This window comes from Lactuca serriola, chromosome 3, assembly GCF_051521515.1.
Source record: "Lactuca serriola cultivar US96UC23 chromosome 3, Lser_US96UC23_V15, whole genome shotgun sequence".
Taxonomy (NCBI): Eukaryota; Viridiplantae; Streptophyta; class Magnoliopsida; order Asterales; family Asteraceae; genus Lactuca; species Lactuca serriola.
In genome coordinates this window covers 55,393,585-55,537,763 of record NC_136410.1, presented here as the reverse complement: position 1 = coordinate 55,537,763, position 144,179 = coordinate 55,393,585, and the positions used below count along the sequence as shown (strand labels likewise).

At 37.7% G+C, this 144,179-nt stretch overlaps 3 protein-coding genes, 2 long non-coding RNA genes, 9 other non-coding genes and 1 pseudogene across 15 annotated transcripts; 13 read left to right on the top strand and 2 right to left on the bottom strand.

The window, feature by feature from the left end:
- Positions 1 to 12,178: 12,178 nt before the first annotated feature.
- LOC145095275 (GDSL esterase/lipase At5g55050-like) lies at positions 12,179 to 14,111 on the bottom strand. Its single transcript, XM_079033186.1, has 5 exons — positions 13,865 to 14,111; positions 13,641 to 13,786; positions 13,240 to 13,473; positions 12,842 to 13,091; positions 12,179 to 12,693 (listed from the first exon to the last, which is right to left on the bottom strand). Exons 1-5 carry the CDS (start codon positions 14,109 to 14,111, stop codon positions 12,473 to 12,475), a joined length of 1,098 nt encoding a protein of 365 aa, XP_078889312.1. The 3' UTR covers positions 12,179 to 12,472.
- Positions 14,112 to 57,859: 43,748 nt separating this feature from the next.
- On the top strand, positions 57,860 to 60,273 carry LOC145092314 (ALG6, ALG8 glycosyltransferase family). Its single transcript, XM_079030238.1, has 3 exons — positions 57,860 to 58,094; positions 58,375 to 59,808; positions 59,875 to 60,273. Exons 2-3 carry the CDS (start codon positions 58,575 to 58,577, stop codon positions 60,201 to 60,203), a joined length of 1,563 nt encoding a protein of 520 aa, XP_078886364.1. The 5' UTR covers positions 57,860 to 58,094; positions 58,375 to 58,574; the 3' UTR covers positions 60,204 to 60,273.
- A 3,078-nt stretch (positions 60,274 to 63,351) lies between these two features.
- On the top strand, positions 63,352 to 64,891 carry EMB1923 (embryo defective 1923). Its single transcript, XM_079030237.1, has 2 exons — positions 63,352 to 63,829; positions 64,011 to 64,891. Exons 1-2 carry the CDS (start codon positions 63,481 to 63,483, stop codon positions 64,712 to 64,714), a joined length of 1,053 nt encoding a protein of 350 aa, XP_078886363.1. The 5' UTR covers positions 63,352 to 63,480; the 3' UTR covers positions 64,715 to 64,891.
- Positions 64,892 to 66,321: 1,430 nt separating this feature from the next.
- On the top strand, positions 66,322 to 69,339 carry LOC145092312 (G-type lectin S-receptor-like serine/threonine-protein kinase At2g19130 pseudogene; annotated as a pseudogene).
- A 2,035-nt stretch (positions 69,340 to 71,374) lies between these two features.
- LOC145092311 (uncharacterized) lies at positions 71,375 to 77,496 on the bottom strand. 2 transcript variants are annotated; one of them, XR_013702486.1, is made up of 6 exons: positions 76,731 to 77,496; positions 76,372 to 76,425; positions 76,214 to 76,297; positions 75,905 to 76,122; positions 71,803 to 71,880; positions 71,375 to 71,653 (listed from the first exon to the last, which is right to left on the bottom strand). It is a non-coding gene; the product is annotated as an uncharacterized LOC145092311 (long non-coding RNA). The 2 variants fall into 2 exon arrangements; XR_013702485.1 differs by lacking the exon at positions 76,372 to 76,425 and having other exon boundaries at positions 76,731 to 77,493.
- A 7,935-nt stretch (positions 77,497 to 85,431) lies between these two features.
- Positions 85,432 to 85,591, top strand: LOC145096524 (small nucleolar RNA snoR134). The gene has a single exon (XR_013703927.1). It is a non-coding gene; the product is annotated as a small nucleolar RNA snoR134 (small nucleolar RNA).
- Positions 85,592 to 85,813: 222 nt separating this feature from the next.
- On the top strand, positions 85,814 to 85,901 carry LOC145096517 (small nucleolar RNA U36a). Its single transcript, XR_013703921.1, has one exon. It is a non-coding gene; the product is annotated as a small nucleolar RNA U36a (small nucleolar RNA).
- A 74-nt stretch (positions 85,902 to 85,975) lies between these two features.
- Positions 85,976 to 86,066, top strand: LOC145096489 (small nucleolar RNA Z223). The gene has a single exon (XR_013703895.1). It is a non-coding gene; the product is annotated as a small nucleolar RNA Z223 (small nucleolar RNA).
- A 55-nt stretch (positions 86,067 to 86,121) lies between these two features.
- On the top strand, positions 86,122 to 86,237 carry LOC145096494 (small nucleolar RNA Z278). The gene has a single exon (XR_013703899.1). It is a non-coding gene; the product is annotated as a small nucleolar RNA Z278 (small nucleolar RNA).
- A 100-nt stretch (positions 86,238 to 86,337) lies between these two features.
- Positions 86,338 to 86,446, top strand: LOC145096512 (small nucleolar RNA snoR97). The gene has a single exon (XR_013703915.1). It is a non-coding gene; the product is annotated as a small nucleolar RNA snoR97 (small nucleolar RNA).
- A 28,167-nt stretch (positions 86,447 to 114,613) lies between these two features.
- On the top strand, positions 114,614 to 115,847 carry LOC145092310 (uncharacterized). Its single transcript, XR_013702484.1, has 2 exons — positions 114,614 to 114,921; positions 115,151 to 115,847. It is a non-coding gene; the product is annotated as an uncharacterized LOC145092310 (long non-coding RNA).
- Positions 114,750 to 114,909, top strand: LOC145096526 (small nucleolar RNA snoR134). Its single transcript, XR_013703929.1, has one exon. It is a non-coding gene; the product is annotated as a small nucleolar RNA snoR134 (small nucleolar RNA).
- LOC145096518 (small nucleolar RNA U36a) lies at positions 114,979 to 115,067 on the top strand. The gene has a single exon (XR_013703922.1). It is a non-coding gene; the product is annotated as a small nucleolar RNA U36a (small nucleolar RNA).
- LOC145096486 (small nucleolar RNA Z223) lies at positions 115,142 to 115,233 on the top strand. The gene has a single exon (XR_013703892.1). It is a non-coding gene; the product is annotated as a small nucleolar RNA Z223 (small nucleolar RNA).
- Positions 115,277 to 115,392, top strand: LOC145096495 (small nucleolar RNA Z278). The gene has a single exon (XR_013703900.1). It is a non-coding gene; the product is annotated as a small nucleolar RNA Z278 (small nucleolar RNA).
- Positions 115,848 to 144,179: the final 28,332 nt, after the last annotated feature.

Below are 144,179 nucleotides of genomic sequence, written 5' to 3'. Positions count from 1 at the left end.
AGTATTCTTCAATTATTTAGTTTTATAGAATACTTGTGTTATTAAGACATCTTATTCACACGCAATCGTGTGTTAAAATACTCGTAGGATACAATCACTTTCCCGTATTTTAATCCAAAGGTCACCGCTTTCGTCTCGATATCTAGTCAAAACCACACATAAGGTGAGTTCATACCCCCCATATTTTTCCAAGCTTTTTCAATGTTTTAGGGGGGGGGAATACAAGTAAAACACAAGAAATCTTGTGTTTAAACAATATAATTTACTTATTGTGTTTTCTTACCATTAATAGGAATTTATACATGAAAATTGTTAAAACGTGGAAATAAACTTATAAACTGTAATAGGTATAGTTTATGGAACAAAGGGATATTTTTACAAAAATACATGTTACTCACAAAAAGGTTTTTCACTTTATGTAAACTAGTTAATACAGGATTGTGAACCGCCTGATGTACCAAATATGGTACCCGTTAAAATCCTAATTATAACCAGAGTCTCCCGGAGGGAGAGCGTGAGTTTATGTATAGATCTATACGGGACTGACAATCCCGCGCCCTGACTATTAGCTACAGTTGGAACGAAAGTTCAGGGGTGACAAATGTCATTAACTTTACGACGCCTGAAGAATGTTGTGTAGACCATTAATCATATTAGTATGGTTATAATGAATATTCACAATAAGTATTAACTAATTATTTACGTTAAGATATAGTGTTACACAGTCTTAAGGGGAAATAACTCTGTAATTACTTAGCCCTTACATCAAGGTTATATAAAATTAATGTCCGATAGACAATGGACTATGTGATTTCTGCCTCATTTCCTGTTCCTTGTTTGGTTATGGTTTTAGGGCAGATTCACCCAATCGATTGTCTCTTCGATCTCGATTTTATATAACTCGTATGTACTAAGTAATTGTAGGAGGGTATTAACTTCATATCTAGTTTATAGTGCAAACACGTATTCAATTAGTTTTACTTATGATTAAAACTACATATCATTAAATTAAGTATGGCAATAATACTTGTACTTTTCGGTCTTGGAAGGTTTAAAACTACAATTCGATTTTATGGGAAATAATGGATTTTCCAGGATAAACATCATTAATTTACAAAAAATTCAACACTTATTTACAAACTAGTATAACACAAAGGACCTTTAATTGTTAATTCTATGATTTCTTTAGCTTATACATCAGGGCTATATAAAAATAACATCTGATAGGCAGTGGAATGTGTGACTTCCGCCTTACTTCCTGTTCCTTGTTTGGTTGTAGGTTTATGGCAGACTCATACATTCAACTGTCCGTTCGATATTAGATTATATATATAACTAGTATAAACTAAAGTGATCGTAGAAAGAACTATTGTGGTCACCATTTTACTAAGAAAAGATAGGATTTTGTGAAGGAAACACATTTATCATATCTAAAAGGATCATTATTGTTAATTATGTAATTTCTTGGCGAATACGTGTAACATCCCAAAATTTGCAATGAATTTAAATTTAAAAAAACATAAATCATCCATTTAATATATTTTATTCAAAACAAATGAAATACCAAACCCCAAGATCGATTATGTTTCCGAACATTATTAGTTATAATTCTAAAATTTATGAAAAGACAACAAATTCAATATTAATTCCAGAAACCCACCTCAAGCCAGTGTATACAATCATGCCCGACCATCCTGTGGACCTGAAATAGTAATTTTAAGGGACAAGGGGGTAAGCACAAAGTTTAGTGAATTCAACACATACAGTATCATATCATATAGTCCTTACCCCTATATACGGATACAAACGGTATCGAACACATAACCACGCATGCATGGCAAAGAACGAATCAGTAACAAACATACTCCTACTGGGACACACTGGCTAGGCCCTATCCCCCTTTCTCAATGCATCGAGTCCTTGGGACACATTGCCTAAGCCTTATCCACTGTACCCGAACCCGTTGGGACACATTGGCCATGTCCGATCCCCCTTGCTCAGTTCGTCGAGCCTTTGGGACACATTGGCTACGCCCGATCCCCACTTGGATGCGCCGAGTCCTACCATGCATAATCCATAATATGTGAGGCAAACAACTAGACTCTACCCCGCCTAGTAATACCCACATAAATAATACAATACATAACATACACGAGCTAATGTAAAGAAGATATAACACAACACGGTGTAGTGAGGAACTCACCTCCAAAAGAAAAGCAACCTCCAAAGCAAACCGAAACTCACTCACACATGCTTGCCCTTCACACTTCCTAATAATAATAAATTGAGATGGTTTTAGTTATTAAATTGCCTTAATTATGAATATAACTAATGGGTAAATTTTCCAGATTTCTACATAAAAATTAGGGTCTATTCAGGACCTATTTTGCCCACCTTAATCTCTGTGTTTTTCAAAAATGTATCAGTTGAAGATAGATCATGTCTTTAAATTTAAAAGTAGTACTTGCACACATTCATACGATTTTTCTACCATTTATGACAAAGTTTACAAAACTGCCTCACATAACAGATCATTCCGGACCAGTTTGGGTAAATAGTCGTTTTTACCCTAGCTACATGCATTTATGGATTTTGGTCAAAACAAATGAAATGTAGTACACTCCAAAATGAAACTTTGGGCACTGAGTTCGTCCAAAAATGATGTCTCTAGAATTAGTTATGATATTTACAAAAATGGTACAAAACAGTGGATTTTTCAGAAAGATAAAACTAGGGTTATGGTTCAATCCACTTATAGGTCCCAGATTCAATTAAAACCTTCCAAGTCTGTAACAAATCAGCCCTAGGTCCTAAAGTACTTTTCGAATCAGTGAGGAAGAAATCATACCTATGTTTTTGAGATTGAAAGCCCCATACAAGCCTTGCACCGAAAACGATTTTGACAACAACCCTAAAACTTCTTCCATGATCGGCGATCTGTAACTCGAGCTCCAGATATTGAAACCAAAATCCCAACGGTCAAAACTTTGATATATGTCTTGGGAGGGGGCACTCCGAATTTCACGATGATCCAATGGATAATTCTCCGGAGATCATCCAAACACTGCTGCAAGGTCTTCAAAAACGGGAATTCCGTAAATTCTTCAACTTGGAGCCGTTTCCTTTTGCATGATCGAACTAGTGAGTGGATACAGTTAAGTTTTATATTAGTTTATGTTCCTCATTGGCTTACTTTGATCCCCATGCTTCAAAAAATTTACACTTAGGTCCTCCTTTTTAACTCCTTAGCAAACTTACCATTTTTTATTAATGTTATATCTTTCTAACCCCTCATATATACCTTGTACAAACTAATATGAATCATTAAAATCATATTATTACTTTCAACCCGAAAATAATAACCCTTAACATTATAAATATATTTCTCCGATAATTAACGATTTTAAACTATAAAACAAAAAAAATGGGGCATTACAATACGTTAGGTTATATATAATTAAGATCCGATAGGCAGTGAAATGTGTGATTTCCGCCTTACTTCCTGTTTCTTGTTTGGTTGTGGGCTTAGGGCAGATTCATACGTTCAACTATTTATTCGATCTGGATTATATATAATTTGTATTCACTAAGTAATCGCAGAAGAAATGGGTAAGGTCATATTACTTATTAAGATAATATAGGGTTTTCTGGAGGAACAAGCGAACTTTTCCTAAGAATAAAATTATATACTTTTCTAACAAAAATACTTATGAACTCACCAACTTTATGTTGACACTTTTTCAAACCACTTGTATTCTCAGGAACGTTAGTACACAGGTACCCTCTTAGGTGTTGCGAAGACGGAGCTTTACGTCTTAACTTTTGATATAGTTATAATGTAAAACATGAAATGTTTTGAAAACAATGTAAACTTTATATTATTAATACGATGGTTGTTGTTGCTTTGATTACTATTTTACAATTGTCGTGATACTATACATGACGTCCTCCGCCCCCCAACGTTACCGTCGTTCCGATTTGGGGGTGTGACATCTGATTTATTGCTTTTGGAATGAAACAGTCTCTACACTGCTTTTTGATCTCGTGTAATCATATTCCGTCTGATGTTTCATCCATTGTAGTGGGGTCTGTGTGACAACCCGAAATTTCTGTTGTACGAACCGTTTAAAAATAAATCAATTCGGATTTATTTATGTTCACGTTAGTATTATTTTGGGTCTAATTAAATATGCTAAGCTCAGTGCAATCGAGGTTCGGGTCCTGGTGGAACGAGGTTTTCAAAGTCAAAGCATAGCATCCGGGCCAAACACCCCTTCGAGAGGAATGTACGGCCGCAAACTCGAGTTTACAGCCGTACACCCCCCACCCCACCCTTTGGCCGAAAACTCTACCTTATATATAGGGTATATGGCCTTCATTTGTCACTTTACACACTTCAAATGCTTTCTCTCTCTACCTTCATCGAGTTTCCTCCAAGATCTTCAAGTTGTAAGGGTTTTTCACCTCTAATTGTTGCTTCATTCCTCTATCTAGTGATAAAACCATGTTCCTACCTCATTAATCTCATCATTTGTCTAGATTTTCTCTCTCACCAAGAACACCAAGAGCACACACAAGTTCTTGGTGACTAAAACCTTATTCAAGCTTCCTAATAGTAAGTAACTACTCCATATGCTTGATATCTACTAGAAACCATTGATTTTCACCTAAAAATCGACCCAAAATCATGAACACAAAAGGGGTTTATGGTCGTAAACCATGTGTACGGCCGTACACCCTTCATTGGTCGAGAACTCCAGTTTTGGTCAATTATTGGTCTTAAACCCTTCCTTAAGCCATGCATGGGACTTAGAACACTTCCAAGAGGCTAGAAAGGACCTAGAAACGCCACGAATCACACTTTTCCTCTAGTGATTACGGCCGAAAACTCAAGGGCCGAAAACCCATGGGCCGTAAACCCATGGACCGAAAACCCTGTTGGGCCGCAAACCCCTAACCGTATACTCCTTTTAGGGTCGCAAACTCCCCATCTTCAATCACATGTGATACTAACCCTTAGTTTTAAGTGTTTCCTAGTCCCTAAGGTGGTTTCTTTCCATAACAAATAGTGTTATGCCCTAACATAATACATATATGTACTTCTACATGCTAAATAGGATCCGTTTGTGCCCGAGGCTTTACTTGACACTCAGCAATTCCTAGCAACTTACACTCGAATCGCACGTCAAACGATGAGTTCATACCCCTATGTTTTTCTGATTTTTTCATGTTTTTCAGGGGGAATACAATCAAAAGTACAAGGAAACTTGTGCTCAAATATATTATTTTGCTTAAGATAATTATATTTTCAGAATGCTTTTGACAGGGAAAACAATTTTACCAAACGATTAACAAATCAACTCGTAGAAACAGTTTCCAAAACTAGAGTAATGAACTTATGAGTCATGTAGTAAAAAGTATCTTTTTATAAAGGATTCATGTTAATCACAAAAGGGTTTTCTATGTTGTTACTTGTAAATTTGCAAGTCTAAGTTGGAGACACCTCCTTGGTAACATTCCCACCGAATTCGAGAGTGTCGTACTAGCTCTTGTAACCAGAATCTCTTGTAGGGAGAGTGTGATTGTTGTGCATAGATCTATACGGGACTGACTATCCTGCACCTTATTGTTAGCTACAGTCGGACCAACAGGTCTTTGGGTGACAAAAGTCATAAAAGATATTGGCCCCGTTACGTGCCATATCAAGTTATTGTATGGTTATAAAACTCACAACCTAGATAGCAAAGATTTACTTTTGTAATAATGAATCAAGTGAACTAACCTCAAAGTAATAACCGATTTTATTACTAGAGGGTATTAATAGTACCTTCAGGATTTAGTTCAATACATTTTCTTTTATCAGTTTTATCCATATAATAAGGCTAACTTACCTCATTGGGAGTAACCAAGGTTTTTAAAAGAAAACAACGTTTATCGATATAAGTATGGTAGATACTTGTACACCTCAATTCAAAACGGATATGATAACCAACCATCAACTTTTAGGGAAAATATAGGATTTTCCTGGGTTAACTCGGCTTTTGATAAACGGATTGTTTTTACATGTAACTAACGAACTTTCATTATTGATTTCCATGATTCCTTAGTTTATACATCTGAGTTATGTATGAAGAATACCTGATAGACTGTGGAATGTATGATTTCTGCCTCATTCCCTGTTCCTTGTTTGGTTGTGGGTTTAGGGCAGATCCACGCAGTTAACTGTCTATCCAACATTGGTTTATACATAACTAGTATAAACCAAGAAATCATGGAATGAATGGGTTTTTCAAACACACTTTTCAAAAGAAAATATAAGATTTTCTTGAGGAACACTCTTCAAAAGGATCAAAGAAACATTTCCCACCAAAACCAAATGCTTATGAACTCACCAGCTTTATGCTGATATTCTTTCAAAACTGCTTGTATTCTCAGGGAATTAGTAGACAGGTACTTCCAGGCCTTTTGGAGAAGTCGGCGCGTAGAGTCGCGTCTTTCTATTTTACTTTTTCTAAGAAACAAAAATTTGTACTAAGACAATGTAAATCTTATTCATATATGTATTCAATGTTCAGTTGTATTTAATATGCTTTTTATGACACAACTATTGTGATACTACGCATGGCGTCATCCGCCCCCGAACATTTCTGCCGTTTCGGTTTGGGGGTTTGACAGTCTACGTGTTATTGAGCTACATGGCTTATTTTGTGTTTGTAAAGTGTCAATTAGAATGTTGATTGGGTTCCTGCAGGTTGGTGGGATGTTGTCTATGTGCTTGTAGGCCCACTGAGGTGTGGTTTGTAGGTCTGCATGCCCATGGTAGGACGATGTCAAGGATGTTGTAGAACCGCATGTTTCTCTTTCCATGGTTGAATGGTGTTACAACATATCATGAACCATCATGGATTTGACTTAGGTGAGTTGGAATCAGCAGTTATGTAGTGGAGACCCATATGTTGATCCATTAGTCGTTTGGCATAGTTGGGTGTTTTAGCAGCATTGAATTCGTACTTATGTCACAGTTATTGGCAAGTTTGGGGCTACATTTGTAGGATTTGACTTGTTAGAAAAGTCATGATTGCTTATCGACAGTTCCTTGTTGATTTCCTTCTTAGTGTGTCCTTGCTCATTTTTGTGAGAATGGCTCGCACGAGTTAAGTTACCCGTGACGGAATTTGTTATAGGTCTCTTGGACGGTTTTTTAAACGGTTGTGCACCTGTGTTGGCGTGGGAGTGTGGATTCTACATGAAATTTTCTGTTGGATTGACCAATGTTACGCTCATGGGAGCAGTGGATCAATGATGACTTGTATGGAATTCAAGTGTCTATCTGACACCTTTTGGACATAGTTTCCAGATTTAGGATTGGTTGGAAGTCACGGTTGGGATGTTTTGAGTATTCATTCTGCATAGTTGGGTGGTAAACGTATTAAGGGATTAGGGGTTGGAACAATGAATGGATGATTATTACGCTTGGGTATTGTCTCTGGAGTTTAGACTAATGAGTTCTTGGTCTCATGAAGTGCAGTGATTGAGTTGGTATATTGTTGCAGTTACAAAAGTTTCCCAGTTTGAGTGGTTTTCATTATTAGTTGGGTCTTAAAAATTGGAAGAGTGAGGTAGTTGTTACAATGGTGTATTATTAAAGATGGTGTTTTGTTGGCAACAATAGAGTTTCGAGTGGGCTCTCAAACTTTCTTTGGATGCCTAGTTTTCTAAAGTAATTGGAGAGAGAGATCTTATGAATTTTTAGGTACTGAATTTAGAGACCCTAACCGAGGCGAATTTTGAGGAAAAAATCCGATTCAAGTGGGGGAGAGTTGTAACACCCGATTTCAAGTATGAATTGCACCTTTTAGTTTTTGAAATTTGTGATTGGCCATGACGTGGTGAAGTAATCACCAAGACGTGGCATTCCTGCATGAAACACATGGTTTATGTAGAACACCACAACGTGACATGATGCTTACCACAGCATGGTGGCGGCAGATATGCAAAACCCTAGTTTCTAGGCTTAAGGCCTTATTTAAAGGAAGTGATGGCTAGGGTTTCCTCGACCCTCAGCTTCCATCACCTACAAATGTGTTATTGAGCAAACCCTAGCCCCTTTACAAGCCTTGAGCTCATTTTGATTTTTTTGGTGCACTTTAAAGAAAAAAGAATAAGGCTTTGGTGCAAGGATCAAGCAACCAACTCCTAACCATTTTTGGAATCACTCTCTGGACCATTTGTAAGACTTCAAGCTTCCACCTTTTTGGTTCTCTCTTCATAGATCTAGGTTTTATAGCAATTTTGGCCCATATTTGAGAATGGATTGGTTAGATGAGATATAGTTTGCAACCTTATGGCTCACATTGGTCCCTTAGTCACTATATCTTTTGGATCTAGAAGATAAATGAGTTTTGAGAACCATGCATGAGTTTTAGGACATTTTCCTCGTCTTTTGACCTATTCGAGTGAAGGAAATGCATAGGTAATGCATGTCCATAAAGTTTTGATTTTTATAGACCATTAGGGTCTTAAGAAGCTTACTGGAAAGTAAGAACAAGGGACTTAACGGATTAAGGACTGATTCCATTAAGCTTTCCAAGTGTAGTAGCCACAACGTGGCGATGGAGGACTTCACAACTATTTTTCCTGGACGCTGCCATGACATGGTGGCATACCTGCCACAACGTGGTAGCGGTTTTTGATTGCGACTGAGTTGGATAGCCATGACGTGGCCATGGGTTGGCCATGATGCGGAGGTCAACTGGTGTTGACTTTAACTATTGACTTTTTGACTTGGCTAACTTCTGGTCAAATTGCTAGTTGTGGAATGTAGACTAAGGTTTGACCTTGGATATTTCGATAGGTGAATTGTAGCACCGGTCTCTCAAATTTTTGAGTTGTAGTTGTTTGACTGCATGTGTGAAGTGAGTCTTCTCATTGTCTTATGTATGATTCTTGTTGTCTTTATAATACTTGCATGGAAGACGAGGAGTCTTATTTCACATTATCTGTTTTATGATTTTACTTTGATGTTTGAGAATACTTTATACTCTGATTATCTTTTGGACAAATGAATAATGGTTTTAGTTGTTTGAGAAATGAAATTTTTACTTAATATTTTTAGGACGTTACAATATTAAGAATTATATTCTAGATTGAATGCTCATTTGTAGAGTAATGTATTTCTGAACATTTGAATCTTTTGGTTATATATATATATATATATATATATATATATATATATATATATATATATATATATATATATATATATATATATATATATATATATATATATTGGAAATTGTCAGAAAAGTCCCAATATTTTCAGGAAAGTTACATTTTAGTCCCAAGATTTTGTTTTTGAACATAAAAGTCCTGATTGTTTGTAAAAACACAATAATATGTCATTTCCTATTAAAAGAAAAAAGGACTTTTTTCTAAACTTGAGCCAAAATGAAATAATCGGGACTTGTATGTTCAAAAAAAAATCTTGGGACTAAAGTGTAACATTCCTGAAAATATTGGGATTTTTCTGACAATTTCCCTATATATATATATATATATATATATATATATATATATATATATATATATATATGTATGTATATGTATGTATGTATATATATATATATATATGTATATATATATATATATATATATATATATATATACACACACACAGTGGATCACGACGATATATGCTTCCAATTAATGTTCAAAAGCTTGTTAATATGTAAAATCTGAGTATATTTCTTAGATATGCATGTTATATGTTGTGTTTTTATCAACAAAATATAAAGAACTAGTTTTGAGTATATGCTTAATTTTTTGTTTTGTGGTGATACACAATGTTTCCTATTCACATCCGTTTGATGATTTGGGAAAAGGAAAATGGGAGAAATTTTGTTCACATGACGGTCCAAGTTAGTTCGTCTCCAACCTCGTGAGAATTAGTTGTGTTAGTTTAATATGCAGCTTTAACTAATAAGGGTAGTTTTGTCTTTTTCTGGCGGAATTGTATGTTGCTATAGATAAGAGTGAGTTCCTAATTTGGGAATAACTCTCACCACGATGAATAATATTTGGCATTCCATTCTTCCTATTTTCTTCTCATATTCTAAAATATTCATAACAAGTTGAAACAACTTAGACCCATTAATGAAATTTTGTCTAAAGTCTGACTGTTCTGGGCATTTTCATCTTGGCCTCATAAGAATCAGTTGAAATGACTTGGAGCCCTTGACGGGTATATATAAACCCTTTTTGTTCTATTAAAGGGTTTAATTAGTTTCCTTTTTCCTTATGTTAGATTCCAAGTGATATTAATTTTATGCTTTTTGGATCACTTTTCTATACATTGGTAAGTGTTTGTTAGTGCAATTTACAATATATTATCTCTCATTTTGTTGATTGTTAACTTATTGTTTGTTAGACATTGCTATCTTTGTATCTCCAAATCTTGTTTGTTCTGTTTGGTTGTTGGGTTAACCCTCCTTTTAGGGACCAAGGGTTTTAGGTATTACCGATTTCGAGTGATGACTTCTCATTAATCAAAATTGTTGGTAGTTTACTCTATCTTTTTTAATACATTTTCCCCAACATAATTTGTGTTGATTAATTGTTTTCTACTTGACCTTCTTGTTATAAAAACCAAAATCAGATATCAACTCTTTCATTAATATGTATATTAGCCTTGAGAAGATAAATCATTCATTCCCAAAATATCATGTAAGAGGTTGTTTGGTAGCATCTGGAAGATTCATATCTGAATGATATAGAAGTCTGGATAATGCAGAGGCTCTTTATGAACCTGTATCTTAACGATAAACTGATGTTTGGTTAGGCATCTGAACGGCTGCCTCTTAACAAGAAAAATGATCATTTTAACCCTATAAACTATTTTTTGCATACAAAATAAACTCCATACAGCATTCAAATTAGATATCATACAACATCCAAATATGTCATATATAGATCCTTAGATCATAGTATAATAGATTTTATAAAAATATCTTGGAATAAATCGGTTGAAACAAATTTGATTGTCGGGTTTCGATTGAAACAAGTTGATTGCAATTCTAAGATAACTCATCACGATCTTTGTTGCTATTGTTTACTTCCAGTGGCATAGCTCCCTACAAAAGTTGAGAATCAAAAGTAATAAAAAAAAGGTGTTGTTAGAAGAAAAGCGAACATATATTTTCAGATTGTGAACCAAACACAAGTAAGAAACCAAACCTAAAGATTACAAGTATACAAATCACATATGAATCCAGTTGATTCAACAAGTAAAAGACAATAAACTCATTAAATAGGAAATGGTTCACAATGTGATTATGGTAAAAGTCATCCGTAATTAACTTCAATAATCAAATCTTTAACATACATTTGACAATAAACTCTTAAATTTGAAGGAGAGATATGGATCCAAGCATCGATCCATGTATACCTATTAACTTATTCGATCAATTCATTGTTATTTGATGAACATCAAACCAATTTCATACAATATTGAGCAGCATAAAAAATGATTTCACAATAATGGATTTCACAAAAATTGATCAACTAAACACAAGAAAAATCGATTTCAAAAAATTGATCAGCCAAACACAAGAACAGGTTTTAGGGATTGAGAAAATCGATTTCACAAAAATGATCATCTAAACACAAGAACACTAGAAAAATCGACCAGAAGGATGCCTAAAAAACGACCATAACAAGACAGATTGGAAAACTTACCAACGAAGGGGGAGGCGGTGAAGGCGGAGGTGGGGCGGGGTTGCCGGAGGTCTGATGGCAAGGTGAGAATTGGCTGGAAAAAAGAGAGAATGTTGCACGATGGGAGAACAAGGGGAAGAAAAAAAAAGAGGCTGACGTTTTTTAGGGCTAAGGGTATTATTTGGAAATTTTTTCATCCACACTTCTCAACAACTCTGACCAATCAAGACCCATTTCTTTTATATCTGACCGATTAAGAGGTTAAAAAACTCCAACCAAACGCTCTGAATCTAAACGATTCAGGGCCAACCTCTTTATGGGATCATTAAGAGGCCAAACAAACAACCCCTAAATTGTTTCAACTTGTTATGAATATTTTAGAATATGAGAAGAGAATAGGAAGAATGGAATGCCAAATCTTATTCATCGTAGTGAGAGTTATTCCCAAATTAGGAAATCACTCTTATCTATAGCAACATACAATTCCACCAGAAAAAGACAAAACTACCCTTATTAGTAAAGCCACATATTAAACTAACACAACTAATTCTCATGAGGTTAGAGACGAACTAACTTGGACCGTCATGTGAACAAAACTTCTCCCATTTTCCTTTTCCCAAATCATCAAACGGATTTGAACAGGAAACATTGTGTATCACCACAAAACAACAAATTAAGCATATACTCAAAACTAGTTCTTTATATTTTGTTGACAAAAACACAACATATAACATGCATATCTAAGAAATATACTTAGATTTTACATATTAACAAGCATTTGAACATTAATTGGATGCATATATCGTCGTGATCCACTGTATAAAAGATCAACAAACATATGAGACACCATTTCTGTGGGATGGACAAGGTCCCAAAAAAGATGGTCGCTTCTGTTGGTGCAATAGGTAGAAACTGGGATGCAAGGGATGTTGGCTTTCAAGTTGCCAAGTCCACAACATGCTTCTTTTGTCTCCTTAATACCTACAATAAAGTCATAATCATTAATTACTGTGAGCTTCTTTAACATTTCATAAGATCCAATAATCCAAATGAAACTTTTGTACTCCTCTCGCAAGATAGTTATTGTTGGATTGTACTTGATTAAATATGGGTATCTGGTAGAAAGTACCGTAATTTTGAGGATCTTGGATGAGGTCACTCATGACACCGAATATGTCAAAGTACGAATAGTTGATATCCGATGATTCTAACTTCAACTCCTTTAGCATAATCTGTAGACCCTTGTTGTATTCCATCGACCAATTATTTGTTTTCTCCATGCATCCGTTGGTTGTGTTTTTCAACCTCTGAACCGGGCAACACCCAATCGCTCCAACTCCAGTTACCACAAATTTACGTGCTCCCAGCTCATACAGCCTCTGCAATAATATCAAACCAAATAATATATATACACACACATGATTCAAAAAGGCCAATCTTTTCTAAAAGATTCCTTTCTTTCATTGTATGTGAATTTTTTAATAATCAACTGTGGTTTTAGATAAATTACCCAAAGGGTTTAGTTACCTTCATAAGTTGTTTGAGGGTAGAGGTCATGAGATCGACATATTGTTGTGGTGTGTATTGGCTTGGGAGTTCGGAGTTTTTGTGATAATAGGCAAAGATATCATTGCTTCCAATCACAATTAAAAATAGACACTTGGCTAAGTGGGTCCGGGCACCATCTGGGCCCAGTAGTTGAACCAGTTGGTCATGAACTTCGGAGTAGTATCCTACTTGCTTTGCCAATGTAATTGATTGCTGCATACATTTATAGCTTAATAATTACTGGAATAAATGAGTAGGTAGTAGGTAGAAAAATGTTTTGTCTGTATCATTTATGCTATATATGTTTACTTTTTTCTTGAGAAATTTTTAAAAAGATTCTGGAACCCGCAATCAGTATTTCGAGATTTATATATTCTTACAAAAAAAAATTTGGTTCCATTCAGGATCCCGGCACCACCAGAAGCAAAACTAACTCCGGTAACAGTCACATTGGTGCTAGCCAACTTTTTCCCGTCCGTCGCCAATGATAGATACGGTGGCGCCGTTGGTAATCCCACCTTTTCAGCTGCCGAATCGCACAAAACGTATTAATTAAAAGTTATAATAATTAATCCGCTATTTCATTTATTCTTTTTGTTGTTACCCAGAAAGTCAGCTGCATTTTTTCCGTTACTGAAACGGCCGGTGGGTTTTCCAGTTGGAAAATCTAAGCCGTTGTGAGGAAAATTAGCTTTAAGAATGGAAAGAGGGAGGTGATTGTTGTTTCCGACGTCAACCAATGAGTCTCCTAGAATGTAAATCCCCGGAACTGAGTCACACCGGCCACCGGACCCGAAAAGTAAAGCACTGAAAAAGAAATATGTAATGCATTCATTAATCGGAGTAGCCATTGGTAGTGTGTGTCGGTGGATGATCTGGTTGGTGAGGGTTGAACATAGTTTAATATAATGGTATTAATTATACATGTTAACAGGGGAGGGGAAGAAGAAAACCAAAACAAGAGTGAAGGATGAAAAAATTCCAATTATTTACGGGTGATATAGTTGGATCCTAACTTATATAATCAACTATTATCCAATTTATATCTAAAGAAACTACAAAACCAATATCTATAAGATTGTATTCTATTAAAATATTAGGTACAAGACCTATATATTATATGGATTTATTTAAAAAAAAATAAATATGAAATTTTAATAATTTGAGAAGTTTAAATTTATAAGAAAAATGAGCAAAATTTAAAATTTTAAAATTAATATATTAAATATATCACATATTACATATATAATACCTTAAATATTAAATGTGGAAATTTAATTTACTAAAATTAAATTACAATAAAATAACAAGTAAAAATTACAAAATAATTAAAAATTTTAAAAATATCATATGTACAAATGAAGGATAAAAAGACATGTGACAAAAAATATTTTAATTTATAACATAATAATTAATTTGCATTAAAGAATGTCAGGTTACCATAACTCATATGTCGTACATATAAGTCAACCCCCATACTTGATATTAAATGAAATTATTGTTGTAATATTACGTCTCTCCTAGCTATATTAAAATTTGCTTTTTTTTTCATATGTCTCATTATGATTATTTTCATAGCATGTGGTTATTTTTAATTATTATTTCCTTTTTATTTGCATTTTACTTTTTTTTTATCGCATATATGTAATAGATGTCTTTCAATTTCAAAAATTTAGTAATTGACTCATTTCCTTTTAAATTTAGTATTTGATGTGTTTTCCTTATAAATTTAAAATTTTCAAAATTAAATTTATGATTCTGAACAATTCTTTTAAATATGTCAATAATTTGTTTATTTGTATAAATATAAATACCTGCTTATTCATCATTTTCATCATATTTATTTTAAATTTTCACTTTAAATATGATCTTTATTTATTATGATAAATTTAATATTTTACATATATAAGTATTTTTCATTCACTATCATATTTAATACTTTACACATAAAAGTATTAGTATTATATGACATTTAAATTCTAAAAATTATAAAAAACCACTAAATGGCATGTGGATTTAAATTTATTCAAAAAAAAACCATAAAATTACATGTAGCAAACTATTGAGAATTTGACAAGTAACATCAAATGATTTTTATTTATTAGGATAAGATTTAAGATTTATATATAAGTATTTTCCACTTATCATATATATAAATATTAGTATTATATGATATTTTAATTTATGTAAATTACAAAAAAAAAATAAAAAAAAATAATAAAAAAAAATAAAATTCACAAATTACATGTGACAAAATTAATGAGAATTTGATAAGTGTAAACAAATGATATTTATTTATTAAGATAACCAGTTTATAACTCATGTAGACCATGATTACAAAATTAATTAAACTTTCCTATTAAAAACGTAAAATAATTTAGTGGCTTAGTGGTTAACGAACATTTAAAAATAAATGCATCCGTGACGAATTAATTTTGATTTTTAAAAATGAAATCTATTAAACCATTTATCAACATTAAATTCTAAAGATAAAAAAAATAACTAAATAAATAAACACACGATTTGTTATTAAGTTAAAAAGGTTATACACCCTAAATTTTACAAGACTATTTGATTCCTTGTTAAGTTAAATCGATTTGCAATAACCATGCACCTTTTGAAGGTATCAAAGTGCCTCAGCTAGCATCTTTTGAAGGTATCAAAGTGCCAGGAATAGGAATAACCCTGCACCTCCACCGCCTCCACCACCTCCGGTCATCGATACTGCAGCCCTAAATGCTGCCGTAGCTGCAGTAGTGGCAACTGCCATGGCTCAGTATCACTCATTCGACGCCAGCAGAGGTGGAACCCCTGTTGAATCTATTCCGATCGAAATCCCTGTGCGCTCGAGAGAGTGCTCCTACAAGGATTTCACAAACTGCAAGCCGAAGCCTTTCTATGGCACCGGCGGAGTCATTGCCCTCTCGCAATGGTTCGAGAAGACTGAATCAGTCTTCGAAATCTGTTCATGCCCTGCTGCGTGCAAAGTTAAATATTCTGTATGCACCTTTGAGGGAAAAGCCCTAACGTGGTGGAACAGCCACGTTAAAGCCCTAACACTTGTCGTGGCTAACGACATGGGGCTGGAAAACGATGAAGGACCTCATGACTGAGGAATACTGCCCGAGGGGCGAAGTCCAGAAGTTGGAACAGGAACTCTGGAACCTGACCATGAAGGGCACCAATGTGATCGCTTACACTGCCCGATTTAGCGAACCGGTGGCCCTCTGCCCCAATATGGTTCCCACTGAGGGGAAAAAGATCGAACGGTACATATGGGGGCTAGTGCCTCCGTATCAGGGGAATGTCTTAGCATCAAACCCCGCTACCTTCGACAGTGCCAAGCGTTTGGCACAAAGACTCATTGACCATGGAGTCAAAACCCCTGCAACCACAACCACCCTAGCCATCCCAGAACCCTCCAAACCCGCTGACACTAAGCGGAAATTCTGGGGTGAAAAGAAGAAGCAACAGGCTGCCAAAAAGCAGCAAATTGTGGCAATGCATGCCGTAATAACCCCTGCTGCTGCTACTACTGCTCCAGTGAGTCGGTATGTTGGAAGTTTGCCCAAGTGCAACAAATGCAACTTCCACCACAATGGCGCCTGCCGTGAAATGCAGTGTTCTAACTGCAACAGAAAAGGACACACCGTCCATTTCTGTAAGTTCCCGGCACAACCGATCTCCCAAGTCCCTGGCTCTGGCGCGAGCCCAACTTGCTATGGATGTGGCGAAGCAGGCCACTATAAGAGGGACTGCCCCAAAGCAAAGAATGATGGTGGAGCAGGAAGGGTACTAGCTATAGGTCACGGGGAAGCAGTTGTTGACCCGACCATGGTGACTGGTACGTTCCTCCTTGATAACTCCTATGCATGCATTCTGTTCGATAGTGGAGCGGAGCGAAGCTTCGTAAACCACAAATTTGCTCGCATGCTTAAGCAACAACCACACGCACTTAATGAACAATTCACAGTAGAAATGGCCAATGGGAAAACTGAAAGTACAAATAGCATATACTTAGGTTGTACCCTAACTTTAGATAACCATTCATTCCCAATCGACCTTATGCCGGTGTCAATAAAAAGCTTCGACGTTATTATCGGCATGGATTGGTTAAGTCTTCATCGTGCCGACATCATGTGCTACGAGAAAGCAGTCCGACTAAACCTCCCGTCTAACGAAACTCTTATAGTCTACGGCGACAAACCAGGTGCGAGTCTTCGCATTATATCTAGTATTCAAGCACAGAAATACCTGCGCAAAGAATACCACGCATTCCTTGCTCACGTCGTCGACACGAACCTAGAAACGAAAGAACTAAAGAACATCTCAGTAGTGAGCGACTTCCCCGACATTTTCCCAGAAGAACTACCCGGGTTACCTCCGCAACGACAGGTCGAGTTCAGAATCGACTTAGTCCCAGGAGCTACCCTAGTAGCCAAGTCTCCCTACCGCTTAGCACCAGCTGAGATGCAGGAACTCTCTGGTCAACTTAACGAACTGCTCAGCAAGGGCTTTATAAGACCAAGTTTCTCACCTTGGGGAGCACCGGTCTTGTTCGTTAAGAAGAAAGACGGATCATTCCGTATGTGTATCGACTACAGAGAACTCAACAAACTGACGGTCAAGAATTGTTATCCTCTGCCACGCATAGATGATCTATTCGACCAACTGCAAGGGGCGAACTATTTTTCCAAGATTGATCTGAGATCCGGATATCACCAGTTACGAGTGCTAGAAGAGGATGTGCCGAAGACAGCCTTCCGAACTCGTTACGGACACTACGAGTTCGTGGTGATGCCATTCGGATTGACCAATGCGCCCGCAGTCTTCATGGATCTGATGAATAGAGTATGCCGACCTTACTTGGATCAGTTCGTCATCGTTTTCATTGACGACATCCTGATCTACTCCCGAAGTAAGAAAGAGCATGGCGATCATCTGCGGCAAGTTCTAGAGACCTTACAAAAGGAGAAACTTTATGCGAAATTCTCGAAATGTGAATTTTGGATCCGAAGAGTCGAATTCTTAGGACACGTGGTAAGCGAAGAGGGAATCCACGTGGACCCATCCAAAATTAAAGCCATTGAGAACTGGTCAGCACCCAAGACGCCTACTGAAATTCGTCAATTTCTAGGTCTCGCTGGCTACTACCGCAGGTTCATTCAGAACTTCTCTGAATAGCGAAACCTCTTACGACCCTGACCTAGAAAGGCGTGGCCTTTGACTGGGAAGAGAAACAAGAGAGAGCGTTCCAAACGCTCAAACGAGCCTTGTGCACCGCGCCAATACTATCCCTTCCCGAAGGGATAGAAGACTTCGTAGTCTATTGCGATACATCAAATCAAGGACTCGGATGTGTTCTGATGCGGCGAGGTAAGGTCATCGCCTACGCCTCGAGACAGTTGAAGACACACGCGGTTAACTACACGACCCACGATCTTGAACTAGGAGCAGTAGTGTTTGCTCTGAAGATCTGGAGACATTACTTGTATGGAACGAAGAGCACTATCTTTACCGACCACAAGAGTTTACAACATATTTTCGATCAAAAGGAGCTCAACATGAGACAACGACGGTGGGTCGAGCTACTCAGTGATTACGAATGCGATATTCGTTATCATCCGGGTAAAGCCAACGTGGTAGTAGACGCCCTAAGTCGGAAGGAATATTCTGGTCGCAAAGTCAAGTCATTATCAATAACCATCCATTCACACTTGTCTAAGCAAATTCAGGCGCCTCAACTTGAGGCCATGAAACCTGAAAATGTGACGAGTGAATCCCTTAGGGGAATGGACAAGAATTTAGAAGCCAAGGGTGACGGAGCTTTATATTTCATGAACCGGATCTGGACCCCGAAACACGGTGGTTTCCGAGACTTGGTCATGACCGAGGCGCACAACACTCGATATTCCGTCCACCCAGGTTCAGATAAGATGTATATGGATCTTAAAAAGCTATACTGGTGGCCTAATATGAAAGCAGAGATTGCTACCTTCGTAAGTAAATGCATTACTTGCGCAAAGGTTAAGGTCGAGTACCAGAAGCCCTCTGGTTTACTGCAACAACCAGAGATTCCAGAATGGAAGTGGGAGCGGATCACTATGGATTTCATAACCAAGTTGCCCAAGACAACGGGTGGACTTGACACCATATGGGTCATCGTTGACAGATTGACCAAGTCTGCACACTTCCTGCCTATCAAAGAAACCGACAAGATGGAGAAACTTACGAGAACATACATTAGGGAAATCGTACGACTACATGGTGTACCTATGTCCATTATCTCCGATAGAGATAGTAGGTTCACCTCAAGATTTTGGCAATCACTACAACATTCCCTAGGAACAAGGGTGGACATGAGCACAACCTACCATCCACAGACCGACGGACAGAGTGAGCGGACCATCCAAACACTGGAAGATATGTTGCGAGCCTGTGTGATTGATTTTGGGAAAGCATGGGATACTCATTTACCCCTTGTCGAATTTTCCTATAATAACAGTTATCACACGAGCATCAAGGCTGCTCTATTCGAAGCTCTCTACGGCCGAAAGTGCAGATCCTCTCTATGCTGGGCTGAGGTGGGTGATACCCAATTAGCCAGGGGGCAAGCTTCCGACAGTACTCTCACCGGTCCGGAAATCATTCGGGAAATGACAGAGAAAATCGTTCAGATCTGTGAACGATTGAAAGCCTCTAGAGACCGACAGAAGAGCTACGCTGATAAACGAAGAAAACCTTTGGAATTTCAGGTGGGAGACCGAGTCCTTCTCAAAGTCTCACCCTGGAAAGGCTTGATACGCTTCAGCAAGCATGGGAAGCTTAATCTGAGGTACATAGGGCCTTTCGAGATTCTTTCCAGAGTCGGCCCCGTAGCTTACAAACTCAACCTACCCGACACACTTCGTAACGTACATTCTACATTCCACGTATCTAACTTGAAAAAGTGTCTATCTGACGAGACTCTTGTAATTCCACTCGACGGGATCGAGATCAACGAGAGCCTCAACTTCGTGGAAGAACCTGTAGAGATCATGGACCGTGAGGTCAAGCAGACGAAACAAAGCCGTATCCCTATCGTGAAGGTTCGCTGGAACGCCAAGCGAGGACCGGAATTCACTTGGGAACGCGAGGATCAGATGAGGCTGAAATACCCTCATCTTTTCGCTTAATTGTTGTAACTTCATATTTGCTTAAATTCTAATTTCGGGACGAAATTCCTTTTAACGGGGGGATGATGTGACAACCCAAAATTTCCATTTGTACGAACATTATCTATTCAATAGAAGCTAGTCCAGTTTCAGTGATTTCATACTTTCCGAGCAAGTTTGTGTACATTAGGGTTTACGTTTAAGAAGATATCAGGAGAGTGGATGCTCCTGGTTTTGTGAAATTTGAGCATTCCAAGTTTCATAATGTTACAGTCCAATATCCAGAATAAAAATATTTTCTGCCAAAATATTTCAGGACTATAAATAGATTTCTGAATTAAATTAATTCATTATTCATAATTCCAAATAGAGAAAAGCCACTTTCTCTCTCACGGATCTTCGGGTTTTCATCCCAAATTGTGAGTCTGCTTTCCTAGATGTGTTTGATTACTTGTTTTATGCTTTATAACATAGATTACATGTCTAAAACACAAGATCCGGGAGTTTACCGCTGTAACGACCCAAAAATCACGACTAAAAATTTCTTTTAAAACATTACTAAAAAATGGATTTATAAACAACGTATCATAAGTCAAACATAACTTTTGAGTATTAAATTCAAAACATAATAGCATTATCAGAGTCAAACATTCCCAGGCCAACTGACTATGGTGTGTGCTCTGCAATCTTCCCGAGCTCCTCTTTTGAAAACCGAGTACCTGAAACCAAAACTGAAAACCGTAAGCACGAAGCTTAGTGAGCTCCCCCAATCTACCACATATTGCGCAAAAACATATAAAGCACATATTGGGCCTTGCCCACTGCATCGGACCGAAGTCCGGACTAACGGAGCCTTGCCCCCTACATCGAACCGAAGTCCGAAGCTGACATCGGACCGAAGTCCGAAGCTAACTGACTGGGGCCTTGCCCCCTCCATCGGACCGAAGTCCGAAGCTGACTATCTGGGACCTTGTCCCCTCCATCGGACCGAAGTCCGAAGCTGACATCGGACCAAGGTCCGAAGCTAACTGTCTGGGACCTTTTCCCCTCCATCGGACCGAAGTCCGAAGCTAACTGAACACAACATATCATAACATATCAACTGGCATAAACTCACATATACTGCATACTACATCGGGCCGTAGCCCGGAACACATAACACATAAATCCTGTTTGAGCCACGAAGGCATCAAACATACTAACTACTGTATCAGATCAACATCCGAAACTACTGCTAGCTAAACGGGCCGGCATTGTGGCCTTAGACCCATTCCTACTGGAAGGAAACTCACCTGAACTGCTGAGCCCTGCTGATAAACCTCTGGCTGCTACTCGACAATCCCCTGAACCGCTGCTCCTCTAGCTCTTCGAGCTATCAATATACATATAACACTTAGTCTGACAGTCAACTAAGTCAACTCTGGTCAAAGTCAACCTTCCAGGTCAACCCTACTCGCCGAGTCTTTCTAAAGACTCGCCGAGTTCATAAGCTCAGGGTCTTTCTTATTCACGACCCGACTCGCCGAGTCATTCCATGACTCGCCAAGTCCAACTAGTTCCAAGTCCTGTCTTGCCCAATTCGTTGAGTCACCACCCGACTCACTGATTCGAGTCTCAACTCAAAAGAGTTTAGGGTTTCGCGATCTGACTCGCCGAGTCCAAGAACAGACTCGCCGAGTCCGAGACAATCTTCAACCAACTCGCCGAGTTGCTCGCCCCACTCGCCGAGTCCATGCCTAACTTCAACCGACTCGACGAGCTGTTCATCCTACTCGTCGATTTCCTCCTCATCTTCAAGCTACTCGCCGAGTCTATCCAGTCTTCAATCCATGCAGTGGCTTTTCGAGCCAAACAGAACTTCCAACTCATAGATCCATACTTCTAGGGCCTATTCCCCACGTAAAGTGGCAAACTTTACGTGTAGATTGAGAGATCTATGCTCAAAACACACTAAACTAGGGTTTATGGCAAACATGCTTCTTCAACATACCAAGGGCTGATACTTTAGGGGATTCAAGACCAAAACCAACATGGATCTGAGGTAGCAACCTCATATCTGAACCTCCAACTCGAATTGGTTACAAATCATACCAATAATGACCAAAACTCACACATAAGAATAGATCTAGATGCAAAGGGAGTCCAAGCAACAGCTTATTACCTCCAATTGGTCTGAAATGACTCCACAATCCCAGATCTACAGTCCCTTCTTGCACCTCCAATGTCTTTCTTCCTCCTCCAAGCTTTAGTGCATTCTTCAAGGCAAGATCTAGCTCAAAAACGGATATGGCGGTTAGGGTTTGGTGTTCTGGGGTAGAGAGGCAGTAGAGGAACCCTAGGAAAGAGAATGAGACGCTTAAATAGTCTCCAAGTCCCAGATTTAGGGTTTTCCTCGATCAGACCCAACTCGTCGAGTCTCCTTGGCCGACTCGCCGAGTCGGTCGCTTCCACCACAACACGGATCCCGCTCGGACTCGCCGAGTCCCTCCATGGACTCGCCGAGTCTCCCCTAAACTTGAGGTTTTCTTTCTTTTCTTGGCTTTCCAAACTTTGGGGTGTTACAACTCTCCCCCACTTAAACTAAACTTCGTCCTCGAAGTTTGCTATGATCAACTGCCTGCGAACTGCCTCCAATTCTCTGTCTAGAAAATCTAACACCCTTTTGTCCGACACTCCAGCCACTCACCATGCCGATCATTACCGTTGGAACATACTGAATCCTTCTCTTTTCCATAATTTCCTCAACGTTACTTCCTCCGACTGAAAATCCTGTTGCCTCCCATTCGCCTACTGGATGCACTGAGACTACTCTGGTCTAACCAATCTCCCTATATCTGAGTTACCGGACTCCCACCGGTCACTACACTCCATTGCAAACTCCTAGTCTCTTCCAGCGACTCCTGAAGATAATTCGACTATCTATAACTGTTCTATCTATTTTGCCGCTCATACTGAAACGATGCTGCTGGAAACAGCTTGCTTATATCCCATCTGATTACTCAACTCCTACTAACTCGAGCCTTCCATCCTGAAAGAAAGGCTACCTGCCTAGCTATCCTTACATATCACTTACACTTGGCAGAAGGTTCAACTAATCCTGCTGAGAGAGACTTGTCATTTCCAAATCAACCAACTACACCGTCAGCACTTGCATTCCAACACAAAACTAATACTGACCCAAAACCCTGAAACCTTCCAAACACTGAACTGCCTGCAATAATGAACATGCCTGAAACACTAACTGCCTGAAACGCTGAATCGACTGAAACGCTGAACGGCCTGAAACACTGAACTGACTGAAACACTGAGCTGCCTGAAACACTGAACTGCCTGAAACACTGAACTGGCTGGAATACTGAGCTGCCTGAAACACTGACCTGGCTAAAACACTGAGCTGCCTGAAACACTGAACTCCAACCCAACTGTGGAGTCAAGGGACTCCTCACTTAGTCGCTTCCACGACTTCTGAACGAAATCTTCCTCTAGGACTAGTTTCCACTAGTTATCCTGTCACTGTGGCTCTAGCAACCTTCCGATCCAACCGATCGGGTTCATACGTCACATCCTGACATCGTCAATTCCACGACTAACAACATGATGGCTCCCAGACTGACGGTAGCCCACAACATACCCGAACCCCAACGGTCCACTGCGACTCTGATCTCATAACTGATGTGACGATCTATAGCCCAAATTGCTGACTTAGCCATAACTGATCCCTTTGGGAAATCCGAAAGCTAACCCGTGGATTCCCAAATCCTCACTGCTGCACCCGAACTGGTGGGTACAAATGCTTTCCCGCGTCTAACAAGCGCTCATGCTACCTACCAATCTGATAAAAGGCTGCGACTATGCTCGCGGACTTACAACTCTCTAATACTATCTGGCTGCTAGTGGATGCTACGGCTACCCCCGCAGACTTACAACACCACTACTACTATCTGACTGCTAGTGAATGCTACGGCTACCCCTGCAGACTTACAACACTACTACTGCTATCTGACTGCTAGTGAATGCTACGGCTACCCCCGCAGACTTACAACACTACACTATCTCGAGAACATCCTGACTATCCCTAGTCCCGCTAGTGATTCCTCATCCCGATTTCTAAAAAAAACAGTCCTTAGACTTTGAATTCTGCATCATCCTCGACATCTTATATCCTTGATATACTTAGCGCTTCGTCGAGGAATCCTTCGGCTTGGTTCCCAAACCAACCGTCTACTAATCCGGATACAAGAAGCTATTGTTGGGAAGTTTCCAACCTCCCAACTCCTGAATCTACGCAACCTGCATGCTGCCTCAGACACTGGCTACTAATACGAAAACATCTCTTGTTACCCGTTCTCAGGATCTTCATTCCGACTCTCATGCGTCCGACAGGTGGTCCTCCAATCTTGGATTCCCAACCAGCTTCTAACCATCTCGATTACATGAACTAACTGCTGGGAAAAGTTCTCGAACTCCTAATTCTGAACTTCTCAGTCCATCCATCACTGTGCTACTACCATTTCTTCTTAGAGGCCGCGCACTCATTCTGAGTCTACGAGACCCTTATCCATATATACCCGGAGGGTTCTCCCCCACTTCGATCCTGCTTACCCCTTGCTGCTTCACACTCAAAAGAGATCCCGATCTTTGCTTCCATTCCATAATCATTCTGCTAAGGAACCCAAGCCTGCCATAGCTAGGGATCTAACCAATCCATCCCAACACTAACCACTCTGAACTAGCGAAACGAACCAAATATCTCCCAACCATGCTACAGTTACTGCATCCTCCGAAACCTTCTTCATAAGAGCACATCCCCTAACTACCAACCAATCTTTCCGAGGTATGCAAATGGCATATAACATAATCACAAACAAGCCACACTAACACCACACATAAGCTTATTGACATCAATGCAGCAACATAGCAATAATGTTGTGAATAATAAAATAGAGGGAAAAGAATCATACCTGCAACCTGCTCTGAAGGATCCTCAAATCCATCTGATTTTCGAACTCTACTATGACAATGAGGCTGTCCCAACCGCTGAACGGGGCAGTTCACCCTAACATGGCCAGGCTAATGACAACGATGGCATAACTCTACTTCTACTGTGCATTCCTGACGTTTGTGACCCTTCCATCCGTATCTGCCGCACTTAGACTTGGTTCGCACGCCAGCTCGTGCTCCCTTCTCCCTCGTGCAACTATCTCGACCTTACGGGCCTCTGACACCCACTACGACAGTGTCCGACTGCCCATCTTGCCGAACTAGACCGGAAGACCGCTTCCTCTTCCTAAGCTGACTATCCGAGCCAATCTCCCGCTCATGGGTCATAGTGACCATTTCACCCATTGCCTGGACAGCTGAGGTCCGCCTTTCAATCCCGTCGACCACACTATCGGTGATACGCCCAATGGTGTTTGGTAACTCTTCCTGGAGAGCCCGCGAAACCTCTGCAGCAATCCAATCCTGCAGGGAACCCTCTTGGGGGTAAGGTGGACCACTCACTCCCGACCCCGGGTGACAAGTGCTAAAAATGGGACTCCCCTTCCTGATGGATCCCTGGGATCCATGAGAATCGGGCTCTAGATGAGCCCCAAACTGTCCTGAAACTGCCCCGGCCCCTAAGGCCTTAAGATGACTGTCCATGAGCTCCACAATGGCCTCTCTAACTGAACCGAAAATCACTGGAGTCTGATCAATGATGCTGCGCATAATCTCTGCGGAAATGAAATCCCTCATCTGATCATCAAGCTGCCCGGCTCCAAAACCCGAGCTAGATCCCTCCTCGACGCCTGAATTTCTAACTGGTAGCTCGCGCAATGTCACCATGCTGAAAATATAACAAAATCCTGATCAATTAACACACTATGGCTGAGGGATTTCTCACTCACTACACCATTCCTGGTTTCGTCTTGGCCCCTCTTGAATCGAGTACGGATCCTCTGCTTTCAGTAGTATGGGCCCCTACTACCTTCCACATCTATCCATACTTTCCTCAAGAGTTACCTCAACTCCACCCAGTCCCCTTTACTCTTCTACTGATCTCTGCTACTCTCATCCTAGGCTTGCCCTATGGAACCTCTGACTCTACCCACACAGTCCTCAGCTGCTGAAGGTCTCCTAGTAATGCCAATTAGTCACCACCTGAATACCATCACATGTGACGAGGCTCAGATAATCCTTCAAGTAAAAGACTCGTCCCTACAACGGTTGGACTCAAACGAGAGCTGCACAGTAGGGCCAAATCCAGCACTCTGAGATTATTCAACCCTGATCATATGTGATGAACCATATTCACCTAATGGCTAACTCTCATCACTCAGAGTCCCACGAAGCACAAAGCGAGCAGCATTCGGATAAGGGAAACATACTCAGGCAAAACAATTCTCATAACAAGAAACTGCACTAGCATATAATGCTAAGCTCATACTATCAGGCATAACCTACACAGGCTATCCTACTACTGTCTACTCATTACTAGCATGTAATTCTCATCAAGCTGGAACACATAAAGCAAGCACATAAGGCATCATCCTAGATCCTTAGTCCTATTCTAGCATGCTGTTCTACTGAAGCTGGAACTGAAACTGAACTGAAACAGATACTGAAACTGATATTGAAAATAATAACATAACTTGTATGGGTAAATTGGGAGTACTTACTTGAGCTCGGCTGATTGCATGCACCACACCCTTTTCTCTTTTCAAAACTGTTTTTACCTTTTTCTAAAACTCTTTTCTTTACACTTTTTCTAAAATCGTTTTCTTTTCTTAAAATTCTTTTGTGACTACGATTTTTCTTTTGAAAACTCTATACCACTTCCTTAGTTTGAGTTCAGACACACTCAGGAGTGCGCCCGAATCCCTCAAACCAAGGCTCTGATACCAACTTGTAACGACCCAAAAATCACGAATAAAAATTTCTTTTAAAACATTACTAAAAAATGGATTTATAAACAACGTATCATAAGTCAAACATAACTTTTGAGTATTAAATTCAAAACATAATAGCATTATCAGAGTCAAACATTCCTAGGCCAACTGACTATGGTGTGTGCTCTGCAATCTTCCCGAGCTCCTCTTTTGAAAACCGAGTACCTGAAACCAAAACTGAAAACCGTAAGCACAAAGCTTAGTGAGCTCCACTAATCTACCACATATCGCGCAAAAACATATAAAGCACATATTGGGCCTTGCCCACTGCATCGGACCGAAGTCCGGACTAACGGAGCCTTGTCCCCTACATCGAACCGAAGTCCGAAGCTGACATCGGACCGAAGTCCGAAGCTAACTGACTGGGGCCTTGCCCCCTCCATCGGACCGAAGTCCGAAGCTGACATCGGACCGAGGTCCGAAGCTAACTGTCTGGGACCTTTTCCCCTCCATCGGACTGAAGTCCGAAGCTAACTGAACACAGCATATCATAACATATCAACTGGCATAAACTCACATATACTGCATACTACATCGGGCCGTAGCCCGGAACACATAACACATAAATCCTGTTTGAGCCACGAAGGCATCAAACATACTAACTACTGTATCAGATCAACATTCGAAACTACTGCTAGCTAAACGGGCCGGCATTGTGGCCTTAGACCCATTCCTACTGGAAGGAAACTCACCTGAACTGCTGAGCCCTGCTGATAAACCTCTGGCTGCTACTCGACAATCCCCTTAACCGCTGCTCCTCTAGCTCTCCGAGCTATCAATATACATATAACACTTAGTCTGACAGTCAACTAAGTCAACTCTAGTCAAAGTCAACCTTCCAGGTCAACCCTACTCGCCGAGTCTTCCTAAAGACTCGCCGAGTTCATAAGCTCAGGGTCTTTCTTATTCGCGACCCGACTCGCCGAGTCAGTCCATGACTCGCCGAGTCCAACTAGTTCCAAGTCCTGTCCTGCCCAACTCGTTGAGTCACCACCCGACTCACTGATTCGAGTCTCAACTCAAAAGGGTTTAGGGTTTCGCGATCTGACTCGCCGAGTCCAAGAACAGACTCGCCGAGTCCAAGACAATCTTCAACCAACTCGCCGAGTTGCTCGCCCCACTCGCCGAGTCCATGCCTAACTTCAACCGACTCGACGAGCTGTTCATCCTACTCGTCGATTTCCTCCTCATCTTCAAGCTACTCGCCGAGTCCACTCGAAGGACTCGCCGAGTCTATCCAGTCTTCAATCCATGCAGTGGCTTTTCGAGCCAAACAAAACTTCCAACTCATAGATCCATACTTCTAGGGCCTATTCCCCACGTAAAGTGGCAAACTTTACGTGTAGATTGAGAGATCTATGCTCAAAACACACTAAACTAGGGTTTATGGCAAACATGCTTCTTCAACATACCAAGGGCTGATACTTTAGGGGATTCAAGACCAAAACCAACATGGATCTGAGGTAGCAACCTCATATCTGAACCTCCAACTCGAATTGGTTACAAATCATACCAATAATGACCAAAACTCACACATAAGAATAGATCTAGATGCAAAGGGAGTCCAAGCAACAACTTATTACCTCCAATTGGTCTGAAATGACTCCACAATCCCAGATCTATAGTCCCTTCTTGCACCTCCAATGTCTTTCTTCCTCCTCCAAGCTTTAGTGCATTCTTCAAGGCAAGATCTAGCTCAAAAACGGATATGGCGACTAGGGTTTGGTGTTCTGGGGTAGAGAGGCAGTAGAGGAACCCTAGGAAAGAGAATGAGACGCTTAAATAGTCTCCAAGTCCCAGATTTAGGGTTTTCCTCGATCAGACCCAACTCGTCGAGTCTCCTTGGCCGACTCGCCAAGTCGGTCGCTTCCACCACAACCCGGATCCCGCTCGGACTCGCCGAGTCCCTCCATGGACTCGCCGAGTCTCCCCTAAACTTGAGGTTTTCTTTCTTTTCTTGGCTTTCCAAACTTTGGGGTGTTACAACCGCCCAAGAACGTTTTTGGGGAGTAAACTCCAAAATGGAACTTTAAGGCTACCTAGTCCCATTTCCTTGATAGACAACTAGTTAGGGACTTAATGTATGATCATTAGAGGCTTGAAATCATTTAAGAACCACAAGTTATAGGAGTTTACGGCCAAGGATATTTCTTGGGCCGTAAACCCCTTTTTAAGGGCTATAAGTGCCCTAAACCACCCCTAAAGCTTAAGGACAATTACCCTCTAATGCTTGTAGCTAATTTGGACACCAAAACACTTCAATATCATTAAGTTTTAGGAGTTTACGGCCAAGATATGCTCTTGGGCCGTAAACCCCTTTTACAAAGGCTAAGTGTACCCTAAACACCCCTAAGGCCTTAAGACTATTACCCTTGAATACATAGGACTTGAATGGGGAGTAAAAGACATCAAAACCATCCCTTAAAGGGAGTTTACGGCCAAGGAACATCACTTGGGTCGTAAACTCCAAGTAAAGGCACAAATGTGTGCCTAATGTCCCCTTTAGCCTTAGATAAAAACATAGAAGCTATCCTACATGTGCAAGTGCCTCAAATGAATTAAAACCAACACCCCATAGGAGTTTACGGCCGTAAACTCTAGGGGATATGGTCATTAGGCCATAAACTCCTCTATGGAGCATTCTAGGGCCCTAAACTACTTCAAGGATTATTCCAACCAAGGCTAGGTTTATTCTAGGATCAAGATAGCACCTTAAAACACCCAAAACCACCAAGTGAGGAGTTCACGGCCATATACTCATGAGTTTACGGCCGTAAACTCCAAATGTGGGGTTTGTTGGGTGGTGAACTCTTATACAAGGTCATTTGGTGCTTCAAACCCTTTGCCTTGTCCCGTATCGACTTAGATGCAACCCTTAGGACCTATAACATTTATGCAAAGTGTTTTCATGTTCCTAAGTGTCCCAAATTATTTTATTAAGTTATTATTTGGCTAATTAGTTATATATATGCTTATTATATGATAACTAGGCTCGTGCGTGTAAACAAGTCTCCGTTTGCCACCTAGCACGGTATCCGACACTACAATTCAATCAGCTCACCTCAAGTGAGTTCATACCCCTTTAATCAACCTTTGAAATGATTTTAAATGTTTTAAATACTTTATGGGGGGGAATACAAGTCAAACACTTATAGTTATTGCTTCAATCACATGTGATTGCATTTAATCACATGTGATTAATAACTAGGAAACCAATGATTTTACCACTGTTCAAACTGTTTATCAAACTGCTTTACTTTGAAATGTTTTACAAACTCTTTTACTTTCCAAACTTATTTACAAACTATGATTCAACATATATTCCTTATACTTAAACTGTTTTATCAACTTATGCCTTCAAATTGTTTTATAGATTGACATCAAGTCGATCTTTTCTTGAAATAATATTTATGTTTCAAATGTCTTATGAAAACTTATTTATGCCTTTATATTATCAATTGCATGCCCATATATGTATAGATGTATAAATAATGTTTAAAGGGCTTAGGAAGGCCATCCGCCCTATTTCTTTTTTCTCGATTTGGATGTGGTCTGGTGGGATTTCGGGTGACCATCCGAAGGTCGTTTCAATATTAGTTATATATCATATATACATATATAGACATAAAAGTACTTCCATATTCATACTTATCAGTACATCAATAGTTAGTTACCATCGGGGTAACATAGGAACATATACAGCTATACTAGAAACATGAACATATACAGCTATACTAGAAACATGAACATATACAGCTATACTAGAAACATGTACATATACAGCTATGCTAGAAACAGGAACATATACAACTATACTAGAAACAGAACATATACAACTATACTAGAAGAACATATACAACTATACTAGAACGAGAAACATTACATATACATGAATACGTTAACAATTGTGATCCACTGTGTCGGAGCATGCCTTAAATGTCATGGCCCGAGTTGTAGCCAGAATTCTCTTGGAGGGAGAGCGTGAGTTTGCATATAGATCTATACTGGATTGACTATCCTACACCTTGCTGCTAGCTACAGCCGGACCTGCAGGTCTGCGGGTGCCAAACGTCATTCCGTTATTATGATCATTCATTATGTCGTTGTTACCAGTCGATAGCATGGTGCAATTTATCACATTTTACCTTAATATAAATCCGGTTTAAGGTAGTTAGTACAACAGTAGTTCTTATTATACAAAAATACAGTACTACAATGATTTACCCATTACATATTTTAGTGATAACCTCACTTAAGCATTAATGTACAAACTATATTTTATTAAATGATAGTTACACTTGGGGAATTACACACTTTTACAACAATAGAGTATACAAAACAGTTAAGCCTTGGTAGAAGGCTACTTTAATAGAAAATATAGGTTTTTCTGAGAGATTCAAACTTTTACAAACACTTTCAAACACTTACATACATTTTTACAAACTTATACATTGAGACAGGTTCAAACGTTTTTGACAACAAACATTGACACTAAAATACTTATGAACTCACCAGCTTAATGCTGATAAACTCTTTCAAAATAACTTGTATTCTCAGGTCATCAGTGGACAGGTACTGAGGCCAGCTTTTGAGAAGATGGAGCGTATTCAAGACTCATCTCATATTATTTTGTCTTACATTATTTTGGTGTCTATAACTGTACAGAACACACTTGTATTAAAATTACATATTTAATGCAATGGATGATGTTGTTTGCTTATTTACATTTACTGTGTTGTGATACTATACATGACGTCCTCCGCCCCAGAACGTTTCCGCCGTTCTTGGTTTTGGGGTACGACATAAAGTTCCGAAAATAATAATTAAAAAAAAAAGAATTTTTGGATTTTTTCCTTTTATTTTGCATTTTAAAATTATTTTTATATTTAGTCTCATGGTCTCACCAAATTAGCATGGTCTCAAATGAACCTGAACCTATATATATATATATATATATATATATATATATATATATATATATATATATATATATATATATATATATATATATATATATATATATATATATATATATAAGGGTGTTTTTGTCAAGTGTCATGAGATGGATAGGAATAGAGAAAGATGTGAGTGGAGGCAGGAGTAAGGGGGAAGGTAGGGTTATTTTCACCAAATAGGAAATGAGGAGATTATGCCCATTTGTAGTGTTTCTTAAAAAAATAAACATGCAAAATGGTGTTATATTTCTTCTTTGGATTTATGTTGGCTAGGAAAGATGACCAGAAAACTGATGATTGTTTGAAAAATATGAAAGTGAATATATATATATATATATATATATATATATATATATATATATATATATATATATATATATATAAGTAAGTTTGGTGGTAATTGTGTACAAAAATGTTGGTTCAATGGTGTTTCGTGATCAACAAATATGAGTTTAATGGTGTTTCTTGAGTATGTAAATCGACTATACGTGCAATAATAGTAGATTTGACAAACTTGTCATGTTATGTCGAAATACTAAACGGGTCGAGATAGAATTACCATGTTCCGACCCTTTTAATTATTGCATTGTTTCATATCAACCCATATATTTTGTGTTGAATTTTGGTTTATGGTTTAGACCCTTTAAATATGTTTTTTCATAATAAGTTGAAACATTTTACATGTTGAAAAAGAAGGAGTAAGGGATGTGAACTGTAACATCCCAATTTTCAAGGCCAAAAATTTCATTTTTAAGTACGTCATTATAAAACCAACAGTGTAATAAAGCATTTGTAATATCATGTCATGTCAAAACCAAAGTAAAAATAATCAAACATGTTATCAAAAAACAATATCATAGTGTAATCCCAAAGATCTCGTGTGTGGAAAACCATAGTGTGATGCGTTGCGATCAAGTCGGCTCCTTTCCTTTGAAAATGAAGTACCTGAAACCAAAACTGAAAACCGTAAACACGAAGCTTAGTGAGTTCCCCCATCATCCCACATACCATACGATCATATAACATACATATACTGTCAGGCATATCTGGGTGCCCGACCTACCCCTTCGGTCCTCTCGACCAGATACTACCTAGCATATCTGGGTGCTAGCCTCCCCTTCGGTCCTCTCGACCGGATACTGCCTAGCATACCTGGGTGCTGGCCTCCTCTTCGGTATCTTTCAACCGGTAACCGAGGACTATTTCACCCCCTAACAATACAACATAAAAGCATAACATAAACACATAAGTCATATACTGCCTAGCATATCTGGGTGTTGGCCTGCCCCTTCGGTCATGTCGACCGGTAAGTGGGGACTATTTCACCCCCTACTACTACCACATAATATCATATCACGTATATCATAATCTGTCTAGCATAGTTGGGTACTAATCTACCCATTCGGCCCTATCGACCGATAATCGGGGACTATTTCACCCCTACTACCACTATCACATAACATCATATAATGCTAGCACATAAACATAACAGGTAGTAGCAAACATAGACAATTATCACAAAGACAATCATCTAACAACAACTCCTATTGGTGGGCCAGCATTGTGGCCGTAGACCCCACCTCTACTGGAAGGTAACTCACTTCACACTGTTGAAGTCCCGTAGACACAATCCCACACTGTTGAAGTCCTGCAGACTCAACCCCAGTTGCTGGATGACAGCTTCTCGAACTGTCAATATCAAAACATCACCCAATTAATAATTGGGTTCTAATACATAACTAATAGTACATTCTTTGGATAATTACTACATTACCCCAAGCTTGGCTTATTCAAGCCCAAGGCCCAATCCATAGGCCCAAAGTCAATTAGGAATCAAAGCCCAACACATGGCTTAATTTTCCAATTTGGGCCTAGGCCTATACATGGTCTCATTCTAAGGCCCAACATCATATAATCATTAAGGCCCAACTATGGCCTAATTTTCCAAATTGGGCCCAATCCCCTTACATGGGCCTTACCCTAGGCCCATTAAATTATTCTAGTCTAATTGCTTGACTTTGGATGGACCATTAATAACCCGATCATCAAGGCCCAATAAAGAGGCCCAATAGTAAACCCAACTCAGATTAGGGTTTCACATAAAATGACAATTAGGGTTAGGTTTCCTACTTAACCCATTAAGGACTTAATCTTCTAAGGACTTAATCCATTAAGTCTAATATCGCTTAGATTAATCTTTGCCGGTGATTATTATTTAATACTCCAAGTTATTAATAAGTCCCGTGTGTCTCGATTAATTCCCCAAAATTAGGGTTTTGATGGCATTAGGGTTTTCCAATGGCCCACAAGTGGGTCTCAATAAGTCCAAGCCCATAAATCCAATATTAGGGTTTTCTAAACCATTAGAGTCCATTAAGCCCATTAAGCCTCATTGGGCCCATTAGGGTTTTAGTCCCGTTACCAAACATCCCCAAACTAACAATCCCAACACAACTAAGCACACCGCCACCCGACACAGCGGCCGGTGGCGGCAGCCACCACCCTAAGGTGGTGGTTTTCAATTTCCTTTCATTATTACATTTTGCAATACACTTTATAATGCTTAAAACTCAAATAAAAATGCACACACCTACTAAACACACACATCCACGGCGGTGCATGGTGGCAGCCACCACCTTGTGGTGGTGGTGGTGAGTTTTTCATAAATTCCCGATTACATAACACACACACCTAATTTCATGGTAACACGCACATACAGCCACCCGAGGTGGCCGGCGATGACAAATGTCAGCAGCAGAACGATTTCACGTCGGCAGCCACCCACACTCGCAACTTATTGCTCGAAAAACGATTCCAACACCCACCTGTGGTGGGTGACAACGGTGATAGAGAAATAGCCGACAACAGCGGTGCTTGGAACGGCGTCAACGGCGACAGGAGCGGAAACGACATCGTGAATGGCGACGACATCAGCGGCGGTCTTCGCATTTAGCAGCAGCTCTCCTCTGTGGCGAAACATGAACGTAGTTGGTGGCGGAGAGGAAATGATGACGACAACAGCAGCTAACCATGATGGTCAATGCACTGATTCGCTATCGCAGCTTCGGTGGTGCAAGGTCGCGACAGCCGGTGGCCAACGACCTAAACGGCGAGGTGGCAGCTTCGTCATCTACCCACGACCTCCCTATCGGACGCGACTCCCACACGAGACTCGCCGTCAGCTGAGGAATCCGGCAGTGGTAAAGGCGTCTTGGTTGCGATGTGGCAGATGGTGTTGAACTCGACTAAGCAGCGGCAACGGCGACAGACTAGAGAGACTGTGGTTGGCGGCTGGTGATTGAAGATGGAGAAGGTGGCGGCTATCATGGCTTTAGGGTTAAGGTTACGGGAGTGTTTTATACCCGGGTCCAACCAAACTCACATCCATAATGGCAACTATGGCCCCTCCTTCATGAATAATTTCGAAATAGCTCCCATAATTACCCATTACACCCCTGCTCCAATAATTCCTTTCATTATAAGTCCAGCGGATACCATCCAACCCCCCATTTACAAATTATTCTCAATTAAAGTCCATATATTACCCTTTTGACCCCGTCCTTCAACTCTCTTTACGAATTGAGTCCAAAATTTACCATTTAACCCTCTAAACTTTCAATTATTTATTCTAGGGTTACTATTCGTTCACAAATTTATTTATTTAACTAATAAATAAACGGGTGTTACAACTCTCCCCTACTTAAATTAGATTTCGTCCTCGAAATCATTCCTTATCCTTCCTTACACACCCAACCACTCTAGTATCATGGTCACCATTCTAGACACACCCTTGCCTTCCCAGGGTAGCCATGACCAATCCTCGTAAAGCCCTATAATTCACAGGCGTGCTAATTCCTCGCAACAAAATCACATCTACTCATCTGAATTCTGCTATCTCGAGATGGCCTGGATCCCTGACAGAGCACTCTTACTGAATCGTTATTGCTGAATCCAGTCCACTTGTCTCTTTGCTGCCTACTCATCTCCTGCTAACTCAGGGTCCCCACTAGAAAAATAGAATCACAGACCCACTTATCCCTGTAATTCACTTATACTTGGCTAAAACTCAGATAATCTCGTTGCAAGTGGCTTACCACTTCCCAATCAACCAGCTATTATGTCCGTATTTGCAACCTGAAATGAAAATACTAACACTGCCCAAAGGCTAAAACTGCCCGAACACTCAACTGCCAGAAGCAGTATGCGTTGTTACATAGCTGCTTACCAAAAGCTACCAAGACCTCCTGGGTCTCAACTTGTTTGCCAATCCTCTGAAATACTGGGTTCCCATCTGACTGCGGAGCCAAAGGACTCCCTACTTAGTCGCCTCACACGACTTCTGAACGAAATCCTTCTCTGGAACTAGTTGTCACTAGTTATCATACCATTGAGGCTCTAACAACCTTCTAGTCTAACCGATCGGGTCCATGCATCGAATCCTGTCATCATCACATCCAAGACTAAAAGTGATTGCTACCTAACCAAGGGTAGCCTTACATCACAAATGCCCTTATGCAGTCCATTACTTCCCTGGTATCATAACTGTAGTGGCGTTTCTATAGTCTTATCACCGGCTCAACCAGATCTAATCCATATGGGTAATACCGAAATCCAATACCTGGATTTCCATATCCTCACTGCTGCACCCGAACTGGTGGGTACTACCGTTCCTTCCGCGTTCTAACAATATGCTCATGCCATCTATCAACCTAGTGAATGCTAATGCTACACCTGCAGACTTATAACACTCTTACACTATCTGGCTGCCTGGTGAATGCTACGGCTACACCCACAGACTTACAACACCCCTCACATTATATGCTGCTAGTGAATGCTACGGCTACCCCCGTAGTCTTACAATACTTTCCATACTATTTGACCGCTAGTGAATGCTACAGCTACCCCCATAGTCTTACAACACTTTCCAAACTGGGTCGAACACGCACTCGACCTAACCCTCAACTGAACTCGAGTCCTAACCAGAACTCTAACCTAGTTCCCGAAACCTGCTATCACGTGACCCCATTGTATCAATACCGCACCCATGCCTGTGATCAAGCATCACAGTAAACCACGAAATCATCTACACCCTCTAGCATGGTGAGAATCGGTGCCTCGCACAACCGCTGTCTGAGAGCCTCGAAGGCTGCCTGCTGCTCGGCCCCCAACTAAAGGCCATCGACTTCTTGGACATTCGGGTCAAAGGAACCACAATCTCGAAGAAGTCCTGCATAAATCTTAGGAAATAACCCGCTATACCCAGGGAATTCCGAATCTCATATGGAGACCTCGGAATCTCCCACTGCATCACGACCTCTATCTTGGCCGAATCAACTAGAATACCCTTCTGGTTGACAAGGTGGCCAAGAGATTGCACCTTGCACAAACAGAACTCACAGTTGGAGAACTTTATAAAAAGTCTCTCCCCCACTTAGATTCGACTAAGTCTTCACATTACATAAGAATTGAAGGATTCCCATTCCTTCTCGCTTTCTGATATCCCACTGATGACAACATGTGCCTACCAATGCTAGCGCTTAATCGCCGATTAAACCTAGAGATCTCCCATCCTCGGGAATCTTGATGAGTGCTATTGAAATCTGATCCAGTCTGACACCTTAATCCATCTAACATGCTGTCAACTGAAGATCTCAATCTTCACTCTAGCTGACGAATCCTCGTTCTCGTTTCCAATCTTGAAGTACCACTGAACTCTAACCGAACACAACCCATGCGAAAACACAATTATCCTGAACATGCGATGACCAACCACTTATGCATCTAACGCCCGTGACTGACACTACCCTCTTCATGCTACCAGTCATGTCCTAGCAACGGTAGTGCCTTAAAATCCAAAGTTCATTCATAGACAATTACCGACCATACCTGAACAATGGTAGAATCCCTGAACGTTGACCTCACTAGAGAGCTATCACTCCAACCCTGATCGAGTATCCTCTAAATAATACTCTTGCATAGATCCCGACAAAGATCCGAAATGATAACGGTATACGCGGAACCACTCCGCAAGATGCGTCCCTCTTTGGGTTCATCAAGGACCTTTCGGCATGCAGGGCAGCATATATAATCCTTGGTAACCCAACACTAGCAGAAAAACCGACCCGAGGTCTGACTTATCCAAACCCACTCATAACTCCAGAGCGGTACATATTCCAAACATCCACCTAATATCATAGAAGATGACATACCTGCAACATCCGGAGGAATACTGACCCCCCCTTCTGCTGATATGACCAATCCTGCTACCCTGTGGCAACCTAAACCCTTGGAGTGACAAACTCCCTCGTGTACTTTCTCGTACGCGCTGCACTGACTCAGGCCATGCTGGCCTTTCACCCGATGATCAGAAGTCATGGGTCTCTTCTCGGGACCCTCTACTATATGCACCTGGCACGCACCTCTCTTTCCAGGGTGCCCCCAAATCGATCCCGCATCTGCAACTCTCGGAAATCATATCCTTCAGGGTCTGACTATAACACCGTAAATTTCAAAAAAAAAAATTGCATTTTATAAAAACATAATTCATTCATTACTCATAAAAACATCATTTTTTAAAACTCAATTCATAACATATATCAATCCCAAGATCTTATGACATAAAAATCCCGTGTGTGTACTGATCAGGCCGGCGCCTTCCCGCGATCCTCACTAGTACCTGAAACACATAACACATAACACTGTAAGCACGAAGCTTAGTGAGTTCCCTAAAATACCATATATAACACGTATTAGCCACTCGAGGCTATAACTCTGTGGGTCCGTGCACCCAAACTTTGTGAACCCTCAGGTTTTATCTCTGTGAACCTTCAGGTTCTAACTCTGTAAACATGCATAGCATAAATCACATAGAATAATGCAGTGCAACACATAACACATATATATAGCATACAAACATTGTATCACATAACTCTGATTACCTACTCAAGGTAAAGTATAGTGAGAAGACTCACCTCAGACTCTCGTAAATCCCTGACTCGGTAGAAGTATTGCCTAGCCTCCGCCTATTCACACAAAGTAAATATCCTCATAAATATAACACTCAAGGCTAGAATCGATCCTCTATTGTCACCCTCAGAAGGTGAAAAGACTATTTTACCCCCCCCCCCCCCTCTTGACTCAAGGACTCCATTGTTGACCAAACCCTAAAAGTCAACCAAAGTCAACAGTCAAACTTTGACCCAACTCGCCGAGTGCACTCCGGTGACTCGGCGAGTACACACATGACTCCTAACTCTTTGTCCGGCTTGGCACGTCGAGTCCCTCCCTAAACTCGACGAGTCACATCAGGCATAAATCGCGGGGCCACCCCGACTCAACTCGCCGAGTTTCAAGAACAACTCGGCGAGTACAGCCTTGAACTTCAGTCCTCTAATCCCTTCTGACTCACCGAGTCATCCCCCAACTCGGCAGTCCACTCACTGAATGATTAATGGGAAACCTTCATACTACTCGCCAAGTCTGTTCTTGGGACTCGGCGAGTTCATGCCATGCACACTCTCAAAACAACTTCTAAGGTCAGATCCGTCCCATACAATCATAGATCTGGCCTTCCCAAGCATGATAATCACGTAAAGTTTGGACCTTGACACACATATAACATAGAAATGGTCCAAAATGGTGATTTAGCCCCAAAAATGACATTCTAAGTTCATGACTTCCAAAATGGCTCATAAAGCTCCAAGGGTTAAGGTCTCTGGACCTCTTTGAGTCCAGATCCAAAGCACATACTCAAAAAAGGAGACTAAATACTCTACATACTCTTCTTCTAAAGGGTTAAAAACCCTAACTCTATGAATCAACACCCAATACTGGAGAAGGTCCGAAGGAATACCTTAATATGAAGCCTTTGATCTCTGAAGACACTAGATTTGCACTTCCTTCAGCCTTCTTTTGCCTTGGACACCTTCTCCTTCAAATTTCACCAACAATGATCAACAAAGGGGCTCTCTTCTCCTCACAAGCGATCTAGGACTCTCTCTGGGGTGTGGTAGCCGCAATGGACGGCCATAAGGGCCTTTAAATAGGTCCCAAGCCCTGGAAATTAGGGCTTCACAAAACAGCGTGGACTCGCCGAGTCCAGACATGAACTAGAATGAACATCCGCGTCCCTACTCGGCGAGTCTTTGCGCCAACTCGCCGAGTTCCTCCACAAACTCCAAAAATTAAATGAATAAATCATATACCTGGGACTCCGGATGTTACACTGACACCCTGTCACGCGCACTAGCTTGCTTGCCAGTGGCTAAGCTGCAACAACGGGAACATCCTTTGTCCCCAAACTGGGTCACAAACTCTTCCCTGAAGCTTCTTAGATTCTCCAAGACTCTCACTGTTTCGAGTATGGATCCTGTGTTTTCAGTAGTACGGGCCCAATACTACCTTCCACACCTATCCATACTTTCCTTAGCAATCCTCCCGGATCCTCCAAGTGACTTCCTCAACTGGTACACCCAAGTCTAACTGAGCCTCACTATTAACTCATTGAAACATATCCTAGGCTTTCCTAGGTTCCCGTACCGACCCAGTCCTCAGCTGCTGAAAGATTCCCGGTAATGTCAACTAGCTACCTCATGAATATAGCCACATACAACAGAGATCAGATAATCCTTCAAGTAGCAGACTCATCCCTATAACGGTTAGACTCAAATGAGAGCTGCGCAATAGGGTCAAATCTATCACTCTGAGATTATCCAGCCTGTGCCACATGTGACTTAGCATATTCACTTAATAGTTAACTCACATTACGAAGAGTCCCACAAAGCACAAAGCAAGCAATATTCAGACAATGGAAAATCTAACCATCATATTCCAATCAAATCATTATATCCTCTAATCAGGAATCTGTACATGCAATTTAAAGGCTCATACAATCAGGCATAACCTAAACAGGCTATTCTATTACTGACTGATTAGTACTAACATGCAAGTCTACAAGCACATACAATAGGCATATAAGGCATCCTCCTAGGTCCTTAGCCCTAATCTAGCATGCAATTCTCATAATCATATCATATCATACCATAACATAACATGTATGGGTATCTTGGGTGAGCTCGGCTGATTGCACGCATCACACACTTTGTTCTTCTCAAAGTACCTTTCTCTTTTCAGATTCTTTTCAAACTCCTTTTTATAAAATGGTTTTACTTTTGAAAATTTTCATACCAAGCCCTTAGTTTGAGTTCAGACACACCCGAGAGTATGTCTGAATCCCTCAAACCAAGGCTCTGATACCAACTTGTAACATCCCAATTTTCAAGGCCAAAAATTTCATTTTTAAATACGTAATTATAAAACCAACAGTGTAATAAAGCATTTGTAATATCATGTCATGTCAAAACCAAAGTAGAAATAATCAAACATGTTATCAAAAAACAGTATCAGAGTGTAATCCCAAAGATCTCGTGTGTGGAAAACCATAGTGTGATGCGTTGCGATCAAGCCGACTCCTTTCCTTTGAAAATGAAGTACCTGAAACCAAAACTGAAAACCATAAACACAAAGCTTAGTGAGTTCCTCCATCATACCACATACTATACGATCATATAACATACATATACTGTCAGGCATATATGGGTGCCCGACCTACCCCTTCGGTCCTCTCGACCGAATACTACCTAGCATATCTGGGTGCTAGCCTCCCCTTCAGTCCTCTCGACCGGATACTACCTAGCATACCTGGGTGCTGGCCTCCCCTACGGTATCTTTCAACCGGTAACCAAGGACTATTTCACTGTAACACCATAAATTACAAGATAATTTTTCACAATTTATAAAAACATTTCCCATTAACTTTTCATAAAATCATCAAGTTTAAATCCCAATTTACATTATACAAAATCCCAAGATCACAAGTATAACAAAATCCCATGCGTGTGTACGGATCAAGCCGGCGTCTTCCCACGGACATCGCTAGTACCTGAAACAACAACACTAACACTGTAAGCACAAAGCTTAGTGAGTTCCCCAAAATACCACACATAGAACACATATTAGCCACTCGAGGCTATAACTCTATGGGTCCGTGCACCCAAACTCCGTGAACCCTCAGGTTCTAACTCTAGGAACCTTCCGGTTCCAACTCTGTAAACATGCACAGCATAATCACATAGAAATAATGCAGTACAACATATAGCATACATAACATACAAATACTCTGTCACATAACTCTGGTTACCTACTCAAGGTAAAGTATAGTGAGAAGACTCACCTCGCGTATCTCGATGACTCACAAATCCTGAAATCCCTCGTGCCCGATCCTCCGAGCTATAATCCTCCTATAACATCATATGTCTCTAATTAACACTTTTTATCTCTAAGGTTGACTATCCCTAAGAAGTCAACACAGGTCAACTCTGGTCAACGGTCAACGGTCAACTTTGACCGGACTCGGCGAGTGCACGAGGGCTACTCGGCGAGTCTAGACGTTTTCACCAACTCTCTAGGATTCCCTTCTTACACGTCGAGTACTCCCCCTGACTCGACGAGTTCCACCTGGAAGAATCGCGGGGCCACCCCGACTCAACTCGCCGAGTCTCAAGAACAACTCGGCAAGTCCCAGCTCGACTCAGTCCTCTTGACCACCCTTCCCTAACTCGCCCTGACTCACTGAGTCAACCCATGACTCGACTGGACCACTCACTGGCCGATCCAAGGCAATCTTCAAGCTACTCGCCGAGTCTGCTCATCGGACTCGGCGAGTCCATGCCATGCAATCACTCAAACTCGCTTCTCAGGTCAGGTCTGCTCCATCAATTCATAGATCTGGCCTTCCTAGACTGATTCACCACGTAAAGCCCCAAACTTGGTGTACATACAACCTCTATATGTCCATATATGAAGAATTATCAACAAATATCACAACTCAAGGTCATAATCTCCATTGTTCTTCATAAATCCTGATGAATGAGGCTCTCTGGACCTCTATGGATCCAGATCCAAAGCCTCATCACTAGCAAGGGACTATTTGGCCATCAAATCAACCCAACAAAGGCCACAAGAAACCCTAAATCCAAATATACTTCATAAAACAGAAGATGAGCCGAAATCATACCTTTAGATCGATGATCTAAGCTTCAAATCCACAGAATAGCAACCTCCTTTGCTTCCTCTTGGCTAGAACCTCCCTCTTCTTTGCTAAACAACACACAAAGGTCAAGAAATGCTTCCACTCTCTCTCAAATCGCTAAAGCACTCTAGGGTTTCTCTCTATGGACTGCTGGGTACAAATGACGGCCATAAGGCCCTTTAAATAGGTTCCAAACCCGAGAAATTAGGGTTTCATTAAACAGCGTGGACTCGCCGAGTCCATATCCTGGACTCGCCGAGTCCAGGCGAATCCCGCGTCCAGAATCGCGTCCCTACTCGGCGAGTCTGAGCTCCAACTCGCCGAGTCCCCTCTCAAAACACCAAAATCATAAACAATAAAGATACCTGGAAATCCGGGCTGTTACAATTCTCCCCCACTAGAACTAGACTTCGCCCTCGAAGTCTCGCTCTGAAAATAGCTCCGGATGCTGCTCCCGCATCTCGCGCTCTGGCTCCCAGGTCATCTCTGATCCCTTCCGGTGTTGCCACTGAACCAACACCAGAGGTACCTCCTTGTTCCTCAGAACCTTGATCTTCCGATCTCTGATGGCCACTGGCCTCTCGGCATAATTCAGGCTCGCATCCACCTGAATATCCTCTAATGGAACCACTGCCGACTCATCGGCTATACACTTCCTCAATTGCGACACATGAAAAGTGTCGTGGATCTGCCCCAACTCTGCTGGCAACTCCAAACGATAGGCTACCTGGTCTACCCTCGCAATCACACGAAATGGCCCAATATATCGGGGGCCCAACTTGCCCCTCTTCCTGAATCGAATCACTCCTTTCCAAGGAGAGACCTTCAGGAGAACGAAGTCGCCGACCTGAAACTCAAGCTCGGACCGGCGTCGGTCTGCATAACTCTTCTGTCGACTCTGGGCGGTCAATAACCTCTGTCTGACCTGCTGAATCTGCTCTGTCGTCTGAAGCACGATCTCTGTACTGCCCATCACTCTCTGCCCAACCTCTCCCCAACAAATGGGGGTCCGACACCTCCTACCATACAACAGCTCAAAGGGTGGCATACCAATGCTCGAATGATGGCTGTTGTTGTAGGAAAACTCTGCCAAGGGTAAATACGCATCCCAGCTACCCCCGAAATCTAACACACATGCTCGAAGCATGTCCTCCAGCGTCTGAATCGTCCGCTCACTCTGGCCGTCTGTCTGGGGATGATATGCGGTACTAAAATGCAATCTAGTACCCAACTCCTCATGAAATTTCTTCCAGAATCTGGAAGTGAAACGCACATCACGGTCCGAAACAATCGAGATCGGCACCCCATGCCGAGATACCACTTCTCTCACATATATCTCCGCCAACTTCTCCGCTGAAGAACTCTCACTGATGGCAAGGAAGTGAGCGCTCTTCGTCAACCTGTCCACAATCACCCAAATTGCATCAACTCCTCTGGCAGTCCTCGGCAATTTGGTGATGAAATCCATGGTGATCTATTCCCACTTCCACTCGGGAACCTCCAATGGCTGCAACTTGCCATGTGGTCTCTGGTGCTCGGCCTTAACCCTGCGGCAGGTCAAGCACCTCTCAACAAACCATGCGACGTCCCTCTTCATACAGGGCCACCAATACTCTTTCCTCAAATCCAAATACATCTTCGTGGCCCCCGGATGGATCGAAAATTTCGACCGATGAGCCTCCTCCATCAAAGTAGCACGCATACCGCCCACAAACGGTACCCAAATCCGACCCTGAAAAGTCATAAGCCCTCGACCATCCGTAACGAACTCTGAAACCAAACCAACGACCCGTTCCCTCTTCTGCATCCCCGGTTGCACAACCTCGGCCTGTGCCCCACGAATGGCATCCAATACCGGAGCTATCACGGTCAACCTCAAACATACATCTCGCAGTGGTGTGCTCTCCGCCCTGCGACTCAACGCATCGGCTACCACATTAGCCTTGCCTGGGTGGTACAGGATCTCACAATCATAATCCTTGACCACATCCAACCACCTCCTCTGTCGCATATTTAGGTTGGGCTGATCCATCAAGTACTTCAAACTCTTATGGTCCGTGTATATCATACACCGAACCCCATACAAGTAGTGACGCTAAATCTTGAGAGCGAACACTACTGCCCCCAACTCTAGATCATGCGTGGGATATCTCGTCTCATGAGGCTTCAACTGCCTCGACGCATATGCTATCACATGATCCCTCTGCATTAACACCGCACCCAGCCCCAAAATCGATGCATCACAATATACCACAAAATCCTCCATCCCTTCCGGGAGAGCTAATACCGGGGCTTTGCACAACCTTTGGCGAAGTGTCTCAAAGGAGGTTTGCTGCTCGGGACCCCATGAGAACGCAACACCCTTCCGGGTCAATCTGGTGAGTGGCACTGCGATCTTGGAGAAATCCTTGATAAATCTCCGATAATACCCTGCCAACCCAAGGAAACTCCTGATCTCAGATGGTGACTTCGGCACCTCCCAACTCATCACTGCCTCAACCTTGGCCGGATCGACCAGAATCCCTTCCTGGTTAACAAGATGTCCAAGGAATTGGACCTCCCGCAACCAGAAATCACACTTGGAGAACTTTGCATAAAGCTTCTCCGATCTCAAAACCCCAAGGACCTCCCTCAAATGTTCCTCATCCTGCTCTCTAGATCTTGAATATACCAGAATGTCATCGATAAATACAATCACTGACCGATCCAACATCGGCCTGCATACCCTGTTCATGAGATCCATGAACACAGTCGGGGCATTGGTGAGCCCAAAAGGCATCACCACAAACTCGTAATGCCCATATCGCGTCCTGAACGCTGTCTTCTGGACGTCCTCATCCCGCACTCTCACCTGATGATATCCCGACCTCAAATCTATCTTGGAGAACCAAGATGCTCCCTGCAACTGATTGAATAAATCGTCGATCCTCGGTAACGGGTAACGGTTCTTGACCGTCAGCTTGTTCAACTCCCGGTAGTCAATGCACATCCGGTGTGAACCATCCTTCTTCTTGACGAACAAGATAGGCGCTCCCCACGGTGAGCTGCTCGGCCGAATAAACCTCTTCCCCAGCAGCTCCTGAAGCTGCGAGGATAATTCTTGCATCTCTGGAGGTGCAAGACGATAAGGCACCTTAGCGATAGGCGCGGCCCCTGGAATAAAATCAATACTGAACTCCACTTGCCTCACAGGAGGCACACCCGGTAACTCCTCGGGAAAAACATCTGGAAACCCACGCACCACCGGAACCTCCTCAACTGAACTCGGTTTTTCGGAAGCCACCCGCGTATCCAACACATACGCCACAAAACCCTTACAGCCCTGCTATAGACACTGCCTCGCCCTAGCGGCCGAACAAAAAGCTGATCCTGAACGTGTACCCTCGCCGTACACTGAAAGAACTCCCCCACTAGGGTTTCGTATGGTCACCAGCTGACGCTCACAGTCGATAACCGCGCCGAATCGGCTCAACTAGTCCATGCCCACAATGACACAGACATCACCCATCGTAATAGGAATCAGATCAATGGGAAACTCAACCCCGAAAATCTCTAATACACCTCCTCGGAGAACCTCCGTGGCACAAATCACTCTATCGTCAGCTATGGAAACTCTCAGAGGCCGACTCAATGCCTCACGACTAACACTGATATGCTGACTAAAGGCCAAAGATACAAAAGACCGACTCGCACCCGAGTCAAATAACACTAAAGCAGGTACAGAGTTCACAAGGAAAGTACCTACGCATAACATAATATAAGCATAATATCTCAACATCAAAATAAATACATGAAAGGAAACATACCAGCCACAACATCGGGCGTAGCGCGGACCTCCTCCGCAGTCAGCTGGAAAGCTCTCCCTTGAGCTCTCGGCGCTTCGACCTTCACAGGCCGACTCTCTGTAGCTCTGATGGCGGCAGGAGCAGATCCCTGAGATGCTCCGCGCAACTGCGGACACTCGGCCTTCCGGTGTCCGGTCTGGTTGCAGTGAAAACACACTGCAAACCCCTTGGGGCAGTCCTTGGCCATATGCCCCTCCTTGCCACATTTGTAGCAAGATCCCGCTCGGCAGACTCCATCATGACCCTTGCCGCACTTCCCGCAAGTGCGGCCCTTCTGGCTCCCTGGTTTGGGATCAGCGGGCTTGGCCCGCTTGGCTGCCGGTTGAGACTGTGCCGGTCGCCGATCCCTCCCCTGAGACTCCGCCTCCTCCCTGGCCTGAGTCTCAAGCTCAATCTCCCTCTTCCGGGCATTTTCCTGAAGCTCAGCAAATGTCCGGTACGAGGAGTTCGCAGCGAACTCCCGAATATCCCGCCTCAAAATGCTCAAGTAGCGGCTCATACGTGCCTGCTCAGTGGACACGTGCTCAGGGCAGAACATCGCCCTCTCATGGAACATCCTCGTGATCGTTGTAACTGACTCAGTACCCTGCTTGAGGGTCAGAAACTCCTGTGCCAAACGTTCCCTCTCCACCTGGGGAACATACTCATCTCGGAACATGATAGTGAACCTCTCCCAGGTCACTGCTGCAAGCTCAGCAGGCGTATAATGCGCCGTCACAAACTTCCACCAGTCCTTCGCTCCCAAGCAAAGCTGGTTCAGCGCGAACCGAACCTTCAAATGCTCAGGAGACGAGCAAGTGAAGAAACACCCCTCAATATCAGATATCCACCTCATAGCTGCCACCGGATCCTGAGTCCCATCAAACTCTGGTGGTTTGGTGTTGCTGAACTCCCGAAACAGCAACGCATCACCACCCTACGGCCTCGCAGCAGCAATCGCTGCGGTAGCCGCTGCAACAGCAGCCTCAGAAAGAGCGGCATAACGCTCATCAAACGTCTCAATCAGTGTGGTCTTTATAGACCCAAACATCTCCGGTATCTCTGCCCTGATGGCCGCAGCCACCTCCTCCTGGATGATCCGGCGGATCTCCTCCTCACTGGTACCACTGCTCTCGGGCATCAAGCTTGTCCTCACCATGATCTACCTCTAAAATACAACATACGATAAATTAGAATCCACACGAGCATACTCACATTCGCCAACTCCTCCCTCCTTGATTCTTGGTATTCCAAAGATTCTTACTTGGGCTGCACACCGCTCCGGTGCTTCCAGTAGTATGGGCCCAATACTACTGTCCGCACCGCACCAGAATACACTCCAAGTCCTCCTCTTCGGATCCCAAGTCTCAAGTACTCTATCATGCGTAGACCACTCTCTAATAGATCTCTCATAAGCCCCTCGCTGCTACCTACTCACTCTCAAGCATCTCATACCAGCTCACCTCTCCCTAGGCTAAGGCATCACAAATCAGGCCACTCTAGTCCTAATAGCAATACCTAGCCTACTCTAGCATGCAGATACATCATATCAATATCAATATCACATAATATAAAGGTATTTTGGGAAATCACCGTTCGGGCGCTGACTGATCGTACACACATCTCTTGCTCTGCGTTTTTCAAAAATCTTTTACTCTTTTTGAAAATACATCTCAAATCCTCAGTTTGAGTTCAAATACGCCCGAACGTGTACTCGAATCCCTCAAACCAAGGCTCTGATACCAACTTGTAACACCGTAAATTACAAGATAATTTTTCACAATTTATAAAAACATTTCCCATTAACTTTTCATAAAATCATCAAGTTTAAATCCCAATTTACATTATACAAAATCCCAAGATCACAAGTATAACAAAATCCCATGCGTGTGTATGGATCAAGCCGGCGCCTTCCCACGGTCATTGCTAGTACCTGAAACAACAACACTAACACTGTAAGCACAAAGCTTAGTGAGTTCCCCAAAATACCACACATAGAACACATATTAGCCACTCGAGGCTATAACTCTATGGGTCCGTGCACCCAAACTCCGTGAACCCTCAGGTTCTAACTCTAGGAACCTTCCGGTTCCAACTCTGTAAACATGCACAGCATAATCACATAGAAATAATGCAGTACAACATATAGCATACATAACATACAAATACTCTGTCACATAACTCTGGTTACCTACTCAAGGTAAAGTATAGTGAGAAGACTCACCTCGCGTATCTCGATGACTCACAAATCCTAAAATCCCTCGTGCCCGATCCTCCGAGCTATAATCCTCCTATAACATCATATGTCTCTAATTAACACTTTTTATCTCTAAGGTTGACTATCCCTAAGAAGTCAACACAGGTCAACTCTGGTCAACGGTCAACGGTCAACGGTCAACTTTGACCGGACTCGGCGAGTGCACGAGGGCTACTCGGCGAGTCTAGACGTTTTCACCAACTCTCTAGGATTCCCTTCTTACACGTCGAGTACTCCCCCTGACTCGACGAGTTCCACCTGGAAGAATCGCGGGGCCACCCCGACTCAACTCGCCGAGTCTCAAGAACAACTCGGCGAGTCCCAGCTTGACTCAGTCCTCTTGACCACCCTTCCCTAACTCGCCCTGACTCACTGAGTCAACCCATGACTCGACTGGACCACTCACTGGCCGATCCAAGGCAATCTTCAAGCTACTCGCCGAGTCTGCTCATCGGACTCGGCGAGTCCATACCATGCAATCACTCAAACTCGCTTCTAAGGTCAGATCTGTTCCACCAATTCATAGACCTGGCCTTCCTAGACTGATTCACCACGTAAAGCCCCAAACTTGGTGTACATACAACCTCTATATGTCCATATATGAAGAATTATCAACAAATATCACAACTCAAGGTCATAACCTCCATTGTTCTTCATAAAGCCTGATGAATGAGGCTCTCTGGACCTCTATGGATCCAGATCCAAAGCCTCATCACTAGCAAGGGACTATTTGGCCATCAAATCAACCCAACAAAGGCCACAAGAAACCCTAAATCCAAATATACTTCATAAAACAGAAGATGAGCCGAAATCATACCTTTAGATCGATGATCTAAGCTTCAAATCCACAGAATAGCAACCTCCTTTGCTTCCTCTTGGCTAGAACCTCCCTCTTCTTTGCTAAACAACACACAAAGGTCAAGAAATGCTTCCTCTCTCTCTCAAATCGCTAAAGCACTCTAGGGTTTCTCTCTATGGACTACTGGGTACAAATGACGGTCATAAGGCCCTTTAAATAGGTCCCAAACCCGAGAAATTAGGGTTTCATTAAACAGCGTGGACTCGCCAAGTCCATATCCTGGACTCGCCGAGTCCAGGCGAATCCTGCGTCCAGAATCGCGTCCCTACTCGGCGAGTCTGAGCTCCAACTCGCCGAGTCCCCTCTCAAAACACCAAAATCATAAACAATAAAGATACCTGGAAATCCGGGCTGTTACATTCACCCCCTAACACTACCACATAAAAGCATAACATAAACACATAAGTCATATACTGCCTAGCATATCTGGGTGTTGGCCTGCCCCTTCGGTCCTGTCGACCGGTAAGTGGGGGCTATTTCACCCCCTACTACTACCACATAATATCATATCACATATATCATAATCTGTCTAGCATAGTTGGGTACTAATCCTACCCATTCGGCCCTATCGACCGGTAACCGGGGACTATTTCACCCCTACTACCACTATCACATAACATCATATAATGCTAGCACATAAACATAACAGGTAGTAGCAAACATAGACAATTATCACAAAGACAATCATCTAACAACAACTCCTACTGGTGGGCCGGCATTGTGGCCGTAGACCCACCTCTACTGGAAGGTAACTCACCTCACACTGCTAAAGTCCCGTAGACACAATCCCACACTGTTGAAGTCCCGCAGACTCAACCCCAGCTGCTGGATGACAGCTTCCCGAACTGTCAATATCAAAACATCACCCAATTAATAATTGGGTTCTAATACATAACCAATAGTACATTCTTTGGATAATTACTACATTACCCCAAGCTTGGCTTATTCAAGCCCAAGGCCCAATCTATAGGCCCAAAGTCAATTAGGAATCAAAGCCCAACACATGGCTTAATTTTCCAATTTGGGCCTAGGCCTATACATGGTCTCATTCTAAGGCCCAACATCATATAATCATTAAGGCCCAACTATCGCCCAATTTTCCAAATTGGGCCCAAGCCCCTTACATGGGCCTTACCCTAGGCCCATTAAATTATTCTAGTCTAATTGCTTGACTTTGGATGTCCCATTAATAACCCGATCATCAACGCCCAATAAAGAGGCCCAATAATAAACCCAACTCAGATTAGGGTTTCACATAAAATGACAATTAGGGTTAGGTTTCCTACTTAACCCATTAAGGACTTAATCTTCTAAGGACTTAATCCATTAAGTCTAATATCGCTTAGATTAATCTTTGCCAATGATTATTATTTAATACTCCAAGTTATTAATAAGTCCCGTGTGTCTTAATTAATTCCCCAAAATTAGGGTTTTGATGGCATTAGGGTTTTCCAATGGCCCACAAGTGGGTCTCAATAAGTCCAAGCCCATAAATCCAATATTAGGGTTTTCTAAACCCTAATTAGGGTTTCCAACCCATCTTAGCCCAATAGGCCCATTAGTTAAGTCCTTGGATCCATTAGAGTCCATTAAGCCCATTAAGCCTCATTGGGCCCATTAGGGTTTCAAGGCCCATTAGGGTTTTAGTCCCTTGACCAAACATCCCCAAACTAGCAATCCCAACACAACTAAGCACACCGCCACCCGACACAGCGGCCGGTGGCGGCAGCCACCACCCTAAGGTGGTGGTTTTCAATTTCCTTTCATTATTACATTTTGCAATACACTTTATAATGCTTAAAACTCAAATAAAAACGCACACACCTACTAAACACACACATCCACGGCGGTGCATGGTGGCAGCCACCACCTTGTGGTGGTGGTGGTGAGTTTTTCATAAATTCCCAATTACATAACACACACACCTAATTTCACGGTAACACGCACATACAGCCACCCGAGGTGGCCGGCGAAGACAAATGTCGGCAGCAGAACGATTTCACATCGGCATCCACCCACACTCGCAACCTATTGCTAGGAAAACGATTCCAACACCCACCTGTGGTGGGTGACAACGACGATAGAGAAATAGCCGACAACAGCGATGCTTGGATCGGCGTCAACGGCGACAGGAGCGGAAACGACATCGTGAATGCCGACGACATCAGCGGCGGTCTTCGCATTTAGCAACAGCTCTCCTCCGTGGCGAAACAGGAACATAGCTGGTGGTGGAGAGGAAATGATGACGACAGTAGCAGCTAACCACGATGGTCGATGCACTGATTCGCGATGGCAGCTTCGGTGGTGCAAGGTGGCGACAGCCGGTGGCCAACGACCTCAACGGCGGGGTGGCAGCTTCGTCATCTACCCCCGACCTCCCTATCGGACGCGACTCCCACACGAGACTCGCCGTCGGCTGAGGAATCTGGCAGTAGTGAAGGCGTCTCGGTTACGATGTGGCGGATGGTGTTGAACTCGACTAAGCAGCGGCGACGACGACAGACTAGAGAGGCTGTGGTTGGCGGCTGGTGATTGAAGATGGAGAAGGTGGCGGCTATCATGGCTCTAGGGTTAGGGTTACGGGAGTGTTTTATACCCGGGTCCAACCAAACTCACTTCCATAATGGCAACTATGGCCCCTCCTTCCTGAATAATTTCGAAATAGCTCCCATAATTACCCATTACACCCCTGCTCCAATAATTCCTTTCATTATAAGTCCAACAGATACCATCCAACCCCTCATTTACAAATTATTCTCAATTAAAGTCCATATATTACCCTTTTGACCCCGTCCTTCAACTCTCTTTACGAATTGAGTCCGAAATTTACCATTTAACCCTCTAAATTTTTAATTATTTATTTTAGGGTTACTATTCGTTCATAAATTTATTTATTTAACTAATAAATAAACGGGTGTTACATGAACTGTAAAAAAAAAAGTAGATAAATAAATAAAACTAAAAAAGAGTATGAGTTTGGGAGGCAGAAGGACGAGGTCATGAGTTGAGTGAGTGGTCGAGACTGTAGACTATAAGAGAAAAAGAAAAAACATGAAGATAAAGTTTTTTTTATTAAAGGAGTGGGTATGTATAATTTATCCAAAGTTCTAAACACTTAAAATACACTAAATATAGATAAACGGATCATTTCCAAGTCAACTTCGAGTTGAAACCCTCAACCCTAGCTTTACTCATTTAGTTTTTGTATCGTGTCGTATCAACCAAATTAATTTAACAATATGGTATACCTTATCAAAACTCACTTATTTCTTATCGAATTAACTTAGCATGTTAGATTTTACCATAAATAATTAAATTATATAAAAAATAAGAGTCGCAGAATATGTTCAATAGTAATTATTACACTACAAAGGGAATATGACTTATTAAAGTAATTAACTTTTCGTTTTGTTCACATCTGAGTAACTATTTTTTTTGTACACATCTAGGTAACAAATTTGTTGGAAGTGTTCACATATGACCATTATGACCTGTTCTAGTAGGTTATATCATGTTATAATGGTCATATGTGAACACTTTCATCAAGTTCGTTACCTAGATGTGTACAAAAAAAGTAGTTACCCACGTATGAACAAAACGAAAAGGTAATTACCCTGTAAGTCAATTTTTTTTGTTTTACCTTTTAATTTTGATTTGGTATAAAATATTAAAATTTAACCTAAATGATAAATATTTTAAAAACCACATCATTCTGGTAAATATCTTATTAAAATACACCACTTTGTTAAAAAAAAAAAAAAAAAAAAAAAAAAAAAAACTCTAGATTTAGTAGAGAAAACACACATCGTCATTTTATAGAAATTTATTGTTTATGATATTAAATATAAAAATTAAAATTTACTAGAGACTAAAAATATTAGAGATGGAGACCAATAACATGAAGAATAACTGATATATGCATATTTAATCATGTTTTTCATGCATATTTCTAATATTTTTAGCTACAATTATGCTTAGTTTTGAACAAAATGTACTTATCATGTTTGAAATATGTTTTGTAGTAGCAAAGACATGGTCGGGACAAAAAGGAAGAAAAAAAGGAGCTAGAAGCAGGAAAACGACAACTAGGACCAAAAGAAGAAAAAAATAGACTAAAAGATAGAGGACCACGACGTGGTGATCATCCGCCACGACGTGGTAAACAAAAGATTATCTACCAATAAGCTTACTTGGAGAATATGAGATATACACGAAGACCACGACGTGGTGACTAGTTATATGGAAAACTATACATATTCGAACATTAGGTCGAATGGGGGAATATCAGGTCGATTTTCTAAACGAGAGTCGGCTTCCTTAAGTCCGTTGTTCCTCAAAGAGAATTGTGACTAAAAACCTCTGGAAACTCAGAAGAAGATCGAGAATCAGTTGGAGCTCAAGAGATGAAGAAGATTTAAAAGAATTCTACCTCGATCCATTCGTTTTGTTAAATATACTCATTTTTAGTCTAATTTTCATGGATTGTCTGTGTTTTTCTGCTACTATTGATGAATTTTGAGCAAAACATATATTCCTATGTGTGCATGCAACCCTAAATTGATTGAATCTAAGTTTTCTCTAATTGAACATGCAAACTTGAACACAAAAGAAGAAACCCTAGGTTCTATGTATTATAATTGAAATTCATGATAAAGATTAAAATACATACCTTGATTGTTATATTGTAATAACAATCTAAAAACCTTGCTTGAAAGACCTTCGGTAGCAAGCGCCACAAGTATCGTGCCTCTAATGGCTCACAAACAAACTCAAGCAACCAAGGATTACTATATATATATATATATATATATATATATATATATATATATATATATATATATATATATATATATATATAGAGAGAGAGAGAGAGAGAGAGAGAGAAGGGAAGAAGAATTTCAGCTCTAAGCCTTTTCTAAGAGTGCATAGCCAAAATTCCATATGGTGTAGGGTTTATATAGGTGTTAGGAAGGTATTGGATTAGGCAGGTATATCCAAGATAACTCTAATCCCTTAACTTCTTCCCTAAAGCATCCAATGCACCCTTAGAACCCAAGGAAACCCTAAGAACACCCTAGAATTCGTTCCCCCCCCCCCCCCCCCCCCCCCTTTAGGGAGGTTCTAAAATGATCAATGCTCAACTATTGAACATTGTCACATTTAGTCCCTACAGTTTCAATTAATTCTTTTAATCCCAAAATTAATTCTAAATTAATTTCTGATTAAATATTAACTAACATTATGATTTATAATTTATATATTATTTCTATAATACATTAATAAATCATTTATTTAGATTTCTAATTAATTTATTAACCAAGTAATAAATTAATAAATCATTCTTCTCTCTCTAACAGTTATCCTATTCACTTTCCAGGTTTGAAGGCAACCCAAAAGAACATTGCTACTATTAATTCAAGTTTATACCAATTATAGTAATGGACTTAGACACCTAATCCAACAACTATGAGAGGCTAAAAACCTTATACTTCAGTTTGGTGAAGATGAACTTGATCTTATTGTGTTGATTTCAATTATTGGATGTTTTATGTTGATTTTACTTGTGTTTGATAATTAAAACCCTAGCATGTTTTAGTTATAACTTATATTGCTTATAAATCAGATTTTGCGTGATAGCTGATAATTCTAATTGCATGAATTTGTCACCTAATTGTTTTTTATCATTAAATATTTAGAGTTAGGATTAATCGCATCTTATATAAAGTTATTAAAGCTAGTAACTTTAACTGTGTTAGAGAACATAATTAATATTAATTTGTGATTGGTTATTTAACTTGATCATAAGAATGTAACTACTATAATTTATAATCCAATTTGTGTTCATTATCGATTTGGTGTTTAACTTGTGTTTGATCATTGCATGGTAATTCATAAATTAATAAGTCTAGATATTTGATGATAATAGCTAGCTAACGAATTGGTAATCAATATATTCTATCGACTAGAAATCAATCATATGAGAAGGTGAAATCGGATCTAAGCAGAAGTACTTTTTAAATCTTGAAGTAACTTCTTTTTCTTTGTTTGTTAAATTGTTTAGTTAATAGTAATTTGAATTAAGTTCTTATGATCTTGCAAAATCAGTAACCCCCTACTTTAAGTTGTCTCTTAGTTTAATTAGAAGTAGTTATATTAATTAATTGAATTTCGTTCCTTGTGTTCGACATCCGAATTACCCAAGCTATTCTATTATTCGACTAGGTCCACTGCCTATAGGTGCATAATTTAGTTAAGTTAGTTAAGTTATAAATTTAAAACAAGTAGGTACTTTTGTGCACGTCAAGAACATATATAAACAACCAAACATTAATATTCACATTAAAAATTATTAAATTATTACACGTATATGAGTTTTATAGTAGAATAATAATGTAAAAATAAATGTATGAAAACTTATATGTTAATATTCACATTATAATTACTACTATACTACACATATTAAATTCATAGCAGAATAATAACATAAAACTAGTGTTTTCATGGTTTCATTTTATTTATTATTCTTATTTGAACTTAACTCTCTCTCTCTCTCTCTCTCTCTATGTGTGTGTGTGTGTGTGTGTATATATATATATATATATATATATATATATATATATATATATATATATATATATATATATATATATATGATAATTATGTTATCAAAAACGGCTCCCAACATGTCGTGACCAATTTAAATGATCATAAATATTGTTTTAAGGAAATTTAACTGAATTCATTAAGATTACAAACATTATGATCGACTACCTCAATAAAAATGAAAATTGACTTATCAGGGATAATTACGTTTTCGTTGTTCATATTTGGGTAACTTTTTTTTAGACATCTAGGTAACGAACTTATTAAAAATGTTCACATATGACCATTATAACCGAATGTAACCTGTTACAATATGTCATAATGGTCATATATAAACACTTCTAACAAGTTTGTTATCTAGATATGTAAAAAAAATCATCCAAATTTAAACAAACTAAAAAGTTAATTATAACGAATTGATAAGATAAGTCATATTCTTGCTACAAAAAGACAATTTCTCTAAACAAAATTAGGTACACCATTTTTCGGTAAAAATTCAATAACGCCTTGTTCCCGAGTTTTTTTGTAAATTAATTAAAAGAAAAGGAATTTTGACGGAAAGAAAGGGAGGTAAAGGAAAATATTCATTATTCCGTGTTCCCGAGTTCGAAGGAAATGAAAGGAAATGAAAGGAAAATTTTAAGTTTTTGTGTTCCCGAGTTAGGAGGAAAAAGAAAATAAAACATAAAATTTTTCTTCCCCTCACTTTCTTTCCAAATCCGCCCAATTTGGGAGGAAAATTTGGAAGGAAAATATGACTCCAAAATCCTTCCCCTACCCTCATTTTCCTTCCATTAATGGAACTCGGGAACACGATTTTCCTTCAACACCCCTCACTTTCTCTCCGTATCCTCTCATTTCTCTCCTTTTAAGTTTAAGAACTCGGCAACAAGGCTTAAATCTATATATGATGTTAGCCCAATTTTAAGAAAGGATAACAGGCCCTCTTGGACTTGAGTTTCGCTTCTCTTGACTCGAAGTCCAGTTGCGATCGTCTCTTCCATCTCTCTCTCTCTCTCTCTCTCTCTCTCTCTCTCTCTCTCACACGCACAGATTTCTCGTCGTCGATCTCTGTGACTCTTTGTGTCGGACTCTCGTTCTTGAACACTTCGGTTTCCCCGCAGCATGCACTAATTGGATCACGCTCACCTCTCCCCCTGTCAAGTAAGTTTAACCTAATTTTGTTTTTCTCTTTGTTGTTGGCTATTACAATGTAAAATGGTCATGATAATAGCATATTATTTGAACTGATTTTCTTCGCAATGTTGTAACATTATTATTTCTTATCCTACTCAACGACTTTCATACAAGACACACTCTGTTAATTACTGTATATTCTAATTCCTCTGTGTTTTCACTATTCGTTTTGTTTGTTTACTTGTTGCTGGATTTGTATATGTGTATCAGGCTCTCATTGTTAATTTTTGGTCTTTTATTTTGTCAGCTGATTGAAGTGATCAGGTTTACAGGCCCTCAATGTTGATTGTGCAATTTGAATTTTGGCAATAACATGGAAAGATCAAATTCACTATGAGACCTTTTTCTGCAGTATAGTTTATTCCAGGTCTGCTTCAGTTTATCAATGATGTGGAGTGCAATGCAGCTAAATTAAACCCAACTGCAGAAAACCTCAATAGAGAAGCCATGAAACCCACAAAGCAGAAAAAACCACAACAATCAAAAGAAAAACAAACCCATCTCCAAAATCCACATGAACCTACAAATACCATAATCAAAGATCTCCTCTGGTTCTCCCTCATTTCCACATTCTTCAAACTTCTCCTCATCCCAGCCTATCACAGCACTGATTTTGAAGTCCACCGTAACTGGCTAGCCCTCACCCACACCCTACCATTATCTCAATGGTACACAGATGAAACAAGCCCATGGACGCTCGATTACCCTCCATTCTTTGCTTACTTCGAGTATCTCCTTTCCCATTTTGCGTCCCTTGTGGACCCCACAATCACAGACCTCTACAATGGCCTAAACTACAAATCCCCTTCAGTCATCATCTTCCAAAGACTCACAGTAATCGCCTCCGATTCAATCTTAATCTATTCCATTTACAAATTAACCAAAAACTTGAACTCAAAGAAACGTTTCTTGATCTGGATTTCAGTCATTTCATCACCTGGGTTATTGATTGTTGACCACATCCATTTCCAATACAATGGGTTTCTTCTAGGGCTTTTAATGGCCTCTTTAGGTGCACTTCAAAATGGGCATGACTTAACTGGTGGTTTCATTTTCGCGATTCTGCTATGTTTCAAACATTTATTTGCAGTTGCTGGGCCCGTTTATTTTGTGTATATTTTGCGACACTACTGTCGCGGAGGCTTTTTGAGGGGTTTCAGTAAGTTGATAACAATGGGAGTAGTAGTGATTGCTGTTTTTGTAACAGCTTATGGACCATTTGCATGTCATGGACAAATACAAGATGTTTTGAAACGTATGTTTCCTTTTGGTAGGGGATTATGCCATGCATACTGGGCTCCAAATTTTTGGGTGTTCTATATACTCTCAGATAAGCTTCTTGCTTTTGTGTTTACAAAATTAGGGTTTTATATCAAAACACCAACTGCTTCGTTCACTGGTGGGTTAGTTGGAGATTCTTCTCCTTTTGCAATATTACCTACAGTTACTCCTTTGGTAACATTTGGTGTTGTTCTTCTTGCTATTTTACCTTGTGTTGTTAAGATTTGGAGGAATCCTGACCCTAAAAAGATTGTTAGATGGGTTGCATACGCGTACACATGTGGGTTTTTGTTTGGGTGGCATGTTCATGAAAAGGCTTCTCTTCATTTTTTGATTCCACTTGCAGTTGTTGCAGTAGAAAGCATTCAGGATGCACGACATTACTTCATGTTATCTATAGGTATTCATGATTTTATTTGCATATTAATTATTGAACGCCATTAATGTGACATGTTTTTCTTTGCAGTTTCTATATACTCGTTGTTTCCTCTTCTCTATGAAGCTCAAGAATATCCTGTAAAAGTGATCTTGCTTCTTTTATATGTTGCTATAATGTGGTTTGGGTTTTCTTCTACATTTTCCGAGAAAAAAGATGGTGGTGTTGTTAGTGGATGGATAGAAAAGAGTTATATGGTTGGGTTTGTGGTTGTGGAGATATGGGGACAGTTTCTTCATCCTTTGATTCTTGGTGATAGATTTCCGTTTTTACCCCTTATGATTATCTCATTTTACTGTGCGTTAGGAATGATGTACTCTTGGATTTGGCAACTTAAATCTATTATTAGGTCTCATTGATGATTTTGTCAGATGATTGTTGTCGATTAACACATCAAATTCATATGTAATGTAACTCTTTACTGTGTCATATGCTTGTTGTCGATTTGCATTATTTGGACTTAAAAACTGGCTTTGTTTTTGGTAAATTTTGGTTATCAATTTTAATGGTCGAGTTTGAGGGTTTGATTTCATATGATCATATCAGAAGAAAGCATACAAGGAAAAGATATTGTTAGGCTTTTTAAGATGCATATATTATTAGTAAGTGTGGTTATTCTTGATTGGCAAAAATATTTTAGAATATTTAGCATAAATATTTTTTTCTCATTATTAAACATAAAATTGTAACCCAATTTGACACTTCAAAATCCCTATACGTGTGTGGAATAGAGATTTACTCGCAAATGTTTACAATTTTCTTTGGATCCTAAGACTGCATTAAGTGTAGCTCGTCTCGGATGTGCCACACTTGCCAACACCAACCCTAGTGTGCGCCAAGATGAGTTCGCCAATGGTGTAGCGTGAAGAGAGAGATGAGTAAATGTCTTTTTGACCAAAAAAAAGAGCATTTGACCATTTTTAAATAACAATAATGATAATAATAAGATTCTCATTATTTAAAAAAGACAAAATTGCAAGAATGGTCCCTGTGGTATGTCGAAAATTGTCATTTTAGGCCAAACAGGTTTGGACTAGCACTAATGGTCCAAAAAGTTTCATTTTGTTGCGAGTTTGGTCTATTTTGGTTTTAAATGACGATTTTGCCCTTTATATTTTGTTTTTTCAATTTTTTTGTTACAAAAATCAAAAAAGAAAAGAAAAAAAAGAAAAAAAATGCTCTCTCTCTCTCTCTACAACCTCTTCCCCTTCTACCATCTCCATCGTTTGAGTTCAAACAGCAGCCATATTTTCCGGCAAACACCAACAACTGTCGGATTTTCCGGTAACCACCAACACCAGTCAGATTTTCCGGCAGCCATCGCCAACCATCGCCACCGGTTCAACACCACCACCAACATCGATATTTTGGCAAAATCCATCACCACAACATATCTGAAAAGCTAGGGAGGACGACAGATCCATAGATCCAGATCCGGCGTCGCTACAAACCTGAGACATCTGGGTTCGATTTGACACACCCACAAACTCGAAAAAGACCAACGATATTAAACACACACACATACACAAACGCCACAACAGATCTGAAAATCTAGGGAGAGGAAGTCGTCGCCGCCACCAGCAAACCTCCGTAAAGAGAAAGGGTTTCTCTGGCCTGTTAAGAACGGACTTAGAAAGAGGGAGACCTGTTAAGAACGTCTCCTTCGTCAGTCACATCTGGAGTGTATGTAGATCTGAGAAATGGGGAGACCTGTTAAGAACGGACTTAGAAAGAGGGACAGACTGAGTCGGGTTTGTTATCGTGTTCTTCCATGTAGGATTTACAGAGTTGAAGTCGTCATCGGAGATAAAGGACAGCCCATCTAAAAACCCTAGCCGCCAAGAAACCCTTACTTCGAATCTTAATCTCCTTTCTCTCGTCGCCGGCTGTCGTGGTTCAAAGGGAGGGCAACAACGATCGAAGCGGGTATTTGGGTGGTGCTACCTGACCAGAAGGAGACGGAGGGGCAGCCTAGGTCGGTGGCAGCCACCGATGTCTTCTTCTTTGGCCAGTGGTAATCAACAAACAAGAGAGAGAGAGAGAGAGAGAGAGAGAGAGAGAATTTGTGTGTGTGAGTGAGAGATGGTAATTTTTTTTTATCTCTGTAATAAAAAAATGAAAAAAATAAATACAAAGGGCAAAATCATCATTTTAGAAAAAATTTAACCAAAATGGACCAAACTCGCAATAAAATGGAAACGTTTGGACCATTGGTGCTAGTCCAAACCTGTTTGGCCCAAAGTGGCAATTTTCGACATACCATAGGGACCATTATTGCAATTTTGTCTTTAAAAAAAAAAACAAACAAACTTAAAATTTTCTTAGAACCACTATAAATACACACTCAACACCAACATTTTATTACATATAATCTCATTTTCTCTCATAATCTCTTTACTTCCAGTTTCATCATGCAACCCTAAGAAGAAAGAAAAAAAATCCTCAAAATCCGACAACATGCCTTCACCAAATCCTTCACTAAACCCTACATCACCAATACCTTATAAACCCTCATACGATCAACCTCTTTACTCTCTCGTAAATTACCATTTTGTGGGAATGGTTCCAATTATGTATCAATATCCTCGGTACATACCTATTTCACAACAAAACCTTTTTCAAACCCAAACTACTTTCCAACCCCAAAACACCACCCTAACCAACCCCGCATTTAACCCGTTTGAGATGGTTTCCGAAACCCAATGTCCTTCTTTAACAAAATTTCCAAACCCAACCACGACCCCTACTTGATGAAGATACCGATTCTTCCGACGATGGGCCCATTTCACAAGCCGAAATCGGAAAAGGAGCCCATGCCACAACAAAGAGGAAATTGAAGGGCCCCACGACAAAGTTGGACCGCCATATAAGAGAATGTGTTAGCTGAAGCATAGTTTGACATATCATAAGATTCTACGAGAGGCAAAACCAAGATCGCAAAACTTTCAAGATAAGAGTGTGGAAAAGCTTTTTAATCCGATGAGAAAAATGTATTGCTCATATGAGCAAATTTATTCTGAATAGAGGACGGCTAGCAAAAATGTCATGGAGTATAATGACATTTACATGAATACCGTCCGCAATCCGCAAAGTGGTGTCAATGAAACGGACATTATTGCAAATGTTCGTGCCATTTACCAAGCAAGATACAACAGACCTTTTCCAAATGAGTCTTTTTGACTAGTTATGCACAAAAAAAACAAAATGGCTTTGTCTTAAATTGACAGACAAATTTACAGGTGCAAATTTCAAGATAAAACAAATCATCTGAGACAAACCATAGTCAATCTTCTGATAGTCATATCGGCTTTAACCTCAACAACGCGAACCCATAGGGAGTGTCACCTCGTCTAATTGGAGGCGATAATGCAAAAAAGAAGCTCAAACCTTTGGTCCATCTAGTAACATTGACGTTGTGAGTGAGTAGCTTCAAATGTGGGACACCAAAATTGACAAATTTTTAGAGAGGGGTGAAATCAAACAAAAAACTAAGTTGTCCGAGTCGGCTCATCGGACTGTTAGGCGGATCTTGACAAAATTCTGGATGCTTGTGCTGAATGTTTCTCTTTTTCCAAATTCTCATTCAGACAGGGGATAAGCATGGCTAAAGCCTCTTTCTAAACCCTAAAACTTCCGATGGCGATGGTTTCAACACTTACCTCTACATACCCATCTCCCAAACTTTCTCGGCATTCGATTCCACTTCCAAGAACGACATCAAAGTCTATCCAATCACGTAATTCTTCTACAGCGCTCCCTGCTAAGAAGAAATTGGGAATTTTTTCATTTGGTAGAAAAAATCTAGGGTTTGTTGTAAAATCAACATCCAGTGATGGAGAAGGAGAACAGGTAGAGAGTTCTACGTCAAAAGATGTTAATAATGAAGCCGAAATACAAGCGCGAGGAGAGAGCACGATGCCTGAAAGGTTTAGATACTTGACCAAAGAAGTTCCCGATCCTCCTATTAGATGGCCTTATTTTATAGGTAATTTTACATTTTCTTAATCTGTACATACTTTCTATGGATGTTTTTACGTGTCTATTTAGTGAAGTTGAATATGCATTTTTGGTGTTTAGAACTTAATCTCGATTTCAAGCTCAAATAGTGTTCGTGAATCATGATAGAAGCTGACATTTCTACCTTTTGTTTTATTCAACCAAATCAGCACTGGGTTTCCTCATCTATGCGTGGAGAACAGTCATATGGGAACTTTACAACTGGAAAAGAGCTGCAACATCTATACTTCAATTTCTTGGAAACCTTTCAAAGCTATTATTAGCTCTCATATTCCATTTCATAGGCGATCCAATCACTTCAATAATTAGAGCCATTGAAACTACCTTTTACACCCTTCGAGCATTCTACTCTCAAATAGTAGCATACACTCCCATTCCCGAGCTTTCAACAGTAATCATGTTGACTTCAATCATACTTGCCATCAGTGAAGTTGCATCTCCAACTTCAGTAGACAACCAATGGCATTTGTTAACAGTTTCTGGCCTCATCGGCTACTTTGCTGTGAAAGGAATGATTGGAGACCTTCCTTTTTGGACTATTCTTTTTGGGTTATTTTCTTATTCTCGTTTTATCAAAAAGAGAGATTATGTCTCCTCTGTATTGCCCGTTGCAGCAGTGTTAGCAGGTGTAGGAGAGCCATGGGTTAGAGTGGTGGTGATGGGTGGCTTTTTGGGTTTGTCTGTGTTTCAGTACTCAAAGAATCAGCCTGAAATAGAAGAAAGTGAAGGTGTTGCTACGACAACAGGGGACAGAAGGGTTCCTGTTCCTTTATTGTGTGCAGCATTAGCCATTGGTATACGTGTTGCTGCTAGGTGGGCTGGATATAGGCATTTGACATGGATGGTGGTTTGAGAGGTCTGTTTAGTTCAGTTTTGAATACTAGATGTAAAGGTATGGAGTTCATGCTCTTGAGGCTTTGGATTTGTTTAATGGGAAAGTGATTATATTGTTACTTAGCTTGTTGGATTTGATTATATTTGCTCCTATTGGAGTTAATATTCGAGGCAAATTGTTGTTTAATGTTTTTCATATCTTCTACTATCTTAAAGTAAATTGCATGAATGGTGGTCATTTTCTTTGACGAAGGTCTGAAAGATTACTTTTTCAAAAAATTCCAAAGCCGTCGTGCAACCCTATTTAATAGTTCCCACATCCCCACATTCCATTGATTGAAATCATTCGAATTTGTGAGACATCTCTATAATCAACATATCAAATTGTGGCTCTAATACCACTTGTTAGGAATAAACGAGAAATATTGAACACCCACATAAAGCTACTATATTTAACGTGGTTCTGTCAATATGACCTACATCCACATGGCAGGAACGAGTATTCTAAAATAGATAAACAGTACTGTGGTACTATCGAGACTGACAAAAGACCACTCAATTAAATCTTAGTTAGCATTCGCACTTATTTATAGACTGAGAATCAGACATCAAATCCTAATGGGTTATGCCCATCCATTTTTAGGTCCAAATGAATGTCAACCAATCGTAAGATCATGTAATTGCTTCTAGAATCTTCAACCTTGAGAGAATGTGCATGACCTCCTGCCATTTACCTAGGCGACGCATTTGGAAAGTTCTGGCACGCATCTGGGAGCGCAATCTCCATAGCTTTGGTGCATCCTCCAAGTTCTGAGCACATTTGACCATGCCGCACAATGCATTTGGAAAAGCTCCATGTTCCAGCCCGTTAGTCTGCCTCCGATGCATTTTTCTGTAGCATATTTGGTAATGCTTCAGCGCAATTGGCCAAATGCTCCAATGTGTTACCAAAAGCTCCAACGCATTCGGGGCTTTAATGCTCAAGTCACATTTAACAATTATTTAATGTTTTACATTGTTATTGGGTATGCAAATAGTTATTTATTTCGCTTGAATTATTATCATAATATTTTGCTTAACGTTTGAACTTGAAGGTTATCGACTTATAACACATTGATATGCCCCTTCACACCAACCTCTACCTATATGTACATTGATAATCCACCAGGTCAAAATGTGGATTTGTTTCATTCACATACAATTGGGAAATACTCAACTGAGCACACACACACACACACACGAAAGGAAACGCACAAATACAAGTGGTTCTTAGTTGCTAAGATTGTGCGGTGTACCAGTACCAAACACCATGGTGAGGTGAGGTGTCACTACGATGGTGCGGTTAGGTCCCTTGCGCAAGAAGAATACACCGTGCCTCTTTCTCTTTTTCATGCTTCATACAGTACTATTATTAGTACATTGAGAGGTGATCATCTCCTATTAATGAAAAAGTGAAAGGTTAGGGTAAAATATCGTGGCGATGAAGTTTTGAGGAAAACGTGAGTTGATTACGGCGAAGTTGTGACAGGGTATGTGTTTGTAGTAACATCAAAGTATTCCTACAAGGGTATTATTGTCTATTAATATTTTCTTTTCATTAGAAAGATTTAAAATAACAAAAAATTATTTTAAAACTGTTAAAAGAATTGAGCAAATTTGATATTTGGAAAGCTTATGACGAGGAAGACAATGATGTGAAGTTCGACATCTAGAAATTGACTTTGTTTCTAAATCTGTGGTTAAACCGTTGAAGGGAGTAGATATGACTTTCAAACATGTGACGGAATGAAAGAGTTATATCAATTTAAATTGACCCACTTGTAATATTATTATTCTAAGTGGGTTTAGCAAGTACTACTTTGTTGACTCGGAACCAGTCTTCTTTGACCCCTAAGAACTTCACCTTAGTCAGGGCTTAAATGCCAGATGTATAAACCCCAAGTAATACTGGTAATATGTTTGTGCATATGATTTAATATCTCTCATCTCTCAAATTCTGTACAAGTCATGTGCTTCTTCAAAGAAAGAAATCCGGGGAGGTTTCTGGTCCTCCTGTGTTTCTCTCTGACCATAACTCTCTCATCTGGAGCCAACACCATATCTGCAAACCAGTCTCTGTCTGGAGACCATACAATCATATCTGAAGGTGAACAATTCGAGCTGGGTTTCTTTAAAGCAGGTAACACTTCCAACTATTACATTGGCATTTGGTATAAGAAGCTCAAATCCAATCCTCTTTCCATAGTTTGGGTGGCAAACAGAGAAACACCCATCTCTGATAGATTTCGTTCAGAACTAAAAACCATTGATGGTAATTTGGTGCTCTTGAATGAGTCCAAGTCCCAGATTTGGTCCACAAATGTCACAACCACCACCACCACCACTTTGAACTCTGCAACAGCTGTTATTCTTGATAATGGTAACTTAGTCTTGAGAGACTCCGGTTCAAATTCAATTGAACCTTTTTGGCAAAGTTTTGACCACCCAACTCATACTTGGTTGCCTGGTGCTAAACTTGGTTATGATAATAGAACAAAACAGAGTCAGATTATTAGATCATGGAGAAGCAACGAAGATCCTGCTGTAGGACTATTCTCAGTGGAGCTTCATCCACCAGGTAAAGAGTATGTAAGCAAGTGGAATGGCTTCCAACAATATTGGACAAGTGGGGCTTGGGATGGGGAAGCATTTTATTTAGTACCGGAAACAAGGTTGGATTACAATTACATATACAGCTACCATGAAAATGTTAACGAGAGTTACTTCATTTATTCTGTGTATGATCCTTCCATTATATCTTTATTTATATTAGATGTTTCTGGTACAATTCAGCAATTAGCATGGTCGGAAAATAATAAAGAGTTGAATTTAATTTGGTTTGAACCTAAAACGCAGTGTGAGGTCTACGCATTATGTGGGTCTTTTGGGATTTGCAGGCAGTCTGGATCACCTTTTTGTAATTGCTTGACTGGCTTCAATCCTAGATCAGAGAGTGATTGGAATCAGAGTGATTTCTCCAGTGGATGTGTGAGAAAAACCGATTTGCAGTGTGGGAGAAACATGGAAAAGCAAGATTTTCTCAAGATTAGAGTCAAGAATCTGCCTCCAAATAACTCTGTAGCAGTTGGGAGTGCTGGAGAATGTCGTACCACCTGTTTGAATGATTGCTTGTGTAATGCTTACTCTTTTGTCGCTGCTCAATGTTTAGTTTGGGATGGAAATCTGTTGAACCTCTCAGAAGACGATGGTAGTGGGAATACAATCTACATTAAAGTTGCTTCTAAGGATCTTCCTCGTCCTAAGAAGAGTAATAATCTGATTGTTGTTGTTGGGGTGGTGGGAGGTGTGGTTCTTTTCTTGGTTGTAGTTTTGGTTTTAATCTATAGAAAAAAGAGGGTATCATTATCGGTGGGAAAGACGACAATGGAGGGTTTGCTGGTGGCGTTTGTCTACAAAGATTTGCAAATAGCCACCAAAAATTTCTCGGACAAATTGGGAGAAGGTGGTTTTGGTTCCGTTTTCAAAGGGGTACTGCTAGATTCGTCGATTGTGGCAGTGAAAAAGCTTGAAAGCATCAGCCAAGGAGAGAAGCAGTTCAGGAGTGAAGTCAGCACAATCGGTACTATCCAACACGTTAATCTTGTACGCCTTCGTGGGTTTTGTGCACAAGGTAACAATAAGCTGTTAGTGTATGATTACATGGCAAATAGCTCTCTGGACACCCATCTTTTCCATGGAAAACAAGTTCTAAACTGGGAAACCAGGTATCAGATTGCACTTGGAATTGCAAGAGGCTTGGTTTATCTTCATGAGAAGTGCAGAGACTGTATCATTCATTGTGACATAAAGCCAGAAAATATTCTTTTAGATGCTGAATTCTGTCCGAAAATTGCAGATTTTGGTCTGGCAAAGCTTGTTGGTCGAGAATTTAGTAGGGTTTTGACGACTATAAGAGGGACACGAGGATATCTAGCACCAGAATGGTTATCAGGGGTGGCTGTCACAGCTAAAGCAGATGTTTATAGCTATGGAAAGATGCTTTTTGAATTAGTTTATGGCAAGCGAAATACAGTGCCTTGTGAAGATTCAAGGAGTACATTCTTCCCTAGTTTGGTTGCCGATGTTCTTAATGGGGGAGGTGATATCCTGAGCTTGCTAGACAGTAGGTTAAACGGGAAAGCTAGTGTTGAAGAAGTCACAAAAGTTTGCAAAATTGCATGTTGGTGTATCCAATATGAGGAAGAGAGTAGACCATCAATGAGCCTCGTGGAACAGATGCTTGAAGGGGTTTTGGCTGTGAACATGCCTCCGATACCCAAATCTTTCACATTATTTGTTGATAACCCGGAGCCTATTATTTTCTTCATGGAATCACCCTCCAATGGGAGTTCACAGGCAGGCAACAATTCCTCATAATCGAAGAGCTCATCATCTTGAAGGTGATTTTCTTTATCTTTTGTGTTTATATTCACACCAAACATTGTATTGTTGTAGATAGGAGTCATTGACATTTTGTGGCAAGTTGATCATCGTTAATTTGTTATTTGTGAAAAGAATATAAGTTATTTTAGAGCAATAATTGTTTTTCTTTGCTTTCGCATGCCTACAACTATGGAAATTTGTAAAGGTATTTATTAGGCGATAGACACACGTTGCTTAGTCTTCAAGTCATTAATATATATATATATATATATATATATATATATATATATATATATATATATATATACACACACACTAGTGGTGGACCCGCGCAAAGCTGCGGGGACGCATAATTTCTTTCAGCAATATGTTTCGTTTACAAAAATATTATGTTCAAAAGAAAATACATGTCGAAGACAATAGAATCCAACTTTGATGTTAGTAGTTGTAGGGGAAATGTTTCATTAGTGTATAATTCCTTAATATACATGTCTACAAATGAACTTTTATACCAAAAAATCTAATAGGAATCGAAACAGAAACTTTTTATTTGGTGTGGTTCTCAATTCTCCCAAATCTATTATTCTTTTTATTTTCGGTTAGTAATTAGAACCGGGTAGGGGTATCATGATTCTCCAAATCCATCGCTTTCGGTTATCGATTATTTCAGTCCGAGGACGGTTTCAGAACACACGTCTAGAAATTTATTTGCATTTTGTTGTTAATTATCAAAATATTAAAAAAAAAAAAACAATTGTATCGTACAACTTTTAACATTTTTATTCAAATATTAATTATATTGGTAATTGTGAAGTGATCATATTTGTTAGGGCACTGATAAATTCACTTTCATTTTTTATCCATCCACTTAATATGTTTGTAATTTTCCTTTTATACCCTTTTTAAACCACTTGTCACAGAAAAACGGAGTAATACGTTAACATGGTTTCTCTCCCCATTTTAATTTTCTAACCTATTTTTTTATTTGATTTGTATACTTCGAAACCCATGACCTTATTTTTTGACCCAACCTTTAATTTTTTATTTTTACCTTATTTTTTTAGATTAATTTGATTTGTATTATATATATATATAAATATATATATATAATCTAAATAAATAACGAAATTAATTAAAATTTTAAATAAAAAAATGAAAAAAAAACATCTAGATATGAAAAAAGATAAATGACCATTACCAACTAAATGAAGAACCATACACAAATAGAAGTCTCGTTCACGTTCGTCCGATTTGTTTACAGTTCTAGTATATCTAAGCAAGCATCATGCTCACAAATAAAATAATGGACAGAGATTAGAGAAATGTTATTTAAAATTACAGTCTGTGACCGTTATTTTATTACCGCATTACCATCATAAGTTACATACATAGTCATTATGGTTGGTTTAATTTATAGAAGCTAAATTAATGATATATTGGAAATGAAAAATGAAATAAATGACAAGTTGAAAATAAATATATCTTAAAATTATGACAAAATTACATGTGGCCAATTAAATAAAAGAAAGACATGTGGCAAAATTATTTTTATTTATTAGGATAGATAAGATATATAAAATATATATGATTTTTACATGATTCGGATATATGTTGGTGTGGTGTTGTTATCACGTCTACATGTTTTTTTTTCATTTATTTTTTTAATTTTAATATATATATGTATATATAATCAAAATTAAAATAATACAAAAACTAAAAATACGTAAAAATTAAAAATTAAAGGTTGGGTCAAAAAAATAGGGGCATGGATTCCTAGTATACAAATCAAATAAAAAATAGGTTACAAAATTAAAATGGGGAGAGAAACTATATTAAGGAGTCATTGATTGTTTTGTGACGGTGGTTTAAAAGGGTATAAAACATATTAAGTGGACGGATAAAAAAATAGAAGTGGATTTATCAAAGCCCTATTTGTTAATTGTAAAGTAGGTAATGTTCTATGAAAACAAAATAACCAAATGCAAGATTGGTTTAAAATAGGAATAACATTTTGGAGATGTTTATTATATTGTTACCCAGCATGATATCTAATAAAATAACAATATATATTTAAGATTTCAATATCAATATGTAATTGTTGAACCGAAGGAGAACCACTAAGAAAAATATGAGTAACCTATTGTATATAATTAACATTTTCAAATAAAAAAGCAAACAACCACGATTTTGACTCCGTATTTTTATTATCTAACAAACTAACCAAAAAATAAATAAAATTTTCAACTTTAGACATAGATACAACAAATAACAAAATCATATTTTTCTGCCAAAGAAGCAGCAAACAAACTCCATTCTAGATGATTTCTCAGTAGTAATTTGTAAGAAACATAAATGGCAAGAAACTTTGTTAGAATAAGATACAAAACCCAATAACATTTGAAGCATCACACCACAAAATTAATCAGAAGAGGCGGTATGCAACTCCAACCAAGATGATTTATCAGTAGCAAGGTAGATATCCCGAAACAGCAACGAACCTTGTTAATCCTATGCGATTTATAGCCTTCACCAGAATCTAGATATATTTGCAAATCAACATCAACATCTCAACTTGTATAAAAATCATATTTTCAAGAAAAATAAATCAAAAATCTATAGCAAACTCACTGGAACAGCAAGAAAGAAATGCAATAACTAAAAAAACAAACCAGTAAGAACTCAAACCTGTGAGAACTTGAAACCACCTCTTTGGAATAAAACTCGTTAGAACTCTACCATATGAGATCACAAAGGAGTAAAATCCTGCCAAATAATTGTCAAAAAAAGGCCATTATTTTTTAATTACATATTACGAAGTATACACTGAAAAAATTGTATAACCATGTTGTTCTTAAAAGTATTAATCCTTTGCAACTTGTTGAAACAATGATCGTTTATTTGTTTTCTTGTGTAATATCCTGGCAAATAATTGTAACGCCCAAAGTTTTGAAGGCCAAGAAAGGAAAGAAAACCCTAACTTTAAGGGGGGGACTCGGCGAGTCCAAGGAGGAACTCGGCGAGTCCAAGCGGGATCCGGGTCGAGGAGTAAGTGACCGACTCGGCGAGTTGGCCAAGGAGACTCGGCGAGTCAGGTCCGTTCGAGGAAAACCCTAAATTCGGGACTTGGGGCCTATTTAAGCGCCTCATTCTCTTCCCTAGGGTTCCTTTACTGCCTCTTTAACCCAAAATGCCAAACTCTAGCCGTCATATCCATTGATTGAGTCAATTGTTGTCTTGAGGAGTGCATTAAAGCTTGGAGAAGGAAGAAGGATCTTGAAGGTGCAAGGAGGGGGCTATAGATCTGGGATTGGGAAGATATTTCTGAACATCTGAAGGTATTAAGTCGTTTCCCTTCCTTTAGATCTATTTTGGTTGTGAGTTTTGGGGCTTTTAGCCATGAGTAGTGATCCATTTGAGTTAGAAGTCGGATCTGGAGTTGCTACTTCAGATCTAAGTATATTTTGGTCTTGGAAAGCATAACGTTTCAGCCCTTGAGTTGGTTATGGAGCCTCTTTGCCTTAAACCCTAGTTTATGGTGTATTTTGCCTAGATCTCCTTCTCTACACGTAAAGTTTGCAACTTTACGTGAGGAATAGGCTTGAGAAGGGTAGATCTACAGTTTAGAGTCCATACATGACTCAAAAGTCCTCTGCATGTATAGAGATCTGAATGGACTCGGCGAGTCCTTTGAGCGGACTCGGCGAGTAACAAGAAGATGAGGAGGAACTCGACGAGTGGGATGAACAGCTCGTCGAGTCAGATGAAGTTGGGCAGAAACTCGGCGAGTTGGATGAACAAATCTGCGAGTCTGTTGAAGGTTGTCTTGGACTCGGCAAGTCTGTTCTTGGACTCGGCGAGTCAGGTCGCGAAACCCCAAACCCTTCAAGTTGAGACTCGAATCAGTGAGTCGAATGGAGACTCGGTGAGTTGGACAGGTCAGGACTCGGTAATCGGTAGACTCGGCGAGTCATGGACTGACTCGACGAGTCGAGTCGCGAATAGAATGACTCTGAACATATGAACTCGGCGAGTAAGGTTGACCTGGAAGGTTGACTTTGACCAGGACTTTGACCTTGACCAGAGTTGACTTGATTGTCTTTCGGGGGTCGGTTAGACTCAATGTTGCATTGATATTGGTAGCTCGGGGAGCGAGTGGAGCAGGAGTTCAGAGAGTTGTCGGGCAGCAGCTAGTGGGTTCATCAGTCAGTTCAGCCAGTGCAGGTGAGTTTCCCTTTGTACGAATGGGTCCACGGCCACAATGTCGGCCCATGTATTGATGAGTAGAAGACCCGAGGGTTAGCCCTAGGCACAGTATGCTAGTATGATATTCGAGACGAGGTCCAATGATAGAGGGCGGGTGCCCAATGAATGGTTTATGTGATAGTTTATACTTGTTGTCTGTGTGATACTTGTATGTGTCTGGTAGGGAGGTGAGTGTGGGCGAGGTCCCGTATCTCACCAATAGCAGAGTGTGGATGGTGTTCCACATCTCAGTAGCAACAGATAGGGGCGAGGCCCAAGTTAGGGAAAGAGTGAGGGTGGGTTGGGCCCGTAGCTCACTATCAGCAGGAGTATGGACGGGGTTCCATAACTCATCAGTAGCAGGACAAGGGCGGGGCCCAGAGATAGGCGAAGCCTTTGGACAAGATACGTTAGTATTTGTTTAGCTTATGTGATGTGATGTGATATGTTTATGTGCTATTATATGTTAGTGGGCGAGACCCTGTGACAGGCGAGGCCTAAGTGAAACATATCTGTATCCGAACGGGGCTCGAAGCCAGGTGGGGCCTGGAGAGGCGGGGTTGTTGTAGCGGACGAGGCCCGAGGTAGGGGGCGAGGCCCAGGATAGCGGGCGTGGCCCAGTATGTGCAGTATGTGGTTATGCATGGTATGTGGTAGGCTAGGTAACTCACTAAGCTTCGTGCTTACTGTTTTCAGTTTTGGTTTCAGGTACTTCTGGTAGCGGAGAGAAGGGCTCAGGGTGATCGCATGGCACACACCACAGATTAGTCAGTCTGGGAATGTTTACTCTGATAACAAACATGTATTTTGGAAACTAATACTCTGTTTATGTTTTGAAAGGATGAATTTGCTTAAAGTAATGTTTTATTAAAAGAAATTTTTAGTCTTAAATTTTGGGACGTTACAATAATTCTCAATTTAGCAACCATTGTTATAAACATATAAATAGATCAAAATTTTATTTAAAAAAAGAATTATTAATAACCAACATAATTATGCATAAAAAACATCAGATCAGATTGATGCCTTGAAGGAGCACCATTATCGATAGTGAGTAGGTGACAATACTTTGTAATTTATGCATCATTCACAATTAAAGACGGGGCTAACCTAGAGGCCTCAAATTTGTTATGACGAAGTAATTGTATTCCAATCCATAAGAGTATGATGCTATAATAAACAAATAAAATGAAGTATGTTGCTAACTCATGCAATTCATAATTTCAAAAGCTCATTTCATATGATTTTAAAAAATCATTTCATATAATTTTAAAAACTCATGCATATAATTATTGATCTTAATCAGTTTAAATAAAAAAAATGGAAAGATTATTCCTATATTTTGCAATAGTAATATAGTGAAAATTCAAAAAAAAAAAAAAAAAAAAAAGTGAAACTTTTGATCTAACGACCAAAAATTGACAAATGTTGCCATCAAAGAAACATGTACTTACAATAGATGCATCCTAAATGCCTTATATTTCAAGGTCAACTTCACCAAGGTCAAATTTTAACAGACCCACAAAAGTATGTCAAATCGATTAATAAAATAAAATATCTCAGATCCGTATCCTGCATCTACAATAAAAAAAAATAGCAATATAATTTAAAAAATAAAGAAAAACTATTTCTTGCATTTAACTGGAAAAAAAATAAGCGTAAATGAATTTAAAAAAAATTGCAACACACTTTACTTTCTTTATGAAAAGGCTTAAAAAAGGGCAAAGTGCAAGAAAGTTTTATCCTTTAGTTGATTCATCACAACCACGTACTTTACATGTTATCTTAGAGCATTTTATCTCTTCTTTCTACAATTTAAAAAAAAAAACAAATTCATACCATATTCATAAAATCTACTAAGTTATAGCATACTTTTTTATTTGTATCTACTACTGTCATGACAAAATGTTACCAAATTATACAAAAAGGATAAAGTATCATCGACCAATGACAAAAAAGTAGAAAGCCAATTAGTCCTGAGGGGGTTTCATGTAAGCACATCACACTTTTACTTGCATAAGAAATGAAAATTAATAGAATGGAAAGAATATCATTCCTTCAAGAAGGGTCAATTTCATTCCATCAAGCGAAATAAATATTTTCTTACGTTCAATAGAATATAAAAATAGTATATTTTAACAACCGTTTGATGCAGGGGTATATTAGTAATTTCACATGCTTGAATTGATTACCTTACTTTCTGCATTATATTAGTGAATTCAAGAAGCGGGGGCCTTAAAGGATAAGGCTCTTTATTTTAGGTTGCTCAAAGTTGTTATTTTTTCATTTTGCTCCAAATGGTTAGCCCTGCTCAGATGAGGATCATCTTGGACCAATATAATGTTACGTATAGAAGATGAATTGAAATAAATCAATATCTGTTACTAGATTCATGTAAATAAGAGTAAACTCTCTTAATGGATTGAAGGGGACATCAGGTCATACAATAAATTCTACAGCAACAACAAAAGCCAACTAAATCACAAGATTATGTCAAACACAAAAAAAAATTAATTGCAAAAAAGGAGATGAAAGAAAGCCTTACCTGATAGAAATCATCATAAGAGATGGTGTGGTACTGTTCCTTAATAGGCTCAAGTAACTTGACAACCATGTTAATGTTATAGTTGGCAGCATGGCTTAACTCAAGCTTGATCTTCATAGTAACCCAGATGGTGTCTCCATTTTGTACTAATGTCATTGTTGAATCCCTACCTGAATCATCATCATATCCCCAAATCAATAATACCAAGTGTCATACCCCTGCATACAAAGTAAAATAAATAAAACTAAACATATTTTTCCTAAAAATTTAATTATATAAAATTTGATTGTAAGCAACAAAAATTTTGACCTTAAGCAATCATATTCACTTGGCTTAAGTGCTTAACCTTGAATATGTAACCCTATCAAATATCAATCCAAGTTCCTCCATAGCCTGCAAGAATTTCATTTAAAATGTAAGTGCAGAAAAAATGGTGCATAAAGTAAAGCATTAATAAATGGTATAACCTGCAAGAAATTCCTTCTAATCACTTATCTAACACTGATGACAGGTAGCTTTCCCTAATATTTAATACACACATAAATGTCGATTATGTTCCAACATTACAAATCTACAAAAATAAATCATTTAGGGTCTGAATTTTATTTTTTAAAATGACAAATAAAAAGAAAATATGATAGCAAAAATTCAATAACACTACCAAGAAACAACAAAAACACATTTGATTCAAAAGATTTAAAGAAAAGAAAAGCAAACTTGAGACCAGGTTAAGAGGTGAGAGGAGTGAACTTGTGTTAAAGATTCTTTGAGACATTCCAACAAACATATACGATGCCTATTAATAGATCTAAATAGAAGCACATACCATAAATGGCAAAATTTGAAACCCATTCATATAATAGGTATTGAATGGATTCAAACCGTCGCCATTTCTTGAAATGCATCCGGATCATGTTGAACCCAACTTATTGTGTTGATGGCGCAGTGTGAGCGGTGGTTGTGAAGAAAATCAGAGGCGAAGACGTTGATGGCAGAGAGGAATAGAAGTGATGGATACGGTGGTGGTGACGTTAGGAATCCGAAATGGCGAATGGTATGAGAAGGCTTTTGCATGTAATTGAAGGCGGCTGTAAGAGGGAAAGAGACCCTGATGGTGCAGTCGATACGGTGTTGTAAAGATAGTGGTGAATGATCGACGAATGTCTATGTTAGAGAGAAGTGGTAAGGGGGTGATAGTGCCGACGATAAATTGCGGCTTAGGGTTTGAGATACAGAGCATCGTGATAAACAACATTGTGGTTTGCAGTCACATAATGATATGCCAAAAATAGCCACTCGCCCTGCCTTCAGCAAAGCATTAAAAGAGGAGGATAGAACCAGAGATGCAATTGTCGGAAGCAGGGGCGATGTGAAGAGGGGGCAGATAATGAAATCAGGGCAAGCCAAGTTATTTAACATAAATCCATGCGCCAAGAATGAGGAGAGTGCTGGTGGTGGTTGCATTAACTGATGAGGGAGATGATAGGGTCGGCAGCTTTCGTTTTTTGAGAGAATAAAATGAGAGAGTTTGTGAAGGAGACGGGAGCCGAAATATTTGGGATTCAAGATGGGGCAGAATCGATTGATTTTAGCCGATATATCAGGATTCTAAGAGGATTAGGTATGACTTGATCAACGTTTAAGAGCACTATCGGATCGGATAGTGTGCAACTAGATATAACACCATTTTGGTGTCACATCACATACCACATTATTAATGTTATAACACCAAGTGAGGAAACGATCACCATATTGTATCTTGTTATGACACTAACTTTTTTTCCATTTTATAATTTATTTTTTATTTTTTTAATTTAGACAAATATTTTTTAAATATAACATAATAAATCAAACATAATGTTTAAAAATTATAAATAACATATAATAATTTTTAAGGATTAAAATTAACATACAGATTAAATTACACAAAACATCCAAAAACAAAAAAGAAATAACATCCAAATTACAAAAAAATACAACGATATTCATTATCGTTATTGTTACCATATAAGATATAATCCGCCAAGTCTTTTCGAAGTTGTCTGTGTTTATTTGCTTCCTGAATGTCAACAACGCGATGCAAATAATATGTTGTTCCTGGTTAAAAGTGAACGTGTCTGGGCTCCGTTGGGATATAGTGTGCAATATTTCGCCATTTATCTTCTACTACCATGTTATGGATAAAGTTGGAAACTTTATCTATCTAAACATCATTGTGATTTAGATCTAAATGTTAGAGACTTAGACTTAATGGATTAAGTTGAAAAATATGCACTTTTGGTCCCATTTGATGCTTAAAGGCTAGATCTTGGTGTTTTGGACCATTCTAATAGATAAAGTTGGAAACTTTATCCATTAGGGAGCTTTTAGGATCCATAAAAATGTAATCTTGATCCTTCTATACCTTCCATTAGAGTATCATGATGTCTTAATGGATTAATAAGTTAAGGTTCTAGCTTTCAGACCTTTTTCTAGACATGGAAAGTCATAAAGGTGGAAACTTTATGACTTAGAATGATTTTGTGGGACTAGATCTGATTGTTGGATGAAAGGACTTAAGAGAATAAGCACTTAATGGAAAAGTGTCATTTGGTCGGGTACGTTGGACGTACCTTCGAGTACACTACACGTACTCATATGGGGTCCTGATTCTGGTTGGTAAGTACGCCATGTGTACGAGCTGAGTACGTTGGGCGTACTCAGCCTGAAGTTTGATTTGTTGACTTTGACTTTCGTTAATCGTTGACTTTTGACGAAGTTTGACCTTGGGCCAAACTTGAGGGTTTTGGCCTATTAACTAAGATTTTATATAGTTCTGGTATTGATAGCTCGTAAAGTCGGTGGGGCAGCAGCTAAGGATTTCTTATGGGGAGCTTTTGTATTCAAGGTGAGTCTCTCCTCACTGTCTATATGGGTCGAAGGTACCAATGTCGTGCCATTTGGTTTATGTGACGTAGGAAGACCCAAGGGTTAGCCCTAGGCATTATGTATGAAAGACAAGGAGTGGCTCCTGACACATTATATGTTATTATGTATGATAGGAAGATACGGGGGTCAACCCTAGGTATTATGTATGAAAGACCAGGAGGTGGCTCCTGGAACACTGTATGCTAATTAGCTAAGTATGGTAGTATGTATGCTAATTGTCTTTATGATGTTTGCATTGAAGATCAGGAGGTGGTTCTTGGCACTTGTCTATAAGACCTAGGGGTGGCCCCCGACTTGGCAAGAAAGACCACGTGGTGGCTCGTGGCATAATGACAATACTATGTATGACACATAATACCTTTTATTGATTATGATATGTGTATGGATCATGGTTATGTATGACATGTACGGGTCAGTTGATATGTATGGTATGTGGTATTTGGGGAACTCACTAAACTTCGTGCTTACGATTTTCATTTTTGGTTTCAGGTACCTCCAGTTTTCAAATAAAGGAGTTCAGGACGATCGCAACACATACACCTATGTTTTCCGCAATATGTGATTTTTGGGAATGAACTCTGATAAATGTTTTATTTGAAATGCTTTCTAATGTGTGAACCAAGTTACACATGTGTTTTAGTTATATTAAAAATGAAATTTTTGGTTATGAATTTTGGGATGTTACAATGATATTAAATACCTACATAGTTTGAAGCAAAAAATTGGGATGCTCCATATCCAAAATAAAGAAGCAAAATTGGGGGGAGATAGACGACGTGATTTTGTAGATGCAATTTTGAAGGAAATCATAATCCCTGATTTATTGGGATTTTTTATGAGCATATACTTATTATAATTGTTTGAAATTCAAATTTCAGAAATTTTAAAGCTTGAAAGGGCATAGTGGTAATAAATTGACTCTTTTATTATAATACAAAATCGAAGTTTTCCAAAATAAAGAAGCGAAATTGAGGAAAATAGATGATGTGATTTTGTAGAACCTATTTTGAAGGAAATCATAACCCCTGATTTATTGGAATTTTGTTTATGAACATACACTTATTTTAATTGTTTTAAATCAAATTTTAAAAAAATTAAAGCTTAAATGACATATTAGGTAGTTCACTTTGAAAGTTTTTACAATAAGGAGATGCAACATGGCAATAAAATTGACTTTTTTATTAGAACATTAATATTAGAACTTGTGTAAAACTTATGTGTATAATATCTTTAGTTACTCAATTGAGTTTATGGGTTCATACCTTAAGACACTCAGATTCTCGCGCATTTGAAATATGTATTATATTAATATGACAATTGAATCTTCAAGCCACTTTTTTATTTATGTGCGAGTTTGATTTTGTGTTTTCTATTTAGTTAATCAAGGATTACATTAAAATAGAGGATGCATGTTGGTAATTTTATTGTATTGATTATTTTAGTGTAGCCAATATTCTATCTGATATAAGCCCAAGTGATTTTGGTTATATTCTGAGACAAAATGTACGGGGTGCACACTCATATAAATTAAGAGGACCTGGAAACATGAGGGTTCGAAGAGTAGCACCCCTGGTGGGATTCAAGGGGCATCACCCCTAGTGTGGTCCAAAGGTAGAGCATGGTGGCCCCTTGTAGGGTGTAGGGCAGCACCTAATTATTACAGAACAATGAGCCCAACCCAATTTTCTAACCAAATAACATAAGTATTGCGTCAACTCCCTTGGGCGCCGTTTCCCCCACTAATCGTCGTCTTCTATATATTTAAGAAGATTTGAACGTTAAAGAATATATAATACATAATGAAAAACATATTCTTCTCTTTGCGATTATTATATATGGGAAATAAATACACTTGCAAGGTATTTATGTGTTTAAGAATTTGGAATAAGCCTGTATTCTAATTCAATTTGATTTCGGTTTATCCCAAATCAGATTTCATGATACCCTAGACAACTGGGTCGAAATCACAGATTTTGAAAATTGTTTTTCATATACGATACATTGATTTATCCAAGTAATTCTATTGATATTGAAACTCAAAGTCTAACACAAAGTGCTCTTATTTTGTTAGATGCCATGTATTTTTCGTGAAGCTACTTGCAATCTAAGTTTACTAGCTTGAGGGGGTGTTAGCAGGGCCGACCCAATGGCAGGGCGACCTGGGCCATGGCCCAGGGCAACAAGGAAACAGGGGGCATCAGGCCTCGTCCATCTATTGTGGGTATACCTGTTTTATTGTCCAGAAAATATGATCCAATCCACAGTTCTATTCTAAGCGCGCCTAATAAGGGCGCAAGAGCGATTCTAAAATTTAAAGATGAAGGGCGGCAATCAGAGCGCCTAAAAATCGGATGCCTTATCTTTCTTCTTGGTAAATGCAATTGCTCGCCTATTTTCGTGGAGCCATGGAGAAGACAGGAGATGCAGTAATATCATACTTGCGTACATAATTGATTCCGGTTTTGAGAAGGGCTAGAGCCACTGATAATTCCTGATTTCTGAAATATTTTCTGGTTAGTGATTTATGAAATCCGAGTTTCCCCTTTGTACCTACATTTCAGAAATTTGTTTTAGTGTTAGAATTTCTCCCTAAGTACCACAAGTTCTCTATGCCTTTCTGTATATTAAATGTGTTACTGATTGTTTAATTTTATGATTTAAAAACCTAAAGATAAGAAATAAAATGTTCTTTTCATATCTAACTGTGATCAGAGTCGATAAAAGACCTATTAAATCCGTAAAGATACGAAAAATATCTTACATTTTCCCTTATAACTATTACCAAAATATTATTTTTTCTCCAAACTGTAATTCTTGTTGAGAAAAGCAAGTTGTTAAATTAATTTTGATTGTCATTTGTCCATAAGCCCTAAACTAAATAAAAATGAAAATGTAGAAAATTAGCTTAATCTTTACTAGAAAATAATCTACTTTCATTAAGTGAATTATTAGATAATCGAAAACAGAGAATCTTGAATAATATTAGAAATTCAGAAGAATTGCGCGAGGGGATAATGTGAACACACTTTTAATCAAGGTCCGTGACACTTATCTAAAATTATAACTTAAATTGTATCCGTTTAAACAAGTGTGGAACACTTAAAGTTTGTTTTAAATTCATTGTAGTGAAATATATTTGGATGCACTTTGACTACTGTTGCTTTTTATTGAATGGGAATTATTCTCTAGTGAGAATATCTATTTTTTGGCAATTAATTTAGGCTTTCATTTATGTATTTAGTTTTGTGATTTTTTTTTTGTCAGGTTATTGAAACCAAAGTGAAAGAGGTATTAAGAAGTTCATGAAGTTAAAGATATGCTTAGATACAAGTACACAGAATTTTATCTTTCTTTTGTGAAAATTGATGATCTTTTGTGATAAGTGAACACCGCCAACTCACTTTATATATTGATTTTTTCTCTTACTTTTTACCTATAGTGGATTCTCTTGCTTAAAGTTGGTTACCATTTTGTGTCTCCTTCTTAAAGTTTATTGCTATTGTTTTTTCTTATATGTGATTACAGTCAAATTGTGTTCTTTATGTCAATCATCTATTTTGCTTCTTTTTCAATGCTTGTTATAATTACGCTAGCTCCCCGCCAGCTTTTTTGTCGTTCCAATAATAAGTAAATAATGTTTTTGCTTCAAAGAATGTATGGGGATAATGTTTTAGATGAAGTTTGCAAGTTTGCATATGTATCATTATGAATTATTTTAAAGAAAAAATGAGTTTAAGTTTGTTTTCAAAAGATTAAGTTGTATATAGTTTAGTACAACATGCATTGTGTGGTACAAAAAGGGGTATTATTAGTCTTTTTGCCCTGGGCATGAAAAACCTATGGACCAGCCTGGGTGTTAGCTTCAGTTTTACTTAAGTTATGTTAGTTAGTTAGTGTTGGGTAGTTAGCTTGTTAGTTCCCACCAAAAATATATTTGTTAGTTCAATTGTAATTGTTTTCACGATCAATGAAATGAAAATTCTCTCAACTTTTTCTTCTTTCTCAAGTTTGATTTGCAACGTAGTTTAAATCCAACTAGGAAAGAGCCCATGCTTCGCATGGGTTGGAAATAATTTAAAGTTTCCTAAAAAATTGGTTGGAAATAATTTAAAGTTTTCTAAAAAAAAATTGGCACAAAAGTGACAATTGTCAAAGTTTAGTGGCGTTAGTGTAAAAAATCATCAAACTTTAGTGCCAAGAGTGTAAATAAGTAAAAGTGAAAGTTTCGTGGCAAAAATGTAAAGAAATAAAAGTAAAGTGGCAAAAATATGATTTGGAAAAGGTTTCTGTTAAGGTAAAAGTGTAAAGAAATAAAACTAAAGTGGTAAAAGTATGAATTGGAAAAGGTTAAGGCAAAAGTGTAAGGAAATAAAACTAAAGTGGCAAAAGTATGAATTGGGAAAAGTTAAAAGTGGCAAAAGTATGAATTAAAAAAGGTTAAGGCAAAAATGTAAAAAAAATAAAAGTTAAGTGTCAAAAGTATGAATTAGAAAAAGTTATTGTTAAAAGTATCCATGTGCTTTAATATATATATATATATATATATATATATATATATATATATATATATATATATATATATATATATAATTAGTTTTCTCCAAAAAAAAAACTTTGTTTTTATATGTAGAAAAAACTGAAAGCTCAATCTTTATACATGTCTAACTTTAACCAACTGCAAACCATTGAGAATATGACTTATTAAGGTAATTAACTTTTTGGTATGACCATATGACCTGTTATAGCAGGTTAAATCCTAGATGTGAACGCTTTCAACAAATTCGTTAGCTAGATGTGTACAAAAAAAATAGTTACTCAAATATGAACAAAACGAAAAGTAAAAATTAAATTAAACGAATGGTCCCTGTGGTTTGGGGGAATTTGTGTTTTTGGTTTCTAACTTATTTTTTTAAGTTGGATGGTCCCTACTGTTACTTTTGTTGCGCGTTTGGTCTCTGTCTTACCTAAAAAGACAATTGTGCCCTTATTAAATTATTTTTGAATTAATTTTCTTATTTATGTATTTATTTTTTACATATTTAAAAAAATTAATAGACCACACATATTTGTATCTCCTCGGATGATCCTTACTGTTTATTTTTTAATTAATTTAATTTTTTAACTCGGATGATCCCTACTGTTTAATTTTGTTACGAACTTGGTCTCTGTCTTACCTAAAAAGACTATTATGCCCTTATTATTTTTTTTAATTAATTTTCTTGTTTTTGTACTTATGCTTTATATATTTAATAAAAGTTAGTAGACCCCACATATTTGTATCTCTTCGCCATCCCATCTTTCATTATTCTCAACTTCTATTTATTTTCAATCTTTAGTGATATCGACGTCTTCATCATCATTTTTTTTTCGGTCATTCAACTCCGTCGAATCAACACCACAACCCACTAAAGATGAAGAGAAAGTAGGTTATGGTGTTGGTTCGCCAGAGTTGAAGTACAAAAAAAAAGGATAATGAAGACGTCGATGTTACTAAAGATGGAAAAGAAATAGATGATGGGAAGGATAAGAGATGAGATGGTGATCGGTAAGACCCAAATAAAATTTCTCAAATGTGGTTTCAGGTTTACGGTAAGGAGATACATATATGTGGGATATATTATTTTTTTTTTTATAAAAAATACATACATAAATAAGAAAATTAATTAAAAAAAATTAATAAGGGAAAAATAGTATTTTTAGGTAAGACAGAGACCAAACGTGTAACGAAAATAAACAGTAGAGATCATCCGAGTTAAAAAAAATAAATTAATTAAAAATAAACAATAGGGATAATTCGAGGATATACAAATATGTGTGGTTTATTAATTTTTTTAAATATGTAAAAGATAAATACATAAATAAAAAATTAATTAAAAAATAAATTAACAAAGGCACAATAGTTTTTTTAGTTAAACAGAGACCAAATGCGCAACAAAAATAAACAGTAGGAACCATCTAAGTTAAAAAAAATAAGTTAGCGACCAAAGACACAAATTCCCCCAAACCACAAGGACCATTCGTGTAATTTAATTTTTACTTTTCGTTTTGTTTATATTTGGGTAACTATTTTTCTTGTACACATCTAGGTAACGAACTTGTTTAAAGCGTTCACATCTAGGATTTAACGTGCTATAGCAGGTCATAATGGTCACATGTGAACACTTCCAATACATTTGTTATCCAGATATGTACAAAAAGAAGATATTTAATTAAATGTGAACATACCAAAAAATTAATTACCTTAATAAATCATATTCCCGCCAACAATTAGCCGCGAAGATATACCCTTTCAATCATATCAACCTTAACAAAAGATGTTAAATTCCGTAAGTAACAAGAATCGGTGGAACGGAAATCGTCATTCTCTAAACTTAAAGCGATAAGCGTCTTTGTTAGGAAATGGGCCGGCCCAACATAGCAACCAGGTCCGAGCAAAAAAAGAACGTTATGCTTCTAGGGTTTCAAAATACACCAGATTTGCCTATATAATCAAACATCTGCTCGACTCTAAGGTATCACAGCCTCGCATACATCTCGACACCAAATAATAGATCGTAAGTTTTTCTTATTAGAGTTTGTGTTTGATTTTAGAGACTAATCTGCATGTAGCACCCCGGGCTTCTCTGAAAAATCAAATTGGATGAAGAAGAAAGCCCCAATGCTCGTGCTAAATCAGATATACAGCCGTCAAGTGTTGCAGTTCAGCCTTTTTGTACCTTTTTCCATGGCCGTTTCTGTGTCAAATCGACCGCTACAGATCATCAAATCTGTGTTTTTGTTTATCTATTTTATATATTCTGCCTCACCACACCTTAAGCCTTTCTCTTTAATTTCTATTGGAAAGAGGTCTAGTCATGGAGGCATATAGTCAACCCTAGGCGGCGTTAACGTGGAGGTTTAAATTTTTTTACTGTTTTTTCCTCTAAAAATTTCCGCTATATCTATAAATTTCTTGCACGTTATGTTGATTAATCTGTTTTTCGGCAATGACTTGACGATTTATCCGCGCTTCTGAGATTGATCAATGAAGTAAAGGATATAAAATGGTTGAATTTCTTAATCTGAGCCGATTATGCAAATTTTTAATACTCTTAAAATGATTTTTGATGTTTGATTATGTTTTTCTAGAAGATTTTTGTAAACTATTGCAGTGATGATTAAATATACAGCTTTAAGCCAGTTCTGCTTCTGAAAATTCGTGATTGATAGAGCTGTTTTTTACTCTGAGCAAATTTCTTTTCGAGTATTATTTAAACTGATTTTAAAGAATATCTATTGATTTTAAGTAAGCCGATGATGATATAATCCACATTTATGAGGTGCAATGGATCCGAGACCCTGTTTTACAGGGAGAACCACTTGGTGAAGCTGTATTTCAAATGATATTACTGGATTTAACTGAGGTTTTGTCGATATAATCGATCAAGCTTATTCACTATTAGTTGAAATTGTTTCTATTTAATTAATATAAAATTTATTGAGTTTTAACTATATTCTATGCCTTGAAATACTTAACGGTTTGGAGTCTGAAAAAACTCATAGAGCATCGTGTTGTCATCAGCTTCTTCTTTCGTAACATTAACGAGATTGAAGTTAAATAACAGCACTAGATTTCTATCAAATATATGTTTGGTGATTATTTATTTTCTGTTTTTGTAGTGTATTTCTGTATTTGTTGGTTTTAGTATTCTTGCTTGAATCCCTGTCGTACCGTTTTAGATGATTCGCAGGGTTTTTGCACTTGGTTTGTTTGGAGGAGTGTTGAAAGGTTTGAAAATGAGGTTCCAGAGGAACACGTATTGTAGTTGTCTTATTATAGCTTTACTATTTAAACTAAGCGGGATTCTCATATTCAGTGTCTCGTGAGTATACAAATGACAATCTTCATTACAAAAGACAATTTTCATTTTCGTATTTGCAAAAAAGCTTTTTTTAACCGCATTATCTCGTAACATAAAGTGGCTCATGGCAATTATTTCTTATAGAACTTAAAAAGTCATTGTTGTTGTAAATGACACAAGTTCTGTCAGCTTGAACTAGTGTCTGAGCTAAAACTGTAGCCAGACGTGACTCATGAATCACGTGACAAACCATCTTTTATCGATATAAGTCATCCACAGAATTTGGAAAGTGGATTAAATTATCATTAAGAAAACTTTATGAAACATATATTTTTTGACATGGTAGAGGACGGTAGGAAGAAATTACATATTTAATCTCTCATTAACAAATTACTCAAATTCTTCATTGGTCTTCAAATCTCACAAGTTCGTCCTTCCTCTAACAAATTCCGTCAATCAATTGTTTTCTTGCCAGATCATGAAATTAGGATTGTTTGTTTGTATAAAACCAGATTATCATAATTTGGATTTGACTATTTGGTATCATACACTAAAAGAACTGCCAACTAACTCATTCAATTTTGTATCATACACTAAAAATAATTTGGATTTGACTATTTGGTTTCATACACTAAAAATAATTTGGATTTGCATACACTAAAAGAACTGCCAACAAACTCATCTAATTTTGTATAAAAGAATAAATAATTTGGATGGGAAAGAACTGCCAACTAACTCATCTAAATAAAAGAATAAAAAAGCAGTTGCAAACCTTGTTTTGTGTACCCAATTAGTTGGCATAAAATTCAACAGTTCTTGAATATATAGGAACAGTCTACTTTTCAAAAATAAACTTAGAAACTATAATAAGTAAAGAGGTCGTGTAGATGTGCTATTCGTGCTTCACTGATAAGATATTCCTTCGGTAGCAAGTTAAATAGCTTTTTGTATGTCGAATTCTTACGAGGGTGACTTCATATTGAGCACGAAGTGGTCAAGAATTCTTGTGAGGGTGACTTCATATTGAGCACGAAGTGGTCGAACTGATGATTGCAAAAAAGAAACGCATTTTGTTTATACTTACTTCTCACATACATATTATTTTAATAATACAAATGTCAATTTACCTATAGGAAATTAAAAATAAATAAATAAGCCAAACCAAATTCTTTTTGACAACATATGCATCGAAATTAACTATATTGGATTGGATATGGGAAAGCACATGTATTGGTTAATGAACGTGAAGGATATGGAATTGATTTTCAAACATCCATTTTTGGGTAACATCCATTTTCATATCCCTTTTACACATACTTCGGCTCTATTCGTACTTCTGTTAAAAAAATACAAAGTTATACAACCATATAAATCAGATAAGAATTGTATTTTTAGAAAGCATGCATATTATGGAATAAGGTTAGAAAATGTTTGGTCTTCAAATGTAGGAATCTTAGAAATGACCTAACTACAAAGATTTCCAAGTATAGTGTCCCCCGGTTGGTTTTTTATTCCTTAGAAATGGATTGTATCCATTACCTCGATGATATATTATCTAAGAAGGTAAGAATTAAGGCCAAATGGAACTTGATGAGAAAACATCATTCTTTCGTTGGTTATACTAAAAAAATATATAAATTTTATAAATTCTTGGAAGTAGATATATTTTGTTTTGATAATCAACATTCTATACATAAAAATCCCAAATCTTCCCGATGATAAACATCATACCAAAACATAATATATTAATGATTTATTATTCATGATTCATCCGAGCCAATTGCAAGGTTTCTAGGATGAGGATCAACATGAAAGAAACCGGTTGGTATATACATAAAATAGGAAAAATATATTAAAAATTCAATAAAAAATAAACATGAGCGTGTTCATCTGAGTGTTGGGCGTCTTATTTTGGGAGTTTTTTGATACTCTTTTTTTGTCCAAAAAAAAAGTTTCATTTTATTTTAGAGACAAATTATAAAATTATTTGACCACTTCTATTTTTTATGATCATACAGATAAATGTTGACCATGTTTTATATTATTTTACCAACTACTCAATCAAATTGAATTCTGGAACTAATAATTCACCTCTAATATCTTTTGACGACAACTTCTCTGTCTATTCTATCGTTTTCTACAACTAAAAGCAAATACAAAAAAGAGATATAGTTAACTATAATATTACTTGTTCCATCACTAACAACAAAAAAAATCTAGCAAGAAACATATTTGAAAATTGAATTGCTACCTGATGCAAATCGAATCCTTTTTTTTTATTCCCTTTTTTGTTTATCTTCATCTGTTGATACCATAAAAAAATGGGTATTTGTAAGATGGTGTTTTATGTTCTTGAGATACTGAATGTCAGTTGACATCAAGAACACATATCATAATTGTGTTCAACAAAAACCCAAAATCAACATCAAGATAGCCCTAAAGAAAAAAGTAAGCACACAAAAGCTATATATATATATATATATATATATATATATATATATATATATATATATATATATAAACAAAAAATGGAGAAAAAATGAGGGAAAAGAAGAAAACAGTAACAAAAATCGTATAAAATGCAAAGCAAGAGGTTGAAGTGGTGTAGAAAACAAACCTATGAATAAATCAAAAAGAAGAACGCGTTAACTGTGTGTGTATGTCGTCTTTCTAGTTTCTGCAACAAATAAAAAAAGGGAGGCGAAGAAAGAGCGACGATTCCCTTAATTACTGAAAGCAAGTGTAGAAATTAGGTTTTTTTCATCAAAATCGAGAAATAAACACAGAAATCGAAACATAACAAATCAATTATAAGTTGTTGTGCGGAGAAACAAATAACTGACTGGAAGGAGAGTCTTAAGGTGAAACGCAAGAAATATGAAGAAAGGGAAGGAGTCGAAATAAATGAGTGCTTGCGGTTGTGATGATAAGATGAAAGGGATTCGAGGTTACATAAGGAGGAATCAAAGAGATAAGATTATGGATTGTCTGCGCATAGAGACATGGGAAGAGAAATTGTATCTGGATTCGAGGTCGTAGAAGGGAGAATTGATTGAATCGTTGTGAAAGAAGACGTATGCATCATTGAAATTAGTGGGATAATCTTTCTTATGTATCTTTCAACACCATTGATCTTCGTATTTTCTTCTGTGCAATAAATTGAAAATAAAATAATGTCTGTTTTAGTGATTTTCAAACCATAACAAAAGAAACGGGTAATGAGGTGTGGGGTTGACCAAATGATGATGTCATTAATAAATTTCCTAATTTTAAAAATAAATTTATTTTTGTTGAGATTTAATTGTCATTAATAGATTTCCTAATTTTAAAAGTAATTTTATTTTTGGTGAGATTTAATTGTCATTAATAGATTTCCTAATTTTAGAAATAATTTTATTTTTGGTTAGATTTAATTGTCATTAATAGATTTCCTGATGTTAAAAGTAATTGTCATAAATAGATTTCATAAAATTGGTGGACAAAAAAAAAGGTTGACCAAATGATGATGTCAGCATAACGATCTAAAGGTGGAAAAGATATGAATGAAACACAATCAATGACTATGATTGTTGAAAGTGATGTCACAAAGTTTCTTTTTTAATAATATTTAAAGATTTTCAACTGTTAGACTTGTGAGTCTGTTAATTTCATTTTAAAATAAGTAATAATCAAGAAAGATGATATCATGTAGAATATATATATATATATATATATATATATATATATATATATATATATATATATATATATATATATAGACTCTTACGAGTCGAGTTACGATTCGAATCACGAGTTAAAATTTTGGATTTCGAGACACGAGTTACGAGTTGACAACTATGGGTCTAATCATGTATAGAAATTTGAAAAGGAAATTATCTGTAATGTATATGAAAATTAAGTGACCTTGAATGTTGATATGGAGATAATCATGAATTAGTATTTGTATACAAGTAAAACATTTGTATGTAATTGGGTTTGGTAAGTTTATGAGGCATGCTTGTGTTATGCTATTAGATATGCTTCCAAATGTAATCACATGTTCAAACTGGTATTATACTTTGCATTGATGTTTTGAAAGATGTAACATGTGAATGTAATATATTCAAGGGTAAATGACATAAAAAACACTCTTTTTACACAGAAATTCGATTTTGATACCGTGTTTTTTTCTGTGTCAATTTTGACACTGTGTTTTCCAATTTATACAATTCTGACCACTTGACCGGTTAACCAGGTTAAATAATGACGTGTCAGTTTTGATGACGTGGCATGCAAACATGATATGCTGATGTGTCAAAATTGATTTTTTTTTCCACAAAAAACACTAACTTTTTTTCGATTTTGACACTAAGTTTAATTTTTTATTTCAATTTTGACACTATGTTTTCTTGTTAATCGAACATCATTTATAAAATTTTGTTCAATTTTGTTTATTTTCCATTTGAAAACCGTATAAATATATTTTTTTTATTACATTTTAAACCGTATAAACATATTTTTTTCGTTTAAAAACCACATTTTAAAGTTGCATATTTAATATAAAATACAATTTTTATATAACTAATACATATTTATAAATAAAAATATGGTTTGAGTGTAAAAAAATGTATTTATACCAAACTATGGTTTTTAAATGAAAAAAAACATATTTATACGGTTTAAATGTATTAAAAAAATATTTATACGGTTTCAAATAAAAAATTGTCAACATTGAACAAAATTGAAAAAAATGATATTCAATTTGAAACAAAGATATATAGTGTCGAAGTTGAAAGAAAAAATTAAACTTAGTGTCAAAATCGAAAAACAAATGAAAACTTAGTGTTTTTTGTGAGAAAAAAATTTAATTTTGACACGCAACATATCATGTCAGTATGCCACGTCATCAAAACTGACATTTTATCATGTCACGTCAGCATGCAACCTGTTTAACCGGTCAAGTGGTCAGAATTGTAACAAATTGGAAACACAGTGTGAAAATTAACACAAAAAAACGGTGTCAAAATCAAATTTCTGTGTAAAAGGAGTGTTTTTTGTGTCATTTACCCTATATTCAAATAGTCCCTGCAAGCTTGCCTGACCCACAGAGCCCGTGAAATTATTTTTATATATAATTTCTCTTGCAGAAAATACTACTGTATAATTTTTGTGTAGTTGATTTGGATAGAGTTGCATCCTTTAATCCTATCAATCCACTTCGATTCCCACCTTGGTTTATAATTTTTTAACTTCTCCGTATTATCTATTAGTCTATATCTAGAAGTTTATTTTTAATAGAATCATATAAGCTGTATAGTGTGTATAAAAACAATACAATTTAAACCAAACGATATACATTGGATATCCAGTTGTAATTGAATTGAATCGGTTTATAATTTTCAAAATCCAAATTGCTTCGGTCGGTTTATGACCATTCAGATCCAATCCCAACTGATTTAATTTAGTTTTATCCCGTTATCATCCAAGGGAATGTCTAATTATTATCCACTTGGATATATCCTCCTACTATATTCCAAGGAGAATTGTCAGAAAATCCAATATTTTAGAAAAAGTTGCACTTTAGTGACAAAAAAAATTAAATAGAAAAGTATCGATTAATTGATTTTAGACGATAATGTCATTTCCTGTTAAAAGAAAAAAATGACCATAATGTCATTTCCCAAAATATTGATTTTTTTCTGACAAATTTTCATATTCGAATTATCACCCATTTGATATACAATTATTATGAAATTATAACCCAATTATGATCGAACTACATATAAGTGTCGATTGTTATTATCCGTATGTTATATTATCTATTACTACTAGTCTATGTTATTATGAAATTGTAACCCAATTATGATCGAACTACATATAAGTGTCGATTGTTATTATCCGTATGTTATATTATCTATTACTACTAGTCTATGTATTAATGTTTATTTTTAATTGCCATATAAGGTGTATATTGTGTATAAAAAACAATCCAGTTTAAATCGATCGATGTATTAGTATAAATTGGATACACCTTTTGATACTATTATTTTAGTACCGATTGTTATCATATATTGGTTTTTATTGAATTTTTAAAAGTAATTATCCAATGGATAAAACAAACCAGTCTAATGTTTAATTGATTCGGTTCGGTTGACCAAGATTAACTGGATTTGATCTTCTATAGAAAAACATTGGATATTAAATTATGAACACCCCTATAATCATACACTAGATTAGTTGGTGGAAGCTCAATTCTTTATCACGGATCCATTTTCGATTCCATTTTAGCATTGTATTTTTTTCTTTTGTTTTTTATTTTTTTTTTAATTTTGTTTAGTGCGTTTATAACTCAAAGATTGTTGTAGTTTATTCAATTTGTATATTTACTTTTAATCTTTCAATTATAGTCTCATTATTTTCAATAGTTTTTGTTTAATTCAATTTACATTTCCTTAATCTTATGATATATATCTATTTATGAGGGTTCTTTTTTCTTTTTGAACCGCACCTACATTATCTCTAGAACGACTATGTTAATATGTAATGAGAGAACAAATTAGATATATTGTAAGGGTGGTGATATAAACACTCCATTCTAACCTAATTAACTCTAGTCTATAGGATATTCTCATTTACTAACTTTTTATTTAACTTTATTATTTAATCATTACACTAACTTTGTTATTTAATTATTATAATGATTATTTAATTTTTTTAAACTTGATTATTATTTGACTTCTTATAATCAACTTTTTCGAAAAATAATGCAATTTTAGCCAATAAAAATATTTAAAAAATTAATTAGGATGTTCATATTGTAATATGTGGTGTCTTTTTAGCCAACCCTTTAATTAAAACAGACTAATTTTATTATTTTGTTTTTTTTTAATTTTTTTTATTAGATAATTGATCATAAATACCAAAATTCATTTGTTATTTTTTTAATAACAGATAAAATGATTATTTTATTATAATTATATAGTATATCTACTAATTCATTTTGATTCAGTTAAAAATTAAACATAACCACCAAAATTAGCATATAAGTTCAGGACTAAAACCATTAAATAGTAAAATAAATAAAAATAATCTTAAATCGGTAACTCATTGATTATTAAATGATTTTAATTTCATTAAAAATATATATATTTGTACGATGCTAATATCATTGAGGTCATCTTTGTAACAATCATAATGTATTATATTATTAATAATATTATTATTATTATTATATTTTTTTTATTCTAATATGACAATACAAAAGATGGTATGACTATTGAAAACGTAAAAGGCAAATTTGAAAGTTTAGTAGAAGTAGGAGGAAAAGAAATGAAAATTTAAATTAAAACTAATTTTTACTTCTTACACGTTCCGACTTTCATTTAAAGAAAGAAAAGAAAAGATGAGAAATGTGGAGAGAAAAGAAAAGAATGGAAATGAAAGGAAAGTGTATTTTTCCGTTTCCGAGTTTGAGAGGAAGGAAAGGAAATTTTTTTTTGTGTTCCCGAGTTGGAAGGAAAAGAAATGAAAACTAAAAGTGGACAACTATACCCTTGTCACCTTTTTTCCATAATTTCAACTATGTACCACACGATTCTCTTGAAAACAAAATTATGCCTAAATTATTTTTCTTTAATTATTTTTTTCACATGATTATTTATATAAAAATCATTAATGCATAATTCATTATTAATCACAATTCTAGTATATTCTTCATTTATAATATTTTTTCAAACAAAATCAATACAAAGGGTAAAAGAAGTAAATAAACCCAAACCAAAAATAACATAAATGTATGAATAATCAAACAAATTCATAAGAAACCAATTTAAAGTCAATGCAACAATAATCAAACAAATTCCAATGTATGAACTCAAACCAAAACCCAAAAAGTATGAAGTCAAACTGATAAAAAACCAAAAAACTATCATCCTAAGTAAGTTATTTACTTGCCCCCATCATTTTTTTCAGCAAACTTTTTCGTATTTTAAATGAAACTTTAAATAATGTCCCCGCATCAGATTGATTTCGCGACAAAAACATGAGAGCTTCTGCTAATTCATCTTGTTCCAAATCCAATGACTCTAACTCTTTATAAATTTCATCACCAGTATAAACCCGATGATGAGAGTTTTCAAAGATTTTGTTACCCTCCCTCATAGCAGAAGCCACATCTTTAACTGCACTCATAATAACCTTTTCAAACGATTCACATATTAGATATCGCTGTATTTCAGCATGTATATCTTGTAGAATATTTTATATATTGTAGATTATATTGCCTAATATAAAGGCACTCTGTAATTGTATTTATTCAGAGCATAATGAAATCAAAGCACACGATTCCAAAGCCTATTCCTTCATGGTATCAGAGCTCCAATCGATCCTCTCCTAACCCTATTTTTTTTCTTTTCATTGTCGGCAGCCTCTCTCTTCTGATCTCTACCATTCACGTCTTCTCTCAATGGCTCTCCACCCTGCTCTCACTGTTACCAACATTCACAACTTCATTCCCATCAAACTCGAGATGGAAAACAGCTCCTACACCACCTGGTCCGAGCTCTTTAAGATTCATTGCAGGGCCTTTGAAGTCATCGACTTCATCATCCCCCCTACACTTGCTACCTCATCTTCTGAAAAAGATAAAGCAAAAGCACCAGTTGATCTTCAACTTCATTCCCGCCTCGATGCCCTAGTACCTCAGTAGATCTACGACACCATCTCCCACGACCTTCTTCACACCATTCTTACTCCTGACTCCACTGCTGCCAAAGCCTGGGCAGCCCTTGCAAACATCTACCAAGACAACAAAAATTATCGGGCTGTTTACTTGGAATAGAAGCTAACCACCACCCGCCTTGACAGTTTTCTGATGTTACATCCTATTGCCAAGCCATGAAATTACTTGCGGATCAACTTGCTAATGTGGGAGCTCCAGTCTCTAATAAACGCCTTGTCTTACAAATCATTGCAGGTCTCTCCGAACAATACGATGGGATTGCCATGCTGATTCAACAATCTGATCCTCTTCCAGATTTCTATGATGTCCGATCCAAGCTTATTATGGAGGAAACCCGAAAGTCCAACCAAGCATCCCACACGGCTTTGATCTCCACTACTAACCCGGGAACCCTACCTTCTCCTCAACCTCGACCTGATAGTGGCAGGGGCCGTGGCAACTTCCACAACCGAGGATGTGGACGTGGTAAAGGACGAGGTAGCAATGGGCGAGGTCGTGGCTCGCAACATCAATACCAACATCAGGGATCGTTTTCTCAAATTCGTGGACCTTCTTCTCCTTGGAACACCTGGCAGCAACAACAATATTTCCAAGGCAATTCTTGGTCGGTCCCATCCTCACAGCCACCATATGGACAACGCCCTCAATGGGCTGTCCCACCTTGCCCTTACCCGACGATGCCACCAGCTGCACCACCAAGGACATCAGCCCCTCAAGCATACGCTGGTATTCTTGGTCCTCGTCCTTCTTCTTCTTATGACAACTACGGTGTTGGTCACACTCCTACGGATATCGAGCAAGCTCTATACACCATGTCCCTCAACCCTCCGGACAACAATTGGTACATGGATACCGGTTCCACATCCCACATGACAAACAACTCAGGTACTATCTCGTCTCATTTTAACAATAATACATTAAATGATATCACGGTTGGTGACGGTTCCAGAATACCCATACACGGATCCGATCATACCATCTTAAAATCCCCTTTTCCACCTCTTAAACTTAACAACATTCTTTACTCTCCTCATCTCATCAAAAATTTATTATCAGTTCGTCGATTCACAACCGACAACCAAGTTTCCATTGAATTTGATGCTTTTGGTTTTCTTGTGAAGGATTACCGGACGCGGACACCTATCCTTCGATGTAATAGCACCGGAGATCTGTACCCGCTTCTTCCCTCTTCAATTCAAGCTGTCACTCCTTTTGCTTTTTCAGCCATCTCTCAACAAGTCTGGCACCAACGCCTTGGGCACCCAGGACCAGATTTACTTCGTCGTTTAAACAAAAATAATGTTATCCATTGTCAAACTACTTCTAAAATTCCTCGTTTTCACTCATGTATTTTTGGCAAACAAATAAAAATGCCCTTTTATGATTCTATGTCATCTACTCATTTACCATTTGACATCATTCACAGTGATTTATGGACATCACCCATATCATCTAGTGGAGGACATAAATATTACATGCTATTATTAGATGATTACACTAATTTTTTGTGGACTTACCCCCTAATCCGCAAGTCTGATGTATACAACATCTTTACCCAATTTTCCACTTATATCTCAACTCAATTTGAATGTAAAATCAAAACTTTTCAATGTGATAATGGAACCGAATACAACAACGTTCAGTTTCACAATTTTTGCAAACAAAATGGAATGATGTTTCGTTTTTCTTGTCCTCATATATCTCCTCAAAACGGGAAAGCGGAAAGAAAAATTCGATCTATTAACAACATCATTCGAACCCTACTATCCCACTCGTCCGTCCCTCCCTCGTTTTGGCATCATGCCATACAAATGGCTACCTATCTTCTTAACATACTTCCCACCAAAACCAAACAATACTTAACTCCTACCTCCATCTTATATGCTAAACACCCATCCTACACCCACTTACGTACTTTCGGATGTCTTTGTTTCCCGCTCAACCCATCTTCGTCCATTCATAAACTCGAAAATCGGTCCTCCCCATGTGTTTTCCTTGGTTACCCTTCAAACCACCGGGGGTACAAATGCTACAATCTCGCCACTCATAAAATGATAATTTCCCGTCACGTTGTGTTTGACGAAACTGTTTTTCCTTTTAAATTATCCTCTACTCCCACCCCGTCCTACTCTTTTCTTCAAACCAACCCACACCCATTTTTATGGTCCTCCGCTGCCCCAACAACCCCTAATACCACCCCTCCATCAGCCGAAACAGATCAGGTTGCCACCTCTCTTCCTCCCTTGCTTCATACTTACTCTCATCGCCCAAAACTCACCACTCAAGCCCCTCAAACTGCTGATCAGTGGCCTCCTGTCTCGCCTATTCCTCCCTTCACTGAAACAGCCCCTAACCCACCTCCCCCACCTCCTACCCGAACCATTCATACCCGTTCCATGTCCGACATCACTAAACCGAGACATCCACTCAACCTTCACACCAACACTTATCCCGAACCCATTCCAAAAACTCCTGTTGCTGCCCTCTCTAGCCCAGCCTGGAACAAAGCCATGCGTGATGAATTTAATGCAATTATTGCTAACGAGACTTGGGAACTTGTACCTCGTCGGCCTAATATGAATGTGATCAGATGTATGTGGGTTTTTAAGCACAAATTAACTTCCGACGGTTACCTTGAGCGGTACAAGACCCGTCTTGTTTGTGATGGCAGGTCTCAATAGGTTGGCATTGACTGTGGCGACACTTTTAGTCCGGTCGTTAAACCGGCTACTATACGGATTGTACTCACTTTAGCCTTGGCTCATTCTTGGTCTATCTATCAACTAGACGTCCAAAACGCCTTTCTTCATGGCACACTCGCAGAAACCGTTTACATGCATCAACCTTATGGTTTTCGGGATCTGTCCTATCCGACTCATGTGTGTCGCCTACGAAAGTCTCTATGTGGTCTGAAACAATCCCCTCGGGCATGGTATCAACGCTTTACTGACTTTGTGTCTTCTATGGGTTTCAATCATAGCCAGTGTGATCACTCATTATTTATTTACCGCAAAGGCGATGACATGGCTTTCATTCTTCTATACGTTGATGACATCCTCCTCATCACATCATCCAAGATTCTTCGTTCAATCATCATGCAACAACTGTCCGATGAATTTGCAATGAAAGATCTTGGTCGCTTGAGTCATTTTCTCAGCATCTCCGTCACTCACACTCCAACCAGCCTATTTCTCTCTCAACAAAAATACGCTTCAGATATCCTTGAACGAACCGACCTTTTGTCATGCAAGCCAACTCTCACTCCTGTTGATGTTAATGGTAAACTGAGTGAAAACGATGGAGAACTCATGGACAACCCTACATTATATCGTAGCCTGGCAGGGGCCCTCCAATACTTAACCTTTACCCGGCCAGACATAACCTATGCTGTTCAATAGGTTTGCATGTTCATGCATGCACCTCACATTCCCCACTTCAATGCATTGAAGAGAATCCTTCGCTACATCCAAGGCACCATCTCCTTTGGTCTTCACATGACAAAACCTAGCAACCTGTCTCTCATTGGCTACACGGACGCCGATTGGGCTGGTTGTCCAGACACACGAAAATCCACATCAGGCTATTGTCTATACTTTGGAGATAACCTCATATCTTGGTCATCCAAAAGGCAAACCACCATTTCCAGGTCTAGTGCGGAAGCCGAGTACTGGGGGGTAGCTAACATTGTCTCCGAGTTGTGTTGGGTTCGTAATCTACTTCTCGAACTCCATCACCCTCCGCTTAAAGCCTCTATTGTTTACTGTGACAACGTTAGCGCTATTTATTTGTCCAGCAACCCAATTCAACCCCAGCGGACCAAACATGTTGAAATTGACATTTATTTTGTTCGGGAGAAAGTCCGCCAAGGCCAAGTTCGAGTTCTTCACGTTTCCTCTCGGTTCTAAATCGCTGATATCTTTACGAAGGGGCTGCCACGTGTTCTGTTCGAGGATTTTAGATCCAATCTTAACCTTCGATCTCCTCCGGCTATGACTGCGGGGGCGTATTAGATATCGTTGTATTTCAACATGTATATCTTGTAGAATATTTTATATATTGTAAAGATATTGTAGATTATATTGCCTAATATAAAGGCACTCTGTAATTGTATTTATTCAGAGCATAATGAAATCAAAGCACACGATTCCAAAGCCTATTCCTTCATCAGGTTCAACTTCAGGTTCATCTTCATCTTCAATTTCATGTTTCCTTTTTTTAGTTTTGTACTTCTTAGAACTTGAATTTTGCATCGGTGAAAAGCATGTAGGAAATAACACTTAAATATCATCAAGAACATCATCATCATGATCATTATTTTTTTTTTGTTTCTCAAGTGTTATGTCATTGCTTGCTAGTAACTGATCCACTTCTTCAATTGTTTCTACTTTGATATCCTCAGTCTTGTTTAATTTGGCTTTGACTGTAACACACAATCCCAAATATAATTATTGTTAAGAAAAATAACATAAATATATACAAACTAAGTAACATGCAATAAAAGAAACTTACATTAATTAGGTTGGCCCACACTTCCTCGTCCGCTTCAATTAGTTGTGTTTCAGAATTCCAACCGAACCCACTCAATGAAGTTCCGCGGAACATGTCATACCATTGCGAGAAACCTGATTTTAAAGGTTTCAAACGATTTTTTAAATGACTTTTTGTTAAACTCTTCCCAAACTTTTGATTAAGCTCCTCCACCATGTTAGAGTACGCTTGTGGGATGAAACTCCCACTAATCCTTAATCCTTTCTCATCTTGGGTCATCATAGATTGAATAAAACAATAATCCATCCAATCTTTCCATTTTATATGTTTTTTCTTAGTAACTTTTTCTTCCTTCATCATTTTGACCTGCATAACATCATAAATAAACAAACCAAGCATTGATAACATAAAAAATACATACTTAGAGGATGTACAAATAATGAGTAAATAACATGTCCAAAAGATAAATAACACAAATAAAGTCAAAATAGTAATGATTCATACAAAATCAAGTCAAACACAAACGATCCATACAAAATCAAATTGAATGCTATAATAAAAACTAGTAGCTACATTGACATATATATATCTCTTGGTTTCGATTTGGCAAGTAATCAGTCCACATTTGATTTGCAATTAGGTTCCTCATTTGCTCTGCCACAGCATTACCCTAACTTGTCTTCCTTATATTATGGCGCATTTCCTCTCTTAGTTCATTTAACTTCTCCTGTAGGACCTCATTTTCAAGATTTTTGTCTCGATCTTCTTCTAACAAAAAGTTATGGAAAATACAACATGCCAAGAAAATGTCTGATTGCGTTTCACAAGAATAAAAAGGTTCTTGTGTTCTTCTAATGATAGGAAACCTTCTCTTTAGAACACCAAATGCCCGTTCTATAGCGTTACGTAATGAAGCATGACAGAGATTAAACAACTCTTTTGCATTCTCAGGGGCCCGAGCAGAATACTCTTTCAAATGATATCTGATACCGTGATATGGTGTCATTAGTGTAGTTGTATGAGGCAAACCAACATCTATCAAATAGTATCGACCTACAAATAAGTTGTAATTAGTTATGTATTAAAAATTGGATTACACATAAGAGTACTTTTGGCATTTAAAATATACCCTTTGTAATTACTAGTTTATCTTCTCTATTGAGTGCATTCTTTAGTATCCTCGAGTCTGATGTTGTACCCTCCCAGCCACTTAAAATGTACGTAAAATTTAAATCAAATGTACAAGCAGCTAAGACATTTATCGTAGGGTATCCCTTACGACCACGATATCTAGGGGCATCTTTGTTAGGTACTTTGACACGAACATGTGTCCCGTCAATTGCACCTATACAATTCTTGAAGTAAGGATAAAATCGTTTTTTTCTTGAATTTCTTTTTGGACAACATCACTTATTGGTTGTTGAATATAATAACTCTCCAGTGATATAATTGCCCGAAGAGCTCTATGGAAGCACCTACTTGTAGTAGATATAGATCGACGGTATAGCCAAGAGACAAATCGATTTCTAAAATCATTGCCGACAATGTGCAAATCTTGCAACATGCTCTTCAACGGACATGCGTTGAGTAGCTTGAAGACCACCAACTTGTTGTAAGATAGCGCACAATTTCTTAAAAGGCTGCTTACTCATACAGATAAGTTCACGTCATTGACCATCATTTGAAAGGTCGTGTAGCAACTGTTCACGTATACGTTGCCGTTTTAAAATAAGTTTCCTAGAAGGTAATTTGGGACGGTTTGTGTTGGCAAGGGCACGATGTGTCAGAATGGCCATCAACAAGAAAAGCATATGAACTACTTGCCTTTGCCCGACTCTAAGAAATTGAGCGGGTGTTTGTAGCTCACTATCCATCAAAATTGTTACCTATTTTATGAAAATTATTAAACTGTAATACTTGTGTTATATGTGGATTTGTGGTCACATCATTTGTTAACAATTTGGGTAACGTGAATATCCATTTCATATTAGGTGTGGTTGCATTGAAGCTGTAAAATATCATTATAATTCCCAAAACAAATATACTTACTTCTTCAAACTAAACCAACTAAAGAATCAAATAAATAATCATAAATGAAAATAAACTTCTAATAAGGTTTGTGTTCATGTAGGTCAACCCACATACTTTTTTGTCTTATTTTTTTGAATTTTTGTAATTATTAAACGTTATAAGGATGGAAACTAGAATCGGAAAAATGAAAAGGAAAAATAGATTAAACGTTATAAGGATGGAAACCAGAATTTGAAAAAGGAAAAGGAAAAGGAAAAATAGATTGATTTTACTTATGAAAATCTTTAGTGATAAAATTGATGTACATCTAATGAAGGATTTTTAAAACCCAAATAAGATTATACTAAAAAAAATATGTAAATTGTAATTCGATAAAACCTCATATTTTTTAGTAGCAATGCTATTGTTGCTCATTGTTTGTTTTGCTCATAGTTAGTTTTGTGATCAGACTTTGTAACATCCGGATTTTTAGGTATTATATTTTATTCTTTATTTTTGGAAGTTGTGAGGAGACTCGGCGAGTTGGTGTTTAAACTCGCCGAGTATGGTCGCAGATTCGCATCCGAGTTCACAGTTGGACTCGGCGAGTTCATGAGTGGACTCGGCGAGTCCACGCTGTTTAATGAAACCCTAATTTCCATGGTTTGAGACCTATTTAAAGGCCCTTAGGGCCGTCATTTGCGGCCACCAAACCCCAGAGAGAAACCCTAAGAGATCTAGAGCGTTTGTGAGGAAGGAGAGGCCATTCTTGATCCTTTTGTTGGTGTTTTTGCGAGAGGGAGGCGACAAATGCAAGAGGAGGCTGAAGGAGGTGCGATTTTGGTGATTTCTGAGTTCTTAGAGACCATATTGAGGTATTTTTCTCGGACCTTCTTTAGTTTTGGTGTTGATTCTTAGTGTTAGGGTTTTCTAACCCTTTTAGAGGTTGGATAAGTGGAGCATTTGGTCCCTTCTCGAGTCTATGTCTTGGATCTGGACCCAAAGAGGTCCAGAGACCTTAAACCTTAGAGCTTTATGTGTCATCTTGGGATCCATGAGCTTGGGATGTCCTTTTTGGGGCTAAATCGCCAAGTTAGACCATTTAGATGTTATATGAGTATCAAGGTCTGAACTTTACGTGATTATCATGCTTGGGAAGGCTAGATCTATGAATGTATGGAACAGATCTGACCTCAGGAGGCCTATGGAGTTTGTGCATGGCATGAACTCGCCGAGTCCGAAGAACAGACTCGACGAGTAGGATTAGGGTTTCCCGTAAATCACTCAGTGAGTAGAGTTGCCGAGTTGGGGAATAACTCGGTGATTCGGGGAGAGTTAGGGGGACTGGAGTTCAAGGCCGAACTCGCCGAGTTGTTCTTGAGACTCGGCGAGTTGAGTCGGGGTGGCCCTGCGATTCATGCCAGGTGTGACTCGTCGAGTCAGGGGAAGTACTCGACGTGCCAAGAGAGGGACTAAGAGAGTTAGTGGACACGTGTAGACTCGCGAGTCGCCCAAGTGCACTCGACGAGTCGGGTCAAAGTTTGACCGTTGACTTTTGTTGAGTTTTAGGGTTGAGTATAGTGGTATTTATGAGAGTATTTATGTCACACCCCAAAACCACGAACGGCGGAAACGTTTAGGGGTGGAGGACGTCATGCACAGTATCACAACAGTGTAATATAATAAACAAGCAACAACATCATCCATTGCATTACAAGTAGAGTTTTAATACATGTGTGTTCTTTCATTATAGTAAGACACCAAAAATATACAATCAAAATAAAAGACGAGTCTTTTCTTCTCCGTCTTCTCAAAACCTGGCCATCGTACCTGTCTACTGTTGACCTGAGAATACAAGTTATTTTGAAAGCGAGTATCAGCTTTAAAGCTGGTGAATTCATAAGTAATTAAGTGTCATTGTCTTGCTTATGAAAATCTATTATGAAGGCCGTGTAAACCTTTAAATGAAAACGTTGATGTAAGTATGAAAAACCCTAGAAAATCCCTTATTTTCTATAAGTATGAAGTGTAGTCTTCTACCAAGACCCGAATGTTTTGTTATGACTATGTAGTCTTCTACCAAGACCCGAATGTTTTGTTATGACTAGGTAGTCTTCTACCAAGACCCGAATGTTTTGTTATGACTATGTAGTCTTCTACCAAGACCCGAATGTTTTGTTATGACTTGGTAGTCTTCTACCAAGACCCGAATGTTTTGTAAGTAATATGATAACTTTTCCTTTCTATTGACTAGTACTAGAGTACTTAGTCTAACTCTTCGTTTATGTGAAAGTATCACAAAATAAAGTAAACAGGAAAAATATAATCATGTAAGTGTTATTATATTGGGTTACCAGGACAAACACGACATCGCCGAAGCGAAAGATAGACCCTATGGACATCCGAAGAGTGTCCCCTCATCCTCTGTAGCGGCAGCAGGGTGGAGGGAGGGTTAGTCCCGACATCGATCTCCTAATATCGATCGTTAACCTAATGATCCTCCGAAGATTCACATCTCATCCACTGTTGCAACAGTTGGACAAAGGGATGGTTAGTCCCGTTACTGACTACTAAATAAGCAACAACCTTAAACATCCGTAGACATTCATCGACCATTGGTGCTAATCAGTGGGGTTCGGAATGGTAAGTCCCGCCGAAATATCCCATTGAACCGGGATAGGAAAGATAATTTACACAGTAAGTACTAATAAATCATCATCGTAGTTCTAAGTACAAGTATCCAGGTAAGTAAATACAGGAAAATGCACCTAAGTAACAGTGTTCCTGTATGGTATTCATGTAAGTGTGTTCATGTAATACGTAAGTATATGTAAACCTATTCATGTATCATGTAATCCTAAGTAAGTGTACTCATGTATCATGTAAGGTATTGGTATAGACTCATGAATGAACTAACTCTCGTGTGATTCTTTGTAATAGGAATAAATGTTTGTTTCTTCTAACTATCCCTATGATAATTAACTGGAAAGTAATTGGTTGTTCAAGTAGATTTATGCACCCTCGATACACCAGGGTGTGGGAAACTGAACGAAGGATGGAAACTATAACATCAATACATATATAAGAACATATGCGTATAAATGTAGTTTCGTTCAAGAAGGTAAAAATAATGGTTTTGCAAGATATCTAGGAGTTTTGAACAATAATTAAGAATGACTTGATGTCATTTTAATAAACATTTCTAAACTAATACTTTTGTTATCAAGGTATTTTAAGATAGAAAACCATTTCATGTGACACCTTTTGAAAGATGTGAAATCTACTGAGTGAAAACACAGTTATAAAATACATAAGATTGATTTAATAACATACTGTTTTCTACTTGTATTCCCCCCCATTAAAGCCTTTAAAATCATTTAAAACATTGATTAAGGGGTATGAACTCACCTGTAGTTGGTGGTTCGGATGAACTGGACGGTGTAGGATTGCTAGGTGTCAAGCGAGGACTTGTACACACACTACGATCCTAATGAACATATAATCACACATATATGCATTCAATTAGTCTCAAATTACTAATTGCTAATGTTAAGACATCCTAGACATGATAAACACTTTATATAAGTGTTTTAAGCCCTAAGGATTGCATCTAAGCTATTGTGGGACAAGGCACTTGTGTTTAGGGTTCCAAAGGACCCCATATATGAGTTTACTCCTCATATACCAACACACATGGAGTTTACGGTTGTAAACTCTTGAGTTTACGGCTGTAAACTCCCAACCATGGGTGTTTTGTGTGTTTTGAAGTTCCAAATGATTCCTAGAATTATTCCAACTTGGTGGTTAAATTCTTGGAAGGGTTTAAGGCCTAGAAACACTCCTTAGAGGAGTTTACGGCCCCAAGGCCATTTCCTTTGGAGTTTATGGCCGTAAACTCCCTTGGAATGGTGTTTTTGTTGCTTTCAAGTCTTTTGCATATGTAGGATAGGTTCTAGACTTTTACCTAAAGCATATGAAGGCATTAGGCACACTTTGGTGCCCTTCTTTCATGTTTACGGCCCATGAACCATGTCATGGCCGTAAAATCATCTTTAAATGTGATATTGATGTGATTAAGGCCTTAGATTAAATGGGAACAAGTCTAGTTAGAAGTCTAAGGCTTTAGGTGCCTTAAAAGCACCATTTTGAGCTTGAATTTGGAGTTCACGGCCTAAGATATTCTTGGGCCGTAAACTCCCAAACTTGGGTGATCTTTGCTTGATTTCATGTCCCTAATACACATATAAATGAGTCTAAGGCAGTAGCATAACACAAGGGTCGGTCTCGGCTTTGTTTCGGGAGTTTACCGCCCAAGAACACCTTGGGGAGTAAACTCCTAAATCTAGTGATTTAGCCTTCTAAATCATGTTATTAACACATATAAAGCTTTCTAAAACTACTAGAAAGAGGTACTCACGTTTTGGTATAAAAACCCGAAGATCCGTGAGAGAGAAAATGGCTTTTCTCTAGTTGGAAATGCGAATAATGAATGAATTTGGTTCAGAATTCTATTTATAGTCCTAAGATACTTTTGGCAGAAAATATTTTTATTCCCGAAATGATCTCTAATATAATAGAGTGTTGGAGTAACAGTGTTGCACAAAACCCTAGTGCACCCACCCTCCTGATATTTCCTGAAGTGTAAACCCTGAATTACTCAAACTTACACTAAAAAGTCTGAAACTTAACTGTGACTGCTATAACTTCTATTGAAGTGATATAGTTTGTACACAATGGAAATTTCGGGTTGTCACAATTTACTTTGTGTGATTAGGCGTAGGATAGATCACATTTCTACCGAGTCAGAGACTTACCGAGACACCTGAGGTGAGTATTCTCACTATACGTTACCTAGAGTGGTATTATGTGTGGACCAGAGGGTCTTATGTGTTATGAATGAGATTATGTGCTATGTGTTATATGTATGTTGTATGATGTTATAGACCGGACCGAAGAGTCCAACGATACAGACCGGGCCGGAGGGCCCAACGAGCTATGACCGGACCAGAGGGTCCAACGAGCTACGGGACTGGAGGGTCCCACTGAGACACATCAACCGGAGGGTCGTATTATAGCCCCGAGTGGCGTATGTGTTGTATGCAGTAGTTTGGGGAACTCACTAAGCATTTAATTTATGCTTACAATTGTTGTGTTATGTGTTTCAGGTACCAGTGATGAGCGCGGGAAGGCGCCGACATGATTCGTACACACGCACATTGGAGTTTATATATATTCTGATCTTGGGATTTTGTGCTGATACAATGTTGATACAATGTTTTTAAAATGATTGTGAATGATATTTTATGGTTTTTCAAAAGTGAAAAATTGTTCAAATTTTACGGTGTTACAAGTTATTTTCATATAGTCATACTATCCAAATCCCCAAGAAAATGAAATATGAACAGCTTGTTCAGTTCCCTAGCGGATGGTAGTTTGTTGCACTTATATTGTTATTTCAAGCCCAAATATATAAACCAGTCATTCTTTCAAAATCCCCAAGAAAATGAAATATGAAATAATGTTATGCTTAAACCAATCATATCAGCTAAATCAAACAATATATGGTGGTGTAAGGAAGGTGGATAAGAATGAGACTTAACATAACAGTTTATAATGAGGCACACCACCCAAGAGTACTCATGAATATGTATAATAGGGTATTCTGTGATCTTCTATGTAGAGATGATAATAAAAAAATTAATCTTTGGCAAAACTATATAATCATATTAACACTAGCTTAAACTAATCCAATTAACAGAAAGCAGCATGGTACAGGTTGTAATGCATAATGCTTATAGTTACTTGCTTAAATTAATCTTTTTTAGAGGCAGTAAAAGACTCATTGTAATGAGATTTTTTGAGAAATCCAACAACTTTTTATTAAATTTATGCAGATAAACACATTTGTAAAACTTGGGAGTGATTTTACAGAGGCAGAAAAAGACTATATAAGTACCCACACACCACCAAATAACAGAGAAGACACATAGAAACAACTAATGCAAACTTCATGAAACTGGAAGCCTAGTGAAAGAGTGTGACATCCCCAATTTCACGGCCAAAAAAGACCGATTTGTTTATGCTTTGTTTTTAAAATCATATTAATCTTTTACAGAAAACAGTTGCGGAATTTGTTCTCAAAACAAAATATGATAAGAATTTATCAAAGCATTTCTTTAAAGAAATGTATTTTCATTTTATAACAAAATCTCGGGATGTCATTTTCAATACAGACCAAAAGCATAAACAGAACAAAATAGACCTTACAACAGTTATTCATAACTACTGGCCTATAATCCAAAATCCCTCGTTATGTCATCCAACTTATGTTCTCATGCCATAACCTGTAATATAAAGAAAACTGAGAGGGTCAGGCTTGGGAGCCTGGTGAGCATATAAGGTTTTCAACCAACAATAATATATTTATTATTTTTAATTATCGAACAATCAATCCAATTACCCACCCCCCATTATCTTCCTTTATTTAATAAAGATTTACCCTAAGAATCAATTACCCTTCTCCCATTCATTCCTAAGAATTGCCCTAGTGAATTGGCACAAAGTCTAGTGCTGCCATGGTTCTTAGATTACCTCTAGTGAACACGCAATTCAAAATTATTAATGAACGCCTAGTTTAAGAACACCCATTGAACACACTCCGTTCAATAATACCTAATGAATAACCTAGTTCAAAAACACCTAATGAACCTTTAGTTCAAAAACACCTAATGAACACTTAGTTCAAATATTCCTTGCGAACACATAGTTCGAAACATCTAGTGAACACTTAGTTCAAATATCCCTGGTGAAATCAATCACCTAAGGAACACAAAGTACGAAAGCTCTTAGTTCAAACAAGGTGATAATAATGTATATCTCGATCCTGCAAAACCACTAATATTATTAACACATATAGATCATATCTCTAAAACAATCTATCACATCCCGTCGATCCCCACATACTTACCCTATACAATGATCTTACGAGATCTAGCCTAAGGAATCGATATGAACAACAACCGACGAATCTGCTTCGGAAATTCCCTGACGGCAAACGAGGATCAATAAAGACATCAATTGAGGGGAATGGAATAAGTTTCACCACGAACCTTCGTTCGTAAAAGAAAGAACCACAAGACAATTAAATAAGGGGTAGTTATCTAGATAACAATGCCTAGGTGTGGTCCGACTCTACCTATCCCAGCATCGAACTTTTCCTAGAAGTGGCCTGAATACATGAGGTATTTCGCCCGCAGACGCCACCTATCCAACAATGTAACACTAGACATACCTTGTAGTGGTATATTACCGACACACTTTATTAGGCAGTCTACAAAGTTCCCTTAGTTACTCCGTGAAAGAAAACGCTGACATATGAAGCTCGGTCGATCACTTCATAAAAGAAACGCTAACTCCAAGGCTCTCTCAAAATATAAGTATGGGGAAATACTACTAGGGTACTCCCGTACGCTCCCATAACCGACACACAAAATTGTCAAAAAGACTTTGTACATGCTAGTACTTCTGGCACATTATAGTACTCTGGTATGCGAAAGACTCGTACCCGAGAACATAATAGTACCCTGGCACAAGCAGCACCCAAGACACAGAGCTTTGAAAAGGACTTCGTACATAAAATGTACTTCTGTACGTAGGACGTACTCCACCGATCATCAATCTCACCCTACACGTACTCTTAATAAAAGACTACCCAAAGTCCAATCTTAATTGAACAAAACATCTCTATTTAAGTCTTAACCCATCACTAGACAAGCCTACAATGCCTATAATCAATTTTTTGATACTATCTCTGTTTAGGTAATGCTAACTAGTGTATACTTAACACAAGGTTTTAAGTAATAATATCATATATACACATCTTAACATATATAATTGAACCATATCTGATTTGAACGTTGTATATCATCAAATATATCTAACACGTATTTCGGACAATAACAAATACTTCACATACATGTTTATATTTCATACTTTAATCAATACTCGTATTAAAATCACGTTCCTAAAAGGGACTATACACATGATACCTTATTGAATGAACACGTAGTTCAAAAATACATAATCCGTACTCCCGGATCTAAAACTAACATCTTGATCTGATCCATACTCTCGGATCTAAAACTAACCTCTTGATCTGATCCATATTATCGGATCTAAAATTTACCTCTTGATCTGACCCATACACCTAGATCTAAAACAAGTTTATCTCTTTATCCTTTTATCTCATGGTCCAACCCATCTTTTATCACCTACCAACAACCTCATCTACCTATGTTTTACCCAACATATTTGTAGATACAAAATACATATACAATTTAACTCATTAGAACTTATATAATTCATCCATTCCACAATCATCTCAAATAAACAATAATATATTATACACATAGCACGTATTTCATAGTAAATACTTAATATTTATGTGTTAGAAGAAAGTGACCACACATTCACTTGATCAGAAGATGATTGGACAACACTACGACTTGTAGAAGTAGTATTCTTCGGTAGATCTGGAAGATCTTCACAAAAATTGGCTTCTCGCGGCCAGAGCTTCGGCTCGGGAATTGAACTTCTCGGGATCTTCAGGGCTTCGGAACTTGCTTTGGGTCTTGGGAATGATATCGGGGCTTCGGGATAGCGGGAGAGAGAGAAGAGAAAATGAGCAAAGAAACTCGACAGCCTCAACTTCCTTTTATAGGAGGATGGATCCTCGATTTACGCTGGGCGTAAATCCAGGTACGCTGGGCGTAACCCGGATAAGCTCGGCGACTCCCCCCTTGGATAATATCAGATTTTATAATTAAATTTAATATTTTAATTATTTAGTAAACTTCAAAAATTCATATCTTCCTCATACGAACTCCGTTTTCAACGTTCTTTATATCCACACGTAGGTGAGACTACGCTCTACAACTTTCGTTTAGACTCCGTTGGCTAAGTTTAACTTCATTTTTTATTATATTATTTTAGTAGGACGAGACAGGAAAACTCCGTTATAAATTATTTCTTCATCCGGCGTCCATTTTCGTCTGTATTTTTACCGTTGGACTACTATCAATGAGATCTTTGATTCTCGTTTAGATTGTTTTGGCTAGAAATCACTCGATCTCGAATTCGAGTTTCAGGCTGCATATTGCTAAGCTGAAACTTAGAAAAATCATAAGTTCCTCATACGAAGTCATATTTGGGCGTTCTTTTTATGCACGCTCACGGTTTAATGAAATCTAAGACTTTCGTTTAGATCGCTAAGGCTAAATATCGCTCTAACGTAAATTCACGATTTACGTCACGCTGTGTCGTACCGGTTCTGTCGCGAAACTTCGACATGTCATAACTTCTTCGTTATAACTCAGATTTCGGCGTTCTTTATATGTACAGAGCCCTTGTAACATATACTACAACCTAGTTAAGATTATTCATTCAAAATAATCTTCTATCAAAATGTCATTTTTGACGTTTATCATCTCTAAATTGACTAGCCCTGATCTACAGGCGTTACAAAGAGCAGGTGAGTTCATATACTTTTCTTGATTATATAAATGCCAAATAATTACCCATAACCAAGAAATAGATGGCGCATAAGAAGAATAGCATCAGGTATAAGAAACATAAAAAAAACGAATCAAAGAAAAAAAAATGAAACCTGATAATGGAAGCTTGAAGACGAAGCTGATCAGGAACCGGTCAATGGGAAGCTTGAAGACGAAGCTGATCAGGAACCCGTCTATGGAATCGTCTCTTATTGCAGAGCGTGAATAGGAGAAGCAACGGTTTTTTTTCCTCTGTGATCTTGTACGTGAATATATATAGGGGTAGTTTGGTTATCGATGATTCTCTTTCTCTCCAAATCTCTCCAATTTGGGAGGAAGAATATGAGAGAAAAGGTTGTGTTGATTTCCTTTCCTTTCTTCCCAAATCATTCCAAAAAATAATCGCGGGAACAATCTTCACTCCTTCTTTGTCTCCGATTCTCTTTTTTTTCTCTCCGCTCCCTCCTTAATTTTGACTCGAGAAGAGGGTGTTAACGATTGATATAGTAATTGAGGTGACTCCAGTTTCATGTATTTAGGAGATGTGAGAGAATATATATATATATATATATATATATATATATATACACACACATACATATACTAAGTGTGTAAGCTGTGTATTACACGGGTTGATTTAAAAAAGATTAAACATTAAAGTGTAAACAAAAAATATTTTTTAATGTACAACTTTAAAATAAGAAAGAAACATATTTATTACAATATAATATTTTATATATATGGTATTTAATACTTTACATATATAAGTATATGACTTTAATTTTAAAAACTGAAACAAACCAAAAATTGACAAGTGGATAATATTTATTTCAAAAATACCACAAAATGCCAAATGTCAAAACTCATAAGAGATTGACATGTGGCAAAAAAACCTTCATTTATTAAGAATGATGATTAAATTAAATGATAGCAGGAGAGAGAAAATAGTTGAAGATGTGGGAGAAAATATAAATTATTAATTAATTACTCTTGAAATTTGAAAAAGACTTTGTAGACTAGAATTAATTAGCCATATTGTAAAATGTACTCTTAGGCGGGAGGGAGTGGCTCGCCAGCCATGCTCGTCTCCAGCTTGCTAAGAGTGCTAAACACATTCCTTACAAATGTGTCAAAGTCATCACCAAAACAAAGTCGCCAGCCTCTTATCATGAGGAAAGAAAAAGAAATTGGGAAATAAAAGTCCCTAATTGGTTAATTTTATTTTTTTGTTCTTTTTTTTTTTCAAAATATAAATAACAAAAGATTAAATGCTACCACTCCCTACCTTTTTGTTACCACTATTTTCATCCTACATGACTCACAAAAATCTTATATGGCCTTAAAAAATCTTATATGGCAACATGCTAATGATGTTACCATTCCCTTCCGTCTTATGTATAGTCACGATGTAGGAATTATTATTTGAAATGAACTTATTTTTATGTCATGATGAAATTTAAAATTGATCACCTCGCTAAGGCCGACTGGTATACCGACAACGAAGGGGCTCGTGGTCTACGTGGCCACGAGCGTTGTCCGTGCACACCATCCCGGACGTTCGTGGTCGTGGTGGGGAGGACGGGAGACCATGGCCGTTCCTCTCTCAGCCAGCCTTCTTCTTCTCACTCTCTCTCTCTCTCTCTCTCTCTCTCTCTCTCTGTTCGTTGTCGTCTCCGGTACACCAACACAGTTCCGTGGTTCGTGAAGGTCCTCGTGGTTCCGTTCTTCGTGACAAGCATAACGGATGGTCTAACAGAAATTAAATACATAGAAGTTAGGAAAAGTAAAAAGGAAGCTTATGAAAGGTTATTTCTCTGACCGAAGACTATTATTACGTCAGGTCAAAGATTTGCAAACTTAGACATATGCCAAAACATGGGTTATATTAAAATGGTTTTTAACTAGAATTATATATATATATATATATATATATATATATATATATATATATATATATATATATATATATATATATAACTTGGACAATCCTTAGGAACAGTGTCCTTATGCTAATTTGCGCAGGTGTTTATTTTCACAAATGGTCCTTCGTTAATATGCTAATTTGCATTAAAAGTGGACTGGAAGCGGGTGGATATTTTCACAAATGGTCCTTCGTTAATATGCTAATTTGCCTTAAAAGTCGACCGGAAGCGAGTGGAACCCACAATTGGTTTTTTCACAAATGGTCATTCGTTTTTTGTATGGAAGCGGGTGGAACCCACAATTGTTTTTTTTTCACAAATGGTCCTTCATTTTTTGTATTGAATATATTTTGGGTTTTTTTTATTGAATATATTTTGGGTGTTGTTTGACACTTTATTTATATTTTTGTTCCGTTTGTCCCACGTGTTTCATTTTGGCTTGCTTTGCCGTTTTCCTATCCAATGACACTTTTTCCAGTGGTTTTTTTAATTGATATTTTTTTCCTTTAATGTTTCTTATCCCTGCTTTTCTTCTCTGTTTTTGATATGTTCGTTCGTCTCTTCTGTTTATTTCTGTGAGTTGGATGTAAGATTTCCAGATTCTCTTCTACGTTTCGTTCTTTTGGATTTACCCTTTTTTGTGTCTTTCTTTTGTGTTATAGAAGCGTATTCCAAGATCTTGAAAGATCTTCCTTATATATAAAATCTACAAAACAACGAGTATTCGTTATATCAACAATGTAATCTTCTATATGTTTCCATTAACGCTACTAAACATATGTACAACGGTAAATATCTGTATTTTGGTAATATCGACTATGTAATGTTCAATTTTCATATGTTACTAAACATATGTTCAACGGTAAATTAGTGTTTAATGTAATGTTTAATGTTTCATACGTTAAACATATGTACAACAGTAAATTAATGTTTAATATTTCATATGTTTCAGTTACGTAGTGTTTCATATGTTTCTAATAACATTACACGCGCTTCAAATATTAAAACAAACATATCTGACCCCGCGAAGCGGTGACTCAACTAGTTTTAATTATAGATGTTGTGATTATTTATTATTATAAACGAGAGTTGGACAATGTTTTATGGTATACCAAGTATTAAGGCTATGATTGTCTATGTTTATATACAAGAGTTGTTATTAGTGAATGGGCCGACCCTAGACAGCATCCAGCCCATTAAAAAAATGAACGTTATCGTTCAGACTTCAGAGTTTCGGTTTTCAAAACACAATCATTTTATCTTATATATAATCAAATGATCTGATAGCTGTTATAATCACAGCCTCTCACAGATACATCTGCTCGACTTTTAAGGATCGTAAGTTTCTCTTTATCAGAGTTTATGTTTGCTTTTAGGGTTTTAATCTTGCATGTAGCACCCCGGGCTTCTCTGAAAAAACGAATTGGATGAAGAAGAAAGCCCCAATGCTCGTGCTAAATCAGATATACAGCCCTCAAGTGTTGCAGTTCAGCCTCTTTGTACCTTTTTCTATGGCCGCTTCTGTGTCAAATTGACGGCTACGGATCATCAGATCTAGGTCTTTGTTTATCCATTTCTATTTCTAAAATTATCCTATCTATTTATTTGCACATTTCGGCAATGATTTGAATGATTTATCCGCGCTTCCGAGAGTGATCAATGAAGTAAAGGATATAAAATGGTTGAATTTCTTAATATGAGCCGATTCTGTATAAATCTAAATAATTTTAACATTATTTTTGATGTTTGGTTATGCCTTTCTTTAAGATTTTGGCAAATTCTTGCAGTGATGATTAATTATACAGCTTTAAGCCAGTTCTGCTTCTGAGAATTCATGATTGATAGAGCTGTTTTTTCCTCTGAGCTTTGATTCTTAAAATGATTTTCAACTTAAAAGAACTTCTTTTAAATAAGCCGATGATGATATAATCCAAATGTATGAGATATGGTGGATCCAAGACCCTGTTTGACAGGGAGAACCACTTGTTGAAGCTGTATTTCAGATGATATTACCGGATTAAACTGAGGTTCTATCTATTTAATCGACTATACTTTTATTCGTTTTTTTAAGTATTTTTTCACTAAACTGTAATTACATCTAGTTTTAATATTCGTTACATCATTTGATATGATTGAAGACTTTTATATTGTATAGCTGTTTTAGATGTTTTGCAGGTTTTAAGCACTTTGTTTGTTTAGAATACTGATAAAGGTTCGAAAATGAGGCACTAGAATTGATCATCTGTTTCATTTCACTAATCGATTCTTGATTCATCCTTAGAATGAAACGTTATAATACCTCATGGTTGTTATCTTTAAAGCTAGGTTAATATCTTGTTTATTTCCAATGTTATTTAGTAATTTTATGTTATTATGTAATGTGCAACTGTTAAACCTTTTAAATGTCTTGGATTCATCCTCAGAACGAAACGTTGTAATACCTGATGAACTTTTTATGGAAATGATATGTGGGTTAATCATGAATGGAAATTTGAAAAGGAAACTATTTATTGAATACATCAAGGGAAGCCATTGGTTAATGCGTTATGAACTATCAGGAAATTAAAGGCATGATTAACATAATCATTACAAATTTTCAATGAATTAGTAGAGAAGTATGAATATATTTTGTGATTGCAAACTTAGACTCATGTCAAAACATGAGTTACATTGAAATGGTTTGTTTCTAGAATGTCGATATATGTTGTGATTATTTATTATTATAAACAAGAGCTCGATAATGTTTTATGGTATGCTAACTATTAAGGCTATGATTGTCTATGCTTATTGTTAGGTTTTGGAGGACAAGAAGGCTTTTAAAATCAATAAATAGCTTGAATATGTTTGAAGGGTCTTATAATTATTTTTCGAATATGATATTTTGATCTCATCCTTAGGGTACTCACGGCGTTGTAAAAATCCAGACAAGGTTTCAATAAATCTTTGATTAGAACCTAGTTGATAGTCGACCGACTAGAAGACGTTTAACGATTAATCCCTTCGTATACAATGAGCGGCTAAATAACATACAATAAAACTTTAATGCTTTGAAGAAGTTCTATCTCAATAGAAACTATTTGATGAATGGTTAATGTTGTATTAATTATATTAATGTATTTTGTTATGATATTAATGATATTTACGAACTTTGTTATGATACTAGTCATATTTATTTTTTTATTAACAAATTAGTAATTTAGAATGTCCAATTATTTTTTAACCCCAATCCACCGCCTAGCAAAGTCGAGCATTTTTTACAATATTGGCAGGGCCGGTCCCGAGGATTCAAATGCTCAGGACGAGCCTGAAAAAAAGGCCCTTAGAAGTTGGAAATTATGCACATTTTGGGCCATTTTTGCACCTTTTGAGCAGTTTCTGCAAATTTTGTTGACTGGATATTGAACTAAATTGCAAAGAGAGAAAGAGGAGGCAGTTGGATGCGAAGCAGTTGGATGTGAAGCAGAAGTTGGAAATGAAGATTGAAGAACTGGAATGATGAAACATATGATGAAATCCCTCATTTTAGATCCAATTGACTTGAAATTTGAAACACAATGTCTACTAACATATTTGAAGGTGTTGTCATTGTTTTTTTTGGTCTTTAGATAATTCTAAGAGGGATAGAATTAACCATTTCGGGAAAAGGACCAAAATGCCCTTTTGTCCAAAAATTACCAAAACCCAACCAAACAACGTGCAAACTTAATGCTCAATTATATTAACAACATTGAAGTGTTTTAAGACCTTTTTTCATTCACTATATGATTCAGCTAATTAATTAGCCATATCAAGTTTTCAAACTCACTATTTTGAGCACAATTTAACCAATTAAAACTGTTAGACCAAATTCAGAATTTACTACTTGAATTGGCATCAAAACCATTAATGCAACTTAATGTAATTTATGGATTCATAATCCAAAAGGTCTCTTGGTGATTCATCCTCGAACTCCCTTTTTAAAGCTAAATTATCAATGGTAAGTTGAATTTTAGATATCCGAGACAAGTAGAAATTTAGATTTCTTGGACAAGTAGACTAATCAGTGATAAGTAGAATTTCACACTTCATCACTACAAGGGCTTTGACTCAATCAATGAATTAGTTTCCCCTAGAATTTCAGACTTTGGATAAGTAGAAAGCACACTAAAGTGATAATTCGAAAACACCCATACTAAAGTGATAAGTTGATAATGATTCAGTCATTTAACATTCTGAAAATGATTCAGTTATTTAATAAACATAAAATGATAATGATTCAACATTCGATAATGGATTACCTGATAATGATTGATTCTGTGATTCAAATAATTCAAATGACTGAATTAGTAATCGAACCTAAACCCTTCACCCTTGTTGTTGTACGATGAAGCCCTGAGCCCTGAATGATCGCTAAATCGCTGCTTCTATTCTTATGTGTTTTGCCAATCGCTGTTTTGCTGCTTTGTTCTCACGTCTGGACTACGATGACAATTGATCTAGACTATCTTTAAATATAGATTTGGGTTAAACTGAATATACATATAAAAAAAATTGGGCCCCTTAAAAATATGAGGCCATGTGCACATGCCCATATTGCACACCCTCAACACCGGCCATGAATATTGGTTACACGTAATACAAATTATGAGGATAATTCTTCATGGAACAATTTTGTATCAAGACACTGAAATGTGCCCACAAATTATGGTTTTATAAATTTCGAATTCTTATAATTACTAAAGATAAAACCAATCAACATTAAATGTTGGGTTTATCTCATACTTAAGTGTTAGTTGTTTTTAATTATAAGTGTGAGAAATATATTCTGAAATAATGCTATAATAGTTTTATAATACTTTTCTTAGTAAATAAATTTCTAAACATGGTGTTGTCCCACGGAGCCCTGTCATTTGGTTGGATCAAGATCAAACTCGTTTTACACAAACGTGCATTATGCATCTCATAACTTGTCTAAAATCAAGTTTTGAACTCCTTTGATAATATGTAAAATCCATTGCAATAGAGTGACTAGGTGACATTAAAATCATCAACATTTATATACAAGAATTGTTAAATGTTTATGAAATGCAAATGGTCAAATTCTATATTAATTCTATATTTTCTATGTTTATAGTATGTAGCTTGTTAAAAATAATTGTAATACAAAGTTAATGGTTATGATTATTTATGGTTACAAACACAAGGTTTCCTTATGTTTATGATATACAAAATATACATGGAATGTTGAAAAGTATATTAAGGAATTTTTTTTGTTATTGTATAAATAAGGGAAATTGTTATTGTAGCACAACAAAGTTTAGCGAATTTATACATTTAGTCACTCATTTTTTTTTTGCGTAATTAGTCCTTAACATTAGGATTGATCGTCTAATTAAGGGTTTGGGGGAAATTGTCTCAGGTTTACAGGTCACATGCTGACGTGTCTTGACCTACGTGGACTTCAGGTAGACCATGTTACCGTACACAGTGGCATACGTTCCTTAAATGGAACCCTCAATTGAACCAAGTCCAATACATTCTTACCCCAAATTAGGTCATTGTCTCCCTCTCGATACCCTCATCCTGATCGTGAAAACAAAACAATGTTTGCCTCGGTTGGTCAATCCATCAAACCCTTCATATTCGACACCATGGAGATGATGAACAATGTTCCCTATGTAAGTGTAAAAATGGAATCAACGTCAAAAGAACTTCGTGGACTGACGATATCCCAGCTCGTAGGAAAATAAGTATCTATCGTACTTTAGAAGTTAAAACGACGAAAACTACAAGGAAAATGGTTGACTTTTGGAAAAAGTCACAAACTAGACAATCGTAGTACTACTTAAAGTAGGGATTATGAAACAAAGAATACCTAAAATGGAAAACATATGAGGGAATTATGATTTTAATGAAATCCTAACAGTAATAAAAACTAATCGAAAAATGGAAGTTAAAACTAGCCAAAACAACCAAAAGGAAAGTTGTAGAGAATGACGAGACCTACAAAAACATATAAGAGTCGTAGAAAAGGGAGTTTGTATGTGGGAGTTACGAATTTTCCAAGATTATAAAGCATCTTCGCGAGCACCCACACGTAAGACGCGGAGTTCATTATGACACTTTGATCCTCCAGGATATGGATGACGTAGTAGCATGAGAAGGGGACATGTGTCAACACCTGGTGGATCACACACACTTCACGATGCGCAATGCACGACGTGCATATCAAAATCTCCCTATAAGTAGCAGACTCACATTTATCCTTTCTCACACCTCAAACACGCCTCTCTCTCTCACACACACACTCTATCTCTGTCAATATTTGTACAAATGACTCCCGAACGGCTCTCAAGTGCTGGATCTCCCAGTTTTCTACCCTACATCAACGACTTCACAAATTACAATGTAACATCTTGTTTCCTGTCATTTTTTATTTCAGGGTCGTGGGCCGGAAGTCGATTGTTTAAAGGATTTGGGCCTTAAGGAGATAATATTTTGACATTTTTAAAGGAGGAAATGATGGTTGCAAGATCTTAACCTTCGAATTGTGTTTTCGACCGAAGGGTAGAAAAAGGAAAGTCATAGGCCGGGTTCTTGCATGAAACATGGATTTTGTTTTGACAATTTTTAGTCCAAAATATCTAGATAATATTTTAGGGCTCTTTAATGCCTTTCGGTAGATATAAAGATCGTCGAAAACAAAGTTGGAACGAACAAGAAACAGGAAACCGCAACTCGAAGTAAGCTCATAAGCATTCGTAAGATAGAAGCGACAAGATCACGAAACGAAAAAGGAAGAGATTAAATAGAGCCCTAACATGACTGATCAATAAGAACTTTAAGTTTCCTCTTAGTGTAAAACAAAATAGAGATAAGACTCTAATCGAATAAACACTAAAAGGATGACAAGAAGTTGAAGAATTAGAAGTAGAAGTATACATTCAACTGCCTCACAAAACAATCCTTCGCTAGTCGACAAGCACCCAACAAAATTAAAACTTAAAAGAAAAGTTTAATCATTAAACAATTCTGGACGCAACCACCAGCCTCACAATCGAACTCAAAATAGTTCCAAATCTCATTGCAAAAACAAACCTTAAGAAGTAAGAGTCATTCTATAAAGCTACGCCATATGACTAATTTCAAAGTTTTAAATCCATTAAGATCCTCTCAATAAGGTGCCTCCACGTCAGGCACTACAAGTTGAATTTCAGGGACAAAATTTCCTTCAACAGGGGGAGGATGTGACAACAAAGGGAATACGTCATTAACCGTCGTATGTATCTAACGATAAAACACGAAAATATAATAAGAATGATATTGTAACTGTTGGAATAGGTTTCTAAGCCCATAACTATAATTGGTATGTACTTGAATTGATAGTAGCAATGTCCTTCTTGGTTGCCTTCAAACTTGACAATTGAATAGGATAATTGTTAGAGAGAGAAGAATGATTTATTAATTTATTACTTGGTTAATAAATTAATTAGAAATCAAGATAAATGATTTATTAATGTATTATGGATATAATATATTAATTAGAAATCATATTGTTAAATTAATACTTAATCAAAATTAATTTGGAATTTATTTTAGGATTAAAGGAATTAATTGAAACTACAGGGACTAAAGGTGACAATGTTCAATAGTTGAGCATTGGGAAATTCTAGAACCTCCCGAAAAGGGGGTGAACGAAATCTAGATGCTCCCAGGGTTTCCTTGGGCTCTAAGGATGCGTTGGATGCCTTAGGGAGGAAGTTAAGGATTAGGGTTATCCTAGCTACACTTGCCTAATCTAATACCTTCCTAACACTTATATAAACCCTCCACCATGAGGAATTTTGGCCATGCTCTTCCAAGAAGCCTCTTGGACGAAATTTCTTCTTCCTTTCTCTCTATATGTTATTCCTTGGTTGCTTGGTTTGTTTGTGAGCCATTAGAGGCACGACACTTGTGGGGCTTGCTACCAAAGGTCTTCCAAGCAAGGATTCAAGATTATTTACAATAACAGTCTTAAAGGTAAGTATTATAACCCTTTGTTATGTGAATTTTGATTATAATACATAGAACCTAGGGTTTCTTCTTTGTTGTTCAAGTTTGCATGATCAATTAGAGAAAACGTAGATCCAATCAATTTAGGGTTGCATGCATACATAATAATGTATGTTTTGCTCAAAACCCATCAGTAATTACCTAATATATGTCAATATATTCAACTACCACCTTACTGACATCAAACCTTAGGCTCAAAAATAAGTATACTAAAAAGTCGCATCACATTGAGAGTAGGTTAACATATTTAGATTCTATACGATACCGCGATCCCAGAAATATAGGTTTTGCAACAATCCGCCTCAATGTGTGTGAGATATGACCTTTATAGTAAATAAGTATCTATCGTACTTTAGAAGTTACAACGACGAAAACTACAAGGAAAATGGTTGACTTTTGGAAAAAGTCACAAACTAGACAATCGTAGTACTACTTAAAGTAGGAATTATGAAACAAAGAATACCTAAAACGGAAACCATATGAGGGAATTATGATTTTAATGAAATCTTAACAATAATAAAAACTAATCGAAAAACGAAAGTTAAAACTAGCCAAAACAGCCAAAAGGAAAGTTGTAAAGAACGACGAGACCTACAAAAACATATAAGAGTCGTAGAAAATGGAGTTCGTATGTGGGAGTTACGAATTTTCCAAGATTATAAAGCATCTTCACGAGCATCCACCCGCAAGACGCGGTGTGCATTATGACACTATGATCCTCCAGGATACGGATGTCGTGGCACCATGAGAAGGGGACACGTGTCAACACCTGGTGGATCACGCGCACTGCGCGATGCGCAATGGACGACGTGCATATCAAAATCTCCCTGTAAGTAGCAGACTCACATTTATCCCTTCTCACAACTCAAACACACCTCACACTCTCTCAATATCTGTACAAATGACTCTCCAACACCTCTCGAGTGTTGGATCTCTTGGTTTTCTACCATACATCAATGGTTTCACAAATTATAGGTGAGTTCACGACCCCATTTTCCAAACCTTTTCGCGGGGGGGGGGGGGGTACATGTTAAAATGAAATTATACATAATTATTACTAATTTTCGTTAGATAATTATGCTTATAACATTAGGATGAAATTATGCCTGGTAGATACTCTGCCCAAAATCTTTTGAAAATTTTATGCCTAGTTATTATATTGAATCACGGTGATAGATAAGATCATACTTAGTTGTTATGCTGGCCAGTTTCCAAAAAACGCTGATACTCTAGTCATTATTGTAGTCACCCTTGGGATAAGCTTAGTACCTATGGTTACTATGCCCAAATACTCGGCTACGCAAAACACACACACACACACACTATATATATATATATACATATATAATAATAATAATAATAATAATAATAATAATAAGTAAACACATACAAATACAACGAGAATAACAACATGACCAGCCAGGGGAGGCCCCCACAACAAGAGTTAGATGATACATGATTCATCAACACACTGAAAGATTTTCATCTTGCTCCCAACCTATAATCATTAAATCTTAAGTGAGTGAGAGAGATATGTAGTAGATTAACATCCAACAAAAGAAAGTACATAGTTTCATACTAAATACCAAGTACTCGATAACAATTAAAGTGCATTTTCACTTAATCTAAAACAGGAGCTTTAGATTTAGAATACCCAGGTGTATCTTCATCACCAACTATCTTGGCTCGATTCAGATTGAGAGTCCTTTCAGTCTTTTTCCTTCTGATTTTCTTCAAAATGACTGCAACTATGTCACCACCCTGGTCGAGCGGTGGAAATGTCAGGTTGTGCGACGTAGTGATGTTAGATCTCATGTATTATACATACATTGGATAATATACCGAAATATCATACTATGTTATTTCGAATTCATTAAGTAAAGTATATTAAATAGTTATTTGAGATATTGTCACTAATTGTTTTAGGTGGTTTCCTAATAGTAGCCTATGATAGTTTTATTTTATCTTAGTTATTCTAAGCTTGCTTCTTTGAGTTGAGGGTATTATCACTACTTTCTTAAGTTATCTCCTAGTAGTAGTCTAAGATAGTTTGTTTTAGTTTAACAAGGTTACTATGAGTTCCTATAATCGATCTATGAATGTTGAGAGTTCACAAAACCCATGACTCTTCATCGGACGTCGCAAATGTGTTTAGAAAGTTATGCTTGATTCGACTTGCGGTCAGGTTGTAGCTAGAAACCACAAGTGGAAGTGTTAATCTTGTATAGATTTATACATATCTTTCCAACTTACTTAAGATTTAACCATTATAGTTTGGGGGTTAGCTAAAGGTCATTCGGCGTGTTGATGAATCATGTGTCATCTAACCACTTGTTGTGTGAAGCCTCTATTGGTACGTCGTGTTTTCGTCTTTGTTGTATTATACCAGATACTTGTTATATATTATTCATCTTATATATATATATATATATATATATATATATATATAATCAAATTAGTGTATTTTGCGTTGCCAAGTATTTGGACAGAGTAACCACTACGTACTAACTTTATTCAAGGATGGCTATACGTTGGCTAGTGTATCCGCTAGGTGTCGACATTTCCTGGCGTATGATATTTTCTATTAATGTGAGTTAGTACAACAACTAGGCATAATATTGTCTTTAAAAAGTTGGGCAGCGTATTTACCTGGCATAATATCATCCTAATGTTATGAACATAATTCTGTAACTAATATTATACAATTAATAATAATTATGAAATAGTTGTGTTTTAACATGTATTCCCCCAAAAAGGTCTAGAAATTGGGGTCGTGAACTCACTTGTACATATGAAACCGTTGTAGTAGGGTAGAAACCGAGGGTATGAAATTTCGAGAGACGTTCGGGGGCAGTGGCATGCAGATCAAGAGAGTTGAGAGTGTGCTTGAGGGGTGAGGAAATTATAACGCCCACAGATCCGGGTTAGTCAATTTAGAGACAATAAGCATCAAAAATGAGTTTTTGATGGAAGATTATTCAGAAGGATTAATCTTTTCCAAGTGGTAGTATATGTTACAAGGGTTCCGTACATATAAAGAACGCTGAAATCCGAGTTATAACGAAGAAGTTATGACCCGTTGAAGTTTTTCGGTAAAATAGGCACGGCACTGGGAGACATAGATAGTGAATTTACAATGGAGGAATTTTTATCCTTGTAAAACTAAACAAAAGTTTTAGTATACGTGAAACTGATAACATACAAAAAAAGAACGCCCAAATCTGACTTCGTATGAGGAAGTTATGAATTTTCTAAGATTTGACATAGCAGTGCACGATCGGAAACTCGGATTTTAGATCGAGCGGTTTTCGGCCTACGTGACCTAAATGAAAGTTGAAGATCTCATTAATAGGAACTCAATGGTAAAAAGACAGACGAAAACGGAGTTCGTATGTAGAAGTTACGAATTTTACGCGGACATTAAACAGTATAATATCCTCGTACTGTTAAATTCAAGATCGGTCGAGAATTAGTTGATGGAGTCAAAATGAAAGTTGTAGATCTTATTTTTACCTACGCGTGGATATAAAGAACGTTGAAAACAGAGCTCGTATGTGAAAGTTATGAATTTTTGAAAATCGGTTGATTTCTGCCCTATGTGCGATTCCACGTGTCAACGCCTGGCTCAGACTTGGAGCCCAAGCTCACTCACAGCATGAACATCAAGAAATTCACGACGTGAATCTTCCTGCGTCCCCCCTATAAATAAGAGGTGAAACCCTCTTCATTCCTCACACCTCCCATCACTTCCCTCTCCCTAGCACGAGGCAGAAGCCCCAGAGCACCCGACGGCTCCGAGAAAAGAGCCTTTCGGCTCGGGAACGCTGCTCCAGCGGAGCTCGATTTTGAGAAAAACCCGTTGTAAGTGAGCTACGCCTAACCTATCTTTAGTATAGTTTATGTTTCAATATAGTAATATTATTAGGACCTTATAATAAATATTTGCGCTATTATTATGAGTTATATAAACGTCGTTATAATATCTTTTTAACCACTCGCGATACGGGGAATCTAGTTTGGAGAGCCGCTTGGGTTGCTGGATTTCAGAAGTGCTATATGCCAAAATGATCATGCCCACCGATGTTCCATGTCTAGCCCCTGTTACATAGTGGGTGAAGAGTATTGTTTTAACACTTATATAATAGTAATAACACCAAGACTATTAATTAGTCTCGGTTAACATTAGACTAAACTCTAATGGTAATGATGCTAGGTTGTGTCCAAGGAAGTTGTTTTAAGTAAACGAAGTGTTGTTCGAGTATCGAGTCACCACCTTTACAGGTGAGTGCATAGTTACTTTCATCTTACACATAGATATGAAGTATTTTATATAAACTATGTGCTATGTGTGCAGATTATCTGTATACTTGCTATATATGTTAAATGAACGATTTTATACAAGTTTTATATGATTTAAATTGTATACGTATTTATATCTACATAATATGTTGGGTAAAACATGGATAGATGAAATTACAGTTGGAGGATAAGTTGAGAGGTAATATAGACCATGAGGTTAGGGTGAGAGGTGGATGATGTGAGAAGCCATTTTCCCAAATGTTGGCCCTGTCATCTAGCAGAGTATGGATGACAACCACAAACTATTTTAGACAGTCCAGTGGAACACTAGCAGGCTCGCAACCTGTAGGTGTTGTGAACGATGTGTTCACCAGTGTACTCTAAAAACCCATTGACCTGTATTGCGAGTGGACTAACCCTAGCAGAGGCGCCTAAAGGACTCTACCGGCATAAGCGCCTAATAGAGAACATCATAACCTCGACAGATGCGCCTAAAGGACAATACCGGTAGATACATTTCATAAGGAATGTCACAATTCTGGCAACTGCGCCTAAGTGATAAAATTAGTAGCTGTGCTTGACAACTATGTCATTGGCAACGATGGACTTCGTGTCGTTTCCTTAGGATGATCCTTAGGAATAAATGAACGAGAAATAGCTGATTCTTAGGGTAGATCCTTAAGAGTAAAGAAGATAATGGGGATGAGTAATTGGGTTGATTTTTTTGATGTTTAAACATAATAATTATATAATTGTGGGTTGAAAACCCTATGTACTCACCAGGCTTCCCAGCCTGACTCACTCAAGCTTATTTGAATCACATGTGTCGATATGAAGCTACTTTACACTGAGAGATTTAAAAGAGATGTAGATCACTAGTGTAAAAGAATGTAAGTTCTGTTTATGCTTATGTTTCTGTATTGACGATGACATCCCAAATGTTTTAAAATGAATAAAAACACATTTCATCGGAAATACTTTGACAACGTATTTATCATGTTTTTCTGGGAACAAATTCCGCAACCTTTTTATTAAAAGAAGTACTCTGATTTTTATAAAGCATAAACAAAATCGGTGTTTTCTGTTCGTGAAAATGAGGATGTCACAGAAATGGGACTGTCGAATCCTGCTATTTATAGCAATTTTGTTGGTGCACGTCATGCAATTGTGCTTGAGCCACAGGAGGTTACCACGTGTTGTCCTCCTGTTGTGTCATGCCATATAATGGATCGAGTGTTAGGTGCATACGGGTGTGAGCCTCAATAAAAATCAAACTTTAAAATTTCGTAACTCTCGAATACGAACTCCGTTTTCAAAGATTCTTATATATCCGTGTAGGTATCGACATACCCTACAACTTTCCTTTTGGTTGTTTTGGCTAGTTTTAACTTTTGTTTTTCGACTATATTTTATAACCGTTATGATTTTATAAAATTCATAACTCTCTCGTACGGGTTCCATTTTAGGTGTTCTTTGTCTTAAAATTGATACTTTGAGTAGTATTATGTTTCTCCTTTTGGTGTCTTTTGCTAAAGATCAACCCTTCTCCGTGTAGTTTTTGACATTGTAATTTCTTATGCGCGATAGATTTTTATTTACAATAAGAATCATAACTCTTTCATACTAAGTCGGATTTTTACGAAGTTTAATAAGAATCATAACTCTTTCATACTAAGTCGGATTTTTACGAAGTTTATACTTTTGGAATCACGGTAACCTGTAAATTCTAAAAATGTAAACCAACTCTCAAGGTGAGATGATTGTTCACGCCCAATATTTTGAGCCTAAAAGTTGACATAATTAAGGAAAAAATCGAATATATGTACTTATATATGCCGAATGGTTACATAGTTGTCCTATTATATTTTTTTGTCGTTAAATTCTAACAGCGGTTGATGATGTGTTTTCCGAGTTGTCACATCCTCCACCCATTAAAAGGAATTTCGTCCCAAAATTTAGCTTGTAGTCACAATGTTCTCGAAAAATGTGAGGGTACTTGTTCTTCATATGGTCTATGCATTCCCATGTGTACTCCGACCTCGCCTAGAGGTCCATCGTAGTTTTACTATAGGAATGCGGCTCTGTTTAAGTCTCTTAGCTTCGTGATCCATAATCTCGTTTGGCTATTCGACAAAGTTGAGTTTTAAGACAATATATATCTCTTCGAGTGGTATAATAAGTGTATCCTAGGAGATACATTTATTAAGATTTGACACGTGGAAGACATCGTGCACGCTACTTAGCTCTTGGGGCAATACGAGTCGGTAGGCTACCAGACCTACTCTGGCAAGGATCTCGAAGGGTGCTACGTATCTTGGTATGAGTTTGCCCTATTTCCAAATCTTATAACTCCTTTCCAAGGAGATACTCTTAGCATGACTCTATCCCCAAGTAGAAATTCAAGCAGTTTTCATCAAAATTCGGTGTATTTCTTTTGACGATCACGAGTCGTTCTCAACCGTTCTTTGATATGCACGATCTTCTCAGTGGTTTCATGAATGATTTCTGGTCCGGTTAGAAAATTATTTCCTATGTGTTGTTTTTCTAACTAAGTGTCACCAACTTCTGTCCAACAATTCGGCAAACGATACTTTCTATCATAAAGTGCTTCAAATGGTATAACCTTTATTCTCATGTGATAGTTGTTGTTATAGGAGAACTCAACCAAAGGTAGGTGAGTATCCTAGGCATCTCCAAAGTCTATCACACATTCTATGATCACGTCCTCAAGCGTTTATATAGTCCTTTGTCTTTGATCATCTGTCTGCATATGGTAGGCTGTACTTATGTCAAGACGTGTTCTTAATGCTTGTTGTATTATTTTCCAGAACCGGGAAGTAAATCTGCTATCTCTGTCAGAGATAATAGATATCGGTATGCCGTGCAGTTGGACGATTTCCTTGATGTAAGTCATGGCTAGCTTTTCTATTTTATCCATCTCTTTGATAGGTATTAAATTTACAGACTTAGTCAGACGATCGATTATGTTACATCATGTTTTGAACTGTTCCCATTTTGGGTTGGTGATCAAGTATTGGGTATTAGCAGGCTTCGGACCCTCGAGGATTTGGGTTTTGGACTCATTTGGGGTGGATAAGGTATTTCAGATGGTTCGGGTATTCAGTTTGTGATTTGGAATCAAAGGGCATTTTAGTAATCTGTTAGCTCTGGCTTTAGTGGAAAGTGGATGTTCGTTTGGGATATCTTATGGTGAATATGAATTGATAATAGTGTTGAGCATCTCGATACCTTTTCATGGATATAAGGATGGTCGGATGTGGAATTGTATTGAGAAAGATATGGCCTTAAGAAGAATTAGGGTTTGGGAAAAACCCTGGTACACGGGGTGTACCAGGGAGGTACGCAGGGTGTACTGATGTGAAGCCAGTTATGCAATGCATAATGTTGACTATACGCAACGTAGGTGCGATGTTGGGTCGGGGTGCGAGACCCCGTACGTTGGGGTATGAGGAGGTACGATGGGCATACGAGGGTCAGGTTGAAAACCTTAATTTTAGGGTTGTACCCTATATAATCTTAATTTTAATCTCTTTCTTCATTTCTAAGATAACCTCCACCCTCTAAAACCCTAAAAATCGTCCTTAAGCTTTCATGGTAGCATTTTGAGCTTATGGAGTCCATTTTGGTGTGTTGGGTCCATTTCTAAGAAGATGGAGATTGGTGCAAGGATAGGAATCAAGAAAGAGCTTATGGATCTTGCTTATGTGTTTCATTTCTAGCTTGTTGGAGGTATAAAGCTTTGAACTTGATCATTGATGTCTTAGATCTATCATTTATGAGTTTTGGTTCATTTTGGTCCCAAGAATGAGATGTAGTGGTCTTGATTTCGCTCCAAGAGCTTTGAGTTGCCCCTCTTAGTGTTTCTGAGGTTCAAGGTCCATAAAGTTTGTACCTATAGAGTTTAAATCCATCCATGCATGATTTGGGGCCATTTTCATGATAGTAGAATGTTATACTTTGAGATTGGGTCTTCTTGGGGCATGCAAAGTCACAAAGTCGGTGACTTTATGGTTCTAGACATTCATTTAGAAGTATATATGTGGCTTGGACTTATGGTGTCAAGCATTAAGAGATTAATGAAGGTTTTGGCTCAACGGAGGAGTACGTTGGGCATACAATCTAGTACGCGCAACGTGCAAGCCAAAAAGCCTATACACTTAGCGTACATCTAAGTACGCCCCGCGTACTCAATCAGGAGGAGTTTTGCTGATTAGGCTTCGGTGTGGGCCATCTGTTGGGCTTAATTGTCTTTAGCTCTATTGGTCCATCAGGTTTTGGTCTGTTTGTGAGTTTGAGAAGGCCCACAAAGGGCGTTAGGCTGGGCCACGAGTAGTTTTTGGTATTTTGGGCTTTACTGTTTAAGTTATTAATGGGCTATTGGAATTCAAAGTGTTTTGGACTAGAATGAATGGTTGGGACTGAAGATAAGGCCCATGTACGGGGTTTGGGCCCAATTTGGAAAATTGGGCCATTGGTTGATTAATTGGCCTTTGGGCCTTTCAAATTGTAGTTTGGGCAATAGTTTGGACAATGATAGGTTAGGGGTACAATGGTCTTTTTACCCCAAGTATGGAGTTATGGTTATGGATTGGGACCCAGTTGGTAATTGGGTATTGTTTTGTTATTAGTAGTTGAGGAACTGTCAGTCAGCGGCCAAGGGTTTTTTGTATGATTAAGTAGTGCGAGGTGAGTCTTCTCACTATATCTATGGGTTGAAGGCACTAATACCGACCCATTACATGTTATGTGGTATGCTAGTTGTCTCTGTGATACTTGCATTGAAGACCACGGGGGGAACCCATGGAAATTGGATGTCATAGCATGGGGGGAGCCTATGACATTCCAGGTAAAGACCGTGGGGGAAGCCCATGACATTCCAGATAAAGACCATAGGGGGAGCCCATGACAACTATATATATATATATATATATATATATATATATTATGATAATCTATGGTTGTATGTTGTATGGTACTTTGGGGAACTCGCTAAGCTTTGTGTGCTTACGATTTTTAGTTTATGTTTCAGGTACTCCAGTTTTCAATTGGGAGAGCTCTAGATGATTGTATAGCACACACCACATGTTTTCGTATTCTGCGAACTACTCTGATTTGATGATGTTTTGTTAAATGTTTTGTTACCTTGGTTTTGGGAAAAATATGTGTTAACGATTTATAAATCTAAAAACAAAACTTTTTATGGCATGATTTTCGGGTCGTTACAGATTACTACCTAAATCGTGTCGTAACCATTTGGCATCTTGGGAAGTTTCATGACGAAGTCCATTGCAACTTGTTCCCATTTCCACTCAAGTATTTTGTGATGTTGCATTAGACCTGAGGGTTTTTGATATTCTGCCTTGACCTTAGCACAGGTCAAGCATTTGTTCACATAGGTGGCGATTTCTACTTTCAAGTTTGGCCACCAATACCTCTTCTTTAAATCAAGATACATCTTATTAGCCCCTGGGTGGAATGACTACCTTGTTATGTGAGCTTCATCTAAATCCAAACTTCTGATATCACCAAATTTTGGCACCTAGATTCGGTCCATGAAACATAAGGTTCCATCATCTTTGGAATCAAATTGTTTCTCCATTCCTCGCAGGCATTTGTCTGCCTTGTTTTCTTCTTTAAGTGCCTCAAGTTGTACTTCTCGAATTTAGATAGGAAGTTTGACTAAATTGTCAAGGTGAGTGCTTTCACTCTGCGAGACTTAGCTCATTCCTTTCTTCTTAGGGCATCAGCTACCATGTTATCTTTGCCCGATTGAAATCGGATTTCACATTCGTAGTCATTCAACATATCTAGCCATATTTGTTGCCTCATATTCAGTTCCTTTTGATTAAAGATGTGTTGAAGACTCTTGTGTTTGATGTATAGGACACACTTTGTGCCATAAAAGTAGTGTCGCCATATCTTTAAGGCGAAAATTATAGCTTCCAACTCCAAATCGTGAGTGGTGTAATTATTCTTTTGGGTCTTAACTTGACGTGAAGCATATACGATTACTTTGTCTCTCTGCATAAGTACGCATCCCATTCCCTAACATAATGCATCGCAATAGACTACAAAGTCTTTGGTTCCTTCCGGAAGCGAAGTAATTGGCACAATACATAACATGTTTTTCAATTTCTGAAACGTAGATTCTTGGTTTTCCTCCAGGTTGAACTTCGTATCCTTTTGCGTCAGTACTATGAGGGGTTTACCTATTTTTGAGAAATTTTTGATAAATCTCTGGTAATAGCCTGCCAATCCCAAGAATTGACGTACCTCTGTTGGCATTGTAGGTGCTTCCCAGTTCTTTATTATTTTGATTTTGGAAGGGTCTACGTGAATTCCCTTGTTGTTGGCTATGTGTCCGAGAAAATTTACTTCTTTGATCCAAAACTCACACTTTGAGAATTTGGCGTACAATTTCTCTATTCTCAACAATTCCAAGATGATGCATAGGTGTTGACCATGTTCTTCCTTGGGTTTTGAGTATATCAACATATCATTGATGAGTACAATCACGAATTTGTCCAGGTAAGTTTTACAAACATGGTTCATTAGATCTATGAAGATCATTAGAGCGTTGTTTAGACCGTAAGGCATAACTAGAAACTCATAGTGGCTGTGGAGAGACTGGAATGTTGTTATTGGGATGTCTTCCTCTTGTAGTCGAAGTTGATGGCACCCCGAACTTAAATCAATATTTGAATAAAAGACGGATCCTTGAAGCTGGTCGGATAGGTCATTAATCCTTGAGAGTGGATACCTATTATTGATCGTTAATTTGTTCAACTCTCGATAATCAATGCACATCCTGAAGGTTCCGTACTTCTTCTTAACAAATAACATTGGGGATCCCCAAGGTGATAATCCCTTATCAAGAAGATATTGAAGCTATCCAAATAGTTCTTGCATTTCCGAAGGGGCTAATCGGTAAGGAAATTTTGCCACTGGCGCTGCCCCTGGAACTAGTTCAATTCGGAATTCGACCTCGCGAATTGGCAGTAGTCCAGTTAAATCCCCCGTAAATACATTGGGAAAATCACATATTTGGGGTATGTCTTTGATTTCATTTATCTCGCCCCTGTTATTTATGATGTGGGCTAAGAAATCGTAATATTTCTTGTGAAGGTATTTATGTGCCTTCACGTAAGAGATGATTCTAAAGTTCTTGCTCAACTTATCTTCACATATCACTAATGATTCTCTGTCAGTTAAGGATAATCATACTACTTTGTCGTAGTATAGGATTTCAGCTTGATGCGGTGATAACAATCCATGCCAATTAGAACATCGAAACTTCCGATTATAATATGCATTAGGTCGACGTGGAAGGTGTGGTTGTATAAAGTCAGACAATAATTTTATAACATTTCCTAAGTACTACTAGATTCTCCATTAGCCTTTTTCATTACGTAAGGCCCATCTAGGATCTTAGACTTATGGCTTAAAAGTGCTCTAAACTTATGTTAAGTGAAGCATTTCTCAACACCAGAATCAAAGAGTACATTTGTGTATAAACCGCTAAAAGGAAACTTACCTGTTACCACGGTCAGATCTTGGATGACGTCCCTTGAGCCAATCATAAATGTTGTACCTCGATCATTCCATCCTTCATTGCTCAGTCTTCAACAATTTCTCTTGAGGTGTTCGATTATTCCACATTCAAAACAAGCTTGACTCTCAGGCACCACAACAATTGGTGGATTGGTCGTGGTGGCAGGCGTAGCTCCAAGATGTCTACAATATTTGATGGTATGCTCTTTCTTATTGAACTTGTTCCAGAATAGGCAGTTGCCCAAGTGATTGCATATGCCTTGCCAGTCTCTTGTTTCTTACTCGGAGTGTAATGTCCTAAAGACAGTGATACAAATTTTCATTTGGAAGTTTATCAATTCATTCATAAATTGTTCCAAATCAAACACCAAGTTATAATATTCAAAACATCATAGTACAATTATTCACAATAGGAAATCTTGAGGGGAGGATGTTGTGCCATCACGTCAGGCCCTCCCCTTTCGAACCAAAAGTACTTGAAACCATAAATAAAATTGTAAGCACAAAGCTTAGTGATTTCCCTAAAGTACCACATACCATACATAAGAAAGTGAATGCTATTGTCAAATCATAGTCTTATAATCGTTTCCTGCCATGGGCCAAATCATGGTCTTTCCTTGCAATGTCGAGGGCCAAATTCCAATCTTTCCTTGCAATGCCAAGGGCCTAATCCCGGTCTTTCATACAAGTGCCAAGGGACAGATCCTGGTCTTTAATACAATTTCCAGGGACTAGATCCTAGTTTTCATGCAAGCATTATAAAGAAAATTAGCATTCTACACAACAAAGTAATGGGTCGACATTGGTGCCTTCGACCCATGGATCTAGTGAGGAGACTCACCTTACAGACAGACGAGAAAACAGATTAGCATACCTCTTTGAGATCAACTCTACCAATCATCTTAACGAATTTAGTGACAATAATCTCATCATACATATCAAAATACCTAAAATACCCCTTGGCCAAACCCTAGTCAAAATCCAGGTGAAAGTCAAATGAGTCACCAGAGTCGCACAGTGAGTACGATGGGCGTACTCAACAGGTATGCAGGGTGTACCATGCGTTTGACCAAAAATGAGGGCTGACTACGTACACGCATCGTACCCTTTGGTATGCCTAACATATGCGGCTGCCATCCAACCCAACCCATTAAGTGCTAAATCCTTGAGCACCTTCGCCCAAAATCCAGATTCGAACCCAAAAAGGTGATCTTAACCATAAAGTTTCCAACTTTATGGTTTTGCATGGCTATTAAGACCTTAATAACAAAAATCCTAACTTCTTGACCCATTAAGACAACCTAGACCATACATGAGAAGAAACCAATGTCCAAGATCACATTATTATGACTTAACACACCCATAAACATCTGAAAGGACAACTCAAACGTCTTGGAGCATTCCATGCTCACAAAGTTCAAGATTTGGGACAAAAAGGGACCAACTTTAATCTAAAACTAGATATAAAGAAATGTTCATCAAGGTTGGAGCTTTATGCCTCCATAAGATGCACAACGGAATGTAGATGTTGGATCCAAGGCCTTGAGTGAAACACTACAACCTCAAGGTTCTTCCTTCTTCTTCAAAAGTTCAAAAATGTCACTAAAAGGCTCTTCAAGCTTCACAAGGAACTCATACACTTTAGGGTCTCGAAATGAGGAAGGAGGATGGAGTTAAGAGAGTGCATAAGGCCTTAAAGACGTTTAAATATGGTTCCAAACCCTAAAAATTAGGGTTTGCACCCTGGCTACGTATTCCCACCATACTCAGGGTATGCCCAACGTACTCATGAATGGCCAATAGTTACGAAAATGCCATTAGGGACCAATTTTGTAAACAAATCACAATACAAGGGTCAAAAGAGAACACCTGAGAGAAATTAAGATGTTACACGGAGCTTGCTTGCAAGTATCCTTAAATCCATTTTTGGAGTTGCGCTTGTTTTCTTCTGACTTCGGGAGGTCAGCTCTTTGGACCGTGGTGCCTCATCTTATCTATTGGTTGTTTAGGTCGAATGCCAATCTCTTGGCACTATCATACGTTATTGGTTGGGATGTTGTGATCAACCCTTGTATAGGCTGAAATAACTTCCATATGTATCTTTTGATCTTCTTAATTGTATTCTGGCTCTACGAAACAAAGACAAAGGTTTACGAGATCATTGAATCGATTCGTGTAGGTTGAGATGTCAACGTTGGTCATGGTCAAATTTCACAACTCTTTCTCTAATTGATGCATTTCCTCCCGAGGAAAATATTCCTCGATAAGCATTTGTTTGAGTTGCTCCCAAGATATGGCATTTGCACTTACGAGGCCCATTGTGTTGACGTGGTTGTTCCACCAAGACATGGCTACATCCACAAAGGTGTAAGCAACAAACTTCACCATGCATTCCTCAAGACAAAGAGTTGATCTCGAACATCGATTCAGTCTTTTCGATCCACCTTGTGAGTCCTACAACTCCTTCGTTTCCAAATAAAGTCCTAGGTTTGAAGCTAATAAAGTCCTTGTAGGTGCAAGTCCTCAGTGCACCTTGATTATTTACTTGCAAGTTTTCATTTCGCGCTCCAAACCCAAATCCTATATGGTTGGTATTGCCTAACGTTAGCACTTTGCTGTTCTACCAAGGCCTCAATGGTTGCTGTATCCAAAGGTTGGCTGCTCTGAGCAGATTGGGCATCCTGATCTTGGGGACCTTACTTGGATCTGCTCATTCTTGGGGGTGTCATTTCTTGATTCCTAAAGTTAGTTTCGTGACGTGAGTTACTTGATCGTATACGTATAGTTAGCGTCCTCGTGGGAGTGATTATGATGAGTGTTACTATTAGCGTTAGTGTTAGTCAAAGAGTAGAGTGATAACACAACACACACATTTCATACAACCATATTATATTATACGCATCATAATATTTTACATAATGGCCACCAAAAGGGGTGGTTAGTGTAAGAAAAGCCCTAGAGTTTACAAAATAAGCAAGTATGACATATTTGTGAACTTTTCTAAATATACTAACCCAAAAAGTATCGATATATCTATCCCGACCATCATGCTAGGAAAAAAATTCTAACATCCACAATACATAATCAAAAGTTTCATAAGCTACACTAGCTATCTGTAAAGAAAATATATATAAGCATCAAAAAACAAGATCCTCGACTCGGCTCTATCCACATGTTGCTCCAAACTCTCAATATGACTGTAAATCTCCTCCAATAATTGTTGATGAAACTGCATCTCATCTCAGGCATCCTGCATCTGTCTTGCAATATGAGGATCCTCATTTCTACCACACCCTCTCCTCCTCTAAGTACTATACCCGCTTTGCTACCTGCAATAGGGTCACCCTCAACTGGAAAAGCCTAGTATACATGGCTCCTAAACAATCAGAATGTTGGGTAGTTTGTGGCACCAAGAAGGAGATAGTCTGTTCCATCGTCTGAGATAGATCTGGTATGGTAGAGTATTCCCCTACCTCAGGGTGAAAACCGATATCCTCCTCCTGTCGCCATGCTCTCACCTGAGGTATCCATGCGTAGTCTCTACAATGCTTCTTCGCTGGAGGTGGGGGTGCTAGTCTTTTTCAATTGGGGATTGTCGTAGGCTTCCTTGGGGTATTTTTAACCCGAGTACCAGTAATGGGATCTGTATGATCGGTGTGAGGGTGTGGGAAGTGGTGGTGATATCTTTGGAGAGGAGGAGATATCCTCCTCATCCTCATTTGACTCATAGTCTGAGCTGGGGTGTCCATGCTCAGCTGGAGTGTAGTCAGGCTCGGAAGGGCCCAAACCAATAGTGACGTCAACCTAGATCTCATCACTAGTCTCCATCGGTTCCTCCTCAGAATCTGTGAGCATCGCTGGAGTATGTGCAAGGTCGGTAATGCTAGGTACTGATTCCTCCTCTACTGGAAGGGTAGCTGCCCTTTGTCATCCAAAATCTGTCATGACTCTCCGGCAAACCTGCATAAGACATCAAACATGAAAGATGTTATATGAGAGATGAGAAGATCAATTATATATAATATAATATCCAATTATAAGTATGTAATAGATAGTACCCCCAATTCCTAAGTCTACCTACTATGTCGTAAGTCACAAATAGTGGTTCTAAGCCAAGAATCCTCAAGTGTAGATATCTCTAATCCATAAATCCTCAGACGTAGAAATCCTCTAAAAGAAATCTTCGAGTGTAGAACCCTTGAAATTAAGCGTCCAATCCAGAAGTCCTTAAGCATTTAGATTGCCAACCACCGTATCCGAGTTCGGTCGTGCGTCGTTCAGAGCATAATAATACTTAGTTTCACATTCTAGGTCTACTTATGGTACAAACGATGTACTATACCAACTATAAATATTGTTTTTGATCTAAAATCTTGAGTTGTGATTTTGTGAATTTGTGTTGTGGGTAGTAGATATATTTATACGAGCATATTTATATTGCTCTATATCTTTAAATCTTTGTTTGGTTGAGTGTACTTTATTAGTTTTTGGGATTTTGTACTCCAGTACTATCAAATAAGGATCAGCCAGGTGAGAAGTACCGGAGGGTAGGACCATTGTAGCGTATAGCCATTCTGAAATCCAACAACCCAAACGATATTTCAAACTGGTCACATCCCCCGTAAGTAGTCGAGAAGTAGTGTAATTAATAATAATATTTTTTTTTAATGTAATAGGCTTATGGATTAAACCTAATTAAAGTGTAGCCCTAGATTATAGTTGTATTTCATAAGTAATTACTAGTTCGCTATAATATGAAGCTCTGATACCAATCTGTCACACCCCCAACCGAGCGGCAAAATCGCCAGGTTGTGCGATGCAGTGATGTTAGTTCACTATCATTACTTTCTTAAGTTATACCCTAGTAGTAGTCTAAGATAATTTGTTTTAGTTTAACAAGGTTATGATGAGTTCCTTTAATTGTGTTGTGACTGTTGAGAGTTCCCCAAAAAACCACGACACTTCATCGAATGTCGCAAATGTGTTTAGAAAGTTATGTCGGATTCGAGTTGCAGTCAAGTTGTAGCTAGCAACCATAGGTAGGAGTGTTAATCCCGTATAGATCTATACATATGTTTCCCACTCACTTAAGATTTAACGATTATTGCTCGGGGGCTAGCTGATCAAGGTCATTCAACGTGTTGATGAATCATGTTTCATCTAACCACTTGTGTGAAGCCTCCACTATTCGGTCGTGTTGTTCATCTTTGTTGTATTATACCAGATACTTATTATATATATTATTCATCTTATACATATATCTAATCAAATTAGTGTGTTTTGCGTAGGCGAGAATTTGGGCAGAGTAACCGCTAGGTACAAAGATTTATCCAAAGGGTGGCTATATGTTGGCTAGCGTATCTGCTAGGTGTCAGAATTTCCTAAAAACTGGCCAGTGTAACAACTAGGTATGATATTTTCTATCAATGTGAGTCAGTATAACAACTAGGTATAATTTATCTTTAAAATGTTGGGCATAGTATCTACCGGGCAAAATATCATCCTGATGTTATGAGCATAATTCTCTAACTAATATTATACACTTAGGTGTTGTTTGTTTTTTTAGAGGTAAAACGTCTGCAGTCTGCGGACCATATCTGCAGGCATCTGTAGAAGAAGAGATGGACCAAACATCTGCAGTCTGTTAGAAGAAGACTGTTTGTTTTTTTAATGTCTGCAGGATGTTAAAAGAAACCGGAATTTAAATAAATCGTTTTTTAAACTTAAAAGGATTTTTCATTTTCTCAATCACTCTTTTCAATAATTGCAAATTTAAAACAATAGTCATACATAAATAAAAATAATTAATTGATTCAATCCGTTTTTAAATTACAAAAATGCTATATCACTATACAAAATGGTTTTGCAAAAAAAAACTTATAAAATTAAAAACCAAACATATGTGAAGCTTTCATAATAAAGATACAAAAATGCAAAAAGGTTGTTCCCTTCGTGTCATCTTCATTTTTTTTAGCCTTGAATTTGTGAAGCTTTTCATGATGATTCCTGCATACCCAATAGGCTTTTCATTTGTACTAATCTTTTGAGGATGAGAGGATGAAATATGTATAGAGAAACAACTAGAAGTTAACAACACATGTTTTCTTATAACTTGAAAAGCAACTTCATCAAACTTGATGCAACTAATATTTGTGTCAAATAAGCATGAAATCCATCAGTTTTGTAATTAAAAATCAACGGTTTCAACATCAATAGACAATTGATCATTTGAATCAAATAATTTGTCTTTAATTTAAAAAAGAACATTTCATTCTAGCATTTCTTCAAACACTTTCTATGCATGTAAAAGTACAAACAAATTGAAATAGATTCAAATTTGGAGAAACACCTTCAATTAGATACCACCACTGACATTTCATTCTAGCCAAAAACACCTTCAATTAAATACCACTGACAATTTAATCGAGCAAATTTGGAGAAAACAACAGTCAAGTTTTATCAGGAAGGAATGAAAAAAAAAAACAAAACCTTGGTTGAATCATTAAAGAACGAAATTAAACCAAGAAATTATTCATCCTTGTGATTGAATCATTCAAAAATGAAATTAAACAAAAAAAAGGATTTTGGAACCTAGCAGCAAGAAATATGGAGCAGGAAATTAGAAAGAAACAACCCTAGCAGCCGATTTCTGACCTTGGCAGCAAGAAGATGGAGATGCTTACATGTGGGGAAAAGGAGAAGGAGAAGAGAAGTGTTACCTGAAGTCGACGGGGGAAGATCTGGACGTCACAAGTTCTGGTCGTTGATGGTTATAGATGGTAGTTGTTCTGGTCGTCGGCGAAAGGAAGAGGAGGACGGAGACGGAAGAAAGGGTAGGAAGAAGACGATGAATGATGAAGAAGGGAGGCGGTGATAGTTGAGAACGAGAGAAGCGACGATGTATTGAGAGCGTATCATTCTTTTTTGGTTTTTAGGTTTTGTTTAGGCGTGAAGAGGTGAGAAGACATAAGGCCAAGTCTGCACCAAGAAGACCACGCGCAGACGTTTTTATGTCTGCGGACTTCTAAAAAACAAACACACTGCAAAGCCCTATGTCTACGCGTGGTCTGCACGGCGCAGACAGAAGAGCTCACGCAGATCTGCAGATAAAAAACAAACAGCACCTTAGTAATAATTTTGAAATAGTTGTGTTTTAATATGTATTCCCCCCGAAAAGGTTTAGAAAATAGGGCCGTGAACTTTCTTGTAAATATGAAATCGTTGTAGTAGGGTAGAAATCGGGAGTCCGAAACTTCGAGAGACGTTCGGGGGCAGTGGCACGCAGATCGAGAAAGTTGAGAGAGTGTTTGTAGGGTGAGAAATGGGACTACTGAATCTTGCTATTGATAGCAATTATTGCGGTGCATGTTGCGTAGTGTGCGCCACGCAGTGTGCGCCACATAATTGTGCATGAGCCACAGAGGCTGCTACATGTCGTCCTCCCCTTGTGCCACGTCATCCTGTATCCCGAATTTAAAATTTCATAACTCTCGCAGATGAACTCCTTTTTAAACGACTCTTATATATCAGGTAGGTCTCGACGTACCCTAAAACTTTCCTTTTAGTTATTTTGGCTAGTTTTAACTTACTATATTTTTACAATCGTTATGATTTTATAAAAATTATAAATATCTCATACGGGTTCCGTTTTAGGCGTTCCTTGTCTCAAAACTCCTACTTTGAGTAGTACTATATTTCTCCTTTTGGTGTCTTTTGCTAAAGATCAACCATTATCCACGTAGTTTTTGACGTTGTAATTTCTTATGCGCGGTAAATTTTTATTTACTATAAAAATCATAACTCTTTTATACTAAGTTGGATTTGTACGAAGGTTATATTTTTTGAATCACGGTAACACATAAATTCTAAAAATGTAAACAAGCTCTCAAGGTGATACGATTTTCCACACATTATATTTTGAGCCTAAAAGTTGACGTAATTAAACACAAAATCGAATATAGTTACTTATATATTCCAAATGTTTACATTACATGGTTGTCCTATTATATTTTTGTGTTTGTCGTTAAATTCTAACGGGGGTTGATGTCGTGTTTTCCGAGTGTCACAAACTGGTCTTTCCTTTACCTCCTGTTGCACATGCATCTCACCACCTCCTTGTTATCTAGGTTCTCCATTTCCTGATGCATAAACCCCATAGGAGTGACTTCTACCTCATCATGCTATTGTCCTTCATTTTGACCTCCTTCATCACCACCCTCATGTACATCATCACCATCCTAATTCACCTCATTCATGATACAATATTAACAAATAAAAAAAACCGCAAATTAACATGCTAATTAATTATTAACATGTCTTCTTTTTCTTCTGACAATTTTAGGAGATCTTCCAACAATAAAATCTCTTTTGTTGTGTCCTTCAAGCTAACAAATACTACATTTTTCTTTCGCTCCAACTTTGGATACTTTATGGTTATCATTGTTTTGTGTTTGGGTACTCTTCTTCGGTTTTTTCCTTGTCTGGTTTTCTGTTGCATCCCTTTTCCTTTTAGTTGTAGGTCTCCCAGGCATAATTCTATGAACATGAGGTAAAGGTGGTGTGTACAAACTTGTTGGGCACAAGTTACTTTCATTCATAGGTGCTAACTCAAACTTATATGCCTTCATGTACATGATGATACTAAACATTTTGTCCACATATGACTCTACATCCCTTTTAAGATAACCAATGGCTGCAACAGAATGGACACAACCAATTCCATTAAGTTGCCATTGATGGGTTTTAGTCCTAAGAACATCCTATGTGCTCATACAAACCCTAATGCTTGGATCTAGGTTTCTCTATTGTACATGCAAGTTATCCAAGACTATAAACCCTAATTCTAGCATACAAGTAATCATATTAACATAAGAATGAGTTTAAATCATACCTTGATTGTTATATAGCAATAACAATCACAATTCCTTATTGTAATGACTTTAGAAAGCTTAGAGTCACAAATGTCACTCCTCTAATGGTTCACAAACACCAAGAGAAAGAGGATGAAGAGGAGAGAGGAAGGAGGCTGCCCTAAAACATGTGAAACCCTAGAAGGATGCTTAGCCACGTTTTTGGGTCATAAGGTATCTATATATAGGAGGCTATTAGGGTTATCTTAACAAGGAAACCCTAATTTGGATGCTTAAGCCCTAAGCAACCCATGGATCCCTTTCCTTAAGGCCTTGGACGATTTCCTTATGGGTTTCCCCATAGAATTCGTCCCCTCCTTAATATAAGGCAATCCATGGCCCAAATTGCAATTATCTTATAATTACAAGTCCAGTCCCTTAAGTTTAATTAATCTCCTTTAGTCACAAAACTAATTACCAATTAATTATTGACTAATATTAATTAAACAATATGATTTCTCCTTTAATATATTATTCTCATAATATATTAATAAATAATATTTAATCCTTTCTCTCCATAATTCATCCTATCAAGTTGCTTTGGTGAAGGCAACCCAAAAGGACCATGCACCATCGGGTCAAGTTCATACCAAAATAGTTATGGACTTAGACACTAATCCAACAGTCTCCCACTTGGATAAGTCTAATAACTATTATGCATATGACTTCAGATCCTGATCTGCAATCGTAGCTTTCCAAAGCCGCTGTCAACTCTGATCCTATCAGATACGCGTGTCCTTAGATAAGGGATCATATATTCCTCCATTCTAGATATCGTATGAGACATGATTTCTAATCATTCTCTTTGTACTATTTCTCGACTTCTGATTTATGATAACTGACTAATTGAACAAATCAAATTAGCCCTAGCCCGGCCGAGCATTTACATTTGTCATCACTAAATCATCGAGGGTCCCAAAGATATCGCTTTTATCCTACTTTGGATAAAAGGAACGGATAAACTTTGATACAATGCTTGCGTGCACTCACTCACCGAATTACACACAACAATATGTTTTATAACACCAAGTTACTGGTGCGTTTACATATTATCAATGTGTAACCGATTTGCAAGATACAACTCACACATCTCGGTTTCAAGAATATAAAATGTTATCGTCTCACCAATCACTCGTGACACAATCCATGGAGTGATCCAAGTGAGTGTGGGTTTAATCCAATGCTCAAATTCATATTCATAAGCACTCATGAACGTTGCAACAAACATTTGCTTATGTCTAATACTCTTTTAGACATTCCACACACCAATTCATGACAGTCTTCATTCATACCTACTTCCAACATATGAACGACTGTGGCCCGTTCGAATAATTTGACTGTTCTTAACCAATTAAATTATTCAGGAAGTCAAAACATGCAAAGTGAAACACAAGAATAATACTAATCCCATATGGCCTCAAACCTTTGAGCATAAATAAAACACCTTTTATTTATCACCATATCGATTACTCATTATTTTTCGTTTCGGGTAATCAACTTCTTACTTGAATTATTACACTTGTCCCATGCTCCTAGCATGCACACAATGTTTACCTATGGTTCTTACTTTGTGAAATAGATCACACTGAACACATTTCCAATCATACTCATTTCACAACTCCAAATCCTTTTTCATAAGTGAAAGAATATCAAATTCTTGCCACTTATAGAATATGTTAGATTCTAACATTTTATGCAATGATCCTTTCGTAATATCACTGCACCAAAGTCACAAAGACTATTGCCAATGATATTACAAAGTTCTCTATCGGAGATTGTTATAATACAATTTCTTAGATATGATGTCTCTCACTCAAAGAACATTCCTTTGAACATCCTTTTGCATAAAAGTTTCTATTTTACACATAGATTTTCAATATTCAATTCCCAATATGGAAAAATTTCCATATTTTCTATATGACAACTCATTCTTAATAGAATCTTATCTGTTCATAATAATGTCGATATGGTCCATCCAATACTATACTTCCAACTACTCACA

What these genes read in the sequence shown, in the direction of transcription:
- EMB1923 (XM_079030237.1), top strand. Translation starts at nt 63,481, where the DNA reads ATGGCGATGGTTTCAACACTTACCTCTACATACCCATCTCCCAAACTT. An exon ending in TAGATGGCCTTATTTTATAG is followed by an intron (nt 63,830 to 64,010) that starts GTAATTTTACAT and finishes CAACCAAATCAG; the next exon opens with CACTGGGTTTCCTCATCTAT.
- LOC145092314 (XM_079030238.1), top strand. Translation starts at nt 58,575, where the DNA reads ATGAAACCCACAAAGCAGAAAAAACCACAACAATCAAAAGAAAAACAA. An exon ending in TTACTTCATGTTATCTATAG is followed by an intron (nt 59,809 to 59,874) that starts GTATTCATGATT and finishes TTTTCTTTGCAG; the next exon opens with TTTCTATATACTCGTTGTTT.
- LOC145095275 (XM_079033186.1), bottom strand. Translation starts at nt 14,111, where the DNA reads ATGGCTACTCCGATTAATGAATGCATTACATATTTCTTTTTCAGTGCT. An exon ending in CCCTCAAACAACTTATGAAG is followed by an intron (nt 13,092 to 13,239) that starts GTAACTAAACCC and finishes ATATTATTGCAG; the next exon opens with AGGCTGTATGAGCTGGGAGC. An exon ending in CCAAGATCCTCAAAATTACG is followed by an intron (nt 12,694 to 12,841) that starts GTACTTTCTACC and finishes ACTTTATTGTAG; the next exon opens with GTATTAAGGAGACAAAAGAA.